Source organism: Amphiprion ocellaris, chromosome 5 (assembly GCF_022539595.1).
Source record: "Amphiprion ocellaris isolate individual 3 ecotype Okinawa chromosome 5, ASM2253959v1, whole genome shotgun sequence".
NCBI classification, from domain to species: domain Eukaryota; kingdom Metazoa; phylum Chordata; class Actinopteri; family Pomacentridae; genus Amphiprion; species Amphiprion ocellaris.
Window position 1 is genome coordinate 18,347,804 of NC_072770.1, and position 112,500 is coordinate 18,460,303.

General features: G+C 41.4%; 6 protein-coding genes, 1 long non-coding RNA gene and 6 other non-coding genes across 18 annotated transcripts; 4 read left to right on the plus strand and 9 right to left on the minus strand.

Annotated features, from left to right (window-relative positions):
- Window positions 1-9,527: 9,527 nt before the first annotated feature.
- Window positions 9,528-13,369, minus strand: LOC129348899 (uncharacterized). 2 transcript variants are annotated; one of them, XR_008601643.1, is made up of 4 exons: window positions 13,299-13,369; window positions 12,304-12,404; window positions 11,434-11,575; window positions 9,528-10,453 (listed from the first exon to the last, which is right to left on the minus strand). It is a non-coding gene; the product is annotated as an uncharacterized LOC129348899 (long non-coding RNA). The 2 variants fall into 2 exon arrangements; XR_008601642.1 differs by lacking the exon at window positions 11,434-11,575.
- An 8,382-nt stretch (window positions 13,370-21,751) lies between these two features.
- On the minus strand, window positions 21,752-27,236 carry LOC111588774 (cytochrome b-c1 complex subunit 1, mitochondrial). The gene is made up of 13 exons (XM_023299333.3): window positions 27,077-27,236; window positions 25,593-25,733; window positions 25,368-25,454; window positions 25,128-25,257; window positions 24,667-24,865; window positions 24,433-24,512; window positions 24,242-24,357; window positions 23,772-23,915; window positions 22,915-23,075; window positions 22,737-22,822; window positions 22,561-22,649; window positions 22,397-22,472; window positions 21,752-22,301 (listed from the first exon to the last, which is right to left on the minus strand). The coding sequence occupies exons 1-13, from the start codon at window positions 27,137-27,139 to the stop codon at window positions 22,237-22,239; spliced, it is 1,437 nt and encodes a 478-aa protein (XP_023155101.1). The 5' UTR covers window positions 27,140-27,236; the 3' UTR covers window positions 21,752-22,236.
- A 1,627-nt stretch (window positions 27,237-28,863) lies between these two features.
- Window positions 28,864-35,950, minus strand: LOC111588770 (tubulin monoglycylase TTLL3-like). Of its 2 annotated transcripts, none has more exons than XM_055010855.1 (14): window positions 35,815-35,950; window positions 34,416-34,491; window positions 33,933-34,021; window positions 33,657-33,819; window positions 33,504-33,559; window positions 33,221-33,349; window positions 33,014-33,125; window positions 32,815-32,919; window positions 32,544-32,730; window positions 32,306-32,454; window positions 31,987-32,227; window positions 30,539-30,798; window positions 29,894-30,069; window positions 28,864-29,817 (listed from the first exon to the last, which is right to left on the minus strand). In XM_055010855.1, exons 2-14 carry the CDS (start codon window positions 34,471-34,473, stop codon window positions 29,359-29,361), a joined length of 2,184 nt encoding a protein of 727 aa, XP_054866830.1. In that variant the 5' UTR covers window positions 34,474-34,491; window positions 35,815-35,950; the 3' UTR covers window positions 28,864-29,358. The 2 variants fall into 2 exon arrangements, with proteins under 2 accessions (XP_054866830.1, XP_054866831.1); XM_055010856.1 differs by having other exon boundaries at window positions 34,416-34,488; window positions 35,815-35,946.
- On the plus strand, window positions 35,839-38,747 carry hmces (5-hydroxymethylcytosine binding, ES cell specific). The gene is made up of 6 exons (XM_055010857.1): window positions 35,839-36,027; window positions 37,065-37,208; window positions 37,310-37,534; window positions 37,863-38,007; window positions 38,093-38,295; window positions 38,392-38,747. The coding sequence occupies exons 1-6, from the start codon at window positions 35,839-35,841 to the stop codon at window positions 38,575-38,577; spliced, it is 1,092 nt and encodes a 363-aa protein (XP_054866832.1). The 3' UTR covers window positions 38,578-38,747.
- rab7a (RAB7a, member RAS oncogene family) lies at window positions 38,744-44,975 on the minus strand. The gene is made up of 6 exons (XM_023299330.3): window positions 44,639-44,975; window positions 42,674-42,736; window positions 42,377-42,503; window positions 40,668-40,886; window positions 40,448-40,576; window positions 38,744-40,316 (listed from the first exon to the last, which is right to left on the minus strand). The coding sequence occupies exons 2-6, from the start codon at window positions 42,724-42,726 to the stop codon at window positions 40,221-40,223; spliced, it is 624 nt and encodes a 207-aa protein (XP_023155098.1). The 5' UTR covers window positions 42,727-42,736; window positions 44,639-44,975; the 3' UTR covers window positions 38,744-40,220.
- Window positions 44,976-49,142: 4,167 nt separating this feature from the next.
- trnaf-gaa (transfer RNA phenylalanine (anticodon GAA)) lies at window positions 49,143-49,215 on the plus strand. Its single transcript has one exon. It is a non-coding gene; the product is annotated as a tRNA-Phe (tRNA).
- A 580-nt stretch (window positions 49,216-49,795) lies between these two features.
- trnaf-gaa (transfer RNA phenylalanine (anticodon GAA)) lies at window positions 49,796-49,868 on the minus strand. The gene has a single exon. It is a non-coding gene; the product is annotated as a tRNA-Phe (tRNA).
- A 1,079-nt stretch (window positions 49,869-50,947) lies between these two features.
- On the minus strand, window positions 50,948-51,020 carry trnaf-gaa (transfer RNA phenylalanine (anticodon GAA)). Its single transcript has one exon. It is a non-coding gene; the product is annotated as a tRNA-Phe (tRNA).
- Window positions 51,021-52,009: 989 nt separating this feature from the next.
- On the minus strand, window positions 52,010-52,082 carry trnaf-gaa (transfer RNA phenylalanine (anticodon GAA)). The gene has a single exon. It is a non-coding gene; the product is annotated as a tRNA-Phe (tRNA).
- A 1,522-nt stretch (window positions 52,083-53,604) lies between these two features.
- trnaf-gaa (transfer RNA phenylalanine (anticodon GAA)) lies at window positions 53,605-53,677 on the minus strand. The gene has a single exon. It is a non-coding gene; the product is annotated as a tRNA-Phe (tRNA).
- A 606-nt stretch (window positions 53,678-54,283) lies between these two features.
- trnaf-gaa (transfer RNA phenylalanine (anticodon GAA)) lies at window positions 54,284-54,356 on the minus strand. The gene has a single exon. It is a non-coding gene; the product is annotated as a tRNA-Phe (tRNA).
- Window positions 54,357-54,708: 352 nt separating this feature from the next.
- Window positions 54,709-60,232, plus strand: rpn1 (ribophorin I). The gene is made up of 10 exons (XM_023299334.3): window positions 54,709-55,057; window positions 56,277-56,341; window positions 56,646-56,952; window positions 57,044-57,253; window positions 57,338-57,530; window positions 57,713-57,812; window positions 57,900-58,038; window positions 58,708-58,827; window positions 58,948-59,193; window positions 59,273-60,232. Exons 1-10 carry the CDS (start codon window positions 54,818-54,820, stop codon window positions 59,453-59,455), a joined length of 1,803 nt encoding a protein of 600 aa, XP_023155102.1. The 5' UTR covers window positions 54,709-54,817; the 3' UTR covers window positions 59,456-60,232.
- A 9,859-nt stretch (window positions 60,233-70,091) lies between these two features.
- gata2a (GATA binding protein 2a) lies at window positions 70,092-83,006 on the plus strand. 4 transcript variants are annotated; one of them, XM_055011003.1, is made up of 6 exons: window positions 70,092-70,343; window positions 74,263-74,667; window positions 75,379-75,953; window positions 78,568-78,726; window positions 80,979-81,104; window positions 81,790-83,006. In XM_055011003.1, the coding sequence occupies exons 2-6, from the start codon at window positions 74,439-74,441 to the stop codon at window positions 82,087-82,089; spliced, it is 1,389 nt and encodes a 462-aa protein (XP_054866978.1). In that variant the 5' UTR covers window positions 70,092-70,343; window positions 74,263-74,438; the 3' UTR covers window positions 82,090-83,006. The 4 variants fall into 4 exon arrangements, with proteins under 4 accessions (XP_054866978.1, XP_023155120.1, XP_054866977.1 ...); XM_023299352.3 differs by lacking the exon at window positions 70,092-70,343 and adding an exon at window positions 73,887-74,035 and having other exon boundaries at window positions 75,379-75,954; window positions 78,581-78,726; XM_055011002.1 differs by lacking the exon at window positions 70,092-70,343 and adding an exon at window positions 73,887-74,035.
- The last annotated feature ends 29,494 nt before the right edge of the window (window positions 83,007-112,500 follow it).

Below are 112,500 nucleotides of genomic sequence, written 5' to 3' on the forward strand. Positions count from 1 at the left end.
AAACGTCATAGTATAGTATGTCGTCAAAAATTTGATCAAATCGTCATAGTATAGTATGTTGTCAAAATTTGATTAGTATAGCATGTCGCTCAACAACCGTCGTAGTATAGCCTTTGGTCCAAAAAACGTTGTTATGTCCCGGCTGTCTGAAGTAGGTGAGGAGCAACACAAAAACAGTCCAAACGCTGGTTTCCAGAGGGTTAGACGAGTATTTATTTGAAAGAGTAAGTTTACAACAACACAACATGTGAGGGGGTTAAAAGCAAATGGGTGTTAGTAAAATAAAAATAAACAGAACTAAAAGTGAACTTCACGTTGACATTGATGGGCATTCCAACCAGGAACAAAGTAAAAGATAATCAATACGAAAAAAAACTCTTCCTGTTCACCTCTTAAAACCCAAAAACACACGCAGTAGCACCCTAAACTAAAACTACCAATGGGTTTCCTGTTTTCCTTTCTGAACAATTCAAAGGTCCCTCTCTATCTCCCCACACATCCACCAACCACTGGAACACATCTCCAAAGTTCTGCCGGGCCAGCTCAGCTTCCCCTCAGAAGAAGTGCCGCCACCTGCCAGATGAAGGAGCCTTTTGAGAGGCAGCTGGCATCGTGATTGGACTGTACTTTGGTCTGTTCCAATCCAGCTTCAGCTCCAGAGACGGCAGGCGGGACGAGTCAACGGAGGCCGGGTGGACGAAGGCATGCAGCTGAGTACAATCCAGAAAACAACAGAGGAGGAGTGCAGCGGCCCAGTATGCCTTTGGTATGAAAAAACACCATCATATACATCGTATATTGTACAAATAACAAGTCAAAGGAAAGAGACATACATTGTAGAATTGTAGTAATTGTGGGCTGACTGATTTACTGATTATCAGTATTTTATTTTTTACTGATTTACGGTAATAAATACATTTAAAAATGGCGCTACTTTGGCTCTGAACCTTTATCTACCTGTGGTCGCTCTGTCTTCTGGAGTGATTTGATTGGTTATACGTCACGAATAAAACTCCTTTAACTTAACATCTGTAAACAAAACAAAAACGTATCAACAAAGTTTTCTGTTAGAGTTTGTGTTCTAAGTTTAACTCCAAGATTTTAAATACTTTCATTTACTGCAAATGAATATCTACTCCAAATGTCTCACTAATAATCATTATCAGCCTTAAAAACCCACAAAACACCCCTCTATACTCGACCACACTTAGTACAGTCCGGTTCCCCCTTCTATAAATCTGCTTGGAATCTTCCACTTCCTGTTTGTCAAAGTGGCCTTCTACCTGGACAGGTTTTGTTGGAGCTCATGCAACAAACATTTTGGGTAACTGCACTTTAATATGGATGGATGACACTGAATTAGAGTCTGTTTTAATGAGACTGAGTTAAGATGTGTAGCTCTGTCATTAAATAGGAAATTATTTCTCAGAATTCACAGAGAAAAGTCTGAAATGTTTGCTAGGTTAGCGTCCCACATGTTCTTTGGCTCAGCTAAAGCTAACTCTCTCCAACTTCTGGATCTCTTGAGTTGCTTGTTGTTAAAATATCTTGCTAGAGGTGCTGAAGCTCAGAAAGTCTGAGATGTTTGTTCAAAATAAGCTCATTCTCAAGTCTATCTGAACTGTCCTCTTTTGTTTGAACTTTCCCTAAACTTAGGAGTTAATGACAGAGCAGCACATCCAGACTCAGTCTCATTTATGTAGAGATTAAACTTCAGTGTCATTCATTGATGTTAAAGTGCAGTTTTTCAAATGTTTGTTGCACATGCTCCCGACCAAACCAGTCCAGGTGGAAGACGATGTGAAGAGAAAGCTCCAGAGGATGAATATCACACATTTACGTTGGAAATAAATGTCCTTTAATTAGACATTGTCATGCAAAAGTTGGATTTCCCTTTAATGATGTTCAAATCTTTGTTGAGTGTTTTGTTGATGTTGGTTTCTAAATTTTTTGACACTCGGCCCCAAAGATTAAAACCTTTTACGGCTCACAAGCTGCAACAATTCACACATTATCAACTATCTTTCTGACTAAACTAAGATAAAAAGTGAAAAACTGCCTGATTCCTGCATCATGAATGTAAATCTTTTTGGTTTTTATGACAGTAAACTGAATATATTTGGGTTTGACATTTTATAAACCAAAACAAGAAATGAATTACTGGAGAAAACAATCAACAGATTAATGGACAAAGAAAATGTGTTTTCCAACATATATGGCTGAATTACTCCAACATTACAAGATACAATTTTAATTCAATTTTATTTATATAACGCCAATTACAGGTCAAATTGTCTCAAGACGCTTTATTTTTATATTTTTGTCATATTTAAAATATGACAAAGTAAGAAATTTAAACCTCTTGACTAATCCAATTTATTATTTGGTTTTTAAGAGACTAATGGACAATTAAAATAACTTTCTCCACTAAAACTAATAAACATGAGGTCAAATAGAAGGAAGAGTTTTAAATACTGCAGTCCCACGAACAAGAATAAAGTTTGTCAACAAAAACTAAATCTGCTGGTGGATTCCATGAAAGTCCTAATAATGGTGCTAAAAATGTCAATAGATATCAAGTTGAACATCTGATGGAGGTTGATAAAAGTTGACCTTCTTTCATTTCTCTGGAGTCGACTCCATGGATTTTATGGATGGTGGTTAAAGACCTGCTCTTCTAGTGGTCTTCCTTCTAGTCGCTGTAAAAAGTCAGTCCATCCTGGCCGACTTCAACACCTCTTCATGACAACTTGTTCTGCCTCGACCTGGTGGAAACTCCAGAAACTCGGGAAAACCTGTCGAGACTCGAAGAACTCGTGGAGACTCGAAGAACTCGTGGGGCGGGGGAAGGTGTGGGTGGGAGGTGGGGGAGTAGAGGGGGGAGGCCGCCACCCACTCCCCACCTACTCTCCGCCCTGACTCCACCCAGACTCCGCCTTGGCTCCACCCATGTGACACTTCACAAACTACGATGTCAAAGGGACGACGAAATTTATTTCTTTTCATCTGATCTGTAGCTCAGTGAGTTAAGGATTTGCCTGTGGAGCTGCAGGTCGCTGGTTCAAGACCAGACCATTCTTAGATTTTCTCAAAATGTGACAAAGACAAACAAAGAAAATTGCCGGTGGCGGGTCTCGAACCTGCGACCTTCCGCTTGGTAGTCCTCTTCTTATCCCCTGAGCTACTCGCTCAGATACTAATTCTTCTTTTTTTTGCGCATTTATCATCTATTTTTTGTCGTTTTCGAGTTTTTTTTTAACTTGAGTCTCGACTCGACCGTTTTTCTCAGGAGGTTGGACTTCAGCCTTTGTGCTGGAGGGTTGAACCCTCAGTTCCAAGACTTTCCAAAGCCTCCAGACCTCCCAAGTCCTCAGGACCTGAGCTTTCACACAGTCTGAGGGCTGAAATTTTCTAAGTCCCACAGTAGATCTCTGTTAGATTTAACTTTCAGACAGTCCAAGGACTGATATCTTCTAAGTTCCTGAGTAGTTCTCTGTTAGTTTGAACCTTTCCACAGTTCGAGGTCTGAAATCCTGAAAGTTTCTCAGTACTTCTCTGTTAGTTTCAACCTTTCAACAGTCTGAGGACTGAAAACCTAAAAGTTCTTGAGTAGTTCCCCTTTAGTTTGAACCTTTCGACAGTCGAGGACTGAAATCTTAAAAGTTTCTGTACTTCTCTGTTAGTTTCAACTTTCTGGTTAACAGAAGCCTTAAAACTTGTGACCATGAGTCTTGATTTCACATTTAGACCATCCATCTGAGTTCTTCTCAGACCTTCACCTGTGGGTTTTTTAGAAATCCTCAACAAACTTTGATTCTCTTCACTGAACAGTAAAGTTTGTGGAGATCAGAAGGTAACATTAGTTTGATAAATGCCTTCAACTACTAGTAGACTTTATCTGGAAAGCAGTTTTCTGAAATGAGTTGTTAGTAAATCTGTCCACAATCAAACCAAGAACATAGAAAGAGGAAATGTTTGAAGAAACAACTTGATGTTTTCATTTCAGACTAGAAAACGCTTTAAGACTTTTGTCTGTCTAAAGTCTAACTGGTGTCTTTTCAAATGTTTTGTCTTTAGTTTGATTCTTCTTAAACGTTTAGTTTTGCTCTTTTCTCACCTTTTATTCTTTTCTAATGTCTGATTTGATTTCGAAATGTTTTGTCTTTTTAATGTTTAATTGTTTTTCAAATGTTTTATCGGCTTGTTTGAATTTTTTTTTCTTTCCCAATATTTAATTTTTTGATTAAATCTTTAAGGTTTTTCTTTTTAAATGTTTTACCACCTTTTAATGTTTAATTTTCTTTTTAAATGCTTCATTGTATTTTCTGTTTAATTCCTATTTGAAGTTTTATTGTCTTTAAGATGTAATTTTCTAATTAAACATTTAATTTTTTAATTCAATGTTTTGTCTTTTTAAAGGTTTAATAATCTAATTAAATGTTTTGTATTTTTTAAATGTTTAATATTCTTCTTGTTTAATTGTATTTTTTAAATGTGTAATTATCGAAAATATTTTATCTGTAATTTTTAATATTTGTATTTTAAAAATTTTGTTTAATTTCATAATGACATGTATTGTATCTTGTTTAATTATCTAATTCAATATTTTGTCTGTTTAATATAGTTAAACATTAAATACAATTAAATGATATTAAACAGACAAAATATTGAATTAGATAATTAAACAAGATACAATACATGTCATTATGAAATTAAACAAAATTTTTAAAATACAAATATTAAAAATTACAGATAAAATATTTTCGATAATTACACATTTAAAAAATACAATTAAACAAGAACAATATTAAAACATTTAAAAAATACTATTAAACAAGAAGAATATTAAACATTTAAAAAATACAATTAAACAAGAAGAATATTAAACATTTACAATATACTTTTTAATAATAAAACTTTTTAAAAGTTTTATTGTATTAAATTTTTTTCCTTTGATTTAATTGCTTTTTGTTATGTAGTTTATTTCTTTAATCTTCTTTTTCTGTCAAGATTTTAACCCCAACCTTAAAAATGAAATAAACCCTTAAATCACAATGAAAATACTTCTGTTGTCACAATCATGAGTTAGTCAATTATTCAGTTTATCAATTCAACTTTATTTGTTTAGCACCTTTTACACAGATGACAAAACTAAACAAGCAAAGAGAAAAAAACTATGCTAAAACTATGATTAAAACTCAAAAACATTTAAAAAAAAAGATTTAACATGGTAATAAAATATGTTGTGTCCAGGGGATGGAGGGAGTTTATTGAAGTCTTCTTGGGCTCACATGGGAAATCATTTAAAATATAAACTTGATATTCAGTCTAAGGAAACTGCAGAGCGACAGAAGAACCAACAATATCTCCTGTTTTCTCCTTTAATGAGTCGACTCTTCTTGTGCTTTCAGACCAAAGAACTACAGACTCTTCACAACCTGCTCAAACTCTTGGTACAGGACCTCACCACACGGGTCAAGAAGGTTTCTGTCTCATTTCTACTCTGAAGCTCACCTTCTCCTGCTCAAACTGCTGACAAATGTTTCTGCTGCTCTAAAGTCTGGTCTCCAGAACTTCCTAAAAACTCTCAAAGTCTCTTCTGCTGCAGGTTGCTTTGTAGAACTGTTGCAGAAAACCTCACTAAACCACATGGAGGGGCCTCAAGATAGTCGTCCAAATGAAACCATACAAAAACCAAACTAGCACAACCCAAACGCTAAAGTCTCCTGCAGCCTACCAGAGAACCTCTGAGAACAGAGAATCAGGACAGGAACTCTTACCTTCTGGACAACCAACGTTGGTTCACAAACAAGAATACAGAATGTGTCTGACCAAAAACCTCTAAAGACTCACTACAGCCAAGATAAAGACACAACTCAGCTGCACCAAATCCACTAATCACTGCACACATTAGCACCATGTGCTAACTGTGGCTAAAGAACCATTTACCAAGACAACTATCCAGTACAAAGCCCTAAAACACACCAAGAAACACATTAAAGACGATTTTACTGCTGGAAGCTGCAAGCCAACGCCTAAAGAACAACTAAAGCAACGGAGCCAAACCCGGTTCTGTGGTGAAGAGAAGCAGAGGAAATGTTTGTCTGCAGCTAAATAAAGCAGGAAGACACTGAGCTGCTCAGGTGTTCCTGATAACACCAAGCAGCCACCTGGACAGCCAATAGGAACACAGCTTACTGGAAGTCCAGAGGGCTGGGTTAGTCAAGGAAATTTAGTTTAAAGTTGAAGCAGAAAGTTAACAAAGAAAGTTGAAAACCACCTTCTGATACCTGAAATCTCTGAGTTTTCACACAAAGAACACCTGAACATGTCAAACTGGTTCCATAGTAGAACCATCATTGTAAAAACGTCATAGTATGGTGTGTTGCTCAAAAAACATTAACCCGGCTGTCTAGGGTCGCCGAGGAGCAACACAAAAACAGGACAAACGCTGGTTTCCAGGGGGTTAGGAGGATATTTATTTGAAAGGGAAGTTTACAACAAACACAACATGTGAGCAGAAAAATCACAAAGTCTGTCTTTAGTTCAGCTGAAAATATTAGTTTTTGTCTTTTTTATTGACCAAACTTTTCAGGAAGTAGATGAAGAATAATTAAAGCTCTCATGTAGAAGTCCAACTTATTTTGGATCCTTGTGGAGAGTTTAATCTTAGAGTTTGTAAAGCTGTTGAGTTTTTAGAGTCACATGGATTGTTTTGACATTTAATAACCGAGTCCTGAAATAAAATTACAGTTGTGGATTTCTGTCATTTAGTCTGGACTAAACAAATAACAGCAGCATAAATCTCAAACGTCATTATGAGGAGTCTGGATTGAGGTTTCTCACTTGATAATGATCAAAACATGAAATTTAGGTTGGTTTAAAGGAATATTCCACCTTAAATCTTTGAATGTTGACCTAAAAGGTTGGTTTCAGGAAGTATTCCACCTACAAGGTCCTCAAACATCCACCTTAAAGGAACATTCCACCAAAAATCCTTGGACATGCACCTAAAATGTTGGTTTAACCGAGTATTCCATCCAAAATCCTCAAAGAGACCTGAGGGGCTGGTTAAAAGGAATATTCCACCTAAAACCTCAAATATAGACCCGAAAGGGTGGTTTAGAAAAAATCCTTCAATGTAGACCAAAAAAGTTAGTATGGAGGAATATTCCACCTGAAATGTAGACCTGAGAAGTTGGTTCGGAAGAATATACCATCCTAAACATCCTTAAATGTAGACTAAAAGACGGTTTGGAAGAAAATTCCACCTAAAATCCTCCAATGTAGACCTAAAAAGGTGAGTTTAATGGTATATTCCACCTAAAATTCACTACTGTAGACCTTGGAGGTTGGTCTGATGGTATATTCCACCCAACATCCTTGAACATAAACTTAAAAAGTTCGTTCAAAGGAATATTCCACCTAAAATCCTTCAATGTAGACCAAAAAATCTTGGTGTAAAGGAGTATTCCACCTTAAATGTAGACCTAAAGGATGGTTTGGAGTAATATTCTACTCTAAAATCTTCCAATGTAGACCTAAAAGGTTGATCTGATGGTATATTCTACCCAACATCCTGGAACATTTACCTAAAAGGTTGGTTTAATGGTATATTCCCAGAAGAACCCTTGAACATGGGCTTAATGGTATATTCCACCCAAAATACTTGTACATATACCAAGAAGTCAGTGTAAAGGAAATGTAGACCTAAAAGGATTGTTTAAAGGAATATTTAAACGATTATTTTCATTATTTAATAATCTGTTATCAGTCAGAACCCTGGCAAACTTATTTTCATCAGTTTTTTTAGTGGAAGTCACAAATAAAGGAGCTCTTGGTTTTTCCGGCGTTACTGAGTCAAAGCTGCTGTTTCAACACAGAACGTTCACATGCATCCACAAACCTCTCAGCACTCAAACACCCACAGACAGGAGGCCGGCTGGACCGAGGCTCGGCGGCGTCCTCAGACCCACGAGTCGGGGAGTCGCTGAACTTGTTGGTCCGGTTTGAAGGCCTCCGTGTGGTCCAGTAGAAGTCCACGTAGTCGGTGTTGGCTTTGAACCGCAGCGACTGGCCACCATCAGGTGGACCGGCTCGTCCTCGTAGGGCTCCTCCTGTAGCCTTGAGGGAACCACAGGAACATTCAGTAGCTGTTGGAGTTCTTCCTGTCAGGCTCGTGGTAGAACGGCTCTGAAGAATCTTGTACTTGTCTTATCTGGAACAATCTAACAGCCTAAACTGGTTAACAGTGGTGTAAAGAAGCAAACACACAGGCATTAGACTTAGGACTCAAACATAGATTTATTTTAGAAACAAATCAGCTTAGAGGCATTTGCTTCACAACGTGGCCTGAATAGGAGGCCGTCCAATCAGATTTGAGGTCTTCACTCTGTAGGCTTGGTTGTTTGGTGAGACTCTTGGACCTCCATCAGCTGACATGGATGTTTGATGGTCTTCCTCTCTAGTGCCAGATGATTCATCATGAATTCAGCAGCTACAGACTGAATGCAAGCTCATGCTGCCGTTATTGAATTCCTTGTTCCAGATCAAATGTTTCAGAGCTCACCTTGAGATCCAGCTGTCTGCTTGTCTGATAGTTTTTCTCATTGTAGGTCTTCAATAAATGTCTTTTTTCCTCATGTCAGGATGTGGTGAGACTCTTTCTCAGTCTCTGCAGACGTCCCCTTCATGTGCATCTCCAGAGAAGAAACAGAAAAAATCTGGTCACTGCTTCTGCATTACAAATGCTCCTCCAGCATTGAGAGTGTTTTACGGAATTCATTCATTGTGTTGTGAACTTTGAAGGAGCAGAAACTTTACAGCTGCCAAAGAATATGAGCGCCAATTCTGGAATGTTTTAGGAAATGAAGTTCATCAAATGAACACTTGATTATTTGCCTATAACGCCTCATCTAAATTACTCAGACGAAATCCAACATAAAAACCTGTAAACTCTCAGGCAGAGGCTTTTGTTAAGTTTGTCTATAATTGTCTATCATCATAGTTCTGGAACCAGGACTCGTACAGAGAAGTTCCATTCAAACAGATACTTGTGTGTTTCTATTTAAGGCCTCATGTTCTGAAACTTACAGCGAGAGATTAGAAAGGATGTGATTTTAATATTTAAATCAGTCCAGTAAATGTTTGCGTGAAAATTATCTAAATTTTGATTTAGATAGATTTGTGTTCAAATTAACTATTGTAGGAGTCTCACTTAAATATATCCCAAATGAGTTCAGTGTATTTACATTTTATGAATATTTGATTTCTTAATCTCAATACTGTAGGGGTCTGAACCCTTAAATATTATAATAATGATGTCAATTTAAATAATATTTTAGGTTGCAGAGTCATAAACTTTAATCAGGCTACTAAACTTACAGATAATAAATATCCACTGCTACACATCTTAACCTGAACATTCATATTATTGAGGTCAAATTTACATAAATCATGACATTCTAGGATACTTATACTGGAATAATTCTAACATTAATCTTCTTTGTACTGTGCTGATAAAACAACAATAACCCGACTTTCAGATAATATTTGTTGTCTGTGATTGTGAGACTAAATTCCTCCACATTCTGGAACTGGACTGAATTTCCCAAAATGGAAACATGGACAGAATTTAACACTCATGTATCCATGGCAACGCTAACGTTTCTGCTTCTTACCAAAGTTCACAACACAAGTAAAGATTTTAATGTAAAACTTCAGGGATGACTGCTAACCATAAGTATTCTGATCAATACTTCATGATCAATATCAGGACAGATGTTACAACTCCAGCTGTTGCATTAGACTGCAGTTATTCACAGAGAAATTAAAACATCACATTCCTCATAAAAACTAGATGGGACTTTTATTAAATAAAGTGTTGGTGAATAAACAGTGTAAAAAGTGCAAAGCAGCTCCATTAAATCAGGAGATGTGAGACTTCCACAGCATGGATCACCATCTGCTGTGTTGATTCATAGCTGAATGTCAGAATGAACTGAGATAGAAAAGCTGCTTTGAGCTGCAACATTACGGTCTGACAATCCAACACCATCACAGTTTTCATCTGGTTGTTTTGCTCCAACATGCTGTGAAGTTCAGTTTTTACCTGAATCAATACAGAGATTCTATTTCCAGCCAAGACTGGAATAAAAATTAGAATGTTATGAGGTTATTAATGCAACTAAATCCTTTCAGATGGAAGGATTTACTTCTAAGTTCTAATTCAAGTTTCAGTTGGAGCACATTGCATTCACAAAGAAAAACAGCGATACCTTCATAGCAACATTTAATAAACCTAAAGCTTCCCTGTTGGCACATTGGTGGAGTTTGTTACTGAGCATCTGAACCTTAAATCCAGTGAGACGACCATCTTCAGTCGAGGCCAGTCAGAGAACTTCAAGACCTTCCATCAGCTGGACCAGATGTGGCATCATCTCCCTCTGAACATCTGGATGACAGGAGAAAAGACAGAAATCAAACACAGATCACAGAAATACAATTTATTCACTTTCATCATTTTATAAAAGTAGCATGAACTTTATTAAAACTTGACAATATCAGTAATGAAAGTAAATGTTTTTATCTCGTGTTGAAGCTAAATTTAAAGTCAATTTTAATGACAGTTTATCCTGAGAGGAGTGAGAATGGAGCTTTTCTTTCCTTTTTAGAATATTCCCTCAAAATATTCTGTTTATTATTGGCTTTAGAAGCATTTTTCTTTACTTATTTATTTTTAGATACCTCAGACTGATACACTTTGCTGGTTTGCAGATAATTTCATGTACAATGACAATAAAGATCTTCTATTATAACATATTTTGCTAAAACAAGAACTGCAAACCTTCTCAACCATCTCTCAGGCTGCAAAATTCCAACTGCGACCAAGAATTATCTGATGTAGTTATTATTATAATCTTTACTGAACCAGCCCTGGAATTAATAAAAATCTGTATATGGATATGATTTTCTCTGATGGGACCACTATGGAAGCCGTAGTAACAATTAACTATCCTTTGAAGGGAAAGATTAGGTCTCCTTCAGGTGGATAAAAAAAATGCTCTCCCTTAAAAAAAAAAAAAAATGCATACAATAAAGTAAATCTCTTCTGCACTGCATACATACTACACTTTTGTATAACTCTGGATGTCAGAGTAAAGGCAGACAGATCCACCGATCAGCCACAACATTCTGACCACTGACAGCTGAAGAGAACAACATCCATCATCTTGTTCTAATGCAACGTTCTGCTGGGAAACCTTGACGTTCATGTGGATGTTTGACATGTACCACCACCTAAACACTGCAGGACAAACAACCCCCTAGTCTCCATGGCAACAGCAGTCCTTGATGCCAGCTGCCACCCTCAGCAGGACAAACTAAAACTGCTCAGGAGTGGTCCGAGGAACACGACAGAGCTAAGCTGTTCACCTGGGTTCCACACTCCCCACATCCAGATCTGATGGAGCATCTGTGGGATGGTCCAGGATCAGCCTGGTCTAGGTAGGACCCACCCTGCAACCCACAGGATCCACAGAATCCACAGGACATCCCCAGAGGTTCTGATGAACCACTGGGTCAGAGGAGTTTTAGCAGCATAAAGGGACCAACACAGTATTAGTCAGGTGGTCAGAATGTTATACTGTTATATTGTCATGCTGATTATATGATCAGTAAATGTTACCATCAATTATAACGTCCACATTGATCAGGAAAAAAAACAAACTATCAGTTCATTCAGAAACTGTGGGGTTAAACCTAAAAACACAGACCTCAACAGCAGTTTGTTTCAAAGCAGAACACCAGCTGGTTTTCACTAAAGAAGCTTTCAGAGCAACAATTAAATGACAGTTTTGTTCTCATTAAGTTCAGAGTCAGCCAAAATAATGTACACACATCAGGAAAAGAAAAACTTTTATAAATATTTCATTTGTATAAGTACTTCTACACATATAGATACCTCTTTCTAAGTTTGATCAAATCACGATAACTCTGTGTCCTGTTGTACGATGTTTTCCCAACAGATGGCGCTACCCTCATGAATGGAGCATCAACAAGTGACGTCTACAACACAACAGAAATGTCTGGAAGCCAGTGGCCACCACTTTGAGCACCTCTTGTAATTGTAGAGGCCAAAGATAACTTTTATTAATCTCGTGATGTCTGAATAAATTTGGTATTGAAATATTTATGCAAGTTTTTCTTTTCCTGATGTGTGTAAACATTATTTTGGCTGACTCTGTATAATGGGTTTCTGACAGGTCACCAGGCAACATCTTTTTATAATAATGACAAACATACCTGCATTCTACAGGAGTGATTTTCCTCATGTGCAGGTAAAGATGTGTGAGGAGCTTAGAGATGACAGGAGCAGGAGTCATCCTCACTAATTCAGCTTCCACCTAGAAACAGAAAGACCACAAACAAACACACTGATATACTCTCAAACGTTCAACCTCACAGCCTCAAAATATCTGTTTAGGAAGTGTTGTGTTTCTAAATTCTGCTGAAAGCATTGACAGACATTCTCTTACAAGGTTGTGTAAAAAGCAGCCTGTCCTCTGAGCTACTGAGAAATCTTCCTGAACAAAGTTTCTACGTGTAAATCAGCTCAACAAAAACTAAAGCCTCAGTCAGAGATAACAGGTATCACAAATTATAAACAACTTTCTTTGTTAACTCAGACTTTCTGCTTCAACCTCACATAAAAAGGGGAGTTTAACTCATCAGGTGACTGAAAATGAACGGCTTGTGCAGTTCTAGATCCAAAAGTAGGATGTTTCAACTCATGTTTTACTACAAATACATACAGTAATAAATAAATACAATGGCTGGTTGTTAGTTTATTCACTATTAATGTCATTTTATATGCTGGATTGAACTTGAGCAGTGGAAGAGAGAAAGAATTTAATGAAATTATGGAGATTCAGAGAGGTAATGTTGTCCAACGTTAAGTTAAGCGCGGTTTAATTCAAACAAGCTGAATGTTAAACTTCAGTGCAGCTCAACGGGTTTCAGTTAACCTTAAAGTAAAATAACTTTTTTAAAAGCTAAAATACACAGCAGAGAAATACAGATTGAGAAGGTCATTCTAATAATGACGGACAGCAACTAACACAGGTGTTCAGCGGTAAGTTAGCCACCTGTGTTAATTAGCCCACTAGCTAACTTAGCCGCTTAGCTAGCTAACGCGTCCGGACCAACTGCTCAAACACGACAAAACACAACTCTTCACAAGTCGCTGACTTAACGTACAACAAGACAACGCTACTGGTTAGAAGTATTTATCTTCTTACCGTGTTTTACTCCAAAAACAAGATCAACAGCAGCCAGAGATGCTACCAGACGTGCCGACCATAGATATACAGAGACTAGATACTAGCGCGCTGTCTTCTATATTATCTATGGTCTGACCAATCGCTGCTCTCTGGCTCCGCCCTCTGAAAATCTTGTTGTCGTTTGGCTCCACACTTGCTGATGACCACTTCCGGTCTCAGAAAATGAAAAAAACTGACCTTTTTTCGTTTCTGTCTCTTACTGATTTTATTTTTTTGTTATTTTAAATATAAAATGAAAGTCAAAGCATTTTTAAAATTTTGTACATCCCTTTTTGATCATGAAAAGGAAAAAACGCCTTGTATTTCAATTTTAATTTTTGTATTTTTAAACGAAGATCAAATAACCACTCGTTTTTTTGTTTTTCAATACCCGTTTCAGAACGGAATATCCAATTGCCAGATAAATACACGGACCATACACGGACCTATGGTCAACAGCTCGAAAAACTATCAATTTTTGCCATTTGTTTAGAAATAAAGTGTTTTACTAATCAGGCTAATCATCTCTGTAAAAGCCTAAAAAACTGGAATGTTAGACTTAAAGACTTAAAGAGACTTTATTGTCATTGTTCAGAAGTACAACGAAATTTGTCTGAAGAACACGACAATTAGCAGCACTGCAAATAATAAAAATAGTTTAAAAATACTCTTAAATAATAAAAAGAAGAATCAAAGTACTATATACAAACAAAGGAAAGTGGTCAGTGCTGATAAAGTGGTCCAGTGTTGAAGTAGAGTTCTTATTGCACTGATGAGCCGGGAGGGGGGAATGACTGGGTGGTGGGGCAATGGGTGGGGGGGGTGTGATGGCAGTGACAGCTCTGGGGAAGAAGCTGTTCCGCAGTCTGCTGGTTTTTGTTTTTAATGACCGGAACCTTTTCCCTGATGGAAGGGGGACAAACAGTCTGTGTCCAGGATGGGTGGGATCTCTGGCGATGCTGCTGGCCTTTTTCCTCAGCTGGCTAGCATAGACAGAATCCAGGCTGTGAAGCTGTGCTCCCACAATCCACTGTGCAGTTTTTACAACATCTGCCAAGTCTCTTCTGTTTCCAGCGGTGCAGCTGGAAAACCAGACTGTGCTGCAGTAGCACAGAATGCTCTCAATCGTACTCCTGTAGAAGTTCATGAGAAGCTGAGAGGGGAGCGTGGCCTTTCTCAGCCTCTGCAGAAAGAAAAGTCTCTGCTGAGCTAAGTGGGAGGTGTTGGTGGTCCATGTGAGATCACTGGTGATGTGGAGACCCAGGAACTTGATGTTGCTGACCCTCTCCACCTCCTCTCCATTTATGCAGAGAGGTGGGGGGGTCGTTTTCCTGGCTCTCCTGAAGTCCACAATGATCTCTTTTGTTTTGGTGGTATTCATCACCAGGTCACTGTCAGAGCACCAGCTGACCAGGTGCTGGACCTCCTCCCTGTAGTGGGTCTCGTTGTTGTCAGATATTAACCCCACTATGGTGGTGTCATCAGCAAACTTTACTATCGTGTTGGAGGGGTGGATGGGGGTACAGTCATGTGTGAAAAGGGTGAACAGGGCCAGGCTGAGGACGCAGCCCTGAGGTGCACCTGTACTCAGTGTGAGTGTGGATGATGTCACCTCTCCTACTCTGCCACTCTGTGGTCTGCCGGTGAGAAAGCTGTGGATCCAGGAGCAGAGTGTGGTGTCTAGTCCCAGATGGCCAAGCATGGTTATCAGTTTATGGGGGGAGATGGTGTTGAATGCTGATGTAAAATCAACAAATAGCATTCTAACATAGGTGTTGGGGCCCTCCAGGTGGGTCAGGGCTGTGTGCAGTGCAGTTGAGATGGCGTCTTCCGTTGATCTGTTAGCCATATAAGCAAACTGGTGTATATAAGAGCCACTGAAAACTTGCTCAGAGTAGGAGAAAAAAGTTACTTTGAGTAAACCACATTTGAATATATATATATATATATATATATATATATATATATATATATATATATATATATATATATATATATATATATATATATATATTACATATATATATATATATATATATATATTACATATATATATATTACATACATTTTAAAATTAGAGAACACTATTTACAGGTGAAAATTTTAACTAAGATTACACTTCTCCAATTGATTGCTTGCAATAAGATGCTAATTTTTATTATTATATTATGCTTGTCCTGTATGTTAAATTTAGATATCCCACTGGTCTGAAAGAAGACGTGTTATCAAAGCATAATATAACAAATTATTTCAAGCAAATCCTTTTTCCTTGAAGCATCTTGCCTACAGAAGTATCTTACAAAAGGCAAAATATCAGAAGTACCCACAATGTAGGATTGTTGTTTCCTAAATGTATTGCTAATATACGTAGAAAAGCCTTTATTGATGCGTTTATGTGTAAGTAGCATTTTATTATATTGGGTAAAGCTGAAGTAATTTTATATACTGTTGTGCATTTCAGTCTCCTGTGGCTAATACTTCAATCTATAACTTAGCTAACTATAAAATAAATGTAATGGAGCAAAAAAAATGTGATTTCCCTTTGGATTGTAGGGGGGTGTAAGTATATGTTAAAAATACTCAGTTAATGTATGAGTTACCACTGCTGGGAAGTAAAGAAGTACATTTACTTAAGAAGTGTACAATCTTGAGTATTTTCAGTTTATGCTACTTCCTACTCAACTACATACATCTAACAGATAAAAAAAATTTACACAGTGGATAATATAACAATCTTTTAAAATACAACACACTGTTAAAGATTAAACCAGAGATTTCCAACCTTTGTAACTTCTGATGTCTTTAAAAAACAATGTGCTTTAAAGCTCACATTTCAGATGTCTATCAGCCTTTAACAGCTCTTTTCCCTTTAATCTTCTCACACAGACTCATTTCAGTACCTGTTCTAATAATCCAATATTTCACCAAAAATTAAAGTCCAAAAATAGAAATAGATTTGTGCATCAGAAGTCTGTTGAAGTTTGTACCATCTGTTTATTTTATTTATTTATCTGATGTCCCTTGTATGTAAAACTGATGCTTTACTATAAATAATCTGATGATGTGTTATATATTACTACATCAGGTACAGGGATCAAACTGGTACTTTTTCTGTAATACTTTACATGCATAAATACTTTTAAGTATGCTGTTTTTAATGCAGTATTATTTTCACACAGCTGTACTGGTACTTTTACTCAAGTAAGGTATCCGAAAGCTTCTTCCACCACTGTGAATAGCTAAAAATTTTCCTTGAGTACATGTACACAGCTACTTTGTACCACCGGAAACATCTTCAGTCCAAATTTATTTCCTGCACTATTAGCGGCTGCTGTGGTGGAAACACATTTGTCTTGGTCGATCTGTGTAACCACTTCAAACCTCATCTGAAGAGGCCAAATAAAGATTGTGGTGTGTCGTCGGAGGACACTCATTACACAAATCAGAGTAGCCTCCAGTTAAATTTTTGTTATGATAACTTCCTTAAGATGATGAGCAAAGTACGTGCTAAATTCATATTTCTAAGTACGCTTCACCGGAGACTCACACCAGGGAAACAACAGTTTAAACATAGACTCAAATTACTAGAAAAAAGTCTTTTTTGTGTTGTATTTTTTTTTTTTTGTGATATCAACAGAAAAGAACTGCTTACGGTATATAAACAGAAATGAAATATTGGTACAATAATCTTATGGCAGCGTAAACACCCCCGTGCTTTCTTATTGCCAGCTAGAGTAATAACAAGATGGGCTGTTGTATAAATAACTGGCCGACCATTTGCTTATTTTCTGAGCTTAGATTGTTTCTGTGCTGCTTGGTAGTGTGTTAGTGGCCTCAGACTTACATTTGATCACAGTAGTGGTGTTAATTTATGTGTTTGTGAGCTTAAATGTTGCTTCTTAGGCACATTTTCAACCATATTTGCCTCCATTATTAAAGCTGCAGCAGTCTGGACTGATACATGTAATAAGTCAAGGTCATGACCAGTGTGAGACAGAACAAACTCAAATGTAAATCAGATGAGCAGTTTATTTCACTCTGTTGCTTCACATTTCATGCTCGGTGCAGGAGCACAGATGAATCATGCCATAGATATGAGTCTAATCTGGAGCAGATAATGCATCGGACTTAAAATAGCCGCGACTTGTTTGCCAAATTCATCAAATATTAGTGAACAAAGGTCTATAGAAAGGCTCTGTTCTTGTTTCAGAGGTCAATATCCTGCCCATGTCTTTGTCCTGTTATCACACATCAGAGCCTGCTGTGGGTGACGCAGGCTCATTTGGCTCAGACCCATTCATTTGTGCTTTATGGGCTAGTGATGCTTGTAATTATACTAAGCGTGCCTGATATCAGTGCAGAAATGAATTAGACTTGAGGAAAGAAATATGATTATCATATTGGATTTAATTGAACAACCTTATCTTTGAATTCAAGATTACACATGCACAAACAAGAAACAGATTTCCGAGACGCAGTTTGTGAAGTTTCCAGTGGTGAATAATCTGTGAGACAAAAGACCAGCTTCATCTTACATTATTTGCAGTGTCCTGTTTATGAGATAGTTTTACATCATTCTGTCTGATTATTAGTGTTTCAAGTGTCAGTCCATGGGGTGTAGAATGCAGTAATCTAATAAATGATTTTATACAAGAATAAAAGTAAAGCAGATCTAAGCTCTAAAGGACAGATACTGACCAAAATGACTCTTTTGACCTGAACTAACATTGTTTCTAATCAGGTGTCGGCACCACAATGTGTTAACTCCACTGTGATCTGGGATTTCTCCAGACTGCTTCCAGCGGCGTTTCACTTCCTCTTGCCTATTCGTGCCATCAGTTCTGCATTAGCTGCTGCCTTGGTCCTCATGTCCTGGTTCTTGGCCAGGTCTATGAGGACGCTGAGGATGCTGGTGGGAACGTCGAGGGACAGGGCGAAGCGGGACCCCTGCTGGGCTCTCTTTGGCACCTGGGAGGCTGGACGTGGGGCTCGAGCTCGCCTCAGCACCAGGTGGTGCTCTGACTGCAGCAACGAGTTCAACACGCCGCTGCGGTTTAAGATGTCGACAGCCAGCATGTCCCTTTGTGTGTCCTCATCGAGTCCGGCGAGATGTGGACGGCTCCTCTGGCTCTGGACACACCAAGGCAGCAACAGAGCCAGGCAGAAACACACTCGTACACTCCTCATGGCCAGAGCTGTCTGCAGGCAGAGAAACAAGCATTAACTCCATATTACACAGCTGTGGCACTGCAGGGCTTCGGCCAGTGTTGCATCAGTAATTCTCTTTTTTGCAATAAAACAGTGCAACATCATTAATAATAACATCCAGGTAGCAGATTTACATTTCAGTATTCTCAGCTGATGCATGGAATAGCTTTGGAAAATGGCTTAAGTTAAACAGTTTTCTTTAGAGAATTCTACATTCTTCAAGTATTTACTCACTTTAAAGTACCCACTATTTTGTCCAGCTTTTCTATTGTAATATGCAGGTAAGCTGGCTAGATCTTGTCAGGGGTTACAATCATAATCAATACTTACTTAGTGTCACCACTGTGCAAAGTTGGTAACTAGACAGAAACAAAAAGGCACTTCTTCCTCCTCTGTTGTAAAACAAGCAGCTCTGTCTGGTGATGATCTCTTGTCTCGGGCTCTCAGGTGTCCTGTGATTCTGTATCTTCAGTGTCAAGCTTCTTCTTTTTCTTCTTCTTGTAGAGGAGCAACCTATGTGGCACGCAGTCGGATGTTCAACTGGACTTGGCGGTCGGCTGCTCGTCCACTACTTCACGTCTTCAGCCCCTTCCCCTCAACGTTTACACCCCATCGCCCTCCCCTCATTTCATCTCAGTTCCTCTGCACTCATTGCTGTCTTTCTCCTTCTAAAAATAACATGATGGTAATCACAATAGCTTGACTATAATGAATTAGATAGTTGCCTCAGTTTGGACACGTTGCACAACCCGCCCTCTGCCTCCATTCAAAAGTTAAGCTTCGACAAGCTGCAAGAAAACAATCTTTCACACAGATAAACATTAATATTTGTCCCTGAAATTGTTCATTGACTTGTCATGCTATTGAGTTTGTGTGTCGTCAGCCATCCGTGCAGACTGATGCAGGATGTTAAAAACACAGTGGTAACAGCACTGACAACAACACAGTCATATTCATGCTATCATTAGTCTCTATTGTGATCTTTAATATTGTCTAATCTGACTGATATGGTGCAGGTCTGGAAAGTGGAAGGCTACAAAGATGTTTCATCAACAATTCATGATGACACAGAGGAACTGTACCTGATACTCTTCACTAACTGGACTCTACTAGGCTTCCTGCTGGCTGCACTCACCTCAAATACAGCGGAACGGCTTCACCGCCTACAAGAAACATCTCTGAACATGCATCAAGGTAATGTATCACAAAGAGTCAGTCTCAGGCACAGTTTAAAGGTGTCATCCTACCACATCATGAATATCAAACACACGTATATGTGATTGTGGTGTCTATAAAACAGTTTAAAAGTGAACATTTTCTCATCATCTAACCAGACAATAAAAACAGATCTCCAAGATTTAAAAGAAACCATCTACTTCAGCATCAACACCATCTTTGGACAAGTAGTCACAGGGAGAAAAACACTCATCTTTATCTCAGATGATCATCACACACTCCACAAAAATGTGGCGTCGTCACATGAGGTGAGGGAGGCAACTGTGTTTCTTTCAAATGCAAATGAATGATTCTTAACAATAAATTAAAATTTAATTGTTCACTGGGAGTCAGGTGTGAAATGACAGGAGTGACTGTGGATCTAAGAATTGGCTGTTTATGTCCTGATTTAGCCGACTACTGATTTCTTAGATCTGACGCACAGCGAGCAGTCATGTGTGTGTCTCCTTCTGTAGCAGCTTGACATGCTTTTATGGGAAAATTCAAACTCCTGGACACTCTGTATGATTGGCACTTACAGAAACATACTGTATGTGTACTTTCTATTAATAGGACAAGGAGGTAAAGAGGATGGAGGGGTTGAGGGGTTGGACAAACGACCAATTACAGGGAAAGCTCTGAGAAGAACAACAAGGAGGAAGCAACTGTCAGGCCCAGGAGGGAGACTCAGCCTACCTCGTTTCCTGAGTCACCTCCAGTCCAGTCCATCAAAGCACTTATCCTCATCTGGCTAATGATACGGATATTACGAGTGCAGCATGATTACAATAGTTGGACCCTCGAGGACCACGCCATTACAAGCCGACTCAGTTACCCCCACAAACAAACAGGGGTTACACATGACATACAGCAACACACAGAGATGCACCAGCAGCAGCCTTACTGTCAGAGATATGACGCAGAACAACACAGCCTAGCATGATGTCATCTCTGAGTCCAGATTAAACGTATGTCAAAGCAGGTTCTACTTTAGCTTTTAAGGGGCTTACTGACATTGACGCTGTATGGAAAGAACTTGATGTATCAAAGAGCATCTTAATTTCATCAGCTCAACTGCCACAGTCTGTTTAAAAAAAAAAAAAAAAAGAAGCAATTAGTAGTGGCAATGTCAGACCACTAGAGGGCACCAACAAATCCTTACAAGTGAAGTAGGTGGCTGATACTTTGCACATAACCATCCATTACCTATACACTGCTTAATCCTCATTAGGGTCATGGGGGCTGGAGTCTATCCCAGCCGACTCAGGGCGAAGGCGGGAGACACCCAGGACAGGTCGACAGTCCATTGCAGGGCTACACAGAGAGACTAACAACCACACTCAGAGTCACACCTACAGACAATTTAGAAAGAAAAATTAACCCGAGCATGCTTTTGGACTGTGGAGAAAACCCACACAAGCAGAGTCAGAACACACAAACTCCACACAGGAAGATCCAGCTCCAGGCCGGGACATGAACCAGGGATCTTCTTGCTGTGAAGCGATGTTGCTAAGAACCTATCCACCGTGCAGCCACACAAATTAACCCAAAAAATCATCAGATTTCTAAACACAAATGTGCTTTGGGAAGAAAGGAGAAGCAGCAGTTGCATTCATCAATGTATTGTTGTTTCCAGAAAAACAAAAACTACTGCACAAGTAGTTGGGACCCAACAACCTGCAATAATCCAGTGCATTTGTCTTTGCTATCCTTAGGACCATATCACTTCCCAAAACATTTCTGCCATCTTATTGTGCAACATAACTGATTCTATGTCAGTATATATAATACTTGCATGCAAAACAGCAAAACAGGATTTTTATAGTTTTGTTGCTCCTCTAAATGTGCATTATTTCCAAGTAGAATTCAAGGGAAATAAAATAATAAAATAATCCCTGCAGTTTACAAACTGCTTAAAAGCTGAATTTTAAGAGGTTGTAACTGATCAAAAACATTGTGATATTTTGAAAAGGTGATAATGTGATATGTACAAAACAGAACGCTTGACGTGTTTTACAGTTTTTTAATTTTGTCGGAATGAGAGCTTCTGTTATGTACAATAGTGGACAGAAACAAATGTTACAGAAATTATAAATATACTCTTGCTCCATTCTGGTTGTATTCAGAACTGGCTGTATCACGTCATGTAGTTGATATTTAATATTCAAGTTCGCCCTCGCTGCCCTCTCCTCTGTAGGTCAGCAGCAGGTGATGAGTACCTGTGCAGTACAATCGAGATGTAACCAGAGTGTGATTTCAGGACAAAACTCAAAACGTCCAGATTGGCTGCTGGCCTCAGGGATAACTGAAACCAATGAGCGGGTGAGGTAAGAGAGGGAGGCGAGAGGGAGGATGGATGGCTGTCTGTCACGCCAACATGTGGACGATCCTCAGGTGTTCACTCTTGCAGCGACGACAGAAAGAAAGCGAATTCAAGTTGAGGCAGAAGATGAAGAACAAACGTGGGACACGCGGTGCAACACGGCAACTTGTCTTAAAACCTGAGCCAGTACATGGCGCTACGCATTCTGTTGTAGTCGGGTAGTTGCTCGATGGGGCCTGGTGGAGAAAACAGGAGGGACAGATGAGTGAAAATAATCACAGCATGAACCCTGACTTTGCTGCAAAAGGACTAAAAGCACAGCAGAACTCACCGACGGCTGCCACAGCTGGACACTTATCGTAGATGTATTTGGAGCAGATGTCTCGCACCATCCTGGGGGTCACAGCCTGAAAGAACAGATGTGGAAGAAATCAGAACTCTTAACCTGGAGAGGATGACTAGAGGACTTCAAGCCAATTTTAAATTTCAACTTACGTCGATCCGAGCGTCCCACTCTGCCAGAGGAATACGCCGCCCGTAGTTCAGGATGTGTCTGCCGATGTCATCACAAATTGGTGTTGTTCCTGGAAGATAAACAAGAGCGGTGACTTGTAACTCGGTTCTGATATCTCTTTGTGTTTGTTGAGATGCATGACAGACATATTGTGTACCATTGAGCTGTCCAACCAGGCTGGCCTTCAGAGCCATCTTGCCTCTGACAACATCACTCTCTGTGACTGTGGTGCACAGGTTCATCCTGCAGGGAGCAGAACATGGAGACAGAATAAACATGGATTCATCTCATATTTAACAGTGTGTGTGTCTCTGTGTCCTGGAGTCTTTACTGACCAGGCATTCTGGGACCAGTGCATCATGTCATCAATGTTGTTCTTATCAGTCACAAAGTAAATGCCCAGCAGGCCGGTGTCGCTGTAAGAGGAGTGGAAGGCCTGGAAGCTGTGACACAGGTTTTCTTCCACTGCCAGGCGAGCCAGACGGCTGCTCAGGTGCTGCATATGAGAGGAAAGAATTAAGTTTTTCCTACTGTTTTTACAGCTCAGCTTCTTAATCAAAGAGGAACTAAATTGCTCCAGAATCACACCGAGAAAACAAAACAAAAGGAAAATGGGTAATTTTACATATATAAAAACATTTATGTTCCATTTTTTTCTTCATCGTCTTGACAAGATCTGTTTTTGGGTGTGGGGTTAATGTCTCACATCTGTCAAACTGCATTTAAATTAAACTGAACTATTCCTGCAATGTCAAGTGTGACTAAGCACACAAATGGAACAGCAGGGTAGTTGGGTTTTACCATAATCCAAACAATAGCATGCAAAAACAATATCTTTAGGTAATACTCTAAACAAAGCCAATAATTCAATTCAGACCGCTAAACTAGGTGATCCGCCTACACTTTTAGAAATTGTCAGTAGTTAGTACTTATTTCAAGTTGTGTTCCTCCTGACAGGTCGAAGGCAAGGGTGAGACCCCTGACCCAGGCTTGTCACAGAGAACCATGTTCTTCCCCTCAATAATGGCCACTCAAGATACTAACAACCTCCAGTGGGCAAAGCTTAAAGGGGACTTTGCTGAACCAATGTGATAATTTAAATTCTGAAGATACTGATAAAGTTTCATCACTGCTGTCCCTTCAAAACTGCATAAAAAAAAATACACCAGTGAAAAAACATTATGTTCCCAACCTTTCCACCACCGTAGGTGAGGTCATAGCTGCCAATGATGGCGTTGGCCACCATGAGAGGCACGATGTCTGGACTGGCAGCCTTAGCACCTTCCACAGCGATGGCAATGTGGGCCAGAGGCAAAGCATCGTCACGCATACGGATCTGAGGAGAGGCAGAACAGGAACAGGTCAACACAACTATTTACTGACCGTGAATGCATTATCCAAAACAAAAGCTCCATTTTTAATCACAGGCAAGAATCACACCTAGAGGATTCAATGCGACACTCGAAAACAAAAAGTTATTCATTTTGTCGGAACCTACAAAGCCTTTTAAAACTATATCCACATTGCTAGCATCTAGTCTCTTCAATTAACCCATTACTTCAACCTTCCCTCGCAATCCATGTTAAAAAGAATGAATAGCATTCAGATTGTGGGAAAATTTCACACAAGCACACACACAAAAACAAACCCAACACATCTCACCTCACTGCCAGTAAACCGGCAGGGTGACAGCACAGGGACGGCATCTCCCTCATACTCAAAAGATACTCCACTAAAGTGAGATTTGGCCAAACCAACCAGCTCCTCATGGTTCACACCTGTAGAGAAATCACATTCAATAAACACCAAGCCACTGCAGGAAAAGTAGAAATCAAGGAAGGAAGAGGACCTACCTCCAGCAGCAGCCAGCACCATGCGAGGGGCTTTATAGTGGCTGTTGATGTAATCCACTAAGTCCTGGCGGGTCAGACTCCTGGGAGCATTGGATAGAAGGATCAGTGTCAATTTAGACATAGATGTAGAATATGTGACAAATGTTTTATCTATATTGTGGTTAAAAAAAAAAGAGGTTTTCTGAGTCTATGACTAATTTTAACGTATATTTGTGAGCATGCAGCTCCTCCCACCTGGCAGCGCTGGATGGTCCCAGCACACTGTGTCCCATAGGAGTACCCTGGAAGGCCGTGGCATGCAGCAGGTCCAGGCAAACTTCCTGCAGGTTGCCCTCAACTTCCTCTAGCTCACGCAGCACCACACCCCTCTGCTGCTCGATGTCCGCTTCGTTGAGCGAGCAGCTCTGCACAACTTCAGAGAGCAGCTCCACAGCTGGGAAATACCGAAGAAAAATAATTGTTCACAGCTAAGAGCAGATATGCAAACACCTGTGCCAAGAAAATCTGTTATCGTAGCTACTGCTTGTAACAGGATGAGACTGAATGATTTTAATTCTGCATTGTATAATGTGCTTATATGACCGTGTAACTTATTTACTCCTAATGCCTTAATCTTACAAACACAAATAGCTCATAGTTCACAGAAACTCCAAGGAAATATGATTATTTTGCTGCTTCTTAGCAAGTCCTCTCACCTTTAGGCAGGTCTTTGGCCAGGGTCTTCATGTAGTATGCAGTATGCTCCCGGGAAGTGTAGGCGCTCAAGTGGGCACCCATAGACTCTACCTGCTGCTCCAGGGCTGTCTGAGGGTGCTTCTTAGTTCCCTTCAGGGAGAAAAGAGATATGAATGAAAGGAACAGTACAATAGCAATGTTTACCATTACAAGATATATCTTAAATGCATTCAGCTGAGACTCCGGGTCACAAGGTCTACCTTGAAAGCCATGTGCTCCAGGAAAAAGCCTGTTCCGTTGTTCTTCTCACTCTCATAGCGACTGCCGGCACTGATCCACAATCCAACCTGTGACATGGAAGAGATATGTGGAAAATCTGAGATAAGTTGAAATACAACAAAGTGAAAGTGAAATATCTATCATGCATGTGCTTTAACAACCTCCCGTTGATATATTTTTTAAACAGTCTAGTGACGTGCTCTTACAGTGCATGTAGCATGTCCAGTCTCCTCAGATGCAATCCTCAAGCCATTGTCCAAGGAAGTAAGACGGGTTTCAGGGGCCCCCAGCAGGCTCTGGGCGTAGCTGACTGAGGCCTGTCCACGCCTCAAAGACAGCAGGATGGGCTAGAAGGGTAAAGATGCAAGGATGCAATACAGTAATTCACAAATGCTGACAGCACATGACTTTATATTCACACTACATTATATAAAACTTTTAAAAAGTTATTAATTTGCACATTTTTTGCACTGTACTGTCTACAACTTTAAAGGTTTTCTCTGAACATTGTGTTTTGTCCTTACCTTGCAAAGTAGGCTATATCTTCTGTTTTCAGATTTATTTGTCTGATTGTTACTGAACTATCTCACAAAACAACCATTTCATTGTTTTGTGCGGTTCTTCTTTAGCTGAAAACAATCTGGCACATGCGGTTCCTTTTACCCTATTACTAGTTATGTAGAAAAAGAGTTGCCACATTGACTAAAGCAATAAATGTGAATGCAGTACTTGTGATGGGAGGCTGATGTATAGGACCCAATGTCTGTGCAGGATTACACTGAATGCTGTTATCAATTTAAGTACAAAGCGAACATATAGAAGCAAGACTACTGACAGCTTTTCCTATTTTAAACTACTAAAAAGAGACACAATCAGAGGACAATATCAGAATATGTCAGTACTGTATACATCTAAACATGTATATTTGTCATTTCAAACCCACTGCACTGGAGGGTAATGTGATGTTACGATTAAGCCACTTGATTTTCAGATGGTATACTATGATGAGACGGCAGGGACCGATGTTTACAACTTTGATTCAAGAATGACCCAAATTCCTGCGGTAACTAGGGATCATGACACAATCTCGACACACGGCTCATGTTTACAGCAAGCTAGTAGGTAAAAAGCTGATGATGTTCAGCCCAGTTTCATTCAGAATTTGGTGACAATTGGCAGTTGTAGCGTTAATTTCAACAAGGTGTTGAAGTACTTGAGCAATTAAACATTTCGTAAACTTCGGCCACAGTAAAGATTTGACACCGTCAGCATCTGTCTTTCCAAAGTCACCAAGCTAACGTTGCGAGCCAGGAAGCTCTGAGGGCAAGTGAGGACGAACGGCTAATGTTACAGCTGCTGACCTTGTGAATGATCGAAGACGATTAAAATACCGACAACCCTTTCTGAATAAAACATGTGTGAAGCAGAGATCACTCGTGGGGTGATTGGTACAAGGCGTACTACTTCATTTGACAATTGACCTTGCATTCGCTGCTAGCCATCTATTGCTAACCGGTAGCTAACGGCTTTCCGTTGCTGGACAGCTAAGCTAACAAGTTAGCCATAAGTTAGCTAGCATGTCTTTTACAGTACTCTTAGTTTCATCGAAACCACAACAACACCGGAGTCTAACTAACATATTTCATTTTACGACAACTACTTTGTGCCAAGTCTTTAAACATACACTTACACTGCGGGTTTTGGCGAGGGTACGACCCACGGTGCTCCCGACTCGGCATACGGACGCCGCCATTTTCTTAGTAGAGTTACAGAAGATAGAGCAGGCTCGGCTGGTCTCCTGAGTCGTGTCTTCTTCGCTGGAAATGTTCTTTATTACCCCGTCAGGTGGGTCGTAGCGCCACCACCTGGTCACTGTGTGTTGCTGAGGGTGGGGTCTGACGGTGGTCACATTCTGGGTGAAAGGGTGAGTCCTCTACAGGGTGGGCCATAAGTTTCCATACAGAGGAAATGTATAATGTATATATGTTTTATGTTTCAGATACCCTAGAAGATGCGTTTGACACTATTTTTGGAGGAACTTGAAGGCCATGGTGTATCAGGTGAAGACACGAGACATAAGGAACGTATTACCAATGTCATTACAAGCATAACTTCAACTGTGCTAATGCCGGTTCATCAATAGTGGAAAACACGTATTAATATGTGTTTTCGAAACAATGGTAATCATATAGAGCACATTATATAAATAAAAACGGTTGTCTATCCTGTTTCCATACATAGGAAAACTATGTATGGAAAATTATGGCCCACTGGTCTGTAGAACTTCAGTTCTCACCATGAGCTATAATGAATAAACAGTTCACAAAAAGTAACTAAACACTTCAAAGTCCAATCGGCCTTATCGTGTAATATAGTGGCTTCTCTTGTTTTTCCTTCACGTTCAGGGTCAAGTCAGGTGCCAAAAAGTGATCCACAGCAAAAATCTAATTCTCATGTGGTTTCCGCTCGTCTATAGCTGCTTTTAACATGCAAATACACAGAGCTGCAACTATTAATTGATCTGTTGTAAGTTATTAAATTAATTCCCAACTATTCTAATAATCCATTAATTGGTTTGAGTCATTTTTAAGGTAAACTGTCTCCATTTTCTGACTCCAGCATATTAAATGTGTATCTTTTCTAGTTTCTTTACTCCCCTGTGATGGTAAACAGAATATTTTTGGGCTGTAGACAAATCAAGACATCTGAGGACATTAGTCTGAGCTTTAAAAAAGTGTAATCAACATTTTTCACCATTTTCTGAGATTTTACAAATCAAAAGACTAGTCAGTTAAACCAGAAATTAATCAATAGATTTAGCTGACAATAAAAATAATAGTTATTTGCAGCCCTAAATGACAGGCAAAATTTATAGAGTTGATGTTTAGACTGTGTATGCTTGGTATGATTAATATCCTTGGTGTGACTTGGATTTGTTTTATTTATTAAATAAAGAATTCAGTCTTTTGCGATTGTCCTATAGGTTATATCCCTAAAATATGACTCGGGAGAATGTAATAAAGTCATTTTGATGCATTAATAACATCTCAGTCACAATGTAGCTGATGCAGTCACTTTTTGGCAAGTAGAAAATGACATTAACTGGTAAAAAAAAAAGGACTGAAATGCTTCTTGTAGAACACAGAGAACATAAAATCCTGCAGAGACATGAGGATAATTGCTTTTGTGTACCAAAATCAGTTTTTGGCACAACAATTCACACCTATCAGACTAAAGCCTGACCACCCCACACAACCAGCAGTGAAGCCTTTAGATGACTACACATGAAACACAGAACTGAATTTACATCCAGCAATTGTTCTTCTTCTTTTTTTTGTGGAACCATATTTCTCATACATATTTTAACAGCACAGCCAAACCCATTAGCCACAGACAAACATGTAGTTCTGAGCAACCAGATAATGTTCACACTAATTTTGTAGAAGAATCTCTATGAAAAATATAAAAATGGATCTGTTTTTATATCAAGACAAGTCACATTTATTAATGCAGCACATTTAAAGCAGCAGCTGCTGAGTCAAAGTGCTAAAGAAATAAGACTGGCGTCACAGTATTTAAACCTTACAAGTTTAAATATTGAGGTTTAGTGTCCACAGTGTCATTAACCTGAATAACTGGAAATTTACCTCAGTAATTTAAATATTAACAAGAATCAGTTGCCCCCTATTAATAAGAAGCCACAGTTTTTGTCTTGTTTTTGGCATTTAGGAAATACAGCAGTTTTTTCCTGTTACTCTGAATAATCCACACTCTTCATTGTGAACATGTAATGGAGCTACTTTCTACCGAACTGTTTCGATGTAAATTGTTGACAAGATGAATTGTGAATTTTAGAAAGGTGAATTAAAAAAAAAAACAAACAGCAATGACTATGTATTTACTTTTATGAGGCAGGAAAAAACCCTGGAAAAAGAACGTGAAGGACTGAGTCAGTTCTTTGTCAATAAGTCTTCATTGGAATATTTTAATAGGGCTGGTGGCTGCTTGCCTGGACTGTTCTGGGGCAGTAATCTCCAGTGGTGTAGAAAGATCCTGCTGCTTGTCTTCTGCACTCTTTGAATACAAAACCACAGACCGGTGACTAAGAGGTAGGTGGACGCACTTATTCACAGTCAGTGGCTGGTGATCCGTTAAGGGTTCAGTGGGCATCAGTGATCCAGGATGAAAAGGAGGAGGAGGAAGTTGCAGAACCTCACTGCTGCTGTTCTTGAGCGGAGTCTCTGCACTCTTTAGAGGCACATTAGGCAGATGCTTCACATTTTCTGCTGCAGGATTCTTTCTGATCGGGTTCTGGTGTTTTGGTGTTGAACAGTTGGAGGACCTCAGTGCAGGAAGTGGACACGGGCTTTTAATTGCACAGCCCTTAACAAGAAGGTTGGATCCTAAATACTGGGGGACTTTCACTGCTGCCTAGAGATGAAAAGCCACATTTACAGTACTGTATCACCTTAATGTAACCAGAAGGAGAAATAAAGCTGATCCCTACCTGCTTATATATGAGCTCAAAGTCTCCTGTGTTTGCGGTGTGGTCGACTCTCCAGTCCAGGACAACCTTTAGTGTGTCCTCCTGCACAGCAGCACAGAGATGAGCTGTCACAGGTGTTGATGGAGCCATGTCAGGACTAGCATTGATTTCCAATAACCATGGATGCAGGTCATGGCCTGATGCAAAGAACATAGCAAAATATCTAACTGTTGATGATTTTTCAGCTATTTTTGTATTGTAAGGGTACATAGAACATATTAAAAATGAATTTAAAAGGAAACGGAATGCTGCAAATTCTATTACAAATATAGTTTTGCATCTCCAAAAAAGCATTTTATAATACAGGATATCGGATGTTGAAACAGTCAGTGTATATGCAATATACCATGTTTGTGTTCAGCACTTTTAGTACCTGTTTTTAGCACTCTGGTAACTGTTGCATTGTATTTTAGCATTTTATTCCATTTCTACTCTGTTTCTATTTTGGCACTGTGTACTTGGTGAATGCTGTGTGCTGCTACACAAGGAGATCCCTTGGAAAAGAGAATTTTCTTCTACCAGTACTACAGCTATATGTCTGTCAAAATGATCATCAAGTGTGATTTAATTTAATGAAACATGTCATACACATCGAGCCCATCTTACCAAACATGAAATCAGCACCGTAGAGCTCAAATGTGTTTTTGCGTGAGTCCATCTTATCCTGTGCAGTCTGTGCGGCCTGAATCACAGTTCTCTTCATCCCTTGGACCGCCACAGTCTCCCACTGAGCTTCCTGGCTCTGGCTGCACAGAAAGGTCCTGAACTGCTTATCCGACCACATGTTGTACGCTGGAATGTCTCGATGGCGTTGTTGGGAGGGCCTCAGGTGTTTTTGGATGGAGTTATTACACAAGTGCACAGAGCTGAAAGAATGGAGTGGACAAGGGTACAGACTGTTACAGGAGTCTGCCATATCTGATAGCCTCTTCTATATTTTCCAATCTAAAAAAAACATTTTATAGGTAGTAACACAGACATTTAAAGTGCTTTTTTGTCAAATATTTGATTTATTCTACATTTTTAATAACTATTCTACAGTCGGTTTTTTGGCCTTTATTCAGTGTTAACAGGAGGGAGGTGAAAGGAAATGGGGAATGAGGTGCAATAAAGGATGTGCTCCATAGTCACTGCCTTTATCTTTAGGCCACTAGTGTGGCTAAATAAGCATATTTCTTATTTGCTGTTATACAGACATGAACAAATTAGATTCCAAATCCAGGGAGGAGGCAGACATACGTGGCTAGGACAAGGTTACGGTTACATTCATGTTATGGTGGGTTTGTTTTGACAGGGAAGCACACTTCACATCCCTCACAATCTGTTCCTGAGAAGCAGAGTTTCAGGCCTGATGGAATTTTCTTCATCAAATTGTGTTTTAATTTAAAAAAAATAAACAAAATTGAACAAAACTAAATAAGATAGGCCCAATTCTAAACATTCTCTAAATTGCTGGTGTCTTTCTCTGTGTATTTGCCACAGCAGATTATGATAAACTGGACTGATCTACATTCCCACAGTGGCAAACCCTTTACAGTGTTTGTCTGCAGTGTTCATATATCTGACCAATCTACAATGCCCAAACTGCAGTTGTTCAACTTCACCCCTTTTGACAGAACTCACGCAGTATAATTCCTCTGTTTCCTATCCCTATTATTTTCTCTCTTCCTTCTCCCATTTATTTAATCATAAATTCTACCCTTTAAGTGCTTTTTTTTTAGCAGAATCTTCACATGAATAGTTCTCTCTTTCTTACTTTATGTGCCTGGGTGATGTTTTAGATGCAGATTTAAGTTTGATTTGAATTTTTTTGCAGTAGATCTCAAAGACAGCAGATACACACAGATGTAAATATCCTCGGAGGAGAAATCTGACCGTTATTCAGATCATGCACAGATGTACAATCAGATCTCCCGCCAAATATGACATGCAAAATAATGATGACCCTTTTCCATCTTTCACTTCTCGTTTTTCTATTTTGATGATAATCTAGTTTCGTGTCTGCCTCTGCTTTTCATTTTCTCCCCACATCTTTAGCAATATGACTGTCGTACCTGTCCAGTGTATCCAGTGAGAAAGGCTGTGTGGAAAAGCGCAAGTAGCACTTTTTATAGAACCACACAGTCAGATGGTTCCAGTCGGTGACCAAAAACCACTGGCGCACATCAAACTTGGTGCCATGGACCAGCAAGGGACGCTCCAAGTATTTCTGTACCACCCACTTGCTTTTGAAATAGGCTGGCCGACTGTCCACCAGCCTGAGGATCTTATCCAGACGCTTGCTGCATTTGATATCTTGAAGGCAGGTGAGACGGGTCAGCCAGGACTTTGTCAGATATTATTTGTGCTGTCTGATGGTGTCAGAGTTTTTACCTCTGCCTCTGGACTTGGCTGCAGGTTTGACGATCCAGATGTTGTGTATACCGTCTATGTCCAGCTGTGGACTGACCTCCTGCAGCCTGTGCAACATGGCCTTACAGCAGGTCACGAAGTCATCACTTATCTCAATCTCTGCTCCATCACTGAGCGAGGAAGCAGAAAGAGTGACACTGTAGTGAGATGCACTGAAGAGCACATTGGTTTGACACTGAGCAAACAGATGCACACTCACTGAACGACAAGGTAGTAAATGTCAATAAACTCTGTCCACTCCTCCTGGGTAAGTGGTGTCTCAGAGTCTATGTCTATGTCCCTGTGCTCCAGACTGTCCACAAACTGCTGGCATACTTTGAGCACGTTCTTGATCATTTGGGAAAGGACCAGTGGTCTAGATTGCTGTTTTTTTGGTTTCCTCTGACCTGAAAGTGGAAAAAGAATATGAAACTTTTGTGTTTACAGCACTCCAGTGAGTAACTACACAGCCATGTTAGAAATGGTCTTACCCTTAACATCCTTCATGTCGGGGCTTCTTCTCTCTCCCCAAACACCCTGATGCCTCTCCACAATGTACTTCAGAAGACTGGTGCATGCTGTCCTCCTGAAGTCATCTGGAGACAGAGAAGAGTCTTTATGAATAAACGTAAAAAGATGCTGGAGAGGTTGGTGTAGTCAAGTTTGAAGAGATGTAACGTCAGATCTAACCGATGAAATCTTGCTTCTCATGTGCTCCTAGTACGTAACAGCGGGGGAAGAAGCTGTCTGGATCTGTTGAGTCAAACCAGTGCAGGTTCCTCAGGCTCATGCACAACCCAACCTGTCAAAGAAAAGAGAAGTAGTGATGGTGGCCGTGGCAGGGAAGCACTGAGAAGGCACCTTTTTGGAGTAAGAAATCCCTGGATGGAAATGTACCTTGGTGGTGAAGCTGCTCGTGTTTGCAAAATGATTGGTCATCTGTTCTTTGTGCAAGCTGTTAGCGTTGACGGCACCTCTGCAGTTTGTCCAGTAGAAATAAACCATTTCCTTCTTCACCAGGCAAGACTGTGGAATTAAAAAAGGGGAAGAGATGAGAGGTGGACCTGGGCATGTCTGGAGTTCTGCTGTTACGCACCTTAAATATTCAACATCACCATCATGGTTAGCAAGATATCATCTTGGCCTCAACTTTGCCCACAACCTTTAAAGTGGCTTTTACCATGATATCATGTAGTCTATCAAGATCCTGTTCTTTTTCACCATCTTCTGAGCCATCTGAGAAAAGCAAACAAAGTCAATAAAATGATGACAAACGTCCACAATCAGTAATAAAATAAAAATAACTTCTGAAAGACTCATGCTTTTAGCTCACCATCATAACTGTTACCAGCATCATTTAACCTGGCTCTGCTCTTGTGACAGCACTGGCAGTTTTGTTTCTTGGAGCAGTTCTTACACTGCTCAACCCAACCTCGAGCCCTCAGTGCCGCCCTGATGACTGGATAAGAGCCCTGGACAGAGAATATCTTATGCATCTGAGAGGATAGAAGGCAGACACACAAATAGTGGATTTCTTCTTGGAGCAAGCATACATTTATGTGACCCATAATCACAAATGATGTAGTTAGATCCCACAATGTTTTCTCACTTTGACAGCCTCATCCACCAAGGCCTTGGCTGCCTTCAGTCTCTCTGTGCAGACAAAACTGTGCAAAACTTTGAGATCTGGACATAAAGCTGAAACACACACAGAGTCATGTTTCCATCACAACAGAGGACACACTGAGTTGTATTAATATCCTGGAGACTTATCCCAACCCTACCTATGACTGCTGCTAGCCTAACCCTAACCCTTACTGCAACCTAAACCTAACCATTCCTTCTTCTTTGTATATATATTGGGCCCTCAAAAGCAAGTTGTCAAGTTTTTGACATTATATGGTAGTAAAATAATAGTATTTGACATACAGATGAGAAGAAAAGCACCGTGTTTCTGATCTGGTTAAAATGTAAAATAAAGACATTCTTTCGTTACCAATTGAAAACTGTACATCTTAGTGATTTTGAATATCATTTGCCTGCATTTTAAGATGCTTAGACACAGTTTTTTTAGGATTTCTTTGTCTCTCACCACACTTTGCAGCCTCCATACTGACATCAGCTCTCAGTCCTCTGCAGAAACTTTTCATTTGGTTAGACGTGGACTGCTGCAGAAGACACAATATGAAATTGAAAGGCTTGCACAGTTGTGAGTGTACAGATAAAATGATTAAAAGATTGTAAACAACTGTAGGTTTCATGTCAAGTTCAATCACTGAAACCCCAACGCTCAAGTTCAGTCAGTGCATAAACATCACACAGAGCACAAAAGACACAGTCTGAGTGTCTACAGTTACTGGAGGCAAACACAGACCTCAAAGTGATGCTTCTACGCGGATGCTTTTATGCGCTGAAGTTTAGTTTGTTGCTTGCGTTTTTTCTCTGAATTTACACAAGAAGTAATCAAGTTACAAAGAAAACACATTTAATTGTCATATAGTTAGCAGTGGTTAGATAAAACTTAACTGACCACCAGAGTTGCTCCCTCTGCCACATCTTACACTACAAGCAAAACCTAATTTAAATGGAGCTTTGACATTACAGTTGAGCTTAAGATTTTCTCACCTGCTGAAGTCCACAACTGTGCTAACTTGTTTATTGCACCTGTTTATTGTTGCCACGGCAACCTCAGTCTGATTCTAGAGAGTGTTGCACGATTCATATATTACAAGAAAAGTAATTTAGTTTGAACTGATGTATCACTGTCAACATATTTCTCCTGTAAACAGAATGTAATTGTATGCATATCTTTAAAATAAACTACAGAGGGTTATTTTGTGCTTTTAGAATATTACATTAACAAACCCTAAATAAAAACAACCTTAAATAACACAAAAGGTTACACGCAATAGCAGCATTGGTTACTTTGGTGTTTATAAACTCAATTTGGATTTAACTCAGAACTTTTGGATGTTTTATTTTATGGAATACCAAATTATAAATAGGATTTTTTTTAAACTATTATTTTACTTTTAAATCCTACTCTGCTGTAAGCTACTTCAATCGTTTTAAAACAGCCGTCCTTGCTACCTCCAATATGTAAATACTGACTTCTTGCTTCATACCGCAGACATCTTACTGGGGAATGTTTGAATAATACGTTCGTTTGTATTTTGAATAGTTTATGTTCTGCCGCCAATTTAGCTCAAGGGGGCGGGGACGCGTTACGTCACAGGCCGTGCTGCAGCGTTTGACGGCTCCTGCCCGGACAAATCCCCAAACTGGACCCAAACACACACGCAACTGCACACAAAGTCACACACTCACTACACTGGAGACACGGGAACTGCAGTTTTGCGGTATATACACATCACATAACACCAGAGAACTGGTAAGCCGAGCACTATCTCTAAATCACGTTTCTAGAGCCAGAGAAAAATAATATATATTACGTTGAAGGAAGCTAGCATGCTAATGGTTCTTAGCTTAACTTTTCCCAGGTTCGGCCCGTTGAAATGTGCGGAAGAACAGCCTGCACTCTGGCCCCGGACGAGGTGAGCCGAGCCTCCTCCTACAGAAACCGAGGCGGGCAGCGGAGACAACCCCGCTGGAGGGATGGAGACGCGGACAAATACCGACCCTCGTACAACAAGAGCCCGCAGTCCATGAGCCCGGTGCTGCTGTCCCAGAGGCACTTTGACAAGGTAGCTAACATGCTAACACTGCACAGGTGTGTTTACCTGCCTTGTGTTGAAGTGTTTATCAAACAGCGAGCTGGAGAGGCGTTTCCTTCCGTGTGTGATGGGTGCCACAGGACTAACCTGGAATAAAAAAGTGATTGATACATTAATTTATTCTACTTAGATAATAAACAGTGGCAGTGATGTTTGTAAACTTATTCTCTATGACACTCAGTACTGACATGCAGTTACGTACCAGCAACGAAAAAGAAACAAAAAAGAGAGAGACATAAAACTTTTCTGTCCTTACAACATGGAAATTTTGTAAGCCTTAAAAATATGATCTCTCTTGCTCTGTTTTTGCATTGAATAGCTTTGAACTGGGGATTGACTGATAGGGGCTTTTTGGGGCCGATTATTGGTAATCAAGAAAGGCCGATAACCAATATTTGGAACTGATATACATTAAATGTGATGTTTTTATAGCATGTGATAGTAGAGAACCAGACATTCATGATTAGTTTTTTTTTTTTTTATTAATAAGACTGACTACACCTGAATATGTAAAATAGAAATAGGAGTGATTAAATTATGATACTCTCCTCTGTTTATGTGAGATCTATTGAGATTGATCAGTTTGCTGTTCTCTATTTTTTAAATAGTTCACTGTTCTGTTGTCCACTAAGGTCTATATCCTAAAGCATTATTATTTTCTGGACTGTTTCAGAGTAATTTGTCACTGCCTTCTAACTTAGCCACTAGCTGTGAGCATAGCCTTAGCCACTGTCAGAGAAGCTAATTTCCTGATTTGTTTTTGCATTCTCTGCTTAAGAGACATTTGTGAGACCACAGAGTGACAACAGAAAGAGAGAGGATCCTCCAGCAGACCTAAAGTAGCGTGTATCATTGATCAATAACTGGTTAATAAACATACAGACATCGATCATTTGAAAAACGCCAAATATCGACCGTGATACTCTGCCAGGCCAATGGAGTCGATCCCTACTTTATACAGTGAATGTGCTCATGACACCGTGTCCATTCCTTGCATGTGTCCTCAGGATGCCCCTGTGGATGAGTGTGTGTTGGCCTCGATGCGTTGGGGTCTGATACCTTCGTGGTTCAAGGAGAATGACCCAAGCAAGATGCAATACAGCACCAGCAACTGCCGCAGTGAGAATCTATTGCAGAAGAAGTCCTACAAGGTGCATACAGTTTTGTAAAGCTATATTATCTTTCCTGTGCTTTGTCTTGCTCTTTGTTGTGGCATACAGTGGCATCTCATCATTGTGTTCTCTCCCTGAAGGATCCCCTGATAAAAGGACAGCGCTGTGTCATCCTGGCTGATGGTTTTTATGAGTGGCAGAGGGTGGAAAAAGGCAAGCAGCCTTTCTTCATCTACTTCCCTCAGACCGAGGGGCTCAGCCAGGAGAAAAAAGAGGATCAGGATGACACCATGACCTTGGCTCGCAATAAGGACAATTCAGAGGCAGTGTGCCCTCCAGGGGAAGCCTCCCCTGGTTTGACAGAGGTTTGCATTGAGTTTTCTGGAGCACCTTGAATATTTCTCTCATCTAGAGCAAAAGCAGAGAGAATGCAGCTTTGACGGAAATTACTATTGCTGAAAATTTCCTGTGTGGGAGAATAGCCACAGCAAGAATGAGCATGTGTCCACCAGGTGGTTGTTTTGCATTTAGAAATCTATAGTAAATACAAACTACTGCTTTAGTTTTGATCTTAGCTGAGTGAAAAACTTTAGAAAGTCATAACCACACCGTCTGCCACATTTGAAATCTGCATATTTCCTCTGTTTAAAAAATACTACAGCTCTCCCTTTCTGCTCTATGTGTGCTGGTTAGGAAGGAGAAGCACCAGGTGAGTGGACTGGATGGAGGTTGCTGACTATGGCTGGACTGTTTGACTGCTGGACGCCTCCAGATGGTGGAGAACCCCTTTACTCATACAGCGTAGTCACAGTGAACGCGTCCCAGAATCTGCAAAACATCATCATAGGTAAGAGTAACTAACAGGGAAACGTGCTGCTTCTTTCATTTGTGTCTGTGTGAAATCAGAAACTCCTGTTATTTTTTTTTTTTTAGGATGCCAGCAATCCTGGATGGAGAAGAAGAAGTGAGAAGATGGCTGGATTTCGGGGAGGTGAAGTCTCTGGATGCTCTGAAGCTGCTTCAATCTAAAAACATTTTGACCTTTCACCCGGTGTCTTCGTTGGTCAACAATTCGCGCAACAACTCTCCAGAGTGCCTCCAGCCAGTGGATCCCAACAGCAAAAAGGTATAGTTTACTCAATGGGGATATTTAGCTATGCAGCTTCCAACCGTGTAGCAAGTAGAGAAATGTCAGCTGACAAATTTCACCCTTGACTTGTAGGAGCCCAAACCCACAGGGAGCAGTAAGATGATGAAGAGCTGGCTGTCGAGTGGCGTCCCTTCAAAGAGGAAGGAGTCAGAAATGTGTCAGAGTCAAGAAGAGCAAGACAGCGAGACTCGGCCCAAGTCTACAGGAGGACTTCAGCGGTGGCTTCAGGGAGCCAATAAGAAACCAAGAACCAAGTGAATATATGAAAAAAATTAAGCCTTTTTGTTGTTCTTTACTGTTTTGGAAATAGATTACATGGTCAGTTTTTTTCCTTGTACTAAAAATTAAATATTTTAAATGTAAGAAAAATATTCTTCACCGTTACTACTCATTAGTTATGATTTTCATAATAAATACAGTATGCTTGATTCAATATTTTTATTACCCTTATTACTTGAAACGCAAAGACATTTCGAAACAATGTAGATGCTATGCATTTATCATATTAATAATATAATAATGATGAATGCCAGTACTTCCCCCACATTTTTTTTGTCCTTCAGAATTACAGTATGTATGCTATCTTGTAATCTATAATGCATTTCCAAGTTTTAACATAATACAGAGAGTTAAAGATCTGATTGGTTAAAAGAAATGTCAAGCACTTAAATTGTTTGCCAACACGAGCAACTGGCAGAGTCAGATATGGAGATTTACAACACAAATTTTACCTTCTCCACACAATGAGAGGTTTGCAAATATACAAAGTCTTGCAACAGTTGACAGTAAAAAGAAATGTACTAGCTAATAGTACTCAGTTATGAATGATATTTATACTTGAGAAAAAGCTCTCCTCTCCAGGCCTATCAGGTAGATTGACATGCTGTCTTGATTTGGTTCATTCCCATGTCAAATGTCGTGTCAAGGATGATAGATTACAAGACGAACCTTCATTTCCCCCCATAGAGGAACAGCACTTACATCAAGGGTCTGAGTGTATTTCCACCGTGTTCTCAATCTGAGCTACAACTACATTTATTGTGGCTCCGAAATGAGATGTCTCAAGTCTTCAGTTACTGAGGATGACAGCAAAGTGCAAAAAAATAATCTGTACACACTTGTCTGATGGACTTGTCATTGAACTGGATTCTCAGTTTTACGCCAATTAACAAGAAACAGCAGGCAGCATATTTATGTGATCCACACGTGCACCCTCACACACTACCCCGTTTAAGTATCACAATTTACTTTTTTAAAGGTTTTTTTTGAGGTAAAGTGAAACCATGGAAACAAGTGTTTTTCAGAGTGAAACTAAGCCACAACACAAATGAGTAAAATGGGGGAAGCAGTGTTTCCTCTATTCATGCAGCAGTGGTGGGCTGTGAAAGTAAGAAAAGCCTAATCACCGCTACTGATAATCTGACTTAACAAAAAAACAGACATTAGTTTGTCTAACTTATGTCAAACACAAATATGTATAGAAGTAATGCTTTGATTTGCCACTTAAAGTATCTAAATAAAAGCAGTGAAAACCAAAACTGGGTGTGAAAGCAGCAATACACATGGAACCAAAAATGGAATTAGCCCAAACCACCACCGCCATGAAAACGTACGAGGGGAAACACTGGGAAGTAATCTGCATCATACAAGTCAATGCCGTCATGTTTCCTTAAGGTGTTCTTTGGGCTAGGAGACTCATATTTTTATAGAAAATGTGTATTTTGTATACATAAGGAGGTGAGTGCAGCATGTTTGTGTGTGAAGTATACTCTATGAGTGGGATGCTGCTTGTATGTTGGGCGTTAGGGAATAACACAGTGGGCCATGGGAAAGGGGATGTATAGACAAGGCAAGACAGGATAGCGAGGGCGATGACAACCCCCTGAAGATCCTCAGAGTCCTCAGCAGCTGCAGGTCTCTGCTGACGGCTTGGCTCGCTCGTTCCTGTCCAGCTTGATCGGCTCAGGGAACTCGTTGTACAACTCCACTTCGGTCTCCTGAAATCAGACAAAACATCCAGAGTGAGTGCGTCTAAAATGTTCCACATCAGAAACTGGTGGTTCAAAAAGCTACTTTCCAACACTGAAGAGACTGAATCAAGCTGGTTTGCTTGCCGGCTTCTAATTACCTGTTTAAGAGCATTGCGTGCAATAGTCTGGAAGGCCTGCTCAACATTGATTGCCTCCTTTGCGCTGGTTTCGAAGTATGGGATGTTGTTCTTGCTCTGACACCAAGCCTGTGCTCGCTTGGTTGTGACCTGAAACACAAACGCAGCAGCTCATGTTAATGCCGGAAACATCAGGCAAATGACAAACAACACAAACTTAAATCAGCTCATCTCCATCCACCTGTCTGTTCTCCAAGTCGATCTTGTTTCCCAGCACCACAAAGGGGAAGTTCTCCGGGTCTCGTGGGCTGGCCTGGATCAAGAACTCGTCCCTCCAGCTGTCTAGGGTCTTGAAGGTGTTGGGTGCAGTCACATCAAACACCAGGACGCAGCAGTCGGCTCCACGGTAGAACGCGACGCCTAAGGACTGGAACCTCTCCTGACCAGCTGTGTCCCAAATCTGAATGACACAGAATGGAGATTAAATCATCTTTATGGAAGACACAGTGTATTTACATGCACTAAATTAATTGATCAGTGTAAATAAATGATGTAAACCATTAACATTAGTGTTCACACGGTTCAAAATAACACATCCCTAATTGTGTTATTATATTTGTATAATTTGTAATTTGAACTAAGGAGTTATGTGTAATACCCTACAGGAGACTACTGAGCAGTTACAAAATAGGAAAGTGTTAGAACTTCAAAAGTTTTCGATTTTACCGCTGATTAAATTTTGTTGCATTTGTGAAAAAACAACCTGTAAGTAAGCAAAAGTAACACTGCAAAGACCGATATGATATCCAGATCTGTTAAACCTGCAGTGTGGAAAATTTGTGTCCCACAACCAGTCAGAATCACACAGACACTGTCAGCGCATTATGATGCAGGACTCACAGTTGCTTTCATTTTTAGACTGCAATCCTTCCTCTGAACATCGAGTTTCTCATCTATATGGAACTTCAGATACTTTTCTTGCACTCTTAAAGAGATGCAATAAGGGAAAGACTAAATCCATTCAAAACACAGCAGTTCTATGATACACCTCCCCACAAAAAGTCAATATTAAGTTTGAAAAAAGCCTAAAATCAAGTAACATGCTGCCAAATGACGCACGCTCAGTGTCTTTAAACTGTGTGCGTGCATGGCAGAAGTACAAGCTGTGTGGGGAAAAATGCCTTTTAAACCTTCATTTGGGTCAAAGTCCCATAACATTTTAAGCAGTTTTAATCAGATTTGACTGGTGATGTCCCAGTGAAATTGGACTTGTGGCTCTCTCCTCTTTCATTTAGACAGGAGTCTGGTCGTTAGCCTAAACTAACCGCCCAAGGGTGTTACCAAGATGGCTGCCAAGTGGTGAGACGTGCCCCCTAAGGACTGTGAGGCTTCCTAGATTTTTTCCGCTATACTCTTAGTCGACAATACTCTCTTCAGCTCTAACAAACCAATCATTGCTGACTAACGTAAAATTTGTTGTACCACTTTGCCAGCATGGGAATGTTGTCACAGAAACCAGATTCAGAAGTCCAGCATTAAGCAAAACCCAGAGAGATGTATCTAGGAGCGATAGACCAATCAGCATTATGTAAACTTATCTGGCATACACTTATACATAGAATGCTTGCATTGTAGCTTTATTAGCTTTTTTTTCGTCATATACTTAACTTAGATTTTCACCTGAGCTTATTTAACCCAGTGTTTAAGTTGGTATGAGTGGAAACGCATCAGAAGACTCACTATCCTCCATAGTTGTGTGTATGCACATGTTTTCTCAGTGGTAAACCAATAAAACGTGTAATTATTACTGTGAAAGATAAAAATCAGTTGGCTTTTTATTAGTATACATTTCATTAACCCTTAAGTGCAGAACACGACTGTTTCAGATGATACAATACTGTTGCAATAATTAATATGTTTGTATTCTTGTGAGCATTATTTCATCCATACCTGCATTGTGACAAGTCTGTCATCCACCATGACCTCTTTTGTCAGGAAATCAGCACCTATTGTGGCTTTGTATTGGTTGCTGAACTTCTTATTCACATACTGGTTCATCAATGAGGTCTTCCCAACTCTATTGAAAAAGAGATCAAAGGACAAAACAAAGCACATATGATGAGAGGAAGCTAAAACTATGATTAATTAACAAAGTGAATCCATAAAGCAGTCTCCTCCCTGCTCTTGTCTCTGTTTCTGTGAATTCAGATGCCTTTTGCGTTGAGGCAACAACTCAACATCACTTACCCAGAGTCTCCGAGGATGATGACTTTGAGTAGTACTTTCTTCCTTGACGTCATTGTGCCACAGCTGTGAAGACAAAAAACTAAATTAGAGGGAAGAAGAAAACTCAGAATAAAAAGAAAAACCAGCACTGGAACTGCTCCAACAAGAGGTTTGAACTAGCGATGACCCTTTATTATATGGAACAACATGTTTCACTCACAGATGATAAGGTCTGTGGGTATCTAGAAATGCACTCCAAAGAAATAGTCCAAGTCTAGGAATTGAGAAGTACAATACCTGAGCCACCCTGCTTTGCTTTACTTTGCAAAGAAAATTAGAGTGATAAATAAACAATATGAGGCACTGCATTTTACTATGAAGCTCTAAATATAATTCCTGTTGCAAATAATTCATTGTTTTTTCTTCCAGAATATGTTGAACAATGCAGTTTTGATACTATTGAGTTGAGCTGACATCTGCCATTTCTATCACCACATCTGGGTCTTTGTTATACTGTGCTGATTTTGAGATGTTTAAAAATAGCTGACAAACTATTCAAAAGAATCAGCAGCATTGTTTCATGCCCAAGTTGCCATTCTTGTGGATTTATAAAGTTAAACATCATGATGAATGGAAAACAAAAATGGAACACACACACACACACACACACACACACACACACACACACACACACACACACACACACACACACACAGTTAGTCCAAAAGGTGCTGAAATGAGCCACAAATTGTGTCTGTGATTTTAAATTCTTTACAGAAATACATTTTAAAGAGTTACCCTCCAAGTTCTGTGTTTGGACAGGTGTTGAGCATTAATCATGATCTACACAATTTAGTTCAGTTAAACTACAAATAAACAGCTCCAGCATCTTGCTTGTTAAATTTAGGGGAAAAGGAACATGCCATATTCAAGTGTTACTCGTTGAATGTGATACAGCCTACCTACACACTGGTTAGTCTATTTTAGTTTCATATAAATCCAAGAGCTTTTATGAACATACACCCACTTCCTCGTTTTGTGTCATTTAGGAATGTGACTCAATAAATGGCGAAAATCTTTGAATCTGCAACCGCATTTCTGTTAATTAGAGGTTAGGATCTTAAGAAATTGTTTTTGTACTAAACCCCATGGCTCAAACATTCTCATCTTTGTACCTGCTGGAGACTTTACTAAGCAGGTCTGACTTGTGCTACGTAATAACAACCTCCTCATACAGCTGTAACGACCAAAGTCCAAACTGTAGAACCGAAAGGCTTTGAATTATCATTCCAATCGGGCTAAAACCTGGCAGACAGCATTACTAACAGAAGTTTCAGACACGAAACACACGTCGCCCAAACTTGCATGTAACAGTCTATTGTGTGATCAAGAAGCCACGGCTTGAGGCAAAACGAGCGCAGACCTCTCGGAGCGGCTCTCATAATCTGTACCCCATGACACTGTGTCAGGGACTGATCACATGGTTTTAAAACACAGGACTAACGGAACCATGACTTGGCAGGCATGATTAGCACAGCAAGTACTGTGGCCGGACTCCATACACCTACTGCTGTAATCCATATTCATAGATTGAACCGTGATTGTAAAAATTCCGATAAATGACCAGAAAAAGAGTTAACGTGTTTACATTTTTACATAATGCCCATAAAGACTTCAATCTGGCTTGCAAAGGGTTAGCAAGGTAGAAAAAAAAAACACTGAATTTGGACACCAAACACTAGATAGCTAGGCGAGCAAATGCAAGAAAATAACGAGAACAGTTATTTCAAAAACAATCAGAGCATTTTTTTTCCAGAATTAATGCCCACGGTTAACAACTTGCTACCACATCTGTGACACTTCTTATTTTAAGCTAACATTTCGTTAGCTATGCAAGGTTTACGACCAAATGTGAAACTTAACGACATTTATACTGCTAACATACATTGTCCGTAAAAGCAACAAATAAAATCACCACAAACCAACCTGTACGACGATCCTTCGGTAAAAAAAAAATACAGCAATCAAAAGTGGACTTTCCCTCTGCCTCGGTGGGAAGCTAACGCGCAGGCTAGCTAACAGGCTAACGGCTTCCACGAATGTCTGCCGTAACAAAACAACACGTTTGGAGCGTCGACAGCTAAATTAGCTCCAGTAGCTAGCCTCCCAGCTGACCCTTCTTATCAAAATCAACGATGCCACTGCCGACGTATTGCTCCCTTCGTGTAAAGATGCGGTATAATGGTCCGTTTCGCCCAGTTCCCGTTGACGCTGGCTTTTCCTGTCAAGCTAACGTGCTAGTTGCTAGCCTAGCTCCGTCCACTTCCTCCAAAACAAGCTGTGTCGGTGACTGCTGACGTCACGCTGGATACGCTTTATTGCACAGCCTCAAAACGCAGACGGCTAATATTAAAAGTCCCATATGGGGAGAATCCATTTCCTTTAAAAAAAACATAATAATAAGTTTTTATTAATTTTAAACCAACAGAAACAAACAGCATTAAAAATAAATAAATAAATGTATTAAAATTAATTAAATTAATAAATAAATTAATTAAAAAAAAACATAACAAAACTGATACATTACTCAAAATGATGCAGACGAGATGGTGACCATGAGTCAACTGAAAAAAAATTACAAAAAAAAGGGCAGCAATCACACATCAGTTTTACATCTCATGAATATCATAGATTTTATACAGATGTTATGCATCACTAATGCGAGCCAGAAAAGCCTGCCACATTTGGCTAATTTTACTTGGAACATTGTTTATCCTGGCGATCATATTCTCAAAAGCAACTGTCTCTGTCATAAGCTTAAGCCATTCTGCAAATTCTGGCTTACACGGACGATTCCAGTTCCATAGGATGATTCTGGCCATGACCATACAGCCTGTTAAGATCCATCTACGCTCTGCCTTACACAGGCTTGATGGTATAAGAGACTTATCTCCTAACAGACATAGCTGTGGTGATTCTGGTAGAGATAATTTAAGCCACTCCTCCATTTTTTTCAGTATCATCTTCCAGAAAGCACGTACCATTGAACAGTCACATATAGCATGAAAAAATGTACCCTCTTTATTACATTTCCAACACTTTTTGTCTTGGATTAGTGCCATTTTAAACAATTTCAGGTGTGTAAAATAATATTGATGTATAATTTTATAACAATCTCAGACTTTCACACGATCTTTTTTGTATATTTGACTTTTTTTTTTTTTTTAAAATAAAAAACTGATGCAGAATGTAAAATATGAGGTAAATTCAGAAATTTTTGGACTTCATTCTCCTCTACCTCTACCAGAGAATATATCAACCATAGAATCCATTTTCATTATATTCTGTGGTTGATATAAATTTGGAGGTGTAAAATAAAACATGTTAAGACATTAAGACACTTAATTTTACCATTACTCCCCTATTTAGATTAATTTAGATTAAATTAATTAAAAGTTTGTGTATATGAGCAGCTGCCTCACAGTCACAGACCTTTCAGAGGTGCTTCTGCTAACTGTAAAAGGTCTCAGCCATGAGCAAAGCACACAAAATGTTCTGCGGGTAGCTGCAAAAGTGAACACAAAAGTCTTCATGCAAGCCCAGCATTCAAGGAACCAATAAACAAGAACTGTGTTTATTAATGTTTTCATGTCACAAGTTGTGCTTTAGTCCGACCTGAAGTCAGTCAGTGTTTACATTTTTCCACTTCTCTTTTTATGCTAAACCGATGTTTCAAATTACTATCATAGTGAGTAAGGGTTAGTTAGAGGAGTGGTTCTCAAACGGAATGTCTTAGAATTAGCTTTATTTATGGTGATTCAGAACTGTTCTTATGTAAAGGGGAGCCTTGGAAGTATATTTTCTACAAATTTTATTCAATAATGGATAAAGTGACTGAAGCTTGAAATAATCCAAGCGAAACAATGAAGGGTGAGGGAAAAAAGTTCACACATAACACGATGCCACTCAAAAATAACTAATAATAATCAGGACAAGTTTGCTGTCTGTGTTGCTGATAGACTAATTAGTTTATCTAACAGCAGCAGCTTACAATAAAACAATAACATGAGTTTTCATTGCTACCTGTTGATTAGAGGCCATGTTTTATAAGTAGTCAACATAAAGCATCCATATACAGAATCATGTCAGTCACAGAGGTTTAAAAACCAAAACAATTTCCCGAATACAACTCTTGATGTGACACGAAAATATTCTGACTTAAGTAATCGGATCAGACTTTTCTAAACAGTAAAATACGTTCTTGATGTTTTTGATCAACTAGATCGTATTATTTGCACACATGACTGAGGCAACAAATGAAAAGATGCAGGGCTATTTTACTTTTATTCTGAAGTTTGCAACAAAAAAAGAAAATAAATTAAAAACAAAAAACTGACTAAATTTTAAATTAAATAAATTCACATGACTGTATTACGTTTAATTCTGCTCAAAATTAGGAATCATCCGATCAGCACATTAAACTTAACTTACAGTCAATGAAGGCATATTAAATTTATCTAAAGTTTGTGTAGATGAACAGAAAAGCCTTCGAAACCAGATGATGGTTCATGAAACACTGCTGGCTTCATCAGTCTGATAAATTGACAACATTTTAGTCATCCAGACATGGGCCACTTCTCTATTAATCTTCCTCACATTAATTTTAAGCCTCTTTTTTATTGCAGTAAAATTTGTAGTATGGACATTTCATTTTGTAGCCTAATAGATGTGAAATAGTAAAGCAAAATGGGTGATAAGGTGTATTGTGATTTTGGAATTCAAACATTGTATTAAACGCTATTTTGGACAAATATTGGTGCAAAAATGTTGAAAAATCCTGACCTATATCACTTCACACAACTCAAAGTACCGCTGCTAATGTGATGACTCAGTTCAGACTCATACTGTGTTAAAAATGATATAGAAATGTTACTAGGTTTGACCTGGTAAGACTGAAACGTGACCGACAAGCAAATTCAGACCGTCAGATTAACAGTATGGAGTGTATGTCGAAGTAGGGCTTTATAGTCTTAGATAACATTTGTGACTGTTGGATAATGAGTACACAGACCAACATGTGAGCCAGCTGCAAGTGCTATGCAGATTTACTTTTAACATTGCATGTTTAGCCAGAATAAACTACACAGGAGCCCCACATTGCTGACTAAATACAGAAGTTTTCAGCTATTGGTAGGACACCACCTCTTTTGTCAGACAGGAGGTGTTTACATGCTGTGGTTCTTCTGCTTCCTCCTATTTCACAACACATTCTGCAGGATTATTATTCTTTTTGCAGATTTTCTTTGAGAGCCTGTTTTCCGACAAACAATGGGGTTTCTCTTGTTTTCATCAATGACAGACACTCTCTTCATAAGCATAATCAGGATTTTAAAATGCTATCTTTTGGTCTCCTACAGGCAACTTTCAAGACTTTTTTTGGCCACTTTATAGTCCTCACACTGGATGTGTCATGATGTTCAATATGACATATGCAATATTAACTTTCTTCTCTACATTCTACTACCGCTTCTTTATTTTGTGTGGTCAATTAGACCATGCTGAATTTCATGTGTTTTCTGTGGAACTAAACCCCCACTAATATTTAAGGCATTTTTTATCCATAGCTCCATAATTACATCTATTCCATTTGTCCTGTGTTGCAAATAAAATTTAAATACACCACTTTCCAAACACTGTTTCCTGTTTTGTACCATTGTTTTATAAATCATTTTAGTTAGTGTCATTCCTGAGTCTCAGTGTTGTCAGGTGATTCCATTATCTATGAGCAGTCAGTGTGCAGAGGACAGACGATAAGAGTGTAATCAGTACACCATAAACAAACATGTTGTCCAAAACCTGATTTCCTGTTGACTGACAGAGAGGTTTGACTGTCAAACATTACTGGAACAACTTCTCATTATACATCTGGCAAACAAATCTTCATTCAATTATTAATTTCAAATCTATGAAATCATTGTGTCATAGCAAGCTTACATTTAAAAGCTACACTGCTTTGCCGAAACCCAAGATCAAACCAGGGACCGTCAGATCTTCAGCCTAACGCTCTCCCAACTGAGCTATTTCAGCTTGAAAACAGGCAAAAAAAAGTGCCATAAAACCTTCTGTATATAAAATAGAGATTTGAAATGCTTTAAAATCCATCATGATGGCACAGTGTCAGTCCTAAATGCAATTTTTGAGTATCATGTCACAATGAATAAAGGTTTACCCATTATCTCTGAATGTTGTTTTAAGTTTTGCTGTGCAGCATCTGTTACCACGACGATCTAGCAGGTTAACAGAGAGATACCTTTGCCACCCTAAAACCTCTGACTTTAGAGATGACATACCTCACAAACCCATCAATGTTGCTCTGTAGTACACCCTTCTGGTTACCTTTAGCACTGCAACAATTCATATTATAAAGCATTTTGTGTATGTATCTCACTGTATAAATGGAATTTTGTGGTGTTTCTGTTCAGTTTTGTGTGCCAAAATAGCTCAGTTGGGAGAGCATTAGACTGAAGATCTAAAAATCCCTGGTTCAATCCTGGGTTTTGGCAAGCCATTCTGGTTATTAAATGTGAAAGTTCCCCTGTTGAATGATAAAATAATCTCCAAATCAAAGTTTTCAGTGTCATTTCAGTCTCTCCTAACCTGCAAGATCACCATAGTAACTGATGCTGCACAGCTAACCTGCTCCAGAGAAGGTTGTGTTCAGAGTTTGAGATGAGCTTCAAGAAGCATCTCCCTTCCACCTGAAAATTTCCTAACATTTCTCTATGAGCGATACAAATCCTTGGCTGATTGATTTAAACCAATATAAACAATCCAGAGATTTTTATCCCCCTATTACTGGATGATATTGTGGTTCAGGTAGTTATGTGAAAATGATGGAAGGTTGAAGTTTTTGGTTAACGTGCAACTGTCAAAGTTGATAATCATGATACCCATTATCTACGACTGGGGTATTAGATTTTGTTGAGGCAACTAATGGAAAGAATCCCTGCCTCTGTTGAATACTCTTTAGGCCTGTGCTTGTTTATGTTCCACATAATGGGCTGGCAATGCAAGACTTGTCTCTGTTCTGCTGTCAGTCATTACACATTGGTGATCTGACAACACTTAAAAGCGACACGTGTCTGCCGAAACCCGGGATCGAACCAGGGACCTTTAGATCTTCAGTCTAACGCTCTCCCAACTGAGCTATTTCGGCCTGATGACCCTTCTTAAAAATCCCATAAAATTCGGTCCTTACAGTACAAGGACTGCTTGTATGTGGAAACCATAGGGATGAGGGAATACGTTATAATAAGACTAACTACATGTTTGTAATCCCACTGAAGGACATTGCAGTGGGCAAACTGTATGTGTTGCATTGCTATGGAAACATGTATTCAACTGGGGATGCAGGAAATAAATAAACATCTTTTTATGCCTGGTCCTGAGTTGCTGCTAAGCCGGCCACACTGTCAATGTCAAGTTTGCAGAGGATTTGGATTCTTCAGCAAGACAGCTCCGTTATTTTGTTTTTCTTGCAGTAAAATTATCTATTTTAATCATGTTGCTCGTTTCCATGAACGTCACACCACAATAATTCCATTCATCACTTATTTTGAGGGAAGCCCTCAGCCGCATCCTTTGCTGAGCTCCATCTACGCCGACTGTGATTGATTTACAGTAATATAAACGAGCCAGAGCTTTTTGTCCCCAGATAGCAGAATGATAGTGTAGTCCATTATTTACTACAGAATAAGCTGTGGACTTAACTTACAAACTAACATCTTGTACTGAAGTGAATCCTACTGACTGATTGAGAGCTTTGCTTGTCACACATTACTTGAAAATGTTTAGAACATAGTTCTGGCACGAGAGTCTTCATTCAGTTATCAATATCAAATCCATGAAATCATTGTATCATAGCAAACCTACATTGAAAAGTTACCATGAGTTGTCGAAACCCAGGATGGACCCATGGACCTTTAACTCATTACTTCTGATTAGGTTTTGATGTTAAATTTTTGTTTCTTTGAAATAACTGAAAATTAGCATGCGGCTATTAAAGTTGATGAGCACTGGAATGATCACCATTATCTCTGAATGGGGTTTTCAGGTTTTGTGGAGGGGGCTTATGGAAAGAAAGCCTGGCTATGTTGAACACCCATCATCAGGCCTCTGCTTAACTTTTATGTTCCACATAATGGGCTGGCAAGGCTAGTCTCGTCTCTGTCCAACGATCTATCCATTGAATCGTTACACATTGACAGTCAACAACATTTAAAAGCCGCGTGAGTCTGCCAAAACCCAGGATTGAACCAGGGATCTTTAGATCTTCAGTCTAACGCTCGCCCAACTGAGCTATTTCGGCATGACAATAGAGAAAAGGATGTCATAAAAATCGATATTTACAGTACCAGAAACTTGAATATCATGGTCATTTCTATATTGAAGGTAGCTAGAAAGATGTTCTACAGAGTGTGATTAATTGGTTAACAGGCTGAGGATCAAGTTTTCAAGTTGTACAAATGTGGTCTGTCTTTTAACCTGCTACATCACTATGGTAACTGATGCTGTACAGCTAACCGGCTCTGGTGGAGGATCTGTTTAGATCAGCTTAAAGAAACGCCTCTCTTCAACCAGTTCTCTCTTGCATTATTTACAGTAACAGCACTTTTTTATAGGTCTCCATTATAACAGTGATACCAATTCTCAGCTAAGGGAATATATTATATGTAAAGCTATCAAGCCGTATATAATTTTGCTATGGGAACCCAGTGTGTATTCAGCTGGTGATGCAGAAATCACATTAATATGTTTTTATGTTTGGTCCTGATTTGCTGTCAAAAGTCTGTTTACATTGCTGGAACTGCAGCTAAAATAAAACTCAAAGAGAAAATGGAATATGCCTTTGGTATTTATCACAGAGAATATTCAATCAGCAACATTAACTTCACTTTGATTTGGCCAAAACTTAAAGGGATATCCTGCATTATGGGACAGTGTGACTGTGTTAAGTGTGTTGAAGAAAACTAGAGGGCTGTATTACGGAGCAAGATTAACTGGTTAGCAAGACATGTTGAGTCTAAAGTCAGATTTTTCACTCTCACAAATGTGGTCTTTCTTCCATCCATTGCTGCATTCCATCACTATTTTGAGGGAGAAATAATGCCCCAAACATTGCTTGCAACAACTCTGACTGATTTAAAGTAATACGAACAAGCCAGAGATTTCTGTAGCTGTATCGCGGGATGAAGGTGCGGTACAGTTAAAGACATTGCTTGAACAACTTGATAACATAGTTGTGGCAAACAAATCTATTTAATCACTATACTCTCACATTTAAAAGCTGTACTACTTTGCCGAAACCCGGGATCGAACCAGGGACCTTTAGATCTTCAGTCTAACGCTCTCCCAACTGAGCTATTTCGGCCTCAAAAGAGTAAAAAAATACACCATAAAATTGTGTATATGAAGAAAGAGGCAGACATAGTTTCATTTGTTGCTATGTTTAGAGAAGAAGCAGCTAATGCCACAGGTGTCATGTTAGCCTTCATTTAGAGAGGATGACCCAGAATGCAGCAGCACGTCTGGTTACTAACCAGCTAAAAACAGCCCATGTCACCCCGCTGTTCAGATCGCTTCACTGACTTCCAGTTGCTCCCTGCACAAAATTCAAAACTCTGACATCTGCATCCAAAGCTACAATGAAAACAGCTCCCTCCAACCTGAACTCTGTCATTCAGGTCTACCTCCCTCCTGCTCTCTACGCTCAGCCAACAAAAGGCCCCTGACACAACCACCACAACAGGGCCGGTCCACAGCCAAACTCTTCTCCTCTGTGGTGGAACAAGCTACCAAACTCAGTTCAATCTGGAGAATCTCTCTCAGTCTTTCAGAAAAGACTAAATACCCAACTCTTCACTGAACACCTTTGCGCTTGATAGACTGGGGAAAAAAAACAACCAAAAAACATCCTATTACGTCTGCACTGCCTGTAGGCACCATGATCCCATTATCACATTTGAACTTGTTTTATAGCACTTATCCAGGTTGTTTTCTCCTGACTAGATCCTTGCTTGTGTTGCATCTACTCTCAGATGTACGTCGCTTTGGATAAAAGCGTCTGCTAAATGAAATTGTAGAATGGTAGGATGATGGTGTGGTTCAGTTAGACCATTATATACTACAGAACGGGCTGACAAAGCCAAAATTCACCAGACTCAACTTATAAATAAATCTCCTGTACAGAAGTTAATCCCAGTTGACTCAATAAGAGCTCTGGTTGTCACTGTGACTGATGTCTTTTAACCGATAACAACACTCTTCCAGTTGTGACCACTATTGGGGTGGTTTTACCTATCATACCTGCTTAATGATTGTCCTAATATTGGCCAAAAATTAAACAAAAGTATAAGAAATTCTCACAAGGCATGTCTTTGATTGGCACCATACTACATACAATACATACTACATTTTAAAAGCTCTTATTGGTGCCAATCACAGGACAAAAATTCAGCACCTTAGGGTGAAAAATAAAGATTCTGTGGTTGGTGGACTATAGAATTAGGCAGAAAGAATGGCATTTTTGATCAAATTTACATTAAAAACTATAACTGGTTTGGATAATTCTATCAAAGCAGAGTTGTACCGCTGAAGACCACACATACAGGACTCCTACAGCTACGTTGTTTATCAAATGATGGCACTTCAAAAACTGCTCCACAGCTGGCATGAAGAAAATAACCCCAAGAATTTTTCATTCAAAAACTAATGTTACCACTGACTTCAGATTTCATACATTGTCAACTCAATCAATATTCACCACTTTAAAAAAATCTGGTAAATTAAAGACGACCAGCCATGGAGAATTCAGTCAATTGAGGCAGAAAGACACTATCATGTTCAGTCATTAAACAGCCGCACTCTGACAACTTTTAAAAGCGACACCAGTCTGCCGAAACCCGGGATCGAACCAGGGACCTTTAGATCTTCAGTCTAACGCTCTCCCAACTGAGCTATTTCGGCCAGTACAACACGAAACATACGTCATAAAATTCCCTATATAAAGTAAGAGCTCTTTCGTGACTTACAGGCATTGATTGACAGGCAGCTATGAAAACGCGCACAGGACTTTTCACAAGAATTAAATTCAGTTAAATCAGACCAGACCACACAGGTTTTACCTTACCTCCATAAAAGCCGCGGTCAACATAAGTCTTTACCACTTTCACTCGTTGTTTTTCGGTCTATTTTCACTTGCATTTTGCAGTCTTTTGTAAACACGATGTGTGTTTGTTGATTTGAAGCGCAGTCGGTGATTGGTCGATTTTACTGACGTATCAGAGGGAGGTTGAAAATGGATCTGAGCATCAGATTCGTGTTGGGAAAGACGGAAATGCGCAGTTGGTTATGATTTGCTTTCAAAAGACTGAGCAGCTAACATGACTGGTTTTTCAAATGACAGGCCTCCGAACGTGATTGGTTTCCAACTGATAAAATGCCTAACGTGATTTTGCCTCCTCTGTGTGGCTGAGGGAATACATTACACCTGAACCCGGTCACCACGTCTAGCGATAAACTAAAAGCCAATTAATTTTTTAAACAATGGAACGTCTAAAAGTGACACCAGTCTGCCGAAACCCGGGATCGAACCAGGGACCTTTAGATCTTCAGTCTAACGCTCTCCCAACTGAGCTATTTCGGCCTTGAGAACATGAAAAAAACGTCAGAAAAATATATATTAAGAGTAAATATACATGCAAAAATGCGGTATAAATGTGATTTGTTGTTATCGACATGGTTCCCCATCAACAGGTCACTAGCGGAGACATTAAATGGTCACTCAGTCCAACAAAAAACAAAGCATAAAGATAAAGCGACTCACATTTTATTTTAAAATAGTTCTATCTCTATAAAATCCACATTATGAGACTGGTTCTGTGTTTGTGTCAGAATTCACAGTTGCTCCGGAGCACGGATTGTCAATAAAGAGCTTTGGACGCACAGCACGTTACTAAAGAGCGCGCCGTGACGTCATCGCGTCGGACTGAATGAAGCGTCATCCTTTCTGATGTAGAGCGGCACGGCGGCCTTTCTTCGCTGCTCTGCATTTCCTCCCGTCTTACCGCTCTAACCGCTGGATTTCAGCCCATTTTGTATTTAACCATGACACGAAGGTGGACACTTTTCGCCGCCTGCCTGCTCCTTCTGGCGGCTGTAAGCTCGGAGGTTTCAGCGAACGGTTTGGTGAACGAGGATGTGAAGCGGACAGTGGACCTGGGCACTCATCTGGCCAAGATCACTGCGGAGATCGTGCTGTCCAACCAGGGACACTCCTCCGTTCACAGCTTTGTCTTGGCTGTGGAGGCTGACCTGGCCCCGCACCTGGCCTACATAGGCGCTTCAGTGAGTTTAACATCAATGAATGAAACACCGCCAACGCCTCTACCTGTAACCGGCTAGCTAGCTTTAGCATGTTAGCCACTTTGTAGTAAGCTAAACACATCTTGACTGTGCAAAAACGTGCAGCTCGTTTGTTTGTTTTGTTCTGGGGAGGTGAGGGCAGTGGAGTTGCAGAGGTTAACAGCATGTCACCTTAGAAAGTTGTAATATGTTTATTGGATGCATAGAAACACAGCTACTAGCTATGAAATGGGATTCAATGCGCTGCTGCGAGCAACGAGCTGGGAAGTCAGTTAGCCACAGTTAGCCAGCGGTGGCTACTATCGCAGTTCTGTGTTGCTAAATGCAATGCATTCACACCAGTTCGTGGAGTGCAGTGGGTAACTCAACCCAGATTGGATCAACTCAGTTTGACTTGCTAACAATGTGGATAACAGTGAGTTAACTTCCGCAGGGCTCCACGCTGTGTCAGCGGCTGAATGACACGTATGCGCTGGGCAGCTCACTTCCGTGTGTGGCTGCGCACAGGCCTGCCCCCTCCAGTATGAATGAAACTCACAAAGCTCAGTTAGGACACAGAATCAGAAGCTACACGCGATTTCTTCTGCAGATCATCATCCGTTGCATTATAAGGCTCAAACATTACTTAGATCTTGCATGTAAGTCAAGTCACTGCAGTTGACTGTTAGAAAACTGTTTTGACACAAAGAGTGGCGCCTAGAAGATGAGCCTGGTGTCAAAATGAGACCTTTCTTTTGCTTCATTGGACCTAATAGTTATCCCACAGGATGATATGATCCTTGAAAGTTTACCCAAAATGCACTTTGCAAGGTTTGTCCAGTGGATTATCAGTAAGCGGCGCTGATGCAATGCTTGTATCTATTACTCTGTCATAGACATTAAACTATCAAAAATATTATATATAGCATGATGCTGATGCTTAAAGTCTGTTTTAGAAAAAATCGTGCTAAACAAAGATTAGAAGTTAAACCTAACACCTGCAGTGGTCCTACAGTTTATTGGGTTGCAGTTTTTGCAGCACTCTAAAGTGTTTTTCTCCTTGAAAATATCATGTTCAGCTGTATTGAATGTATGCAAAGTGGAAAAATAAATATATGAACTTATGTGATTAATGTGCAGTAGCAGCACTTTGTACCATAATGAATGGGGGGAGGTGTTTTCATTTCAAAGAGAGCATGCTCAAACAGCTGTGTTTTCTCAGGTGAAGGGTGATGAAGAGGAGGATGGCACACTTGAACTTGAGCAGACAACAATTCAGGGCCAAAGGTAAGAGATCAAAATTATCATCTAAACATATTTAACAGTATAAACTGGCACACAGTATTCTTGGTCCATTTGAATGTTCAAAGTCCCAAACTGAGTGAACTGATTAAGAAGTATCGGAGTGGCGTTTCTGATGAACTTTTGCTCTGCCTTTAGCTCCAACAGTCAAAAAGTCACAACACAAACTGTCTGTTAAACTTATTACTTACAGTCCATGGCTTTAAATATGCAAAAAATAAAATAAAAACATTACAATCATTTTAAATATTCATCTCACACTTGCTCTCTGTTATCTGTTGTCCAACAGTGGGGAGTTTTACAAAGTGCACCTGCCGTCCAGTCTGGCTGCAGGCGCTCAGCTGAAAGCGAAGGTGGAGATGACCTTCAGCCATGTCCTGAAGCCCTTCCCCACACACATCACCCAGGCTGAGCGTCAGCTGGTCGTTTTCCAGGGGAACCACTACCTGTACTCCCCATATCCCACTCGCAGCCAGACCACGCGCGTCCGCCTGGCGTCCAAGACCGTGGAGAGCTACACCAAGCTGGGCAACCCCAGCAAGACCGATGAGATCATTGAGTACGGACCTTTCCGTGACGTTGCTCCATTCAGCGAGGTACAGCTCTGACCACATTTGAATAGCTTGGAGCGAAAATGCAAAACAGCTGCTAACAAATTTGAATATGCATTTGTTCTCTACTGTCCAGGATACAATGAAGATCCACTATGAGAACAACACACCCTTCCTCACCATCAGTAGCATCACTCGCACCATTGAGGTTTCTCACTGGGGCAATATTGCTGTGGAAGAAACCATCGACCTGAGGCACACAGGAGCCATCCTGAAGGGCCCGTTTTCCCGTTATGATTACCAGCGTCAGTCAGACAGCGGCATCTCATCTGTCAAGTCCTTCAAGGTTCGTTGTTTTACAGAGAAACCAGTGACTTGTTTTCACTGTTTTGGTGATAATTATGGTGACCATAATTTTTCTCTTTAACAGACAATCCTTCCCGCCTCGGCCCAAGACGTTTACTACAGGGATGAGATTGGCAACATCTCCACCTCCCATCTGCAGGTTCTGGATGACTCGGTGGAGGTGGAGGTCAGGCCTCGCTTCCCCTTGTTTGGAGGCTGGAAGACCCACTACATCATCGGCTACAATCTGCCTAGCTATGAGTACCTCTACACCCTGGGTGAGCGGATTTCTCATATCCCTAAGGACAGAATATTTGAGGCAGACAGTTAAAACAAAGTCAATGTCAAGGGCTGTTTCAGCAGGGGAGATGCTTCCTGTCGTGATAATTTGAACATATCCTTCTGAATCACTGAATCCCAGGATGTGTTTGCTTATATGTCGTGTTATTTTATGTCCCAGGTGACCAGTATGCACTAAAGATGAGACTAGTTGACCACGTGTACGATGACCAGGTCATCGACTCCCTGACTGTGAAAATCATCCTGCCAGAGGGAGCTAGGTAAGTGTTCGCAAGCAAATCTACAATATGCAGATGTTTGCAGTGGTTGGTGTTGATTTCTCTTATTTCCTCATCTTGTCTCATCAGAAACATCAATGTGGAAACTCCTTACAAAATCACTCGCATGCCAAACCAGCTGCACTACACATATCTGGATACTTTTGGTCGACCAGTGCTGGTTGCCACAAAGAACAACTTGGTGGAGCAACACATTCAAGATGTTGTGGTAAGATGAAGTGTAAAAAAAAGACAAATTGAGCCATATTATAGCAAATACATACAGCATGTAAATGATATGTAGCAGCTGATTTGCAACAAGTTTGACTAATATAACATGAAGTTACAATGGTGTTATTAAACACTGTTGTAACTTATCTAGATAAACCTACTTGTGCAACAGTTCACTGCCAGTTTTCTATGAAGAGCTATTACAATTCTACAGTTTCATTTAGCTTTTATCCAAAACGACGTAGATCTGAGAGCAGATACAACACTAGCAAGGATCTAGTCAAAAAAAAAACCAACCTGGATAAGTGCCATAAAACAAGTTCAAGTGTGATAATGGGACCTTGGTGCCTACTTACCGCCATGTTTTGGTTTCCATGAGATCTAATGAATCTCACCATCTTTAGGTGCTGCTTAAAGGGATTCATAGATTTAGAGTTTTTAAGTTCATAATGCATTTCTCAATTTGTAGTAAACAGGTGCAACACTTCACTTCAAGAGGCTCTGCCTAGCAAACATCATATCAGTTTCTGACTTAATTCATCAATTATGGATGTCTTTTGCACATATCTTGATATTTTTATTTTGTTCATTAATATATAGTGTGAATATGATAAGAAATATTGAAACTGTTTAAATCTGAATTAACAAACCTCCTCTCTGATCCCAGGTTCATTATAACTTCAATAAGATCCTGATGCTGCAGGAGCCTCTCTTGGTTGTCGGGGCTTTCTACATTCTCTTCTTCACTGTCATCATCTACGTACGTCTGGACTTTGCCATCACAAAGGTAAGACAACACTTGCGTGTCTCTGTTGGCCTCATTAAGCTGCGAGTCTGCATACTACTACATTCATTTAGTTCTGGTCAGTGTTTTGAATCCGTTTTCACTTCTTTCATCTCTGCTCAGGATCCAGCTGCAGAGGTGCGGATGAAGGTTGCCTCCATCACAGAGCAGGTGCTGACTCTGGTCAACAAACGTCTCGGTCTGTACCGACACATGGACGAGGTGGTCAACCGTTACAAGCAGTCCCGCGACACAGGGGCGCTCAACAGCGGCCGGAAGACTCTGGAGGCCGACCACCGCGCTCTCACCAACGAAATAAGCTCGCTGCAGGCCCGCCTCAAGGCAGAGGGCTCCGACCTGGCTGATAAGGCGAGTGACATGGGTGTTGCTTGTGAAATGTTGCAGGTTTTTATGACAGTGATGCTAACTCCTCTGTCTGTGTTGTCAGGTCGGGGAGGTGCAGAAGCTGGACGTCCAGGTGAAGGACCTGGTGTGTCGCTCCTGCCAGGAGGCGGAGAGGCTGGTGGCGGGTAAAGTCAAGAAGGAGGCTTACATCGAGAGCGAGAAGACTCTGACCAGCAAGAGACAGGAGTTCGTCAGCCGCATCGACAGTCTGCTGGACGCCCTCTAAACTACTCCTAGCACACACAGACACACAATACCCTTCGACAACAAAAACCGACTGTTTGTATGAAAATTAAATGAAATGTGACTCATGCCTACACATTTTTTTTTGTACCATCTTTGCATCCAGACATGGACTATAAACATCTCGTCTTATAGTAGTGATGAGTTTATCCAAACACTTGTGCCTTGTGATAAACTTAAGGTCACTGCTTGCTCAGCTCTTGAGCAGCCACATCACAACTTTTTGTTTTTCAGCTGAGCTACCCGTAAATGGAGTCACATTTGGTTCAGACTTGACTCTTTGTTTTCATGCTAAAAGCTGGAGTCTTTTTTTCACTCTGAAGTATGTATGGTTAAGGGACTGTTTTTGAAATTATTAGTTGATGGGCCCACATGTTTTCGGTCTCATGTCTTTACTCACATATACTGTATTCTAAAACCTAATCCAGTAATGAGATCATGGTCTTTTTTTTTTTTCAATCTTACCTCTTTTGCACTTACAACTTTTTTTCTACTGGCCCACGACTGACATTTGTTTTTGAACAAATTTGAAGCTCTGATTCTGTGTCATCCCAAATTCTTGTCTTTAATGTTCCTCACTTGTATTTTCTACATTTTGTATGATTTTTATGTTTGTTTTTTCCATTTTTGGCTGTGAGATTAAAGAATACAAGAGATTAGACTGTATGCGAGGAAAGACATGGAAGATGGAAAACATATCTGTGAAATGGGCAATGATATGGAAAGCTGTCGAATTTGAAATAAAGTTTTGAGAAAGTCACCTTTTAGCATGTTTATTCAGATTACACAGCAGCTATATAAAGACAATGTTTTGGTCTGTGGTTGCAGTTGAATAGTCAGATTTTTCTTAGTAAAATGAGCTGGAAGAGCTGGTTGACTTCTTTGTTTGCTGAGGAAACGTGCTTTAATGCTTCCTTTTTAAAACTCATTTAGCAGACGATACACTGGTACATATTTATACAGAAAATAATGCAGTTCCATACTTTGCAGCAGCAACGGTCAAAGCAATGCACCGTCCATGACCCACATCCACTGACATCCACTGACACGTGATTGTTAGGTTCTATTAGAACTGCATTTTTTCCCCTCTGTCCTTCATGACATTTTCAATGGATCTCAAAGAAAAGTCTTTAGAAACTGCTGTTGGCTTAACCCAGGTCTGCCTTTTTGACTGGTGCTCTAGTAAATCTGGGGAAGCAGTACCTTTGATTCATCAGAAGAGGGCGTGCTTGGGTCAAGAAGCGCCACTTACTTACACTAGAGGCCCTTTTTTTTGCAAAATCCTGAACAACATCACTTCACTGCATTTTTACGCTGTCAGTACCATTGAATACTCTGCTGACAAATAAAAATAAAAATATGTCCTCTGAACATCCCAAAATAAAAAGGAGCAACATTTGCACCGTGACTAGTCCCTCTTTAAACACTGGCACCTCAGAGGGAATTTCCTGCACATTGTTGCGCTCCTCGTTTCAGAGAAACCCCACCTATCTGCCTCTCCTCGCCCGTCAGCGGAGCAGCTGACCTGCCTCGATCGCAGTCTGAGCCCAGGACAAACACAAGGGTCAGTCTGAGGTCATCGCTTTCCCTCTGAGGTCACCAGAGGTCCCGGCAGGTCATTTCCTGCTCCATAATAACAGCCCGGTTCCCCTCACAATGACAGCGCTCACATATTGTATGCGCCATACAATAATCATTCTGAAAATACACAGCAGGGAGAAAGTGAAGACAATGTCTGTTAGCACTGATGCTCAATGCTGGTGAAAGGCCACACAATAGCATTTCAGTTTGTGTGTTTGTATTTGAGTGGAGATTTGGAGCAGTGAGAGTCACAGAGTCTCATTCTCACAGCGGAGAACAGCAGGAACACCTCAACACCAGAGACTGAGCTCACGTCTGCTCTGTAACAACGCTACCAGGACACACTGAGACACACAAAAAACTGCTGGATTTGACTAAATACAATCAGACCTTAAAAGGTTTTTCAGAAGAAATAAATGTCCTGGAAAATATTTCTTTCATAGAAGATGAACCAGAATTAATTGGTAAGCTCCAGCTCGTCTGCTCTCCATTTTCAGATGAACTCCTGACATCTGACAGAGGAATACACTGATGGTGGCTCGTTTTTTAACACGGCAACAATTTTAAAATAATAATTTCAGCAGGATTTTTTGAACCAGGGTCTGGATTCATCGGGTTGCTAAAAGGATGAAATTTAATGTACGTAAAAAAGAAATAATCTTTTACCTTTACTGGGCCATGGCACTCACTACAGTTCTGCAGAGTGACACAGTAATCATCCACATAGTTTCCAATGAACAAAAGCAGCTCAGAAACATTGATGGATTTGACATTTTGTGAAGCAGAAGGCCCTGCACAGGCACTGTATCTGCAAGAGTTTACGTTATTTTTGTTCTACAGTGTAAAAAGAATGTTTTTTTTACTTGGGCATAAAGTTTGCATGTAAAAGCTAGTTGTGGAATTTATTTAGACCTACATTTAAGAGACTTTCAGAGGACTCTTTAGTTGGTTCAGATGAGATCTAAAATGGCTACAGTCACAGGAAAAAGGTTAGAAGAAAAGACTAAATCTGGCACTAGGTTTGTTTCCAAACAGCAGAATCTGACAAGTTGAGAAAAAAGGCTTTAAAGTGTGAAGGCTTCTGGCTAATTTGTAAAACAAATATAAAAATTGTAAAAGGTTAATTTTACGTATTTTCAGTGCAATGATTATAACAGGCCTTACATAAAACCTGTAACACACACACATATTTACATTTTGCAAATAAAACACATTTAATCCTCTTGTCCATTTCAATTCAGAATTTACAAAAAAAACCCATAAATATAATGAAATATGACATTTAAATGAAGGTTCTCCACATGAAAGAAGGTGAGTTTCACTAGAGATGTGACTCTCCTCAGCTGAGCTACTTAGCAGAACCAGTTTATTACTTTTTTTCTCTGTTATGATTTAAGATTTAGCTTATTTAGCTTTAAAAAGCATAAAAATTGATTACTTTCAGGAAAATGAAAAAGTAAGGCTACTTTACTACTGAGTCTACCATAACTTGCCATTAGATTTTTACCCCAAATTATACAGTTTATGAAGTCATATTTTAAAATATGGTCAGAAAGTCAAAATCTGTTCCGTTGTAATCAAATCTGGCCAATCCAAACGTGATGAATCATGTGCCACTCGATCTGCTATCACCTGCCTTTTACGGAGGCATTATCGAATGCGACTGGACCTTAAGGCTTAAGTCGCACATCAGTTTTATGATGCATTTACTTCCCCATATGACTGCCGCATTACTGAGCGGGCGATTTCTTGTTGTGGCCGATTGGAGACCTTTTGGTCTTTACAGTTCTAGTCCAGGATATGATTACCGGTTGCAGAAGAGCTGCGGTTTATCTGTTGATATGAACCGAGCAGAATACTGTTTAAACCGGAATTCATGTGCAGCACTGTATCCTGATGTGGCAAACTGTATGTGTGTGCATGTGTGTGGCCTAGCCTGTGTGTGTGTGTGTGTGTGTGTGTGTGTGTGTGTGTGTGTGTGTGTGTGTGTGTGTGTTTGAGGTGGATGGTGGGTTTTGTGCAGAGTGTTGGACTGGTTGGGCCATGTGGTTGAGCTGTCATGGTCCCCCTCAGGCCTCTCAGGGTTGATTATTATCTTCCTTTCCTGAAGTATAGCAATGATGCAGAGTGTGTTCTTTCTTTATCTGCCAGAAATAATGAATATGCAAAAAAATGTGGAGTCAAACTAGATATCGGTTGAAGGTGTAATCCACAAGTCGTGGGCCTTGTGACGTGGCAGTGATTGATTACATTGAGGGCTCACCTGCAGTACTCTCCCTCTTAATCTTTCCAGCTCTAAAATATACACACAATCACACACACATACACACAAAGACAGAGGCAGAAGTCACCAGTCAGGGAACAATATCCTGCTCAGAAGACCCTTCACAGCACACTCTCATAAATCACCGAGACAGAGCCACCACCCTCACTGTCAGCATGTTATTATGCACACTCTCAGGTCCACGTTCCTCACGACACACATTCATCCAGTCCTGCTACTCAGCCATAAAAGGATGTCATCAAAAAGAAGAAATACGAGTCGAATCTAAACGCTAAACTCGCCCTCAAACACACACCTCACCTGCATTGACTCCCTCTGGCTCTGCTTAAAACACACATCATTACAACGGGAGCTCTGTGTGCCGAGGCCCTCTGCACCGGCCATTCCTCAGTGACAGGGTGCTGGGAAGAGGGGATGAGAGGCTCCGAAGGGCGAGGTGAGGGGTGGATGAAAGCCCCGTGGCTCAGGTCCTCCGGCTCTGTGTCCTGTGCAGGTGGCAGGTGTGATGTGGCCGGGTGCAGAAGCGTGAGGGCGAGGAAGAGGAGGACAATGAAGGGATCTGTAGCCCTCGTTGCAGCTGCAGGAGGCGGGGAGGAGCAGGGCTGACAGATAAGACGGTCCGACAGTCAGAGGAAGGGAAGGACAGTGTGGGGAGAGCAGAGATGGAGATGGGACTTCAAACAGAGGATTGGGCTCTGAGTGCAGAGAGACACATTCTTGTCTGGCATGGAAGAGGTGGGGATGGAGGGGCATCAGGAAAGATGGCTGGCACAAAAAACCCAAGAACCAAAGACCACAGTCGTGTTCCTCCTGTGCAGATGTTTACATCGCGCGCACTTTTGCACAAATCCTCTGTACTCTCCCTATATCTGTGTGCATACTGATGTCAACCTCCCTCTCTGTATGGATTTGTATTGATGAGACAGTAATCCCCTTCCCTTGCCGCCCTTGTGTGCAACTGTCCACAGCTCCCACTAAGACCCACTGATCTCTGCCACATGGCGCTCCATCAAAGCACTGATGGTCATGCCTCTCAGGGCAAGTTTTGCCAAAAAACGCGCCCATGTGGCTCATGTATGTCCCTCAGTGCAGAGGATAAGCTGCAGATGAAGGTCTAACGCTGCGTTCGACTTTGTATCATCTCGGATCACAAGAAGACAAGTGAAACAAAGCTGCCCTCTGTTAAACAGCACTCTCCTTTGAGCGTGTGCACAGACACATACACGTTTCCTACTTTCTCTATCGGACCTGATTAGAGTGACAGGGGCACTTCCCATTGGCTGTGAGAGTGGCCCTCTCCTTCCCAGGGCAGCCAATTTCCCCTACTCCAGAGCTGATAGGAAACTTTGATTGTCCACTGAGCTCAGGAGAGACAAAGAGATTTTTCCTCTTGCAATCCACATATCGCTCCATCACATCTCTTCCTACAATATCCCTTCCCACTTGCTCTCTCCTCCTTTCCTCTGCCATCTCTCCATCTTGAATTTTCTTGCCTTATTTCCATGAACCTACACTCACTTTCTGTTGTGGGCTGCAGATTGTGAGTCCATTAAACTGGCACTGACTGCTTTGATGGGCAGGAAGCGTCACTTCATGTGGTGACATCTGCATCCTGTGACACAATCCTACACCATGTACAAGATGTACTCTCTTGGCTTACCACTGTCCTCTAACAGCATTAATCTGTGAACACAGGCAGATGCTACCAAAAGCATTTGCATACTGGTGTGTATTCATATTGGGTGTGAAGTGAACCCAGAAAGACGGGGGCCGTCAGAATAAGCGAGGCGTCTAAACATGTGGAGAGAACCAACAGGAAACATCTCCCCCTTTCTCTCTGGCCCTCCCTGAGAACACACTTCCTGTCAGCACTCCTCTAACGTCCTGTCCAGCCACCGGGAATCCCAGCTGGAACATTCCAGCTGTGCTCTGGTCTCCCTCCCTACTTCATTATTACAGTTTCTTTGTTGCTCAATCCTTCAGAGACTTTCATGCAAATACAGTGGATTCAGAAAGGAGCACACAGACCCCATCACTTATGCACAACTTATTGTTAAATGGAAAAAGTTACCATTATTATGCACTAGTCTGCACAAATTTATAGATTCCTAATGACAACATGTGTTTAGATGTATTTTTAAATTCAATTTAAAAAAAATCAACAACTGAAATCTCTTATTTACACAAGTATTCAGATGCTATGCTATGACAGTATGAAGTGTTGTCTGATGCGCCTTTTTAGCTTTAGTTATCATTCAGATGAATCTAGAACTTCATTGAAGTAAAGCCAAACAGTTAACACTAAAAGTCATATTGAAGCATGACCTCTGTGATAAAGCTACTGATCAGGGGAAGAGTTTAAAACCATCTAGAGCTATGCGTGTTCCCAGGGGCACAGTGGCTTCACTAACTTTGAAAATTATCCAGTTTGGAACCATCAAGACTCTTCATGGAGTTGGCCCTCTGCCGAACTGAGCAACCACACAACAACCACACTTAGTCAGGGAGGTAACAGCAAGCTTACAGTCACTAAGAGAGCTAAGCCCTCTGTACAGATAGGAGAAAATGCTGAAAGGCCATCTCAGTACTAGTCCATCAATCAGGCCTTGATAATAGCTAGACAGAAGCCATGCTTGAGTAGAAGACATGGGACAGTTCACATGGAGTTGTCCAAACTGCATTTAAAGGAGTCGAAAAGATGAGGAAAAAGATTCTCTCAGTCCAAATCTCAGCTTCTTAAATAAAACTCCGAGCGGCCACCACACACTGCTCATTATATGGCAATACCATGCCTAAGGGTGAAAGCATGGTGGTGGCACCGTCATGTTATGGGTATGCTTCCAAGCAACAGTGGCGACACTCAGAGCTGAAGGAAAGCATGAGTGCAGACAAAGACAGAAAAGAAAACCTGAAGCAAATATTCAAGACAACACTAAAGTGAGGACAAGGCTGTGACTGTTTTTCAGTCCAAAGCCCAACCAAAGACCAGACTTAGACCAAAACTGAACATCTGTGGAGAGAACGGAAGATGGATGTCAACAGACACTTACTTCCCGCTAAGTGTGATGGAGCTTTGGAGGATCTGCCAGGAGGAAGAGGATAAACTGCCCAAATCTGCTTTTGCAAAGCTTTTAAAGACTTACGGAAGAAGTCAGGGTGGTTTCTACAGAGTACTGAATTAAGGTCTGGACTTTTTTACTGTAACTCTTAGTTTTACCTTGACCTGGATGACTGAGAATCCACTCAGATAAAAAGCATTAAGGTCCTGAATTCTTATGTAAATTAATTTGCAAAACTGTCTACTAACATGTTTACACTTTGACATTACGGGTCATTAATCATCAAGTAAAGACCACAACACAAGTGCACAATGGAGATCTAAATGCTTTCATATATGCAGCAGCTGCTCCTGCACTACATCACCCCATCACCAGGGGTCGCTATATAACAGCACATTATGACTGTCTCCCTGCAGTGTGAAAGCGGCCGCCTGAGTCCTGGGGATAAGGCCTACTGGGCTCTGCTGTCTCGTCAGAGGGCTCTCATTTACATCAGTATTTTTTTTTTTTTTTTACTGCCGGAAAAAATGCGCAGCGCTATTAGTCTAATGGCATTAAATGAAATGGCACATGCATGTTTATGAATGTGCCCTCACGCTGGGGCCATATGGCGGAGAAAAAAGGCAGGTTTGGTGACTTTGTGTATGACCTTTTCGGAAAGAGAGCTAATCCCGAGCTATAATAGACTCCGGGACCGATATGGAAAACTGCTGCACCGTTATCTCGGTTGTCTAGGAGACCATCAGAGCACCGGGGCCGGTGGAGATGCCACGGTATTAAAAGGGGAGTGTGTGCTTGTGTGCGTCTATTGGAAAAAAAATGTTTTCTTTTTGGTCATAAGTGTCACTCATAAATGCTGCATTACATCTCGTGCTCGGTTATGGACGTGCAACCATTTTCCTGCTTCACAGCTTAGAATTTCTTCAGTGCGTAAAAATGGTAAATGTTATTTTGCAGACAGGAAAAGGTCGGTCATGAGAACAGTGAACCAGGGGGCCGCGCTCTGGTCGTTATTCGTTAAATGAAACTGCACTCGCCTGACATCAATTATAAAATTTAGGATGTGTGCTACGTTTTAAATTGTAGGGGATATACTGTTCAGCTGAATGCCACAGCAGTTAGTTTAAATGATAACACGGGCCTGTGAAGTGAGGCCCGTTCCTGCAGAGAAGTAGGCCTACTGACCAGACAAAAGTGAAATCAGAGAAAACTAACGGTGCATGTTAAGCGGCTTATCCTGTTGTGGAACTGAAGATAATGCTTATCATGTTTCGATGTGTTTATTAGGACGGAATCATTTTCACAAGTGCAGTTATGGCTGGAAATTGAGCGAGCACTCTTAGATAGTCTGGATTTTTAAAAACCCACATATAAATACATATCCATCAATTAGAAACTCAAGTCAAGTTAGTTAGTAAATATGTGACTATATTATATAATCGTCTAAAAGCTCAAAAACAACATGATTCTGCAAAAGGCGGCCTAAATTTAAAAATGGACATCATCCATCCTAAAATAGATTAAACCAATCAGACAGATAGGCATCATATCACAGTGATGTACATTTAATATAGCTTGTATTGATATGTAAAGTGTGTGTACCAATGGTCTGGCCAATAATGTCCCTCTAACGCCAAATAGAACCAAATATTGGCTGCACCGCTGCAGCGCGTAAAACGTGTAAATATGTCTCATTCCGTGCGCCTATCTGTCTCTATCAACCTGCGGGATCTCCCCCCCCACAAATGATGCATTAGATGCATTGAATGTATTTGTTGTGCAAGTTTGAAAAGGCGGCGATAATCTGGGAGTGAGAGATAAGGAACACCAATTTATTCAGCAGCACTTTGGACCCCGCTTCCAGCCTCGGTCGGTGCTGACACCCCCAGCAGTTTGCTGATAACGATTAGGCCATTTATTATCTTCACAGAGAACAAAGATTGCGTGGTGCCGATGAAATATTACCCCTGGTAATAATCAGAAGGAGAAGGGCCCTGGCATCTAATGCAGTGTGCATATAATATCTTTGACGAAAACCGTGCGCGCGCACACGAACACACACACACACACACACACACACACACACACACACACACACACACACACACACACACACACACACACACACACACAGTGTGCAGTCTGTGCAGAACATGTAGAAAATTGATTAACAAAACAAGTGCAAGTAGACACAAATATAACATGAAGCTGCACTGAGAATGAGATTTATTGAGAGAGATAATCGTTTTCTCTCTTTTTTTAAACATAATATTAATAATAAGTCAGTGTCTAAAATTGTTGAATTAAAAACGTATGTAACTTTTATTGCTTTATTTGACATCAGCTTTTAACCTGATTGATAGCTTTTGAGAATTGCGATCAGATCTAAAGATTAGGGGCCCTATTGTCATCATTCTGAACTAATTCTATTCTAATTAACTGTGCATTTTAAAGGGCATACATGCTGACTCAAATTTAGTGTGGTTGCACAGCTTATTTATAATAATTTTAAATATGAACCAGTCCACAAAAAGCATCATACCAATACAAAATACAAACCAAAGCAATAATGTTGGTTTTGTCATTTCTTTTACAGCCCACATATTTACGATAATACTTTTACTTGTTTTCTTTTGTTGTTGTTATTTTTAAGAGTTTTCTCATATTAAAAAAACTACAGGGAGTCTTTAGGGTAAAAATACTTTTGGAGGAAACCATAAAGTGCTTTCAGCCTATTATTGGTTCTGCGTGTGTCTGACCCATTCTGATCAGCAGCTCTCACATCGTTGCTCTGCTGATTTCAAACATTAAAACAAATGTCACTAATTCAGTCAGACTTCACATTTCTTTCTTTCTATTTTTTTGTTTAATTCTTTTCTTTTCCGTCTCTTCTTTGTGTGCACTCTGGGGAGCACGAGCCCCGAGTTGCAGAGGTCCTCGCGCCTCTTGCACCTGCCTGAGAGCTCACGGCGCCGCGCACGAGCCCAGGTCGCGTGCAGGAGATTTTAGGGGCTTTGCATGTTTTACAAAAGTTGTTGTTCCTATGTGGGGTTTAAAAAAAAAGAAAAAAGAGGAGGGAGGGCAGCTTATTTTTCTTCTTTAACACGTTTAAAGGGGGGAGGAGGAGCAGGAGGCTAAATCTCGGTAAGTTAATTAGAACCGAGGCTGTCAGTTTGAACCAAAATTTAAGTGGAAACTAAATTAAGAAAGGGAAAAAAAACATCAAATATTGTAAGCAAAGTGCAGCTTGGGGCTTGTTTTCATGAACTGACTAAAATCCTGCACAATGCGCATTTCTTTTCCCCAGTATTTTTTTTTTTTTAATGATTTTAAATCTCGACACCTTGTGCTATCCATGGATGACTCCTCAACAAATTAATTGGCTTATTTATTGTGTTTACTGCCTGCATAAGTTTAATAAAACCATTCTTTTTGTATTAAACAATCAACACGGGTGCGTTTTGCAGCTGAATGTAAATTTATGTGACGTTCATTTACGAAGATTTTTTTTTAATGCAGGAAAACATCTCCAAATCTGCTGCTCACCTCTTGGGAGCAGGTACTGCTGCCAGTTTCAGTGTTTAACCGGGACCCGGAAGACAGGCTGCTGGCTGACGTGCCATTACGTTGCTGTGTGCCCGCAGCCTCTCATACACAAGTTTTTTTTTTTTTTTTTGCTCATATTCTCAGAGGTTTGGACAGAGAGGAGGCAGCCACAGAGCGCAGACACTCACCGCTGTCTGCCGGCTGACGACGCATTAAGACACCGATCCGGCCACCGGTTGTTCCGTGTCCACAGCATCTTAAAAACAGGAACACCTTTACGCATCGCTCCTATATTTTGCTCCGTTATTCGTTTTTTTCGTGTGTGGCGACAACAGCCGAAGCTCAGGTGGAGCCACTTTCTCTGGTTTGACTCCAAAGCGCAGCACACAAAGCAGAAGGAGGTAAGTGGATTTTTAGTGTTGTGAGACTCTCTTTTACACGCTTTGCAATGTTTTTACATATTATTTGGGAATTGTTTGAATTTTTAAAATAATACAGAGGTCGATCCGAGGCTAATCAAGCTGCGTAAACACCTAAAGGTCCTTCCCGAGCATTTTCTTTAACGTTATTATAGCCAAAAAAAAAAAAAAAAGAAATAAGAGGTTATTCTGTGCAGTACTGTTTGAGTTATTATGACTGCAAGAAATGAAGTTGCGCGCTTTTAATGGTACCTTCAAGATCAGCATTATTGTCTCGGATATTCGGATACTAACTGTAAACCTCTGTAAAATCTGAAAATTATTCAGTCTTGCAATGCAGCGGTAAGATGTAACATTTTTTGTTATGTTTACAAGCAGAACAATCTGCTTTTATTCTTTTTTTATTAGACCATCAACAGCATTGTTTCCCTACATGATGGAACAATACAAATAAATAGATAATTCACCTGTTCACAAAAACAACGCGCCTTGCACACGTGCCATAGCTTCCAAAAGAACATCCAAAAAAATCTACAAATTGGAAGAATTCATGCGGCCATGTAATCAATAATCTGTTTTAATGTGGCTCGCTTCACGTCGCCGTGGGCAAGGTGCTCCGGTCCTGGAATATAAACCTCTCGACCGCGGAATGGTTTAGTGTATCATCAGCGTTGTATTAGTGACGACAAAAGTATTCAATTGTCACGCTTTAAAATGCATAATGACTCGAGCAATCCTCTTTCATCAGCAGCAGAAAGAGCAATCACATCACTACAATGGTGGAGCAGAGACAGGGGCGGGCTGGGGTCTCCACAGGCATGCAGGAGCTGGAGTGAATACATGGCACCTTTTTTTTTTTTTTAATCCACCAGCCACCTCTCTCTTACCTGTGCTGCTTTATGTGCATGATTCAAACAACACCAAGCTCTCTCTTTTTGCAGAAGTCAAATAAAACTACTGTAAATGGATGAACTGAATGAATGAATGAATGAATGAAAAGATAATACCACTGACAGTTTCCATACACAAACACAAAACTTCTCCAAAAATGCTCTGTGGCTCCATAAAGAGGTTTTGGCTATAAATCTAAAGAACATCTTCTGGTCCATAATCCCTTTTGTTAAGTGTACAGTCTCTGTGTTGTGCCCTTCCCCTTTTCTGAAATGTTATTATTTCGAGCTCAGGCAACTTAAATGGGAGTGAGTGCTGCCCTCATAGCAGCATCCAGGCCTCTCTCTCTGCAGTTATATGGTCTTGTGTCTGGGTGCTTGTGTCTATAAAGCCCCCCAGTGCCCTGGCTCGATCTAATTAGCCGTGAGTAAAGGGGACAATAATGCTTCAGCTGGTTTGTGTCATTCTCTTCTCTCTGGCTCTGCTTATCTTCACAAGGCCCACTGTGGCTCTTCACACTCCTCCTCCTCCTCCCCCCAAACACACAGAGTCACACACCTCCACTCTGGATAATGATGGATGACCGTGCCCAATGGGAACAAACAGGTAGATAAAGCCAATCCCATTTAATAACAGCATGGATCGGAATGATAATCTTGTTGTTCATTAGCCACTGTGGTTGCACAGCGATACAGTTGTTGCACACAGTTCTCACCCAGCTCAGGAGGTGTTGTGAGGAGGGATAGTGTTCTCAAGTCTAGGATAGCATCCCTGGGTGAAACAATACTGCTGTGTCCTTGAGAAAGGCAGAGGGAAATCAGCAGCAGCACCCCCCTCCTCCACCCCTCACCCTTCCCCATCCTCGCCCGTCACCCTCTCCCATCTTTTGTTCCAGCACAGATACAAATGGGATTAATGAAGGTATAAATTACAGAGGGCTAAATCCTGCTGAGTAATCCATTTGGCAAACATGCAAACAACAATGGGGCATGCTGCAGCAGCTACAGTGAGCCAGACCTACTCTCCAAGGCTGTGCGTGCTTGATGCAGCCAGAATGCAACACAGGCTCCACTATATATACAGTGACATGCTACAGAGTCCTTTCACAACCAGCCACAAGATCAAGAGCATCACTGGTCACACATTTTAATCTCAAACAGAGGGAGTCCTTGTTGCTCCGGGTTCAAACAGCAGCATTAAACTGCATGCTATTGGTGTATTATTGGTGACAGATCCACTGTGAATTAAATTTGTTAGAGGATAAACTATCATACTAGCATGTTGTCAGTCCACTCCACCTGCAGGCTGTGGTGCTTCTTTTCACTGGAATGTCACTTATTGGAGCTGCTGGCCCTCTGCACATGCACTAATTTGTTGATTTTAGGAGTTGACAAGCTCAAAGAGCTGAGCTCATCAACCCACTGCCGCTGGCAACCAGCCAGCGATTTTAATGACTGATGACTGACACACACACACGCGCACACACACTACAAGGCAGGTATAACATCAGATTTAGAGTGAGTGTGTTAAACTTGCACCGTGTCATCGCAGCTATGGAGGATCTTTTACCTGGAGAATTTGCCCAGGTATCACAAGCTGCACCCCCTGCAAACTGCCACCCCACCCTCCAGTGGTTCTGTGACGTCAGGTCCAGGCGTCGGCGTGGCGGCCAGTCTGGGCTCCGGGACCCTCCAATTATACTGCCTGTCAATCACACACAGCACAGACACACGGCAGCGATGCGCGCAAAGGCCTGCATGGGCACGGCCACATGCATGTACTGGTAATTTTATGCACACATAATTCTTCAATTAAAATCCAACACAACCGAACAGAAATGTGGCGTCATTATAAATATTTTAGGTCGCGTTTTTGATTTGCATTATGAGTTTTGGAGACACTTTGACCGTCAGCTCATAGGTGGGGCCTTGCGCCAAACGCTGACCAAGTGAGAAACAGGCGCCATCAGTATGCAAACCGTGTTTGATTGCTCTGTCCCCGAGACAAAAACCACTGTTTTCACAAGAGGAATGCCCTGCTACTAATTAAAGACAATTAGGCGCTCCCAACAATGGGGCCAATTTCGGGGTCATAAATCGACTCCTCCTCTGTTGGTTTTAGAGGTGCTGAAAGCGCTGTTTATTTACATAACAGCAGTACGCGAAAAACAACACCTACAATTATGGCAAGTAATGTAAAGCTCAATCAGCGACTTTAATTATAGATGTAAAAACATTTTAAAGTGTGTGTAAATTTGAAACATCGCTTCAAAGTCATAAAAAAACGTAACCTCTGGATATTTTTCAAATGGGTTCAAACAAGCAAATGCGATTTCCAATACGATTATATTTTAAAATATTACAATAATAAGCCAGATATTGTGCAAACTGAATTCACCTCCGTGTTCGCTGTCTGTCTTTAGGCTTATAATTGCAGCAGAAAAAGCAGATTATCACGGGCCGATTGCTCATTCTGTTTCAGCTTCATGAGAGAGAAAGACCCCCGAGAAATTACACTGCTGATTGATAAGTCTTTTAGTTTTTCGGTGCAGGGAAAATGGAAATTGAAAGAAGCAGAGCAGGGATGCAGCGAGCCAATTGTGGCAGGGCCCGCTATGATTGGCCCGGACCGACGCCCCGCCCCACGTGGCTTGATATGGGAATTTACTGGCGCCAGCCGCATCAGTCTGCGCCACATCTCATTAATGAGCCTGAGCACTGCAAGGATCAAGAGGTTTACACGTCCAAGCCTTATTTGCCGTCAGCTGATCAAAACTGCAACAGGTATCCACGAAGAACATTTGCATTGTTTGGACACCGAGGCAGCTCTGCACTTTGTTTTCGACCTGGAGGCTGACCGCAAGGAGCCTCAGCTGCGCAAAGTCTATTTCACGTGTCATCTGTTATTATTAGATTCAAAAAATATATCTAAAAGGGATGCTTGTTCTTTGCGTGGCGGGAGAGGAGGAGCGCTGCAGATGAACTAACAGTTTGTTTTCGTCTCTTTGCAGGTTTCGCCGAGGAGAAAAACAAGGAGATCGGGTGATTTAAGGATTCTATTTCTGAAGTAAACAAACAGAGTCGCGACTGTCACGTCTCGGGAACTATATTGCAAGGAGGACTGAACTTTGACTTGGAGACGGACGCGTTCAGGGGACAGGACAGGAGGACGGTCGGCTCAGCAGCCATGGAAGTCGCAGCGGCGGATCAGTCTCGGTGGATGGCGCACCATCATGCTGTGCTGAACGGCCAGCACCCGGACTCTCACCACCACAGTCTGAGCCACAACTACATGGAGCCGATGGCGCCTTTACTGCCCCAGGACGAAGTTGACATGTTTCTGAACCACTTGGACTCTCAAGGGAACCCTTACTACACCAACTCCCGGGCAAGGGTCACCTACAGCCAAGCACACGGTAAGATGGGTGAAAGTGACGTTTCAGTGTGAAGACAAATAATGAAAACGTGTGAAAAAAAATAAACCTGAATTAAGAATGATTTTTATATTACTCAACCGTGTTATGACACAGTCGGAATTAGGCGTGTGTGTCTATTAATTTTGCGTAAAACAAGTATGTACTTGCTTAATATTTCAAGCTGTATGCAGGTTTTTTTTAAGTCCTCCTTGACTTTTCTGGGCCCATTCAGCAACATAAAAGGAATTTCTAGCAAATGACAGCGAGAGGAAAGGGAAGTATGTCACTTAACCCCTCTCTGTTGGGGCAGGGGTTTCTGCAGGGAGAGAGAGCCACTTCCCGGATATAAAATAAAAACCGCAAATTTACCAATAACAATCTTTAGTCCGAGAGCTGCTGCGGATGAAAAGATACTGGCCAGACGAGGAGCTACTTTTATTTGTTTCTCTCCAGTCAGAAGGCCTTTTCTAATCGATGTTATATAGGCAAGATATGTGAGGCTGCTGTCCTTTAATGGAAACTATTTTTGGATAATTAAACAAATTGTGATAAAGATCTGGTATTTTTTTTTTATCTACACCTGGGACTAAATGTCGGATTTGGGTAATTCCGAGCATCTAACAGGTAACATCTTTTTTAAAAAGTGCTTTGCTCATTAATGATGAGGAATTGAAGTAGAATATGTACTAAATAGATTGTTGTGGATTTCAGCTCGCCTCACAGGGAACCAGGTTTGCCGACCCCACCTCATCCACAGCCCCGGTATTCCCTGGCTGGACCCCGGGAAGGCAGCCCTCTCTGCGGCGCATCACCATAACGCATGGGCGGTCAGCCACTTCAGCAAACCCGGCCTTCACCCCGCCGGCTCCGGCTACCCCTGCAGCAGCAGCACCGGCACCGCTCCCGTGTCCTCGCTCACTCCCGCGTCCCACTCCAGCCCACACCTCTACAGTTTCCCCCCAACCCCTCCGAAAGACGTGTCTCCGGATCCCGGCCCTACCTCTCCGACCTCCACCTCGACCAGGATGGACGAGAAGGAATCGATCAAGTACCAGGTGCCGCTGACGGACGGCATGAAAATGGAGAGCTGTAGTCCGCTGCGCAGCGGCCTGGCCTCGATGAACAGCCAGGCCGCGGCCACGCATCACCCGATCCCGACCTACCCGGCCTACTCTCTGCCGACACCCCACGAGTACAGCGGCAGCCTCTTCCATCCCGGCAGCCTGCTCGGCGGATCCTCCTCCAGCTTTACGCCCAAATGCAAAAGCAAAGCGAGGTCGAGCTCAGGTGAGTCTCACGTGTGTTTCTCCCTCTCATCAGATGGCAGATCAAACTGATAAGGCCTAATTAAAAGGTTATGGTTTATTCAGCTGCGCGGTGGGGCGTTGCGCGCTATAGTTTCCCTAATCAATCATCAGCAGATAAATGTTTTATTTGTCACCATATAGGCCTGATAATACTGTCACTACTGTCGTGCATTCGTTGATAGAACTGTGTGGGATATGCATTAAGGCCGTGTTTATTTTAAATACTGTTTTGCGGTCAGAATTCTTGATGCCACTTTTGTGAACTTATTGCTCTGGTAGCTCCCTGACAAAATGAAACCAGAGATATATTCTATATCGGTGTCCTCTCCAAACCTGTCCTACCAAGTCTTATCTTTGTGCCATCGCGACTTCTAAACTCCATCCGCTTAAACGGGCTTACTTTAGAGAAGGATCCACCTGAGATGAAATTCGTCAGTCTACAAAAGAAAGTGGGATTCGACTTAATTACACTAATTGATTATTCCAGGATATGATTGTTCTATTTTATGTATTTATTAGGTTTAACTAAAAACAAACATAATCGTTATGTTTCACTATTTTACGCAGCGATGAAACAATGTGGCATTTGTTCTTATTTTTTTAACAGAATTCACGATATTGTAACACGGACTTCTTGTGATTTGTCATGCTGCCACAGTCAAATGGCCTCTTCTTCGTGCCATGGGCTTGTTTTCTTTTAAACGTGGCCTTTATTGCGCTTAAAAAATAAAGGAGTCACGACGCCCTGGCTCCTGCCATATCCTGTATACCTCCAAGTGAACAAATCACGACCTCCACCCCGCCCACAGCTCTCCACAGCATTAACAAAGCACAGGCGACAGAGTCCTGCTGTTTGTGTTTTTAAGCATGGCCTTGGCCCACTGCACTGACATCAGGTCTAGTCCACAGTAGATCTGCTTGTGAAGATGTGATGTGAAGCACATTTGGGATACCAGTGTGTAAAAGTAAACTTGAATTTAAAAAAAAAATGCACATATCAGGTTTCCCCTCAGAATCCTTCAAAATAGGTGAAATTGTTTAATAATAAAGTTCTATATTTCCCACCATCTGCACAGGCACCTGATTCAATATGCGCTTGGAGTAATATTTAGGGGAATATTTAGTCTTTGTGTCTGACACTAAAGGGCAGACATTTGAAAAAACAACTCAGTCTGGTAATGAGTCTGTAATTTCCCCACATTGTTCCAGCTGTGGTACTTTGAATTAATGGAGGGAAAAAAAACCAACACAACAGCAGACTTTGTAGGCTGTTAACAAGCTGTTCCAAATGTAGCTGGTGTAATTATCAATATGGTCATCCATTGTCCCTTTTGCTTTTTAATCCACCTGGGGAATGCTCACCGCCTGATAATCTGAGTGAATATGAGCTGCAGTGCTGTTGGAGAAATGTTACACTGTGACATTTAAAAGAAGCGGGCCAGACTGCTTCTGAATCAGCAACACAAACATATCTGCTCCAGCATTAAAAAGCCCCTTATCTATCGAATTCGATGTCCAGCGCCAGTAATGGTGATTGATTGTTGTACAAAATGCCACAATGACATTTCAGCTGTCAGCACATTTACCTTACAGTGCTGAGGCTTCCTGTTGAACTAGCCTCAAACCAGAACTACTCGCCCTCATGTAACTGGTACACAAACTCGTGTCGCTTTTTTTCCCTGTAATTTCACCACTAAACATTTCATAACATGTAAGTCATGGCTGATGAATATTTAAAACCTTAATGAGGTCGCTTCATTGTGGTCGCTGGACTTGCGAAACACTTAAGAGGAAGAGAAGGGAGGTAGAAAAAAGCACCGAGATGCATTTCAAAAGGAACATAGCATTTTGCTCAGGTCAGATTCCATTGTAGAGCGAGGGTGGGACTTTGGGTGTCGCTGGTATTATAACAGGAATAATGAGATGATGCTCTAGGGAGAGAGGGATACTTGAATTAAATGAATTGTCGGTCGAGCAACAGGCTGTTTGAAGTCAGTGGAACCAGTGTGGGAGAGAAAAGCATGTGGGAATAAACAGAAAAAGCAGGCTTTTACCAAGAAATCAATGAGCTAGCTTTGATCCAGTCGCTACTTAAGAATAATACAAACTTTATCAAAAATAACACTTGACTGAATCCCATTTTGATATTATTATTTGCGGCCAACTGGCATGCAAGCGTTTCATCAAGACTGCAACACTCTCCGGCACATTTAATACTACCTACACACACTTATGTTTCCTCTCATGGGTGCCCACTGAGCTGATGAATAATGTAGTCCTAATTTGATGGTGTGTCTCATTCTTCTTGTTGGACACCTCTGGACATGTTCTGGCTGTCTCTGGCCTCCCTACTCTGGATCGGTTTACATAGAGGTGTCTGTGTCCATGACAGCCGTGCACACTCAGTACACCTGCACGCTGATGTGGACAATGTCACCATCATGAGGCAGATTTTGACTTCATATTACAAGGGCCATCTGGGATCATTCAGCATTGTACCGCTGCCTGATTGGCCCGGACAGCTGCTATGTGTTGCTTCTGCCCGAGGGTGAATTTTTTAATTATATAAAATTTGTCCTTGTCTCCTCCTCTTGAACTATATGCAGAGGGCCGTGAATGTGTAAACTGCGGTGCCACGTCCACCCCTCTGTGGCGACGGGATGGTACCGGCCACTACCTGTGCAACGCCTGCGGACTGTACCACAAGATGAACGGCCAGAACCGACCACTTATCAAGCCCAAACGGAGATTGGTGAGTTTTACTTTTTCACTCCGTCGCTTCACCCTGAGAGAAGGCACCCAAATATGAGCACAAAGCAGATGCCGGCAGCACAATTCCAGGAAAGTTATATTTTCCCTATGATCTTCCTGGAATTGTTTGTCCCTCTCACCCCCTGATGATCCGCCTTCATGGCCTGTTACAATACTGCTACTATTGCCATTGTTCCTGCTATCATTATTGCTGGTACTTCTGATACTGTTACTGATACCAATGCCCATGCTGCTTTAGTTAACACCATGCTTGAGCAAATGAAAAGCAGAAAGGACACATAACAGTCTTGTGGTGGATGTACCATGTTTGAGAGCGGCTCAGTCATTTTTGACATTAACTCTACTGAAGCTGAATGTATTTCTGCCATTCATTTATTCTGTAGCTTTCAAAACAATTTACAATATACACACATTGAAATATTTTTAAAATATCTATCTATCTATCTATCTATCTATCTATCTATCTATCTATCTATCTATCTATCTATCTATCTATCTATCTATCTATCTATCTATCTATCTATCTATCTATCTATCTATCTATCAAGAAACATCAATTATTTTGACATTTTAAATAGCCTTTTATTACATTTATATCTGTAAGTATATTATTAAGGGTTAATGTTTTATACTTAGCTTTTCTTTTTTTAATTATTTAAATCTTTTTTTATGTCTTTGTCTTTTTTCCTGAAACTGCTGCTTTGTCAACGAGTATAATTATGACAGTACTACTACCTATTATAATATAATAATGGTTAATTTATTATGAATTAATTATAGGCGCTGACACCAAAAATAGATAGCTAATAAAAAGTTTAGAGCTGTATAACCTTTTAACTTTAATAAAAAGGGGTCTAGGCTTTTTAATTTACCCAGGCTAATTATAATTGCGGAGGCTGCACTCTGGGTCTAATGGTCTTCATTAATATTAGCTGCTAATTTGACTTGCCAATGAATTGGCCACTATCAGATGATCGGTAAAGATATTTCGGATGGGCTTCTTGAAACTCTACAGCTCATTTTTTTAATTTATATTTTTTTTCGTGTTGTTCCTTGACCACCTCCGCGTCATTCCTCCTCGTGAAAAGTCCATTACATTTTCCACTGGGTCGGCCCATATGGCTGCAGCTTTTGCATTTTCAGCTCAAGTGTTTTTCAGAGTTATGTTCAAAGGGGCATCCAGTTGTTTCCTATCCGGATATCTGGCCGGCCCAGATAAGGAAGTCAGGCTCCCGGCTGTTTCCGCCTTCAACCAGCGCGCTGCATTCTCTATGGCCAGACTGACATATACTGTAAAGAGATTATCACAACACTGGAGGAGCCGCTTATGTGTGAAGAGACAGACCGTGAGGGGCGGGGATTGGAAAATAAATGGATTTATGTTCTTCTCTTGCTTGTCATTCTCGGTGGGCAGCGGTACAGTCTTAATGTGCAGCTGCTTTGTATTGAAAAATATAGGTTACATATTTTACTTCGCATAATAATGACCAGGGTTGTTGTTGTTCTCCAGGTCAATAGCAACGAGGCCACCTGAAATTAATTAAAAGAAAAACCTGGATGCTGCTTGCAAAGCAAAGAACCGGAGGGTTCTTGGATGTAAAGCTAATGTTTCTTATTATGTGTGAAGAATTGATCTGCAATGGATGCAGGAGCACATTGTCAGGCAGGACACTGGGCCTTACACAACTTTTAGCCCCCTTTTCCTGGATCAGGAGAAAAACAGGGCTCTAGACAAGGCAACCATTATGACAACCTAGTAGTAGAATGTATTTTTAAAAATGAAATACAATTACTAGGCATGTAGAGAAGCATAAGGGGCATTCTGTAGAAACTGCTCCCATATCTTGTAGCAAAAATTATAAATTCTGATCATGGTTTTAAGAGGTCAGCAAATAATTTATTTAACAGAAAAATAATAAGTCAGTAATTTTCCAGATTGAGTGTTGCTTCTTTTGATGCTTTTCAACACATGGTTCTGCAAAGACAAAACCTGTATTGCTATTTAATTTAAGAAAACTTTCAGTCTTATTGATTTTGTGTCATGGTAGAAATCCTACATTTGTTTGAATACAGTGTCAGTGATGTTGCTTTATTAACGTAATTGATAAGCTCAATGATGATCATATTGGTGTCTATAAAATTGTGTTTTTTATGCTACAGTGTCCGAACTGACCTCTGTACAAAATGTGAATGGGTCATTATTTAATGATGTATTTTCTCTGCTTCCTTCAGTCTGCTGCCAGACGTGCAGGCACCTGCTGTGCAAACTGCCAGACCACCACCACCACCCTGTGGAGGCGCAACGGGAACGGAGACCCGGTGTGTAACGCCTGCGGCCTTTACTTTAAACTGCACAATGTAAGTAGCTTTGAAAAAAAAGCCCTGCACCCGAGTGTGGGGTTTGGGGTGAAAGGAGGAGGGGAGGGGTGCTGGTCGTTTACTGGTTAAGTGGGCGGACAGCTCGTATCGATTTAGGAGCAGAGACACTAAGAGTATGGAGGCAAAGCCCGCTCACCCTGTCGAGCAGAACCCACCGGTCGTCCTTTTTTATTAATCCATCGTTGTTTCAATGGGGGGCGTTACTCCCTAGAGAGGCTGCCGGGTGGGACTGTCATTCAGTGTAACGGCGTCAGTTACACTGATGAGGATTTGTCTGAGGCTGCTCCTTTCAGGCTCTGACTGGTCCTCATCCCCATGTATTCATATTGACCAGGACGGTTCTGTTAGGTTTAGACAATTAGACAAAAGCTAAAAACGCCCTGACTCGCCTTATAATGGAGCTATATATGCAAAACAGCTGCTCATTATTTAAAGCGTTCATATGACACTGGTGTAATTCATAACAGCTACCATGAAAGAAATGCATGTTAATAATAATTGGCTGTTCAATATATGACATATTCCTGGTGACATTTTAAATTATGAACCAGTAAACATGCTGGAACTAACAGCAAAACAAACATAAGCCGTGGAAATGTGCTACTCACACTGTCAGTGCAGCTTTTGTCTGGCTTGCCTTGAGCTAATGTGCTGCTCTCTACAGGTCAACAGACCCCTGACCATGAAGAAAGAAGGCATCCAGACACGCAACCGCAAGATGTCTAGCAAGTCCAAGAGGAACAAACGAGCAGGGGACGGCTTTGACGAGCTGTCCAAATGCATGCAGGACAAGGCTTCTCCCTTTGGCGGTGCCCCCGGCCTCACCAGCCACATGGCCCACATGGGTCACCTGCCCCCCTTCAGCCACTCGGGACACATGCTGCCAACTCCCACGCCCATTCACCCTTCATTCGGTCACCCTCACCACTCCAATCGCTCGCCAGTCTGGGCCGAACCTCACTGAGGTTCCTGCAGACCCAGAAACCCTTCGCCTGTAGGAGCCACCACATCGCCATAAACACTAAATGGCCTCCACATCACGTCCAAAGCTGAACAGACTTGTGTCATGTACAGTGGTTGGAGGGGAGAGACTTTCAGTTGGACTTGATCACTGAAGGTCGCGTCACGCCTGACCTTGCTGATGGGAGGCGGCAGAGCAGGACTTTAGTGGACTCTCTGAAGAGCTAATGTGACGAGGGGTTTGTTAGTCCCCACGTGGCTGGGGCTATCAGGAACGGAGTGAATGGAAATGCTTGTCATTCTTTTTGCTTATTTTTACTAAGTCACTTTGGTACCCACCTCTCCTTGACCCTGTAACAGGAGACTCATGAGAGGTCTTAAAAAGAACCGCTGTTTTCACCTCATCTCATTATATACTGAGATACATGCACCCTGTCCATCCCCAGCATGTCATCCACAACTGCTGTGGACAGACAGACTGACTCCTCAGTGCTGGACGTCTTCAGACTGGTTGAATGCAGACAGCTACAGAACCCGTACAGAACCCTCTCTTACTAATCGGTCAACCCAGTTTCCACAACCCAGTGCTGTCCTCACATGCTGGATTGTACACCACCACAACGCTCACCTGTTTTTGATAAAGGAGTTTTATGGAGAAAAAAACCCCCACAGTAAATAGAGTGTTTATAAATGCTTAATTGCTATTATTGTTGTTATATTTGATGTTATAATTATTGCTACGATAATTTATTTTCACTCTAAGCTTTCGTCAAACACATATGGAAACGTATGATTTTAATTTCATGGTTATTACGTAAAGAAAACACTGACCTGTCTTAGATGAAAAGTCCCTGAGCTGTACGTTTTTATCATTTTTCCATCTCACAAAGAAAAGGAAATAAAGTTTAATACTGAAGTAAAGTCTGTCTCTATCATTCTGAGATTCTGTGCCCTGGTATTGTTTTTATTTATCAATTTATAGAGTGCAGTTAGCAAAAAAACATACATTTAAAAAATACTTTACATGACCAACCCTTGGTTTTGAAACCATGCATCTGAGCACAGTTTTTCAACAGTGTTTGTCTTGTCACTAGAAATAGTTATTTATGATTGTGGTTGTGTTTGCAGATCATAAGCCTCTGTGTTGGTTCTTTTTGATTTGATTAATATAAACTGTTTCAAACCTTTTTACTATTAGCCTAAACTCTCAGTTTTTGTGAGGAGTGCTTGATTATTAAAATCATAAGTGATATCAGATGTATCAAGGGAAGCTCTGTGATCCCTTAAGCGTGGTAATGCTTTGGTCAGGCTCCTCCTCTATCTCTGATGGCCTGTTGTTAAGAGAAGGCCTCTTTGTGGAGCTAAAGCCTCAGGCTGGACCATTGTACCCAGTCAGCAGGCTCCAGCGAAGGGCTCCAGAGTCACACATAGTTATACAAAGGCACATATCCACATGCTCATGCATACACAAACACAAACCTTAATTCACTCTCTTATTTAACTAAATAATCCTTGTGACATTTCTGTTTCATCTCTATTAGCCAAATTACTTATGACCTTGCATGTAAAAAACACTGAGTCATGAGTGCAGTTCAGTGGGAGCCGGCGTCACTGTTGGAGTAGCCCTCTTTCTCTCTCTTCTGGCCACGGTGATTGGAGTGAGAGGAAGGACAGCGGGTCTTTAGTGGGAGAGAGAAGAGGAAGGAAAGGCAATCAGGCGACCTGAGCAAACACATGGGGGTCTGCTCAAACCCTCCGCACACAGATGTGCTCGCAGCTGAGGCTGCCAGGAAGCAGACGTGGACTACGATTCTCCCTCATCTCATTCTTTTTCTTTCTTTGTTTATCTTTTTTCACTCACCCTCTTTCTGTTCTCCTTTTTATTCTGTTTATGATTTATTCTTCTTTTTTCTATGTTGCTCATTCTGTCTCCCCCTTCCCCATTTGGACGATTACAGTAAAGGGGCTGAAGAAACTTTGAACAGAGCCAGCCACTAATGAGTCTGCTCGATTAGGGCCAATCTGAGGTCATCATCGCTGAGTTCAGCATGCCCTCACACACCCACAGCAAACTGTCCGATTAAACAGTCTAAGCTAAAAGTGGACTACTACCCCTCCCTGAACCCTCCACCCTTTTCACATCTGTTGGACGTCTGCGGAGGTTGATCTGCAGGGGTTTCCCAGAGGTTTGATCAGTTCACATTGGAAATAACATTTATCCCGTGACTTATATAGGTGCTGCTGTATTATCTAGTGTTGCTGGAGTACTGTGTAGTTAGCTTATGCTACATCGTAGCAACCCCCAACAGTACCGACTGGCTGTACACATATGGATACAGGAATGGAAGACGCCATCTAAGTGTCTGTTTTCAGAGAGGGGGTGGGATCTTCTTGATCCACTTGCTGAACACCAGTGAAAACGTCACGCTCGACTGCCAGCAAGCAGTCTAGCCATCTGTGTGTAGTGCAGTGTGGTGGGAGCTGGGCCGTGTACAGGCCACGACTCCAGCGGGTTGTGAGCTGCTGCAGCCAGTGAGCCTGCTCGGCTGGGTTTGGCCGGACTCCCGGAGCCTGAGAGGGGGAGATGGAGAGAGCCAGCACTCTTCAATGAGGCCCTCCAGAGGGAAAGAGCAGCCCTCCCAAAAATAATACAGGAGTCTGCCAGGCCAGAGAGTCCCAGAGCACATACGCAGACATGAACATGCAAGTGCACATACATACAAGGCTGGTACGGAGTGTGAAGAAGCTTCTCATGCCTGGTGCAGACACAGTGCTTCTGTTTGTAGGCAGCATTTCAAGTCATAGGCTTGGAAAGACATTAGGTGGCAGGAACATGACATGCACACTTGCATTTAAAATGAATGCTCGGGTAAATGTTGTGGTATTCAGCATGTGCCACTGTTCCAATTTTCTACTATTAAATTGCATCGGTTCTGTAATGTGAGGGTTTTGTACACTTTTTACTCATCAGGCCTCACTAAACCAACAGCTACACTGAACAAGACATCCCCTCCTAACTCGCATCATGAATTATGTGACACGAAAAAGCCATAAAATAGGATGTTACTTATCTTCGCTATCAGAGTGGCATTCCATAGAGGAGATGAAGAGGAGAGATCTCAGATGCGTCGGCGGGGTGAACATGGTGGCCACCTAGATCAGAGCACCGAGAGGTTTACGACTTCAACCTGGAACTGGATGTTTCAACTCATCTCCACTCCCTACCTCCTTCTTTTTCTTCCCTCCGCTCTTCCGTTTGTACTCGCCAACCTCCCTCACCACCGCTGCACATTCCCTCTCTGTGCTCCATGTAACTATCCATCTCTTCATTTCCCCCCTCTCCATCCCCCTACTACTCCCACTCTTTCCTTGTCTCCCACTCCCCCAGTGTATTTGTTTTTCCATCAAATTGAATTAGTGGAATCAAAAGGTATCCTGACCATCCCCTCGCAAAGTTGAGTTAGGGAGAGAGAAACGTAGAAGATGAAAGGAAGTGCAGTGCAGTTCAAATGCAGGTCTCTTAGTGTGTGTGTTGCATTGGGGGTTGACCTTTGCCTGGGCCTAGCTAGAAAAGCATCCCTCCTTCCTCAGACCCCTAGAAGGATATTAAGGTTTCAAGACGGGACAGTATTTAGATAACACAAACATGGGGCATGTATTGCTGTCTTTAGCTGCCATAAAGTTCTGCAAGTAAGCAGTTTATTTGTTGACCCTGAGCAAACAGTGAACTTCAGCTATGCTATGATGAAGCATTAACTAAGCTCTTAAATGAATTGTAGTGGAAACCAAGTGAAGTAGGTGTTTGTGCTATGAAAAGACCGACACGTGACCTTCCTCTTTTCACGGATCAAGAGAAATTCATAGAAACACCCGTTTGACAGAGCTTGACAGGAAAAAGGTGGGTATGTTCAGTAAAAGCACTTTGTAAAGACTATTCATGGAAATGTGTGCAGACACACATCATTTGTCAAGTGAACAACTGTGAACACTTCTGAAATTAATCAACCATAACACGTAGCGATGATGTGATCGGCAGAGCTCTGACAGTATTAACTGACATTCAGAGAGAAGCAGAGCTGAGAGCAGATAATCACTAATGACCTCTGTTGACAGGAAGCAACCGCATCCTGACCTGCCAAAACGCCAAATCTCACTGATCTTTATATGTCGAAAATGAGTCAGAAAAAGTGTTGCGATCTTGCGAAATGTTTAGCTCCTTACGGCTCTGTACACCTTTTCTTATTCCTCCAACAGAGGCCCAGCATTGAAAGACTACTAGCTAGTTACAGCTGCACGCCAAGCCTGAATGAGGATACAGCTTTTCAAAGCAATGAAAAAAAAAGAAAAACAGGAACTTAGAAGTTCAAACAGGAAATACTTATGTTGTACTATTAAGGCCAATTAAGACCATAGAGGTCTGACAGAGACAGTAAAAAGAGATTGATTACAAGGCTGTGCAGCATTTAAGTGTAATTAAGTGCACCTAATATTAAGTCTACCACTGAGTTTGCAAATACATATTTGGTCATTAATTTTGGCTTATTTATGCCATTGCACATTTCCCCCAGTGTGTAACGTTGTCTTACGCATTGTTTATCTGTTTTCTCTCAGCTTTCCTGTTCTCTCTCTCCCCCTTTAGCCTCAATCCAACTGGTAGAGGCAGGTGACTGCCCTCCCTGAGTATGGTTGCACTGAAGTTTTCTTTGTGTTAAAGGTAATTTTTTCACCTCCCACTGTCATGAAATAGCTGCTCAAAGGAAAACTTTGGATTCATTGGATTTCTCTACACATTATAATATTGTATGGTCTTCACTTTACTATTGCCCAGTTGTGAGTAGCTGCTATATGTATCAGAACATTTTTGATTGTTCTTTAGAAAACCATTTGAAGAAATAGCTCTTTAAAGAAACTCTTAAAAAATTTCTTTGTCAAACTAAAAACGACTGCTCTATGGCATAACTGTGAAGAACCATTTTTGGTTTCAATCAGCACTTTAGTTTTCCAAGTGGTGTTTATATGAAACTAGAAAAGTGAAAAAGGGTAAGAAAACCAAGACATTCATCAGTAGGTTGAAACAGACCTTACTGCTGTAATTGTTGTCAGGAGAACAGAGCATACTAATAATGAAACAGCTGTATGAGCAGTGCATTACAGAGTTACAGGTCTGTGGTTGCAGTGTTGTGCTCCCCAATGATTATGAACACTCTAACCTGAATCACTCTGCTGTTGAGGATGAAGCTGATATGATAATATGCCTGAGATCTTTTGTTTCCACGCAGATTCTGCTGAAATGAGACTCCGTCCAGCTAACTTGAACTTGCTATATTTCCAAATAAGCCCATTATAAATTAGAATTTGACATCTGACTGACTAAATGCAGTCTGCTTCGTTCACACACTCTTTGCCAGCTGTGACAGTGTGGCTGCTATTGTTTATACCTTGTGAGTCTGACTTTGTGTATGTGTGAGTCTGCCATCATGGCAAAATGTGGTAGTGGAAACGCTCTCTGTCACGGGAACAACCAGAAAGGCGGTGGTGAGTACTTTGGCATGTGATTACATGTCTATCTGCAGTCACAAAACGTTCTGATTGTCTAGTTGGGAACAAAATGAAGGCCAATGATGGATGTGGTCCGGCCTATAGTTACTGAGCATTCATGTAAGCATGTAATACTGTAGTAATGATTATTAAGCACTCACTAGTCTTAATGTCAACATTCTGGTGTGATCCTATTGCAAGATGGTCCCATAGTTGCTCCTGTGGTCGCGTATATAATCTGCTAAAAAAAAGTAGCTGTGAGAGGCAGGGTGTGGACATGCAGAACACACCCCTCCCTCGACTCACCCTGAAAACGAGGTCAGTCTCCTCTCACCTGGGACAGTGAGCATTCAGGATGTTCACCAGGGACAGGTAGTGCTCAGGTATCATTCATGCCTTGCTCCGCTGTGCTGAGGCCCTCCTGCTCACCTGCTCCGACAGACAAATTCATCCCCACTGTCTGAGGACAAATGAGCCCATTCATGTAGAGGCTCCCATTGACAAACTGGGGGGCAAGTACAGTCCTAATGCCTAGGAGGGCTCAGGGGAGTGGGTGTCTGGACCTGCCATCCTCTTCCTCGCCCACATAATGTCTCCCACCATTCCCAGCCCCCGCCCCGCTCCTCTTGCTTTCACTGGCAGGTAACTGGAGAACAACGAATGAGTGGGGGAGTCGAGGGCATCCTGGACCACAGCCAGGAGCGAGAGGATAGGACCCAGGTGCCTACCTCTGGATGGATCCTCTGGACACTCCCACAGGGAATGATGACCAGACAGAGAACGGGAGGACAGTGGAGGACAGTAGAAGCCCACAGAGACCTGACATGCCCCACTCAAACTCCCAAGCTGTTCAGCTCGCTATTGTGGACTAACGATGGTTGCTTGTGAGGTGGATTAAGTGACAGAGCTGCTCTGCGACTGCCCTGAATTCACTTTCAAGCCTTCTTCGTTCTCATGGACCAACTTGTCCTCACAACAAAGCATAGCTAGTCTAAGTGTACTGAGGTATTCTTGCAGAGGTACACCAGAGAAATGCTAACACGGCTGCTAAACCACACAGAAGGAGCCAGCTGGCCAGACCTCATTTCTGTCCTTCTCATCATGCCACTCATGCAGAAACACAAGAGGTGAGGGCATTCCTAGATTGCTTTCCTCAGAGTTTATCTCCAGTATGGTATTTTGTTGTGTCTATGGCTTTGTTTACTTCTCGGACTAATACAGATATGCAGACACAAACATAAATGCAGATGCACGCACAGGCCAATTTTCTGAAAAGGGACACAGTGTGCTTCTTTTTAAAAAATCATAATAAGATTAAACCATTAAAAGACCAAAGGGACATGTTTGTGAGAGATGCAAGGCAAAAGGTGTTTTTTTCCTAAGAGGGCAATTGTGGATGTGATGAGTCCTATTACAGCCTATAAAAAAAGGGAAGCGCGCTTGTGACATCTAAGCAGATGTCGAGCATTTTGTCACTGATTCCTCTTATTTATCATTTCGTTAGTAAGGTCACTAAGACTATAGTTTGTAGCATCTTCCTCAACAATCGGTTATGGACTGGACAAACAAGCTGCTCTTCAACTGTCTCTCCTTATTTAACTTCTGCTTTACTTTACACAAGTTTCAGGACAGGGCATGTGTACAGATGTGCAACCATAACACAGAAGATGCCAGAATTCAGTGGAGACAGAAATTATCAGTGGCATCACACATGCACACTCACACATGCACTGCAGGCCTATCGGCTGAGGATCGGTATGAAAAAGGCGTTGTGCTCACTCATTGGCTCAGTGGGATGTTGCAACCCCAGCACCTAACTGGTCCTTATCTCCCCTGAGCAGACTGCACAGCTTGATATGCATCTGTCATATTTGTCGGAAAGAAAGACACCGCGGTGAGAGCACGATGAGTCAAAAAAACGGGCCACTGACATAAACTCACTTCCCTGCGGTTTCTGCATGACCGTGATCATTTGCTTGTCTGTGTTGACTCCGCGGTTAAGAAGATGCTTGTGTCCAACGGATTTGAGGATGCACGGCATTCCGTATTTTCAGTTTTCTTGCATGTGGATATCGTAGTACACCTGATCAATGACTGTGCTTACATGCCTGCACAGGTGTACATTTTGGCAGTCGAACCCTCCTGTAAGAAAACACACTTGAAGCCAAGAGCAGATTGTCATCATTCCATCATGGTCATCACCATAACGACAGATAAGGCCCTGTCCTCTTGTCGTCATAGCAGCCCTGCATCAGCTCAATCAGCTGCTGTGGCTAGCTGAACCTCTGACTATGAGGGTATGAGTGTCTATATGAGGACTATCTGGACTGATAAGAGCTGGGAAAGAGACAGCAGAGCAACACGTATACCGCTGTGCTGCTCACAGCGCTAAAGGTTGCAAAGAACATAGACAACAGTGAGAAGGTTTAACTGTCACAGAGAGCTTCTCCATATGTGTTCCTGACATGATCACACCTGTAAACAGCCAACAAGACATGCTCACAGTGATCCTGTGTAACATCTCACACATCCAATCCCCTCCTCCTGCTGAGTCAGGCAGTTAAAGAGGCCGACGGTCATGCGTTCAGGTATAATCTCACTTCTCTTGCTCTGGTGAAGTCGAGTCTCTTTCTCTGTGCAATGTTTATGCCGCTGATTGACTTTTAGCTTGCCAAACCATCATTAATTGGCATCGCGCACACACATACACAAACACATTACACACACACACACACACACACACACACACACACACACACACGGATGCATACACACACAAATACGGAGCATCTAATCCAGCTAATCCACCCAGCCAGTTGAACAATTGGTAACATGGTTAATCACCCATGTAAAAATAAAGACAAGACCAAATTGACTGATAGAATTATTCCATTTACCCGTCTGATTAAAACATTTCACCAATGCCATGGTTCACTGGAGATCATCTTGAAAAAAGGAAACAACACATGAAAATTAATTAAAAGTCAGTGCTGTGAACAGCTTCATTCAATTATTGGGGCAAATAACAAGCTCTGCACTATGATAACTGGCATGTACAGACACATCAAATTAGCTGAGAAGAAAAATAGGGCATCAGGGAGCCACTTTGAAACTCTTTAAAAGGGCAGGACAGACTTCTTGAAACAGGAGACACTTTCTCCAAACAAGGGAAGCACTCTCCTGAAAAGGAAGAATGAGCATTTTACAGCACCCTTTTAGATGGCAGAAATGCTCACTGAACACGAGCTCATTTGACCTTGGGTCACTACCCAGCAGCCCTTGCTCCTGGTGTGACATCATAGGCTGCGGCCGGTCAAAGTGAAGTGTGCTGAGGCAGTAGGATGCAGCCTGAACTACGAGCAGACAGAAGCAGAGAAAGGCAGAATGAGACAAAGGAAAAGTGTGGTGGCTGAGAGAGGGCCCTCTGATTCGTTTCCTTGGCAGGATGACAAAACTGTGCGGAATGCAGTAGAGAGGGGAAAGAGAAGTGATCAAGAGCTCAAGAACGAAAAGAGGGGAAAAAATAGACGACAGACTAGTGGAGAAGGGCCTGCTGAATAAGCCAGAATGGCAGAGACTTCCATTGATTCATTTCCCCTTTCCCACCGTATTAACATTCTCTCTATCTCTTCTGTAACTATTCAGCTATTAGCTACGTGCCAACAGTTCCTTCACACATAAAAAAAGCCCGTCTAACCTCACGAAAGGAATAAAATAAAGGTGAGGGGTTGCTCTCTGCAGCAGAATGACACAATCAGCCAGGCTAACTACACAGTAAAGTCAGTGAAATCTACAATTCATTTAGACTTCACATACAGTGCATACACAAATACACAGACACACAATTACAGTGCAGAGGGCAGTCGGTTGCCTCTGTCAGCCACATTTCACAGTGGCCTATCACGGCAAGGCACATCAGGCCTGCGGCCAACCGCTGCTTATTCAGAGGATGAACACAACCACCTCTGCTACATGGAGTCTCACACACTCTCCAAAAACACACAACCCCAGTCTACCACACAAGCTGTATGACTAATGGAGTGTGAGGACTAGTTATGACAGCATTGCCAACCCTCTGTGATAAAGTGTCCCACACAGCTACTGCGGTTCCTTTCAGCCATATTTGTGCCCATCGCTTGTGTCCATCCTTTGTGCGCTGACTCTGGACTCTTGTGGAGCCGACTAAGCATTTTGCTCAGAAATACCACCCTTGCATAATGTTTCATTTTTAATTTGATAGCGATGAAATGTTCTGCCACGGTGAAGTATTTTTAATACTAACATTATGCTTTACACGCCCTATACTGAATATTGGCAGGAGATCCAAGTTTTTAGAACACACACACACAAACACATGCACACATACACACAGTATCAAAGGACAGCAAGAACATTAGCAAGTCCAAAATCTGTGTCCAAGGTTCTCTGTGTGCATTACATTTTTAAAAGGTGTAAAGCCGTGAAGCTCACATGGATTTTTTCTGTGTACTCAGTGCTCACAACAGTGTGTGCTACGATAGGACGGTTTATACACAAGACTGCACTGAAGCCACTGAGTTTGTTTACACAATGCTAAGTCAGGTCATGAGTCATTTGTGCAGTTATTCAACAGTTTGAATGTAGTTTAGCTTCATTATATGCCCCTCATGTGACAGCAGTCACCCAGAGTGCCCCCCTCCATGGCTCTATAGCTCCTCTGCGACTTCTCATGCCCGTCTCCCCCCCGCCCCCCCACCTTGTACTGGCGCCTCTACGGTTAGTTAGAGATTGCCACAGGACATCATGTGACAAACAAGCAAAACACACAAACACGACGCCATGTGTATGCACACACAGGCACATGCATACACATCAGCAGATGAACAGAAAGCATGTAAACTACAAGTTCAAGCACCAACACATTCATTCGTTATTCTCCCTTTCATTGACTTCTTTCATGTGGGCTAACTTTAGTGAGCAGTAGAGCGCTCCAACAATAGAATCCATTCTACTGGCAGCATCAAGACTGTGTGTCCATGTGTGTTAGTCCCAGCAGTGGCCAGACACACCTTGAGGCAAAATGTTATCGCTTACTCACTGCAGCTACAGCCTTGCCAAATCTAGGATTTGTAACTTGTTTTGTTATGTGACGAGTTAATTTATCTGAGCTATGAATCACAGTATTCATGAAGAATTTATAAGGTTTGTCCTTAGCGACACTCTTGCCTTTAATATTTTTAAGAAAAAAGACAGTTCAGGCTTCAACCATTTTGATTTAATTGGGGGATTTCTCCATTTTGAGACACATGGATGTTGGAACAACAGGAAATATGAACATCTTGAAAGGAAGCCATAATGACGATAACACCATGTTGATCCTCATACTCATTACTCGACCCTCCTTATACCTAGAGTGTCCAACCCAGCCTTGACTCCCTTTGAATCCCCCTCCTCACTTTCCCTCCCTGTCTGGCACACCTCCAACATCTGAAACTCTAGACAGTGCTTGTTCAGCCCTTTCCACAAAATTTAGGAAGCCATTAGCAATATCAAATCATTATTTGAGGAAAAAGGGAGGGTGAGATAGAAAGAGAAACAGAGAAAGAACAAGAGACACACAGAGAAACAGACAGAGATATCAGATTTCTCCTGTTTTCAGGCACTAAATTGCAATAATGTACAGGGACTGATTTTACTAATACACAATGGAATGATACCCCGCAACACTAAGAGAACTAAATCACTCACTATGTGGGTGCACTGGACACAAACACACCCTTTACTGCTGGTAGGCCTTGCATAAATAAATACCAAACTAAAAATAATTTTCGGTAGCTCAAAACTCCTTTTTCAGAAAAGACAAACTGAACAAGCATGGAATAACTGCAGAAACATCTTCCACTTCTGTCTGCTCTGTGAACTCAAAATAGATGAAATAAAAAAACTGAAAGATGCACAAGAAAGAATGACAACTCGCATTGTTTCCTCTTTTTACGTCCTCCAATACTTCTGCTTTCCTCAACTCTCACTCTCAGTTACTCTCCCTCTCGTTACTGCACTGTCACCCCAGCGCTAATCCAGTTCAAATGTAAACAGGCTTAGGTCTTCATTCCTCACTTAAACCGTATCAAATGTATCAAAGCGGAGGCTCAGTGGTGTCCCGGGCTACAGAGGGGTCAGACCGGGGCCACACGGGGCCACACACTCTACTCAATTAGCCCAAGAGCCAGTTAGTCTGTCAGACCAACACCATGTGCGCTTCAGCTTGTGTTCGTGCCACACAGAAACGGTCTGTGAGTGTACGTGCACGTCTATAACTCTGTCTGTGTACATAGTGCAATCTATTAGTGTGTAATCATATGTGAGTGTGTGTGACTGGATGTAAATGGCGCTGTGTACTGGGTTAATAGGTCAGTTCGCGGTTATAAGGGGCATGAGTATGTGTATATAATCAAGTGTGTGTGCTGGCGTCTGTATGTGTGTCGAGCAGAGACATGGAGTCTCTAAGCTCCATCAACCAAAAGGGAAAATATGTGAAAGGTTGTCTGCAGGCGAAGGACAATAATGCAGTCTGTGTCTGCTGCAACATTATTTCTTTGGTTAAGTCGGAAGCCCTGGAGGAGTCCTCTATGGCCTTGAGAGCGCATCGACTCTTTTTCTGGCAAGCCTGAATATCCTTTTATTTCTTTTGAAAATAACACAGACTACAGTCCCCTCTCAGATGAGACACATGAATTTTGCAAGCTGGTTAAAGCTACTGACTGACATTTAATTTACGATCTGAAACAAGCATTTTCAGTTTCCAGCTAATCACGCAGCAACAAATTGTAACACGGAACAAATGAATTGACCTTAAATCTAACAAAAGTGCTAAATTTGTCCACTTTGCTGCTGATCAGTACATACAATTACAGTCTTATTTTAAAAGATATTTCAGCCCTTTCTTGTTTTCATCCTGAGGGCAATTGTAGCTCCAGATGAAATGTTTTTCAGTAGATAAAGTCCTTTCATCTACCCTTTGACCTTTCTCCTAACCTGCTGCTGCATCCATGGTTAATACATATGTGGGAATCAGCTACAGCTAAAGCTCTCATTATATAACGATCTTGTTGTGTCGTGGAACAGAAGGAGGAGGAGAAGAAAAGTCCCAGGAGACTTTAATTACAATCAGTTTGCTTGTCAAGCTCCAGTCTCGTCAGCTATAAATATCTTATTGCTAATTCACAAATTGGAAACAAACAAATTAGCAAAAGTGACACCACCATCCTGCTCTACAAAATTGAAAACTCAATAAATTTACATATAGCAATAGTTTTGTTTATCATTTTACTGAAGAGTGATTTCTCCATAATCAAGCAATCAGTACCATTACAGTCAACATATTTTGTGGGCCCCGGAGGTCCCTTTGAGGCCCTCTGGTATAAGGGACCCTCCTCCCAATCTGAGTCCCAAGCCCATCACTCTTCCTCAGGCCCTCAACTGTCAATCTGACCCTGATCTGGGAACCCAGTCTTATCTGATCCCTCAGGGCTCCCTGGAGGATGGAGGAGTAGAGGTGATGGGGCATCCCAGCCAAGCCAAGCCAAGTCTACATACCTCCCAATAAACAGCTATTCCCCAATTTTCATTCAGCAATGTGCAACATTACTGTGAGAATGTGTCTTAATAGATGCTATCTAGGGTCCTATGTGTGATATAGGTCATAAAGATGCATTCAAGTGACACTAAAAATGTGTAAATCCGTTGTACTATGCATTAAATAGCAGTTAAAATCCATTTTCAGAATGTCTGTACCATGAAGAGAAAGCAGTGGAAACAAAATGGTAATTTCATGATTAGAGTAAGTATTTAGATTTTTTACTGGAGCAACATTGGCAATAGAAAACTTTTAAAAACTCCCCAGTATGTATAAAAGTAAGTACTGTGTGCAAAATGTGTCAGCGTCTTGATTATGCAACAACATGTAAGTAGCATTTCAACACTGTAGCCACTTAAGGTAGAGCTAATTTCAACTGCTTGCTCCTTGGTTGCCTAATCTAAAACAACACATCACATTTTACAAGCTGACTGTTTTCCCCGTATGTAAAATGCAGATAAAGTTTCAAATTAATGATGTGGAATGAACTATCTAAAAAATAAACTAATTAAGTAGAAAATTACTGTAAATGTCAATGCTCAGGTAAAGTTCCAATAGTTAAAAAATTTTGCTTAATTGCATTATTTTCACTTCATGCGATCACAAATATTCGTTAGGTGAGTGTTTAGCTGTTGTTCTTGTTTTGATAATTTATTGACATTCTTATGGTAAAGACAAATATCAGACTACCAGGGACAGAATGATAATGCCATGAACTTATCTGTATTGTTGCAACACCTAGACTTCTTCTTTTTTCTTTTTTTTTTAATAGTGTCCACAATTTGAAGGATGCTAACGCAAGCAGACCAACCATCCTTCATTCAGATTAAATACTCAGCCCTGCAAAATCTACTCTGATGTAGGGTCTGACAGTTCACTATATGTCGGAAATAAACACAAATAGTCTATTAAATTGAGATTTTCCTAAATGGTGAAAGTGACTCAATGTGTCACAACTACTGCTCACTAGATGGTTATAACTCAATAAGATACATACTGAATAGTATGGAATAAATATTTAAATAAGGAATCATTTTAAATATATCAGACGTTTGGTGAATGTTTATCTTGTCACACAGTTGTGCACACGTGGAAACTTCAGGCCACTATATTTGAAATACATTTTTAACAGCTGCATTGCTCTTCTGAGGTGAACATGATGTAATTGCAAAGTTGCAGCTCTTTTTTCCACAGGGCACCACTACTGCGTCATCCTCTGTTTTCTCGGCGTGCACTTCCTGTCCTTCTCTACTGTCAGCTGTCAAATGAGCCCAAATGCAATATTTTAAAAGGTCCTGACCTCTGACGCGACGAGTGAAAACAGACACTTTCTCATTTCCTCATTGAAAATATTTCTATGCAATATTGATGACATATGATGACAAAACTGTTGGAACAAAGCCGTCACTTTAAAGGCTTTTGTCAGTGTGTTTGTCCACCGCTGTGCGTGTATGACTTTGTTCAATGTGTTGACCTGTCTCCTTCCCTTTATCGACAGATCCCATCATGTAGAAATAAGCTCTGTCAGGTCTTGTAGCTAATCGTCCCGAGGCTCGTCCATCAGGCACAGATTCAATTGGAGTCTTTTAATTAATAATGCTGTTTATCGAGGGGGACATCAGCCGCTGGTACAGCGGGTGGGGGTAGTGGGAGGGAGTCGTTGGGAACTCGTCTTTGTAATTGGGACGCCTGATTAGGCTTCGGAGGAAGCTTTTAAGCCAGCAAGGTTATCAGTGCTCCTCCCTCTGCCTGTCATCATCTCCTCAATGTGGCCTCCCGTTTTCTTTCTCTCTTGTCTTGTCGTTTTGATTTTATTATCTTCCCCTGCTGGTTCCTCTGTCTTTTCCTATTCTAATCTACTGATGGTTGCTTTCAACAGGTGTCTGGCATTAAATTCCTTCAGTGAGCTGCCTGCATATACATCTCAATACATAATATGTTTTCACATTTCTATGGATCATTTTACCAGCTTCTTCATGTCTCAGTCTGAGTCATGCTTAATATTGCAGAAAGTGAGGCCGTGCACTCAGAGAGCTGGGCAGCTCTTGTCCGGTTGTGAATAGAGACTTATTGATCGGGCCATGGTTAGCATTTACACCCTGCAACACTCCCTCTACAAATTCTATTTGTCCCTCTTAATTACAGCTCTGCCATAATGGATCCATACAACTCCCCTGATACTCAATAGCTTTCCCTCTGCTTCTTTTTTTTTTTAACCTATTCTGTTTTCCTCATTTTCCCCTTTTCCCATTTTCTCCCCCGCCCTCAGCTGCTCTGTGCTCCCTCGGGTATTATTTCTAACGGTAGTGTCTGTGAGGCCAGTCTACTGCTGGCATGGCTGATGTACTTTTGTGTGCAGTGATGTGTTCTTTCAAAATGATTCAAAATGACCAATCGTGCATGGCAACAATAAGGAAACACCTACAACTGTCAACTGAGATTTTATGCTTTCACTTAGTAAAGAACTAAGAGCATCAGTTAATATCACTGTGGGATCTGATTCTGATTATATCAACTGCAATCACATATCAAACATACAATCTTCATGTTTAAGCAGTTAAAATGCCTGAGTTCATCAATCTGTAACATAAATTAGATGGTGTGATTTTCATCCTTTATGGACCTAATGTACTGCATTGTACATGTATAGGATTTGACCTTCCAAAGAACATCAGAGTTCAGTGACTAAACTGGGAGATTGATTTAGGTGCCAAACCAAGAGGGAAGTGAGATGAAGGGAGATGAAACAGTGTTTAATTTTATTCTTGTGAGTTACTGCGTCTGACAGATCAAACAACATCTTTGTTAGTGTAAGACTAAAATGCGTCTTCCTCTCCCTCCATCGCCGTCTTCCTCTCTCTTGGTATGCTGTGATCTCTGAGGAACATCCCTCCCTGTCTGTGTCAAACTTTCAACCCCACCTTTACCTCTTCACAACTTAACTCTTTTAAAATGATGTTATATGTCTGTCCCAACAGAATATACAGGGACAGATATATGTACCTCAGGTACATATAGAAAAAAAGTTGTATAGTTTAAAATGTCTCTTTTGAAACTAACAGTCACACATGACTAAGAACAATAACAAATGAATCATTGTGAATAAAAACAATTCAAATTTCTTTCCATGTAATAAAACACATTGATGTCCCATGTGACTAATATCTAAAAGGAAGATAATGGTGTTAGGGGTTTGTGCCGGGGAGATCTGTGATCTTTGTCTGCCTGTTTGGAAAAGGCACGTAAATCATCAGAGAATAGTCTTAAAATGTGTCACAAGAGAGAGCAAGATAAGAGAATCAGGGAGGGAAGGCTGGGACGATGAGAGGAGTGCTTACTCTGTTTATGACAGTGATCATTCAAACAGTTAGCCCGACACCTCCAAATGCCTTTACTCGTGTTAACACATATCTGGTACTGTGTGTAGAATTAATAAATCTGCTTTTACTAAATAACTCGAAGGCCTTACTACCATGATGCTCATTACATGGAAGTTGCTTTATATATTAAATAAAATTTTTAACCAAATTGCGGACTTACAAAAAAAAATGTAATCACTGTAAGGTTCACGGTGATTAGACAGGATGTTTTAAAATGAACATATGTTTCATCTAAAAAAAAATGCTATCAGCTGAAAAAGAAAAAATGTTACTGTCATTTCGTCTTTAGCAATATAACATTTAAAATTATTATCTCTATACATATATAGTGTTGAACTCTTCATAATAAGCAGTGTTTTCTAACTCTAACTTTGATGTTAGCCTGTTTTGTCATGAAAGTTTTATATAGCAGAAAATACATCAAGACTGACATCACTGCCATTTAAAAAATGAGAAAACAGAAGTCACTAAGCGAAAAATATGTGACCACAAATGATGCCACAAAGCTAACTTTCTTTGATGAAAATGACCAGCATTCATCCCTCTACTGCCCGGTGGTTTCCCTACATCTTTGCCAGCTCCGATTTGGTGCCGTGTGGACTTAAGTGGTTGAACCATGGTGTTCTGCACAGCGGCCCATCCGTTGGCTGGTTCCTAATCCAGTTAGGGTGAGGAGGCCTGGCGTTTCCCATCTTGGCTGAACAGGCTGTATAAAATGAGGTTTTTACTTGCCCTGAGGAGTCCAACTTCATAGACCCTTGTTAATGAATACATGAAGAAGTGACGCAGGCCAGTGCAGAGAGAGCTGCTCGGACAAGAGAAGGAAGGACCGTGACAGTAATTAACAGGTGAAGTGATCAGTCAATCTACTGATCAATCAAATGTGAATCCATCTGTCTGGATCCTAAGGACAAAAAAGCTAGCAAGATTACTGATATCTACCGGCAGCTATAAAATTAAATACGTTACACAAGGCTGTGGTAATGCTGTAAAGCTCTTAGTGACTCGACATGGAGGCAGCAGAGGCCTATACACTGTTCAGTGCACTTCCTCTCTCCCACTATTGGAAAAAACACTATTGTGCGTATGAAAGTATTTATAAGCTGTAGCCACTGGTTGCTGTGGCTGCTTGGAGCCCTTTGGTACAGTTAGAAAATAGCTCCATCCATAACCCTGCACTCTTTCTGCCTCACACATGCACACAAACAAACAGCCCACCACTCCACCCTTTCCCACTGGGTCCATGGGATGGGCAGGGGGACTCAGGGGAAATGAGGTAACACACACACACACACACACACACACACACACACACACACACACACACACACACACACACACACACACACACACACACACACACACACACACACACACACACACACACACACACACACACACACACAAAAAAACAGTGGCAGTCTAACGCCATTCAGGCCTCTGTTCTTCTCTCTCCATCAAAGCTGTCAATCTCGGGGAATTTCTCATTGGCTCCCCTCCAGCCAGAGACCTCGACCCACCTTTTAAGGCCCAGAATATTTGGTCCTGCCGGTTGCCATGGGAACCATCCAGATGTTGGCCTCTGATTAGCTGGCGACGGTCAAATGAAATCAGAAGAGGTGTGATAAGATCGCGGAGCGACAGAAACTGGGAGAGTGGTGGCCGCGAGCGAGAGGGGGATGGAAGGGGGAGTCGCAGGAAGTCATAGAAAAGGAGGGAGACGGGCATTAGTAAGGGGGTTTGCACACACATTCGCACACTTTAATGCTATTCACCGGAGAGTGCTATTTTTCCACCCAAACACTTCAATTTGTAATCTGTGTAATCTTTGTCTTTCTGCTGCACCAGAGCTCAGCTGCATGTGAAATTGGCACCAACTTCCAATCCACAAACCAAGCGTTAATGCTCTCGGTTTTCTGAATGAGAATGCTTTATGAGCATTTGTTCTGATTGACAACAGCGCACCTATGACTCTCCCATTTCTCCTTGAGAAAGTAAAAATAGAAACAAACAGATGCTGCATGTTAATCTTACAGAGAGTTGATATTAAGTGACAACATGACTGTAGAGTGAACACCGTGCTTTTGCTCTGGGGATGCTGATTCCACAAACGATATGGCAACTACGAGCTGCACATTCAAATGGCTTTTAAACAAACTCCAAACAGCACTTCTCTTCTCCCCTACCTGTCCCACAACTATCTAATCGCATCCAAAGTCCCATTTCCTGTCAATGAAATTACATTTAACATTTCCCTCTAGGTCCTTGTCCAAAGTGACCCCAAACTCACTGTGACTGATAAGGGTGCTAACTAGGTAAAAGCTGAAGCACTTCCCAGCGTTCAGTCAGTGAAAAGAGCTACAGTGAAGGGAACGCGGGGGAGCTCGGCCCTGCCCCTGCTCGCTCCATTTTCCAATAAACTCCAGCAATCAGATCAGTGCTGCTTTAAATGGACGACTTGATGGCAGCAGGCTGCATTAGCCGCTGGTGTTCTCCCAATCCGATTAGACAGAGACAGTGACAGTTTCCAGCCAAAAGAGGCAGGTAACGCACACACACGCACGCACACACATGCACACGCACACACAGCAAAGACTAGATTAAAATATAAAGATGCTCTCAAACAAACACAGATATGAACTTAAGTCTGCATTGCAAAGGGTACGAACATGAATGGACATGACAGTGGCACAAACAGGAAGGACCTCTTGTAGTGCTAATTGGATGGACAGAGGCAGATGCCATTATTGTTGAGCAGTCAGTCACTTGATGTTTCCAAGTTGTTGGTAGTCATTTGGGCATATTAGCAGCTCCTTGAGGGCAGAGGTCATGCCTCAGGGCTACAATACATGTCTGCGTGCACATGAGTGTATGATTGTTAGTATGTATCAGTGATTTATGTATTTAAAAACGACTCTCACGCTCACTAATGACTCCACTGCTTTGAGCCGGGGCCTTTTATGGTCATATAATTACGCTTGATTGTTTTTATGCACACAATGGGGTACTTTTGTGTGCAAACCTGACATGAGAACCTTGCAGCAAGCTGCTAAGTGCAACAGGCACTGCCATAAAAATGGTTGCCATACCTCAGATAGCTAAAACCTCTTTCAGGGCAACTGCTCCTCTTCAGGACTTACAATGGAGAGAATGGTTCCTCAGTGTGCTTATCAGGTAAAATAAACCTCAATGATGCAAAGTAATGGCTGGGTTATATGAGAATGCATGTGTGAGGTAGAGACTGGAAACCCTGCTCCTTATCACAGCGCTAGACAGAGAGGAGTGAGACTGTACTTAACAGATTTAGACGGTCAGTGAAGCCCAACACCTGGACAGAAAGAAAGAAGGAAGGAGAGTCGTATCTCCAGTTACAGTGAAGCCAACTCAGCCTGTACAGAGGAAACAGAGAAAACTTGAACAGTAGTAAAACTTCAAGCAAGAAAGCAGACTATTTCTGATTTAAATCATTACTATGTTCCTTTTGCATTTAACAACTTCAGCAGTTTCACAGTTTTGTCAAAAGAACCTCTCTCTCAGCTTGTTGAACCACATGCAACATAGCTACAAGCTAGATGTAGATGGAAAGATTTAAAATGAGTTTATTCTGCATAACTCAGAGCTGACAAAAGCAGACCACCGGCTGTTTTTTAGTGTTTTATGTTGGAAACATATTTGCGCAGCGCTGCGCTACCTGACGCTTTCCGATCCCGTGGCTGATGATGGACTGCGGATCAGCCAGTTAATTTAGGCCAGATAAAAGCCTCTCATCTCCGCCAAGGTAGATTACTGTAATAGCAGCCTTTCTCATCTTTTGATCTTTTTTACTGCTGCGTTGGTTCATTTGCATGTGTCAGAGATACAGCTTTATTTAGGGCGCTTATTAATGGGAACAGGAGGGATTCTAGATACTAAAACCTGAGGCAGATTAGCACTGACCCCCCTGGATCTTGCATGCTGTTTCTTCACATACATTTATGAGCGTATTATCTGAGCACAGGTACACACTCACACTCTATAATACTGTAAACACACACAAACGCATGAATAAGATGCACACATATAATCTAATAAGGCAGTATGCACACAAGGAGCCTACTAAAAAAACTTCCAAAGTGATGCACAAACACAAAAACATATGTATATATGCACGGGGATGCAGACACACAACACTTAAGACAAACACAAACATTGCTTCATGCCTGCCCCTCACTGACAGCGTGTTGGACTTCTAAGCGTTCTCTCAGGCCTCGGCCTGTCATCCTCCTGTCTCTCCCTAGCTGCTTCGCTCCAGCAGATATGGTCGATGTGGACGTGTACTTTGTCCAGATCATCCGTGAGATGAGATGAGAGGAAGTGGGAGGTATTGTTCTTCCTGTGGCGCTAAGCCCCTGGGCGATTACCCTGTCAGGAAGGAGAACTCAGCGCCAGCGCCGACTGCCATAAACCAGTACTAAATCCCAACTGATCGCAAAAGAGGCCGATTTTACACTTTAGATTCCTCCCATCTCTTAATGCGGCCGATGAGGCAGAGGATCTTTGCCTCTCCCTCATCTTATCCGCTGCTGCTATCCTCCTCAGCCGGTGGCGTCAACCCCTAAGCTTATGCTGCGGGGATAAGACTCAACGCCTTGTCAGGCCAGATCAATGTGATTTTACAATGCAGTCCGAGAGAGGGGCCCGTATAGCCAAGCGTGGCTGAACAACAGCACATAGCCCCTTCCACGTCCTCAAGCACTGCTCAAAAGTGATTCTTACCACCGCTGTGTATCTAGCTTGCTCAAATAAGATACCACAATCTAACAGCAATCTTGTACACAAAACCTGCCAACTGCATCTCCTAAATCTGACTACCTCACACATACCTGCACTATCCCCCCTCCTCCTCTCTCTATCTTTTAGTTTATCAAAGGGGTTGATCTCTCTGAATGCCTCATTGAACTCCTCCATCGGTTTATCTTATCTATTTTCTCAGAAACAGTCCTCAGGACAGTTCTTCAAATTCCTCCTGAAGTTGTCAAAGCATTTCTTTTTTTCTCTGAGAGATCACCTAAGGATATGTCCCCCAGAGATGACAGTATCATGTGCGTTTGTGTGACTGAGGATGTTTACGTTAGAAAGGAATTAATGACGATACAACAATTATGGTATTGCATAATGGAGTTGTTGATGAAGTCAGTGACATTATTATTATGTTTTTTTTCACTCTGTGAAAGACTGGAAAGAAGACCCAGGGGCAACCTGACTGAAGGTGAAATGAGAAATAACAGACGTATCATCGCCCATCAGAGCTCACAGCTTCACGACGACATCCTCGCCCCTGCCAAATCCTCCGACTGATTTCCTGTTTGGCTTTGATTATCATATAGGGCCGTGCTACTATATCATCTCCTCCCTCTCTTCTTCTCTCCTCTCCTTTAGTTTTACGAGTGACAGTTGGGAATAAAGTAGAGCGTAAATCTCTGGCAGTAATAAAGCTGCTCGGGCCAATGTTCTTTCCTAATGCTGGTTCGTCTCTGCCTCATCACAAATTTGTACTTTTTACAAGACAAGCCCCTCATTGCTCCCACTAAGTCATCCTCAAGTGTCAGCTCTCAATCCAGGTTTAAGAGTACTGAGAGAACCACAGCCTAGAACAAATACGCTCACAAGTGCAGCCACAGACATCATAAGCACACACATAAACACAGAGTTCACTCATATGCTCGGCCTTCTACACAAACACACCCCTTACAACATTTGTGCACACACAAACACACTGTTGCCTTTTCCTGACCACATTCTTGTAAAGGGCAATCATGAATCTTGGCCAGGAATCTGTGTTGTGAACGGGTAAAGCAGCTTTGTGGCAGCACTCCTCCGATCCCCTATAAAGTCTTCCCTGGGTGGGCCGGAGAACCCCACACCTCCCTGACCTAAAACAATCCATCAGCTGGGAGGGAAAGCTCACCTCCACTCATTGAGAGGATTCTAAATCCATCTGCCAGAATGCAGCAGAAGGTTTAATGCAAACACATACAAACTGAACATGTACCCTCCAGCAGCATTTAAACTGTCGGAGGCCCACAGGTGTCAAAACATGTAGCAGCGGCTTCAAGCACACAGCCCACAACTATCTAATCAGTTAGATAGTAATGTCAAGTGGTCAGCTATTTCACTCCTCACTTATTACTTACACATCCATTTTTTATTCCTTAATATGGCAGCAAGAGGGGTGGACTGCCATTAATTCAGGAAAACTCGAATACCATGAAAATGACCTAATAAAGTAAACACAACACATATATTTATTACAAAAAGTGAAGATTCTTGGCCCACAAAGCGCAAAAATGCACACAGATGCACTACCTTTCGGTGAACAGTAAAAGGATCTGGGTGAGTTCCCACAGCTGGGTCTCAGGGGACTGAAATATGCCCCCAAATCACTGCAGCATGTGATTCACAGAAATCTGCTGTCAGACTGGTGCCAGACTGATTTCACCATGCTTCAGAAATGTGATCTCTGTTTTGACAAAGCTCAGCATTATTAGACAAAGTAATCTCAAAATGACAATGTGGAGGCAGGCTAACAGCCCAAAATAGACGTTTTTCAAGCTCCCTCAGAATCATCGATCGGGTTTTATAAATCTGCTTATCTGCGAAATATTTATCTTAAATTTGTGATAAACAGTTATTCAATCCAATATACTACAGAACAAGAATGATACACAATTTAAGAAGGACACACAAACTTGTTCCTTGCAAGCGTTCATATATTTGGTGTCACACAACAAGCGCATATTTTTCTCTGCAGTCTGGCATTCTGTTCATACTTCAACTGGAAATTTTCTTGCCCAATAGAAGGGCTTTTGAAAACAAGACTCTAGAATATAAAAATTATATAACTCTCAATGGGTGCTTCAGTGTCAACAGGGAAAATGGAGCTTTTGTAAATGCTCACATAAGAGACTGACCATGGACAGTTAAAAAGGACAACTTCCTGTCACCTCGAACAAACACTGCAATCGCTAGCACAGAAATCTGATGAGTTGTTGTCTGATAAAAGAAAAAGATATGTAAATGAGAACCGCTATATTCTGATCCGCCTGATCAAACAGAAATTGCAAATGATCACACAGAGGAGGAGGAGAGAGGATGGAGTCGCAATCTCATTAGGTCAGATGCCAATGGAAGTGTGGACAGAAAGCCATACTATACACATTGATTTGCAAGTTTTAAAGGATTAGAAGCAGAGCGGTCTAACCCACAAAAAAATCCGGGTTTTATATAATTTCTGTAATATTTTATGGTCTAGATTTTAGTGGGAAAGTGGTCTAACCCACAACCCAAATATAACATTACAGTGGGGCTTTGAATGATAGACCATTCTTGAAAACACAAAACTTTAAACCCATTTTTCTCAAAAATTATAGAAAGTGAGTTAGACCACTCTGCTTCCAAACCCTTCAAGTGGGATCAAATAAATCAGCACTGCAAGGAACAAATGCTGTCATTCCTAAATAGCATATAATGCTATTTTAATCTTTGTTTAAGTTTTTTTATTTTCCGAAATATGAAGAGTGTAATTTAATAGAATTTTCTCAAATGGGATCAGATCTATGAAAACTGTTTTCTCTTTGTGCTGTGACAGAAGCAAAAGAGGCTATAAACATTACACAACCACAATAAATCATAAACAGTTTCTCCTTACATATATTTTCATTTCTGCACATAGAGCAAAAACTGTCATACATATCATGTGAGCAAACGGGAATTACACAAGACTCCAAATTTATTTTGCCATTCAATGCTTGGGCTTGTCAGATTATAGAGATTATAAAACAGAAATCAATATTTGCTCTGTAATAATGTTAAATGATTAAAATGATGTGAAAATGTATCAGGGGTTTTTCTCACACTCACTCCAGACATTATTTACGATTTCAAAGGCAAAATAAGAAATCAGTTTGTGATGCAGCTTAGAACAGAAAATCATCTGTATAACATTTTTAACTGTTTTGTCTCTTTCACCATACACCAAATATCACGTGTCAACTGGAGCTGTGATAGTGTTCTGTCATGTTTGATCAAAGCACTAAGGAACAGTAACAAAACAACAACAACATACACATGAAGCCAAAGAGGTTACATATTCCATATCCGAAAAGGGCACATGTGCTGAGATCATCAATATAAGATGACCGCACAGTGTCCAAATTAATTTTCCTCAGTCCTCTAAGTCACTAAATTGTTGTCAAATCAAAGTTTCTCTTGAACTGCAAAAATTATATATACCTTCTAGTGAGGAAAAACTGGCTTGTTTAAACTTCACCACAGTTTTCTATGCAATCTGTGATGTTGTAAAGATAAATCTCAAAATGTCATCGTTCTACTGCTGAGTTTTATGAGATTGATTGTCGTCTTTGTCCCTGGATGGTCTTCTATGAAAAAACAACAAAAAAAAGATAATACATACGCAATTAAACAACACAAAATTAAAAAAAAAAAAAAAAAAAAAAGTACCACAAAACCAGATAAAATCTCAGAGAATGACATCTGATCTCCCATGACAGCATGCTCGGTCGCTCTTCAAAAACTGGGAACTTCCCTTATTCGCAGAAACTAAAGAAAGTCATCACATCACCAAACTGTTCGCTGATCTGAGCTAAAACAACCATGTCCAAAAACTGCCTTTCAAAACTGGAATCAACTAGTCGATGGAGTGAAATACATTATCATTATTTTTTTTGACTGTTAGATTACTATTTTCCCTCTACTACTTTTCACTCTCAGGTGAGATTTAGAAGCAATTAACAGCTTTCTAAAATCCCACAAAACTAGAGCTGACAGGTTTGTTTCAGTCAAAAAATAGCTCCCTGGAGTATAAGCCAGAAAAACACAGAGTCAAATGGTCATTTGGCCAGTTAGAGTATGTTAGGTCAAACAAACTCAGACCCTGAAGCTGCCACAATGTCAGAGGCCAAAGATTGAGACTGAGTAGTGTGCAGGATAAGCCTCCCACATTTAGTAAAAATATAGATTATATCAAGTTTATTTAATCACCAAACCCTCAATATGCTTTACAAGAAAATAGTAAGTAGTACAGTACAGTGCACTAACAGTATAGATGTTGTATATATTGTACAAAATAATAAAAATGAAGAGATGTACAAAAAAAGCAAGAAAGTGGTTTTATTACATTTGTTAGAAAATGAATAAGTGGTGACTCAGATACCTAACCCATACACACACACACACACATGTTAGTACTGCCCCGGTTGAGAGTCTTTCTCACAGGGGTGGGACTGTGGGAACCATGCTGTCACTTCCTGTGCCTGCAGGCCTCAGCCAATCGTCATCAGATAAGAACTACAGCTCTGCCAATCACAGCAGGTCCTCGGCTTCACATGATGGGGCAGCGGACGCGATAAGGACATAACTTGCCAGGGAAAATGTCTTGATCTCAATTGTACCCCCTCCTTCGACCCGGCCCTCTCCCCCCTTCCCACCAAAATAGTTGTTTGGAGACAAGGTTTCTTTTTGTCTTTTGCCCATAATTACGCTCTCTTTCATCTGCCCCCTGTTCCCCTTGACCCCTACTCTAGGGTCAGTGGCCAGGATATCCCACTCTCCTCGAGCCAATAATGTGCCTTTTGGGGTGGATGAAGAGGGGCATTCATGCCAGGGCAGACAGGAGAGCAGCAAGGAGAGTAATCACTCCATCACACTCTGCCCCCGTCTGTCCCAGCTCCTGCCCAAACACCCAAACAGCTTGCCTCGCTCCTTACATCAAAGACCTGGACCCGGACTGCAGCCATAGCTTCAGCCCGTCGCAGCACAGAGGGTGACTGTGTCACCAGCAGGGAAAAGCACAGTGGTTCACAAATGCAGTTGTGAAGAGCATGGAAAACCCCTGAGCGCTTTCACAATCACATTTGATGACACAGTGAACATGATTGCTAAGATTCAAAGAACTGAACTCACGTTCGCCTACGTGGAAGCACACGTATTGAGGACACATACTGAAAGACAAGCCTGCATAACCAACTATCATTAAACAAACCTTTAATAAATGGGCTTTAAACAGCCGCAGACCTTGGGGAATTTTCCATTTGCTATACACTGGGCCGTCACACAGACCTTACATACATTTGCATTGTTCCTAAGCAGCTATCACAGGTGGTGGTCTGACTTATGAGCCGGTCCCCCGACGCTGTCTGAACTACACTAACTGTAGTCAGGTTATGTCAACATTATGAGTATATTTAAAAGCAGAGTGCGTCAAAGGAGTGTCACAGCATCTGTCTGGTTTTACTTTACTGTACAATATTGGAGGGCCCTTCTTGACCCTGCATGCAAAGAACAATAAGCAAAGTGTGGGGCAGTATCTTAAAGCATTCCTCAAAAAGAGTTGGAGAATGACTGGAATTCTGCCAAAAACTTCCATTCTGTTAAAATCCCTGCAGCCTCACTGACACACTGACTGTACCACAATATGGCAAACTTAACATGTGCATTGCATCGAACTGATAAACAATGTTTGATTTACCTTACATCTTAGAACACTGAAGATATTCATTTTTAAAGACCTTTAGGTTTGCAATATTGTTAAATCAGAAGTTAAATAACTTAAAGGAACATTATACTTAACTACATGTAGCCTGCTATATTCTGGCTTCAGCAGCAGTGTGGCCTCGTGCAGCTACCGGCCTGAATAGACGTCAACCAGTTAGCATGCAGCCTCCCGGCCTTTAGAGTTTCACTGTGATCAATAGCTGGATTAATTGCTGAAAGGGTGAGGGGAGGAGGAGGAGAGTAAGGAGAAGGAGGAGACCTTCAGAGCCCCAGGCAAGGGAGGGTTTCAGAAGGTGGGGGTTAAGATGGTGCTGACAGGCAGAGAAAGCTGAGGGGATTTAAAAGGCGAGCGGAGGGAAGCTGGAGTTGAAGCTGAAGAGGAGCTTCTACCTCCCCTCCACCCAACCCCACCCCAGGTCACCTGGCAGCGTGCAGGGCGGCGGGACGTCAGATTAGGATCTGAGAGGGGGAGATAACGAGTTTATTGCCCCCTGGACTGGGCTGTTGGAGCCAAAGAAGGAGGAGGGCAGGCCAAGCAGGCTGGGCTGGGAGGCTGAATGGTGCGGTGGGCGTTTCTGTTTGTTTTAACCTGGAGAGATAGATGCAGCCAGGCAGCTCTTTACGAAGGAGCACCCCAGCAGGGCAGTAAAACACACAGGCAGCATGGTTAGAATACCAGCAACACCACTCAACCAGCAGTCACAGCAGCTCATCCATCACAGCCTCGACACAAACACATACTTGCATATGTGCTCGGAGGCAGACAACACACACATATACAACCTAATAAACTGAGCGGAAGTGTCTGTGTATTTCTGTGGGTCGGAAAGGAGCTACACAAATTGATTGTCAAGTGGGCAGTGAATAACTGATAATGCAAATAATTGTAACGGTTGCCATTTCCACCACTGTTCTAATTTGTGTGTGCTGAGTAACGTCTGAGGGCCTGTTAGGAATTCCACTTCCTCATTGATCAACAATGTGTACTTTCATGTTATCTCCTGAGTTATTGGAAATGGGATAAGCCCGATCCTATTACAAGCAAACACAGAATAACATATGAAATCTATATGTATTTCACACCGCTGTAATCTTTGGTCACTGAATTCTGCACACGTATTGGGAGCCTGTATTAGCTTTGCGTGTCTGGCCCAGGCGCTGGAAGAGAGATAAGGGAAGCGGATATGAGAAATATGAAAAATAGCACTGTGATAGGATGATCAGTGAGAATGAGCAATGCAGGCTGCGGTGACAAATGGGACAGGGAGCCAAAGAGGAAAGCAATGCAAAATGGCATTAGAGCCAAGGACAGAATGATTTTCCAAGAAGAGTGGAGACGAAACATACTTTCTTATAACAAACAGGTCAATAATAACCCCCTGATATCAGTCATTTAGTCATTTTCTCTATTTCACATTTTTCAGTTTCAATTCATCTATGAGAGGCTGATTAACACTGAAACAGAAACACACACAGTAGCACAGGAGGTATAAGTGCGAAGTAAGGATTAGAGTGAATTGGCACAGATTTTAATTGCCTAAAATGTAATAAAATTGTCACATTTACAATTTTACATGCAGGCAGCACTGGAGTAGATCGTCTTTAACTAATGCATATTTAAATGCACAATTTATGTAATCTTTAAAGATAAAATTAGATTAAACAATATGTTTCGGTTGCTTTAGCAAACAATCTAACCCGACAATTGAAAATTGACAGACATTCGCAGCATCATAGGATGAATAGCACGGATCCTCCTCAAACACACAAACCCCCAATTTCTCCATGACACTCGCACACTTGTACGCACACTCAAAGGGATTTTGGGGCCCTGTGGAGCGGCACGTGAGCAGCCCTCTGTCAGCTGTGTTTGCAGTGAGGCAGGCGAGGGGCGCCCTGCACCTTCGAAAGAGAGTAGCGACCCAGGGAAATGGGAGAAAAAAGGAGGGGTGTTCTGTGGAAAGGCCAAGGCCCAGAGAGGAGAGAAAAGAGCAGCCACAAAACAGCTTTCCTCCAGAGAGAGAGAGAGAGAGAGAGAGAGACACTGACAGAGAGAGAGAGAAAGAGAGGGGAGGGGGTTTCTGGAACAATGTCCCTTCAGCTGCAGGTGCAATGGCTAAGGCTGTGTGTGAGTGTGTGTGCAGAGAGGACTTTCCTTTTTTGTGTTAATTGAGCTGATCTGTTGTCTTTTCTCTGCTGCAAGTTTAACTCACAGCTGATTAACATGTGGCCTTTCGGAGCTCCTGTGTGTGCAGAATTACAGAATGAGCTCGGTTGCCAGTAGGAGCAGAGTAATGACACTGTGTAGACACAGGCGAACACAGAGCGTTAACTCCATTTGCACTTGTATGGAGAACGGCGCAATGGTTAACACATCTGAATAAAGGCTTTATGTGCTGCATGTCATACAATTGGAAGTGCACAGAGGCGTCTCCCATCCACTAGATTAAATAGCATACTCACAGGATTAAAGGCTTTATACCTAAGAACTGTAATGCTGTATAACAAATGGGCATTCAGCTCACCTACTGTAATTACTACCACTGCGTTTCAGGGGGTTACATTACTATTTTGACACTGTATCGCCTCCAGCACTTCCATCATTTTGTGATCCAGTGACTAGAACACTTTTCTTTAACAAACATAAAAACTCCTATGAGGTAACAGCAATTATGGTAGGTTAAACAAAGAACATTTTAATATTGTTGAGTTCGACATCAAAACACTTTGGCGACTAAACTTAATGAGGTCCGGGGTCCTGACGCCGAAGGTCTGTCCCTGACAGCTGCCCCATGGTGAGAGATCCTGATATTCAGACCCCACCAGACTGGACGACCCTGTTTAGACAACTGGTTTCTATCCTTCGCTTGCATGAGGTATCGCAGCCTGAGGGCACGCCGGGGCCGGGCCTCAGTGCTCACACTCCGGTAAAGAGGTGCCCACGCACCACCCACCAGCGTTAGAGATGGTCTTCACTAACACACAGCGGATACATGCATATCGGCTCACACACGTACACATTTAACGCACCTCAAAGTGAAAGCCCTCGGGCCATCGGCGGGGCACTTAGACAGCCCCGATGAGGCAGAAACACAGAAACATGTGTAAAGCTTTAAAGAAGACACACTTCACAGAGGAGTGTGTCCCCTGTTCCTCCCCCATCCCACACCTTGGCCCATCCTTTTCATAGGAGATTACTGGGAGAGAGAGGAGCAGAGGGTAAAGATGGGGAACTGTGATATGAAAGTGAGTGAGTGAGGATGTTGAAGAGAGAAACAGAGAGATTTTGCTCTCCACCCCTCTCTGCAGATATTACTGCTTAATTAAAAGG

Bases quoted from the DNA above. Each gene is read 5' to 3' on its own strand.
- rpn1 (XM_023299334.3), top strand. From the start codon at position 54,818: ATGACACGAAGGTGGACACTTTTCGCCGCCTGCCTGCTCCTTCTGGCG. The intron at 57,254-57,337 runs GTTCGTTGTTTT...TCTCTTTAACAG, and splicing joins CATCTGTCAAGTCCTTCAAG to ACAATCCTTCCCGCCTCGGC. The intron at 58,828-58,947 runs GTAAGACAACAC...ATCTCTGCTCAG, and splicing joins TGGACTTTGCCATCACAAAG to GATCCAGCTGCAGAGGTGCG.
- LOC111588774 (XM_023299333.3), bottom strand. From the start codon at position 27,139: ATGGCGGCGTCCGTATGCCGAGTCGGGAGCACCGTGGGTCGTACCCTC. The intron at 24,513-24,666 runs GTGGGAGGAGCT...CAATGCTCCCAG, and splicing joins GGACCATCCAGCGCTGCCAG to GAGTCTGACCCGCCAGGACT. The intron at 24,358-24,432 runs GTAGGTCCTCTT...ATTTCTCTACAG, and splicing joins GGTGCTGGCTGCTGCTGGAG to GTGTGAACCATGAGGAGCTG.
- hmces (XM_055010857.1), top strand. From the start codon at position 35,839: ATGTGCGGAAGAACAGCCTGCACTCTGGCCCCGGACGAGGTGAGCCGA. The intron at 37,535-37,862 runs GTTTGCATTGAG...TGTGCTGGTTAG, and splicing joins CCTCCCCTGGTTTGACAGAG to GAAGGAGAAGCACCAGGTGA. The intron at 38,008-38,092 runs TCATCATAGGTA...CCTGTTATTTTT, and splicing joins GTCCCAGAATCTGCAAAACA to TTTTTTTTAGGATGCCAGCA.
- rab7a (XM_023299330.3), bottom strand. From the start codon at position 42,726: ATGACGTCAAGGAAGAAAGTACTACTCAAAGTCATCATCCTCGGAGAC. The intron at 42,504-42,673 runs GTAAGTGATGTT...CTTTTTCAATAG, and splicing joins ATCATCCTCGGAGACTCTGG to AGTTGGGAAGACCTCATTGA. The intron at 40,887-42,376 runs GTATGGATGAAA...TGTGTCATTCAG, and splicing joins ACAGACTTGTCACAATGCAG to ATTTGGGACACAGCTGGTCA.
- LOC111588770 (XM_055010855.1), bottom strand. From the start codon at position 34,473: ATGAAAAGTTTCTGCAGAGGACTGAGAGCTGATGTCAGTATGGAGGCT. The intron at 32,455-32,543 runs GTGAGTGTGCAT...TTCCTCGCTCAG, and splicing joins ATTTACTACCTTGTCGTTCA to TGATGGAGCAGAGATTGAGA. The intron at 30,070-30,538 runs GTAAGATGGGCT...TCTTTGCATCAG, and splicing joins CGGTGCTGATTTCATGTTTG to GCCATGACCTGCATCCATGG.
- gata2a (XM_055011003.1), top strand. From the start codon at position 74,439: ATGGAAGTCGCAGCGGCGGATCAGTCTCGGTGGATGGCGCACCATCAT. The intron at 74,668-75,378 runs GTAAGATGGGTG...TGTGGATTTCAG, and splicing joins CACCTACAGCCAAGCACACG to CTCGCCTCACAGGGAACCAG. The intron at 75,954-78,567 runs GGTGAGTCTCAC...TCTCCTCCTCTT, and splicing joins GCAAAGCGAGGTCGAGCTCA to GAACTATATGCAGAGGGCCG.